Source organism: Bombus terrestris, chromosome 8 (assembly GCF_910591885.1).
Source record: "Bombus terrestris chromosome 8, iyBomTerr1.2, whole genome shotgun sequence".
NCBI classification, from domain to species: Eukaryota; Metazoa; Arthropoda; class Insecta; order Hymenoptera; family Apidae; genus Bombus; species Bombus terrestris.
Genome location: NC_063276.1, coordinates 1,221,806 through 1,350,220, shown reverse-complemented (window position 1 = coordinate 1,350,220; position 128,415 = coordinate 1,221,806). Strand labels below are relative to the sequence as shown.

Sequence of the window (128,415 nt, the reverse complement as noted above, 5' to 3'; positions counted from 1 at the left end):
TTCTTCGTAACGTCAATTCCTTAAAAGATATTTCAGTCTACTGAAATTGAACAGACACCCTATATAGAAAATATATTTCAAAATCTATGTTATCGAGAAAAGATAATGTTTTCAAGCGAAACGAACAATATGTTCGTTTCGCAGATAGATAGGCGAAAGCGTCCAAGCAGATGCTTTTGTTGTCGATCAAATCACAGAACAGAGATATCGCATTAATACTCTTTAAACGTTTGAAACAGTTTTAATCAATTGCTCTTATCTACCCTATTTCCAACTAATAATTTGCCTATAAATCGAAACGAAAATTTACATTGTATTATCACATTATATATATATATATATTATACATATATATATTCGACTGATCGTATTTTTAATTCGCGTTTGGCCTTTTTTTTCGAAATTGGATTTATTGAGCGTAAAATAGAAATCCAGATAGTTTTGCATATTGATTGTATGGAAAGATAATACGTAACGTTATTATTACTATCCACGATGAGTTGATTTCCATCTGTGAACTACAAGAAAATGATAAAGATGAAAATGCGCGTATGTAATTCATTTTACTAACGTTTCTCGTGTATCTTTGGTAAAAGATCGACTAAAAAAACGAAGATAAAAACATTGTAAAAATTCTGGTAGTTTAACGGAGTTGCTTGAAAACGTTTGCTAGTACGGCAGTTTATAAGAAAAGAAACTGGCATTAGTTACACGGTCGATCTAGCACGATGGCGCACGGTCGCGCGCCGTTACCATCGTCTAAGAAGAAAAATACACCCTTGTGACCAATGCTCGCGGTTTCATGAATTCTTTCATAGCATAATTTCGACCGTTTCGAATTTTTTATCTGCGCTGTTATGTCGCATTTTGCTTTGTCGAGAATTTATTCTCTTTTTTCGCATGAAACCTCGCACGAAAGACAATACACATATATACGAGTTATGCGTGCACAATATCTTTCTAATTAAAGTGGCGTGTCGACGAAAAGAAACGCCACGTTCGTTGTACGAAACATTTACCGTAGCTGAATGAAACAACAATTCTTCATACGAGATAGTTTTCTACAACCGAGGATACGACCGGTTTATACATTTTAAAACTAAATTAAAGGAAAGCTTGCAAAACGCTCTTGAATAAATAGATCGAATTACACTTGTTTATAATTGTATCAACGACTTGATTTATGAAAGTAGCGCTGATCGAGTTGTGCCAGTTTTTAAGCTGGTGAGGTTACTTTTTTCAAAAGGATATTTTTATTGCTGCATACGCAATGCTGCGACACACGCCAATGATGACAAATCAACGTAAAACTTATACGGACGAAAAGTTGCTCGATGTGACTCTCTCGATGAAGAACATTTCTCTTCTCGTCGAAGAAATTGTGCACTGGCGGATCAACCACGATGACGAAGAAAAGCCGCAGGCTGCAGTAAACGAGAATCCTTATTTATCTCGTTTCTACTAGAAACATAGCTTATCACCCAAGATTCTGTTTATTATCGAAACGGAAGTTGAACGGTCGATGAAATCGATTTTCATTGAACCATAAGCCGCTACTGTGCCAACTATACTTACGTATTTGACTTCCGTATTTTCTCGAATTTATCGACGGTGAACTTTAACAGTCGAGTCTTTTTCGTCCAATGTAATGTAATATTCTTTCACGTAATAACAGGTAAGCTATGGAACAAAGAAAATGAAAGACGAGAAGGTGAAGGAGGAGAAAAGTTAAGAATCAAAAGTTGAACAGAGATAATGTTCGATGATTTGGCCGTAATATTAATAAGATAAAATAATAATATTGTTCGTTAAATTTGTATATCAATGCACTTTGTTTTTACATATAACATAGAGAATAGATAAATGGTTTACCTCCGCTTGATACGAGCTGGTAAGTTTAATCAGGCCAGAGCACGTAGTTATAATACTCGTAGGTTCGTTCAGATCATAGCGAGTAAGATATAGTTTCCCCTTATTAGTAATTCTATACACGTATAAACAATAATTTATCCTCGTTTGTATAAAACTTATACTAGATTATATTGAAACGTGCACGAAACGTAAATCGCACTGCTATGAAACGTAATAATTATCGTTCCATGTAAATAACGTCTATTTTGTAACGAAGCATGAAATATTTCACGATAAACCAATGTATGTAAAATGTAGGACGTTTATACCATTAACCTATAAAATTACGAAGTGACAATTATAATATTGATAATTAGAAATACTCCATAGAACAACGTTTAGGGTATTGTAATAAACTTAAACTTTATTATAGATCAAAGCGACGGTTATGATGAATAAATGTACGAAATTAATATAATAATGATACTTGCGTATAAATTTTCCGCCACAAGCGCCTTTGAAATACTATTTGCGAAGCGCGTCGTGGGATGCACTCTAGCGATTGACTCGCGAACTACGAAGAAACGTTAGCGCCATCTGCAAACGCGTCGAAGTTGACGATGACAAGTTAAGTCGTCTGCTTGCGATGCTTTAGTTAACCTTTACGATTCCTAGGTGTAAACGTTTAGATTAGGTTTTACATCATTGCAAGGTAAGAAACAATTACGCGATGGGCGATAAATCGGAAAATTCGAAATTGAACGAACAGATCATAGAGGAACTCACGAAAGATCTAGAAAGTTCATGTATCAGAGCAAATAACAATCCCGCGTCGAACGACAATATCAAAGATTCGACTGAAAAAAATGGCAATTCCTCGGGCTCTTGTTACGAACGCGTGGGGATTATCAATGACAATGCTGACGAATGTGAAACAGGGGCCAAAGGCGACACAAATTTTCCGCAAGACTATATAGACGAAGAGTCGTTGAAAGATAGAGAACTAACTCTCTCTGAAGATGAAAAAGAAGTTTGTAGTTGCTTATAAAGTTTATGGCCTTTGCAGAATTATAGAAATAATCATCATATATTATATCTACCGATGTGTGTTTCTTTTTCAGATCCTTAAAGCAGAAGCAGTGAAATATAAAGATAAAGGAAATGATCTTTTTAAAAGCGAAGAATATCAAGAGGCAATATCTGTGTACACGCAAGGATTGCGAACTTGTCCGTTAGCTTATAGCAAAGAGAGATCCATACTGTATGCTAACAGGGCTGCTGCAAAGTTAATATGTCTGGTAATGATGTTATTTAAAGAATATCGTCATAAACGTTTGAAAGATCTAACTATCTTTTCAATAAAATCTACTTACAACGTTTCTTAAGTAGGATAGAGAATCCGCGATATCCGACTGTACAAAGGCCATAGAATTAAATCCAAACTATGTGAAAGCATACGCTAGAAGAGCCAAATTATACGAAGAAACAGAGAAACTAGACGAGGCTCTGGAAGACTTTAAAAAAATTCTAACGCTTGATTCCGGCCATGTAGAGGCAAATCATGCCACTCGGGTAATCACCAAATTATATCTTCTTTATTTTCATTGTACTTAGGTATTAATACTTTAAATGTTTTACCAGAGGTTACCTCCACTGATCAACGAAAGAAACGAAAAACTGAAAGAAGAAATGCTAGGGAAACTAAAGGATTTGGGAAATATGGTACTAAAACCTTTTGGTCTATCTACGAATAACTTCGAACTGCAAAAGGATCCGAATAGCGGTGGTTATTCTGTCAAGTTCCATCAAAATCCTAGTTAATACATCAACCACCGCATAAATATTGATTTGGGAAGCGTGTCATGGAATATTTATACGTACCTTATGTAAATTCTGCTCGGATGCTGTGTGCTTGTTGTAATAAATATATAAACGTTACGATATTTAGAAAGATATATTAGAATATTGAAGATTACATATATAAAGAATGTAAAATCGTAAAATCTCGTTGTTCGATTTTATCACGGTACGAAGTTAGCTTCTTTCGCTACCGATCAACGTCTTGATAAGATTCGTTTGAAAACGTACGATGCCTGACCGATTGCCGATTACGGCACAAGATTTATTCATTATAAATGGTAAGTATATGTTTGTAAGTTCGTCACGAGGTAAAATAATCAGATTTACTCGTCGGATGTACTCGACAGATTTTTTCATACACCAATTTTATTTACAGTTGCATGTCGTTTGTTGCATTGTTGATTCAGAGTTTCCTTGGCATCTACTGCAGTTAATGTTTCGATCGATAGTAGAATGATTTAATAAATATTAGCGAGAACTTTTTTTGCAAGAGAATAAAAAAGTTTATGAAAAATTGGAAGACCAGCAGACAGATTGTGTGGCAGATCCTATTGGTGTCTTTAGCATTTATTTCTAACGACGTCGTATGAATTAGGTCATATATAATCTAACGATTACGAACTATTACATACAAGTTCAACAAGCTACTATAGACAAGAAACTATTTTTATCTTCCACAATCGAAAGCGAACGAATGAACGACCTTAAAGCTTTGCAGGTGCAACGAACGACCGCGAATAGAAAGGAAGCAACGGATGGACTGTTCACGTTGCCACTCCTATCGCTTCTCACCCTCTCATTTCGATATTTTTATCTTCGTATATACCCCTTTTTCTATTCTATTTTTGATACTCGTGTACTATCCTCATATTTCCTAGACTTTATCGCTGCATTACGGATGATCTATTCCTGCGTTTATGGAAAATTAAAGCTAATATACAAGAATATATAAATAACTAAAGTAAAGAGCTCGTTATAATATCTATTGGATAGAAAAATGTCTATTTAGGTTTCATTTTTCCAATTGCGATTACTAAAATAGAAAATTACATATCGAGCGTTCTTTCTCTTTCCCTCTTCATCTCTGATTGACTTTATCCAAATTCATATGTTATTAAAAATTTAAAAAGTAGAACCCAAGCTCATATCGAGTGCTCTACTTTGGACAATTTTACATCTATATATAATTATCTATATGTCGAATTCCAAGGATGCATAAAAATCCGTAATTCACCGATCAATTGCCATTACTTCATTCAGTTTTCATTCTTGCGGTTCACAATAAGCCGAATCGTGACATTGCGATTGCGCGTGCGTAACTTGATATCAGAGGGTTGGGAATAATAGAAAAAGAGATACGACGGATATGTATGCGCTTTAGTAGGATAGGTAGGAGGGTGGTTCTCGCGTACTCGTGAGCGCGTGCGCGCATGCAGGTGCAACACATAGATATAGGTAGCAAAAGGGGAAGAGGATAGAAGCAGTTGCAAAGGGGGGATGGTAGTGGCGGCGTTGATGGTGATATGCGAGGAGAAGAAATGCGAAAGGAGGCTTCATTGGCGAGCAGCGCATAAACGCAGCGAAACAGGCGACCAGAATCGACCGGTAAACGATAAACGTTGCATGGCTATGCGCTAGCAGAGATCGTTAAAAGCTGGTATCTCCGTTTAAAGGTGACCTGTTACACGCATACAGACATACGTCCAAGTTGAAAGTGTGCGGTCAAACTGCAAGACTCGGAAGAGATAAAAACAAACGTAGAATAAACGAGAAAACTGGCAGAAAAATAAAAATCGGGTACAGGAGGTGAATAGAACAGACAGAGAGAGAGAGAGAGAGGTAGGGATAACAAGGGATGTGAAAGCACCGTGAAAGGGATCTTGCAAAGTTGCAGCGATACTTTTTTCACGGCACGAGGATGGCCGTGACGTCGATGAAAGGAGATCGTATTAACTGGAGGGTGGTTCAGTAAGCACGACACCTACGTAGCCAAGAAGACGACGCCTACGTACAGCGCAAACACGCCGAGAACGCATCGTAACCGACGGTTTTTATGCAAATCAATAATTCGAGTACGACGCAGCAATAAAGCTTTGCCTTTATTTCCTAGAAATATCGAACGTTGTTGTTGCCGAATAACAGTGACGACAAGGGCGACGTCGCGTCGCGTCGACGGCAGCGAGCGCCCGACACTCGATAACGAGTTTCTATCGTGGTAGAAGCGTTCGGCAGACGTCGGCCGAGCGTGGAGGAAAGCGTAAGAGTGCCTTTGGTCGCTTGCACCGTTGATTCGCCTTTCGCGTGCCAATAATCGGTGCCGCGTACGTGTTTCGCCAGGCACGTAAAAGAAGTTGGTCACGTCGAATTCGCTGGTGCATAATGTGCAACATTTCTGAGAAAGGGGTAAGCCGAACTACGAGCTACCATACATACGTCGATTCGTAAACCCACCGTTTAACGATCGTTGGAAACACCGAATTGGGTCACTTTCACTGACACCTCGGTTTTCCTCGTGCTTTTATATTAATACGTGTTAATTGCGGTAAATAAAGTCGCTTGTCTCGAAACTTCCGTCACCGGAAATAGTTTTACCGAATAGAAACCCACTGAATCGTTGCATCGTTCCGATTACGAAATATATATGCGTGTTTGCTCAGAATTACTTTTTTCAGAAATCTTATCGTTTGCTTCGTTCGTTATTAAGAGATACGTATTTGATCTTTGCCGTAAATCGAGTCGCTGGTGCCTGGTCATAATTTAACGCGTAATTTTATGGTTTCTCTAATCGTATTTCCTTCGCAACACACATACTACACGCATCTAGGTATTCATATGGAATTATCAGTATCGTTTAAGTATTTATTTCCTCAATGGGTTGATAAATTATTAACGTAAATCCTTTTGTACGCGTTCGTCGCCTGGCTCTTCGAAATGAAACAGAGAGAGAGTGTAGTAGGATGTAGTTGCCTAATTCGAAAATTGTATTTGTCGTTCGTTGGTATTGATTTTCGATCGTTAGCTGTAAAAATAGATATGAAGTAGAACTACGAAAGAAGAAGTCGAAACACCTTGAAAAGGAAAAAACGTTACAAAGCAAAAGTTTAGATCCTCGAGTTTTTGTTTGACTACGACTTTCCACATTTGCGTATAATGGCAATACACGTGGCTATAAATGACTCAGTCGCATTATACAAAGAACGAAGAACTTTTTGCGATAATAACAAGGTAAAACAAGAATAGAACAAATAGAAGAGAACAATACGATAAATTTTAATCGTTACAGTTAGAGTTGCTCGTCGAGTTGCGAACAGAACTTTTAATTAATTTCTGTATTCTATCGTATCGCTGCTTTCTCGCTTCCAACAAAGAATTATAGCATAACTGGGGGGAATCGCTTTCTCTTCGTTTAATTTTCATTTCGTAACAAGCATAAATATTTGAACGAAAACCGGGATTATCCTCGCACGATATTAAAAGTTATTCTCTTTACTTTGTTCATTCGTAAGGTTGTTACTGACACGTCTGGCAACATGTATTACATGCGTGTACGCGTTGCGAATCAATATATTTCCCACGATCGATACGACTATATCGAGATAAAAAGAGTCTAATCCGTCCTATGTTTCATTTGATACGGATCGTTCGACGTCAAGGGACGAGACGTTTGTAAGACGAAGAAAACGTGAACTATTACGTACATTGCGTCAAAGTTGAACAACGTGATTCGCATGGCGGTAAAAAACAAAATTGATCGCGTATTTCGCACAGGATCTGTTGTATTACCGGATGAAACAAACGTCTGCTGACATTCCATTTTTCCAATTGCGTTGCGTAAAAATGAGAATTTGCAGAAACATTTGCGCTCTATTCATCGCACGTTTAAATATAAAAGAAGCTGTGTGCATGTACCAACTACAATTGTACGTTAAATATGTTTCAGTCGAAGACAATGAGGCGAATTCACTTGGAAAGTATTTCGCGACGCAGAAGGTGGTCTCTGCGATTCGGCCTTTTCCTCGTGTATATATTAGTCCAGTACGTCACTTGTGCAAAAACACCTGAAGAGATAACGTCTCCTTATCCCAGTTCCACGGACCGCGAAGAAAACTGGACGTTAGATTCTACCTCGGAATCGTTCACGCCCGAGACAGAGGCCAGTGTCGAACCAAAACCAAAGGCAAAGGAAGAAGAAGTTGTTTCGGAGAAAGAAAAGAACGAAAAGACCGAACTGAAGAACGAAAAGAACAGAACGGAAGAAAAGAACGAGGACCAACAGAAACATGGAAAGAAGACAGCCGAAGAAGAAAAATCGAAGCTCGATGAACATTCGAAGGAACGGAACACTGCTTCGACAGAGAAAGTTTCTCCAGCGGAGAAAGCTGCTCCGAAAAAGGAAGTCGCGACAGCGAATGTTCCTGGAACCACAACGGTGAGACGCGATTTTTATTATCGAATTTTCTTTTCTATCGCGGTGTTCTTTTAAACGCGAGGAACGCGACTGTAAATCGTTTGAATTCCACTATAACGCGTATAAGAGATATTGGTTATTCGAGACTCTAGGTTCCAACAACGACCACTATGAAGTACGAACACGCAACGTGGAGACCGCGAAGGAAAGATTGCTCGCCGCCTGCGATCGAACAATTTCCACGACCATTAATGGGTCCCTCGGCTAGAAAACACGGTGGATTGATCATTCATATTTTAGTTGCAATTTACACCTTCCTGGGCCTTGCGATTGTTTGCGACGATTACTTCGTCTCCAGTTTGGATCGAATTTGCGAAGGTAACGAAAGTTTTAAAGTAGATTTCCTTCAGGTGCCAGACCTATGCGTTTGTACATTTTCAGCAGGATGCTGCTCATATAGAAAGATTTCTCGTGTATATTTTCATCTACTTTTAATACAACAGAATTTTTGGATAACGAATTTTACGATATCGTATAAGAAGAAATTCTATTTTTATGCAAGATTAAAATTGTATTACAAATAGTAATAGAACTGTAAGACTTACATTGCATCGAAGAAGCCTAATTCCGATAAAAGCTATACAAATTATAGGAAATTCTTCTACCGCTAAATTTGCGAGAATATTGACAAAAGTCTTGGTTTTCTTTGCGTAGAACTGCGATTGTCTCCGGACGTTGCTGGAGCCACTTTTATGGCTGCCGGTTCTTCAGCTCCGGAATTGGCAACCGTGGTGATCGGTGTGTTCTTTGCCAAGGACGATATCGGGGTAAGTACACGAGAATTTAGCGTTTTGGCCAAAAATCCACATCGAGCAAATACGTGCGCGTGTAATTAACCCCTTTCGGTACTTTAGCGAGTTAGACTCGCGATGAAGATTTTGGTCCAAACATGAATATCGCGAGTCAGACTCGCCATGTTTGGGCCAAAGTCTTCATCGCGAGTCTGACTCGCTAAAGTACGGGAGGGGGTTAAGTTCGGTTAGAGGGGACTTGAAAGGAATTTAGTGGGGAATATTATGCAGATTACAGAGAGTTGCTGTTGGGATTGCAGGTAAGCGGTGTAATCGGAAGTGCGGTGTTCAATATAATGTTCGTGATATCGGTGTGTGGACTGTGTACGTCGACAGTGTCAAAGTTGAATTGGTGGCCTCTCTGCCGGGATTGTTTTTTCTACGCTGTATCGATTCTGGTGATGCTGGGTACAATTTACAACGAATCGATATCTTGGTAAGAGACAGCTTGTTATCGAGATTCTTGTTATAACACGGTCATCCCTAAAAGTCTTTGTATATCTTAGGAAGAGGCCATTTCATTTACATAAAGCATATACGTTTAACGAAAGAATCGCATTCATATGAAATACGCTATCTTTGTACCGAACTTTTGCGTAGCATTTTATTTTAATAAAAATTATCTTCTTGCATGGTGAACGAAGACTTTCGTGACTGTACCATCATCGTATGGATGTCTTATCGTCGGTTTTTGTCACGTACAAAAAAGAAACGTGTCTTTTGCAGGATGGAATCTCTGTTCATGTTGTTCATGTACGGCGTGTACTGCGTCGCTTTATCTTACAACACTAGACTGGAACGTTGGGCGAAATCTTACAATATACCTTTTCTACCAAAAGACGACGAACCCGCGGAGGAGAGCGCTCTTGTTAGTTATAGATCGTTACAAGAGGACCGCTTGTCTTACACAGGGCCGAGTTCGCCTACGGATCAATATAAAGAGCAGGAAGGTAAACGCCGATTATCAAACACGTACGAAATACGAATTTCTAATCTATTCTAGCTTTTATAAAAAGAAAAGATTGTGTCCACCTTCGGTACACATCCGGGGACTGTTACGAATTCATTATATTGACCTACGATCTTGATGTTGCAACCAATTAAAACTTAGATTCAAATCATTCGAACGCCTGCATCGTTTATCGTGCTGTCATGTTTATCGATCTTCGATGTTCCATATCTATCCAAAAACGGAAAACAAAATCATCTGAAATCTTTCGTTTTATCATCTTGATACCTCCATATCGCTACTGTGTAAGTTGTATAGATGTCTGCTTCGCTTTTAATGTCTCCACTTAAACGATTTCCAGAAATGGAATATCATGGTAAAGGAAGCTTTTTGCTTGCCCGTTCCTTCTTTAATTTTATCAATGTCATCTTCATCTTCCATGTACGAAACGTGTATCTTTCCTATCGCATCTTGTAGCGGATAAGAAAATACTGCGTGTACGTCTTCGCTAATCTATCTCTCTGTATGAAATATTGTCCAAAAATAACATCAAGATTGCAGGACAATGCGATAAATCCATAAGAGAAATGCCTAACTACGTAAGTGTCCGAATACTCATGGACGGGAGTGTATAAAAATTATTGCACAAAAATGAAATTCCATAAAGTAGAAAATATTACACAGAAGATCGCTTGGCTACGCAGGTGTAACTGCAGGAGCAGTGGCAGGAGGAAACGTTCCTGAAACGAACGAATCGGCACCTCCGAAACAACCGAGCTATTACAAAGCGAAAGAACCAGATCCGAACGAAGTATCGCCGTTAGAGAAGCCCACTGACGGTAGCAAATGGTCTCTGTTTACCTGGGGTCTCGTCTATCCGATTCATTTCATGTGCCGCGCCACAATGCCGGATTGCCGACAAGACAAATTTAGGAATTGGTATCCCTTTACCTTCTGCGTGTCGATGGTTTGGATCAGTTTCTACAGTTACTTCATGGTGTGGATGATTACGATCATAGGTAAGAAACAGCAACGATGGCGGTGATCTTGAAAAGCATGACGATACAAATATAATTTAAGTAATCCTTTTCTGGCGTCCATTATTCTTCAGCGACAAATTCAATGTTTCGCAGGTAGCACTCTTGGTATACCAGACACGGTGATGGGTTTGACGTTCGTCGCTGCCGGTGTCAGTGTGCCCGACGCGCTCTCGTCGTTAGCCGTGATAAAAGAAGGCCTCGGTGACATGGCCGTGAGCAACGCTGTCGGCAGTAACGTCTTTGATATACTAGTTTGCCTCGGGCTTCCATGGTTTATACAAACTGCGATGATACAACCCGGCTCGCACGTGAACGTCACTAGTCGAGGTAAAATCGTGCGATTTCCCTTATACGAGCCTTGTCGCATACGCTTGCTGGACTACGAATGGCGTGTCTGGGAACTTTCGTGCATTTCAATTTTCCATAAATGCATAAACGTTCGCAGTCTAGAGGTTACCAAACGAAATTCAAATTCACGTTATTTCATTGTCGCATTGCCAGGCCTGACGTACTCGACGGTGTCTCTGCTGTCAACGGTGGTGTTCTTAGTCCTAGCGACCCATTTGAACGGCTGGAAGCTGGATCGACGGTACGGAGCGATATTGATGGTTTGGTACTTGGTATTCATCACATTTGCCTCGCTCTACGAACTAAATGTCTTTGGTGAAATGAATCCTCCGGTTTGCTTCAGCGCATTTTAAACGAACGCCACTTGATCGTATACAGACCGACGAGGAAAATGAAATATAATGGAAAAAGTGGAAAAGGAGGAGCAGTGAAAGCGAGGGAGAGAGAGAGAGAGAGAGAGAGAGAGAGAGTGCGTGTGTAAGCAACCGACTGAATGCTCGATGAAAATGTTCTCGTCGAACTCGATCTCATTGCATCGTGTAAGTATCAGGCTGCTAAAGCACGATGGAAGATAGTTCGAAAACTCTTTTATAATATTTTCGTTTCCTTCTTCCATCCCCCGTCTCGTTTCTTCTCGTTCCTTTTCGTTCTTCTACTTTCTCTTTCTTTTCTGTTCCCCCTTCTTCTTCTTCTCTTCTTTTTCCTTCTTCTTCTCTTATCTTAGCTTCTAGCCCTATTCTAATTTCTACGTGAATTGAAATTTCAAACAAAAGTGAGGAAGAATGGCAGAGGAATGAGAAAAAAGGTGACAAGATTCCAGTCCGCGCTGGAATTGAAGAATATATTTCGAATGCGCTCGTGCTAAGATCTATTTGTACAATAACACGTTAGATGATTTGTAGCGTCAGCTCTCGAGCACAAATTCGAGTTCTATTCTCACGTCGCGTGAATTTTCCTTCCAACGAAACATCGACGATTCTCGATGTTTCACTTTGCTTCCACTTGTTATTCGTACGATATCGATCGAGCTTTCTTTCGAAAGCAAATGGAAAACGCAACGAAAACAAGCTCTATCGTTGTTCGTAAATTTGGGGTCAGTTAAACGGACAATACACTCATCAGTATTAAAACGCAAACGACGACGTTGTTAAGTATTATGCAATCTAGAATCAGTAGCGGAATAGAACCGGTCGATCGATCGTATTAACTCGTCGCGCATTCTTTCGAATCGTAGACGCGCGAGACGCCACAGTCCGAAGACTCTAGACAGTCGTTTTCGTTAATCGAATATCGTTTCTATCTTTCGTGCCTCTTTGGTCTTTCAAACCTACTCTGTTTCCTCGTTCGACTCTTCCTGCTTTACTTGTCCTACTTACACCGAAATTTCTAATCGAAAGCTGCTACACTTTCGCTTCTTTCTTACGTTTTTGAACGTTTCTCGCAATCGGCATCCAGTCAATTTCTTCTTATACGATGATTCGTCCGTCCGTGCGTTCGTTGGTTCGTTAATTCGTTGATTCATATTGCCGTTTTTCTTCCTCGACAAGTAATATAGTGCACACGCGAGAATAATTATTTTGCTATCGAGATAATCGTTCCCTTGTTCTTATCGCGCACATATACGTTTTCTATGCAAGTATACGCCTGTATGCGTGTGTGTACGTCAGTGTTTTCAAACGGTACTACTCGCGGAAAAGTTAATTTTCCAACAACGTAACGTTTTTTGATAGATTTTTCTAATCAGTGCGTCGATAACAGCGAATCGAGCGTATCGATGGATGAAAAATGTTGCGAAAGAATTTACTTCGATATTTCTTTCCCTTTCTCGAACGATCGTTTGCCTGTGGCCTAACGCGTTTTTCGAAATCACGAAAGTACGTTTTAATCCGTCTTTTACGAAATATTTCTCTGTTCGCGCGTAACTGCGGGAGGAACCGCTACTACGAAGCGCTTTATCGATCAGAGAAGTAGAATTAACGTTTAATAGTCGGACGCGACGCAGCGGGACCCGAAAAGTTTGCTTTCTTCCAGAGGAGATCGATAAACGTCGGCAAAACCAGCCACGTCCGAATCGAAATTTACGACGCACCGTTGTTTTCCTCGCTGACGATCAACACCATTCGTCCTCACTATTTATCGGTCTTTTTATCGACCTACTTACCGACAGGCTTGTTAAATACGTATTTAAATACGTATTGTTTCCGGCGCGTTCCTTTCCGCGCTATTATCTCTGTTTTTCTTTCACTTTCTAACGTCCTGAACAAATATGAAACGACGAAAGACGATGCAACCAGTTGCGAAGTTAAAGTTTATCGGACGAATTAGACCGTGGGTGAGGGAGAGGCGAGCGCTTTCAACGAGTCGAGCGAATGATCGAACGTTCATGGTCGCCGTTCGCGTACTCGCGTAAAAGTACGATTGCTTGCGAACGAGAAAAAAAAGCTTCGTTTCGGACAAATCGTACGCATCGATCAAAGGGATTACGTAGGACCCACGTGGATCAGTCGAGGCGAGTCAAAAGGTAGAAACGAAGTTGACGGAAGAAGGTGAAAGAGATAGAAGGGTACACTTTCGACGAGTACGAGACGAGATAACAAAAGAGACAATAATTAACGCAGCCTTATCCGATGAAAGTATCTACAACGTTACTCTGCGCGATCGTTGAGATCAGCGTGTAAAAGGATAGCGTTCGGTATTCTTCCGTTTTCCGAAACCTTTCGATCTGTCCGTTGCCTGGCCATTTTGCAAAGACGATCGATCAACGTTTCTAGACTATCGTACGTCTAATATTCTACGTAGTCGCTGAGCGGAAAGCGGGCCGGCGATGAATTCCAAACGAAGAGCGAACCGTGATCCGCGAACAGCCTAAGTATTTATTGTATTTGTCTGTCTACGTTGATCAACGTTTCTTCGTACATCGTGCATCGTACATCGTACCGTATGCGTGCATTCGCCTGTTCCAAAAGCAAATACAATACAAACGTAATTCGCTGTTACGAGCACAGTTGCGTTTGAGTCGGTACGCGGTCCGACGACAGATCGCAAAGATCGCGCAGGCGTTTTAACGTAAACCGAACGCGTGTGTTATATGCACGCGTGCTCCATTACGTAAGTACGTGTACATATATACACGTACGTATATCGTATGCGTGTGTATATAGACACGTACGATTACGCATTATACATATATAGCTGTAGCAATACATACATCTACAAACTGTATATTACGTACTGTATATGTATATGTATATACACAGTACGTAGTATACACAAAGAAAAGTATATACGATACGTACGAAAGCTTAGATTTATATGATTATCGAACGTTCTACGTGTTTGTTCACTACCATTATTTGTTATATTGTTAGCGCTTCAGGCGGATACACGTTGATATTAACTATTAGCGATATCGTGAGATATATATAGTATGCTGGCTCGCTCGATCGATCGATCGATCGAATTGAACTCAAATTACACCTCCGTATAGAGTATATATACATGTGCGCGCGTGCGTGTAATTCAACTTCAACGAAGCCAACCGCAGCATCAACGAGCGTTCGATCGATCGATGCGAAACAAGAGTCGGTGCGTTCTGACGCATACGAATACGCGTTGGAAACGCGTTCAATTGGTCGAAGCGTAATTATCGGATGCAGCTTCGCGAAGCGACGATTCGTTGGAAAATTACGTTCGCGTCGTTTCGACGAAGTGGGATTAAGTTGGATCGGCGACTGGCGCGACGTGCACCAAGAAACGAAAAAAAGAAGGACTCGCTAGGTAAACGACTAAGATGGCAAGCGTGAAAAATGTCGTTCGGCCTTCTCTCGTTGACGAAGGTTTCGCTTAGAGTTTCTCAAGAAACGAACCTTCGCTCTGTAGAATTTTATTTTTCTCCCGATTCTCCACTCTATGTATGTACTCGTCATTCGTGCAACAACGTTCGAAAATTGGTGTGATTCTAGTCAATAAAGATCAATTAGTAGCGTTATCGTAGATGTATATCGTTAGATAGTTTAGCGTAACTTTGATCAATTCTCCGGTGCCCTTAAAATAGACGTAGCTCATACGTTCGAGTCAATATATTCGATACGGCTTAAAATTAGACGTTTTACGTACGTTTTAATCGGACCTATTTACCCGTCCTACGCCCCTCTCTGTCTCGTTCACCAATTTTCGAACAACGGACCAACGAAGAATCTGTTTCCAAGGTATCTATCCGATTCGAAAGTTTAAGTAACAAGAAGACTCGTTGTTTATCGATATCGATATCGACCCGTCGATGATTCATTGTTAACTGTTGTGAATGTAGATTTTATATTGTCGAGTAATATGCATACGCATACATACATATACGCATACCTATAGATATACGTATATAAGAATATACATATACAGATAATATATATACAATATATATATATATATATATATAAATATATGTATACAAACTCTCTATATTTGGCACATACTATATGCAAGTATACGTATATTATGCGCCTAGCTTAATTAACAGAATTAGTTGATTTCAAATATATAGTTTCTTCTTCTTCTTCTTCTTCTTCTTCTCTTCCTTCTTCTTCTTCTTCTTCTTCTTCTTCTTCTTCTTCTTCTTCTTCCTGTGCGCGTGATATTTCTGGTCTTCGTCGAGTCAATACGTCCGTGTACCTGCCATTGACAAGAGGGAACATCCGAAAAATGTTCAGTTTGCGATAAGGTTGCGACACGACAAACGTTCGTTCGATTTAACGGCGATACAGCGCACTATGAGAGTTTGACGCGTTTCCCTCGCGCTCCAACGATTTCGTATGTATGCGTAGTAGGTGTACATTAAAAATGGGAAACACAAAGCGAGAAAGGCGAACGAGAGCGCGGGTCGTTTCATCGTGACATCGAGCGACGATTCGCAATAAATTACTTACTTAAACGAGTAGCGATCCTAACAAGACTCGTAGAAACCGCCTAGCATTTTATACTGTACGTAACAGAAGAGAACGTGATAAACGCGATAACCTAGCACGCAAATCGTAATAATTTGTAAGCGTAGATTTAATTTTCTCGATTTAAGCGAACGATCAACGAACGATATACGCGTTATGTAACGTTTGTACACGCGTGGAACGTGTTCTCGACGCGATCGAATCGACGGTTTGAGAAAGTATGTTGCGCGCTTCTAAACAACGAACAAAATCGACAAAAATCGCGCGCGATGTGAAACATCGATAAAACGATACGATGGGATGGTGCGATGTGAAACGATCGCGCACCTTCCAAGAAGATCGTTCACACGCGATCGAAATCGGAAACAGAACCGGATCTCCCTCTGTTGTGTAACGTTTTTCTCGTGTTGTTAGAGTACATTTCCAAGACAGTCCTAAACCGTCAATACATCTAGTTATAGCTTATTACGGCGTTATGTAAGCAAACTGTTTTACCAATGTCGTAAAGAAATAAACACAGATACGAAATATAAATGAATAAACGAATAAACTAGTCCACGAACGAATCGATTATTTCACGAACGAACAAATTAACGCGTAAATAAAACAGACGAACGAACTGTCGCTCTACGGACATACGTACGAAAACATTCGATAATTGCACGGTCGTTACGGGGGATGGAGGTTCGCCCGACGCAACGCGAAGCTCGATGACTCGCCGCGATCCAATAACGTAACACGATGGAATCGTGGAAAGTGAAACCTTTTTTATTTTTGGAATTTTTAATATCAAGCGCCTACTAACGAGATCTTTCCGATTAAGACGTGATCAAACACGATGTAAATTAAATTATACTTAATTACCGATATGTATTTAATTATCGTTTATTAAGCGAATACGCCCCAAATCGTATCGTGTCTAGTTTCGTTTTAATTAGAAAAATGTAACAAACGTATTGGTAAAAGTTTCGTTGAAAATAGAAAATTTTGAGTTAAAAATCTCGGTTAGTCTAGTCAAACGCTCCGACTCTCGGTGTCTCTGTCCTTTTCGCATTTGTAATTCGCAAAAATTGGCTCTCGATTTTTGTGCAATTATCGATCGTTTTCTCGTTTACGCTATTCGTAATAGACATATTCGCGCGCGCTTGCGAATAGCGCAGAAAGGAACGGAGGAAAGGGCCAGATGGAGAATATTTGCTTTATTTATTCGTTTATAAATCAGCGTGGATAACGAAATGGGGAAATTGACAAAAATTTTCGAGAATAAAGCAGCTCGCTCGTCTATGTACGTCGAATAATTTATCTTTATTCTCTTGGTAAATGAATATACAAAGTTTACATCTAGTTTACTTGTTTATACGATGCATCGGATAATATTGATACGATGTGATGATAGTAGCGTCGCTGTTATAATCGCGCGTACCATTTTTCTTTTTCTCTTTGCTCTGTTCGCACGCGTTTTGTATAATCCGATGGCTCTTCCCTTGAATACGGATGAATTGAATTACGCGTTAACGATACGAAACAAAAATCATCGAAATACCGCGGATCGTGATCGTCGATCGTTGATTTTCGTTTCCCCTTGTTCCTTCTATCCTTTCTCTTCGTTATTCCGTTTCGCTTTTCGCGTTCTCCAGTTTGTACGACGAAAACGTTTCATAGGCCGATACGAGTATATGACCCGTTCTATTTTCGAACAGAGCGTCAAATCGTCGATCGATAAAAGACGCGAAAACCAAATCGATCGATCCATCGAACGATCGATTGGCGTTTCGTGGTTGCTGCTAGTCCAGTAATGCTCGCTTAACTCTGCCGCAGTTCTGGAACATCATTGTGCAAATCTCGCTCTTGTCTCAACGAGCGATGAGACGTCGAACGTTTTAAGGAAAGCTTCGATATGCAACTAAAATGGAAATCACGCGTATCGACGACAACAGTCGTGGGTCTCGACGGTATTCGTAGAATAAAGTTGCTACTGCTTGCGCGACAATTGCAATACAAAATCCTAGTTTATTGAAATTTAAGCGAGCACCGCTGCGATGGTTTGGCGATTAATACGACTCGACGTTTCGCGGCAATTGGCGCGCGAAATGCCAAATGGAAGAACGAATGGAAACGGGAAACGCGACCGAGTAATCGCAGACAGATGTCAAAGAACAAGAGAAAAATGGAATCTGAGCCAGGGAATACTTTTGGTGTCGTGCTCCGTGAGTATTCGAGAGCGCGCAAAGCGATAGCGTTTAACTGTGAATTAGAATAAATACCAAGATAACTCTAATCAGTCTTTATACAATTATTCGTACATATCTGTTAAATTTTTTTCTCTTTTCTTCATTTTTCTTTTTCGCCGCATCAATTCTTCCCCTTCGTCGTTCATTCTCGCTCCTTTCTCTCGTTTCACCCGCAAGTTTGATTCGATTCTTAATTATTTACAGCTTCGAAAGGAATTAGTTCGAGGGCGAACGAATTGAACGTGCGCGCACAGACATAGGCACGGAAATTCGTACGCGCGACAAATACGCAACCTTTTTCTTCCCCTGTCTCTGGTTCTCTCTTTTCTTTTCCCCCCTTTTTCCTCTTTCCTTCTCGTTTACTCTCTATGCGTTGTGCCGTTACGCGCGCTTCAGATACAATTCTCGCGGGGAAGCTCGGAAACTGCCCCGAAACTACGTTTCTTTCTTTTCCTTCTCTTCTTTAACGTTCTTTTGGGGTGTAGGTAGCACGTGGAACGCGGAATCGATCCGTTTCGTGTAGGTATCCGCGTTCGAGAGGTCTAGCCGGATCTAAAATGAAGGTCGCTGACTGACGCTAAACGGTAAAAAAATATTTCTGCAAACAGCAGCGTCCGTATCGGATCGGAGCTTTTTCACGATTCTCCGAGGTACGTTCGGCTGCTCTTTGCTCTCGATATTCTTGCTGCTGCTGATAACAACGATGGAAACGATAATGACGACAACCATGACAATGACAACGGTAATTCTCGATCGTTACAACGCGAGTTGTCGTCGTTGTTAGCTTGATGTATTTTTATTTCGATCGATATACGACGCAAACACGAACTCGATCGTTTTTGAAGAACGGATCGGCCCGATATTAAAAAGTCGAGAAGAAAAGACGTTACAGAAATTGAAATTTCCTTCTTCTGATCGTTGATCGATGGTGATCCGGAAATGCGTAGCGAATCGAATGATTTTGCACGTCTCGTCGTTACCAACGCGTGGTCCTTTCACTGTGATATGTACGATCGGTGTAACAAAGCGTTTATTTCTTTTTTCTCTTTTTTTTTTTTTTTTTTGTATTTTTCCTTCTTTTTACGAAAAGATTTCAGGGATTTACCTGCGTGATCGATCGATTACCCGTGTCTCGATGATTGAAAACATGCTCGTTCGCTCGAACCTCGATTCTCTGTGGTCGTGTTTTCTTCTTCTTTTATCTCTAAGTCGCGTTGTTGACGATCTTTAGCTTCGAATAAAGACGAAAGCGAGTCTCGTATAAAAATCGATACCGTAATTGGCGTTCAAGAGAATGCGTGTAACCTATGCGCATTGAAAGTCGTTTGAAAAAATATACAAGTACAGTGAAAGCTTTATCGTTTTACAAATCGATCGCGATGTCGAAGAATCGTGCTGCTCTTTGGCTGTCGTTTGCATTCCGATCGATCGTACGCTTTAGAAAAAGAAGATTTATCGCATAGAAACCAACCACCCGCGGATTATTTAAGATTGCTTTTTCAAGAGTCTGCGTTTCTGTCGGTACCATAAAGCTTTGACTGCAACCATTTCGACGTTTCGTTGATCCTAGAAGAATAGACTGATATCTTCTAATTTACTCGCAAAAACGGTTCATCTATTCGATCCTATCGAGGTATAAAAATTAGAGGAATTTTCTGTCTAACGTCCGTCCAGATAACCAAGGATTTCGAGGCTCGAATAGATACGTGCTACATATTTGCAAAGTAACGTTTGACAAAAAAGATATAACGAAGCCGTGGCATGAAATCGTTGAAAAGTTTCAGATTCGATCGAGCGTAAAGTTCTACGAGTGAATTTTACGAATCGCAAATCCTCTTATCTAATTATTCTGTTTTACGTAAAATGGTGAAATCGTGAAAGGGATGTTATCCACGTATAATGTACGATTCGCAGCTTGCGAGATCGCTAATATCGTTAGCTGATAAATTATCGCGAACGAAATTCAAGAGGTTCTCGCGTAATATAATCGAGTGTATTTAATTTATGACTTCGCTGTATCCCTTCTGGCCAGACGTACGTCGAACGTCGCAAAAAACTCGTACGCACGCGTAATTAATTCGAATAACCTCATCGACGGTGATCTGGCTGACTACTACTGGCTTTTTCTACTCGGCTATACGTTACATTCCCGTTTCTACTCTCTACGTACGGAAGTCGTAACTCGTTCGTGGAAAGAGTAAGAAAATATCTATTAGATGGTATTCCCTTCCGTTGATTTTGTTCCGTAATAGAAAAATTATTCGAGTATGTTCGTACGCTCCGTGATTCGTTAACGTCCGTGATATGATAAAAAAGTAGTTCACGCGTCGCCCATTAGAGCCGTCTTTCGTAACTTCGTTCCCTCGTTTCGATCCACGAAAGTGAAAGCTCGACGAAAGCGACTGGCTCTGTTTGCATGTCAGAATGTAAACTAAATATTAACACTAACGTTTGCGAATAACGAGTCGAGAAAGGTGCGAGTACGCGACGGTATATACGAGGTTTAAAGAGAGCTTAATGTCGATACGACACGCGATACCAGGCGAAATCGGTATTTTTAATCCTCTCGTGAATATTTCAGCCCTTCGAAAGCCATATCTGACGAGTCTCGTAAACCGAAAAGTACGTAAACTTTAAACGCAAACCGCCGGTACAAACATTATCTTTTCCAGCTTATGATCCTAAAGCTTATCGCGAACAATGAAGTTACGAAGGTAGATAATTTGTTCTCCGGAGGGTCGTCGTTAATCGATTCAGCTTCTGAGAGACTTATCCGAAATTCTTAGGAATCGAATTCTTAGGAATCTTTCGCGACAAATGCGTGAAACATATTCAGAAGGAACGCGTGTTACAATTCGCACGAAAGGTATTCGCCATGGTTCAGATATTTATTGGCAATACCGTATATACCGGTTCAACGCACTCTTCTGACCTGTTCCGACTCGATATCGTCGAAAACGATCGGAAGATATTTCAAAATAACAATCTTTCTTCTAGAGCGTATTTACTTGAGAAAGCTAAATTTTATGGAACTCGTCCGACTACGTTGCGCGTTTCTGTCAAAGGAAACCTTCTGGAACGAGCGAGTGGAAAGAAAGAAGAAAGCTTGCGCGTCCTATTATACGTATGCTTCGTCGAACAAGCAAGGCACGCTCTCAGTACCACACCTCTCTTTTGCCACTAGTTTATTACTATCGGTGTATTTGATCGGAGATTGCAAAGATCGGTCCTAAATCGAAAAATACCGTTCGTTTTGCCGAATTTGCGTCAACAACAATTTCCCAATAGCTTCGCTTAGAACGTATTATCGCTTACACGCGTCTGGTATGTAAGTTTCCTGTATCGTAGTATTCGTAGTATCGTAATAGATAAGCACTGATTAATATACGTTACACACATTATTATCTTGATCGTTTTCTATGTTGTTTCGAAAAAGCGTCGGTTCTTTTCCTTTTTTTTTTTCATCCAAAGTTAGGAAACCAGTACTCGCAGTTTTGGTTAATCGATATCATAAGTACTTGGATTAACGATAGATGCTCGAACTCGAATTCATTCAACTATCTGGATTATATATATATATATCGTTCACTCGTGCGTCGTGCATCTGGGTCCTTAAGTCTTTACTTAATTATGAAATTGGGCGCGTCTCCACGCGAGATCATTTCCTATGGTCTCGCCGCGTTTTTCGCCATTTTAAAATCGCGGAAATAGAAAAGAATTGCCGTAGCGCAAGCGTTAAACAGGACGAATTAACATGGCAGTTGATGAAATCAATTTATATATTCGATATAACGAAGATCTTAGAGAGTCTCGCGATTATGTTTATTATAATGGCAGTAATCGTACGTTTCTCAAGGTCCTCTCCTGCTGATCGTTATTACGTCGCGTGGGATCGAAATCGTGCCGTGTCGAATATCACGAGGGTAAACAACTCGTGCGAAGATTTTCCTTTTGAAATGCAAGCTTAGCGTTCAGCTTTCGGAATAACGATAAAAGAACATTTTTTTTTTTTAATAATAAGTATATATATATAAGTTATTATAAGCAGTCGTAAATTACTTTTAACGAGTGTCTTTGTCAGCTATTTGTCGCAATCAAGCAATAAAACGGTGTATGACCACGCCAAGCTATATGGGAAAATAAAAAATGTAAAAAAATTTCACTTCTTCCAGTCTGGCGATCGAAATAGTCTCACGTGCGATTATATTGGTTCGTGATTCACCAGCGGTGATTGGTGAGCAGCTCGCAAGATATGTTTGTATCGCGAGTCGTTCATTCATATTCGAACGAGTCGTTGTACCGGCTGAAAAAACGGGCAGACCATAAAAGTGTATCTACAAGTGTATGATTTCTTACTGGTACATGCATATGGAGAGATAATTGATATGGAAGAACGGGGCACGATATTATCTCGACATACGACATTTGTATCGAAAATAACATAATGTAACCGTAAGTGTCGGATGTTGTGAGTAATCGACTGGTATGATATGTAGTAACGTTACTTCTGATATCAATGATAGGGTAAAAATCCACGACGGTAATCCTCCACGAAGCTCGATAACAAAACACGTTCGAAAGAAGGTTCCCATCGAAGTGCGTTCGCGAAGAACGACGATTCTTTTCTAAGAACCGTCTCGCAAATGTCTCGATGGGAAACGTTTCGTCGAGGCGATCTAGGAACGCGATCGTCGAGAATGACGACGGGAACGGCATCGTGACAACGTATCGGGTTTGCTCGGCGCGGAGCGAGAGCGAAGAGGTTGGAATCTGGCAGACGCGATCAACGTCTAATGAGGCAAACACGTATCCGAGTCTCCGCTGCTGGCCATCGAGAAATTAGCCGAGTCGCGATCGCTCTGCCTGATCTGCGCGGTAGTGGTCAATTTTCCATTAACCTGCGAAGCTTGGGGGAAAGTGTGGTGGCCTGGCAGCGCCCAGGGTTGCGTGTGTAGTTGCACAGGAGGGAACCTCTTGACGAAAGGGTTGTTCGGTGTAGGCGCGATGCCGTGAAGAAGTCTGACGCCGTTGTGATGGGACGGTAGAGTGGTATGGGCTGGTACCGACGAGTGTACTTGCGGAGGGACGAAAGCGTGCCTCGGCACCGATCCGCAGCTTCCGCTAGATCCACCCATATGAGATCCAGCCATACTATGAGAGGCGTGTGGCAGAGGCATGGTGGAGCAATGCGGATAAGTAACCGCCGGCTGGGTCGGATAATGCGGCAGAGTGGCTGACGTTGCGTGCACGCGAATATCGTTGCTTTCCGTGAACGATGTCATCCTCATGTTCGTGGAACGACCGAAAGGTTCCTCGTTAGGGTTCAGCGGTTCCGTCAGCTTTGTCCTCGAGAGTTTCCGCCGGATCACCACGGTCGCCTCGTTCGGATTCTCGAGAATCACAGCTGGACATCCTTGTCCAACGACGTTGACATCGTTCGCGTTAACGTTCGTGTTGGCGCCCGTGTTCGCACTCGCGTTTATATTCGCGTTTGCCGTTGAATTTGCGTTGATATTCGCGAACAGCGGCACGTGATTCGCGTATTGCGGCGATGAGAAGGATTGACTAGTGCCTGGACGACTGTTCGGCGGTGAGAAGGTGGCCGTTGCGGATGGAGGTTGAATCCCTCGCTGGAGGGAACAGCTGCGCCATTGATCGCGTGATTCTTCGCCGTCTCGTTGATCGCAGTTGCCGCTCACGTCGTCCACGCTCGTCGCTCGTCTTTGACAACTACTGTTACTCGCGTTGCTCGCGTTACTGTGCACGCCACTCGAGGACGTTTCGCTGTGGCTGCTCGCGTTGCTGTGACCCGTCACCGAACCAGCTCCGCTGCTACCACCCACCACGGCGTCCAATGGCGGAGAATTTGAAGAATCCGAGCGAGGCGTTAATTCTTCGTGTGGCATTCCAGAATCTCCTCGACGCAGACATCGCGGCGTTTGACCACCGTTTACCTGAAACCAATGCGCGACCACCTACCTTCAATTCAAGCAACAGGGTTTCCACGGATTTTTGTTTATTCACGTTTATCTCGTTCTCTGTATTTACTTATTTATTTATTTATTTATTTGTCATTTTGCTGTCTGGTATTTATTTGGTAGTTTGTTAGAAGAAAAGTATATTGTGAACGACAAGAGTTGTTAGTACCTGGGTGTTAGTGGTTAGTAACGCCGTGACAACTTCGGTAGTCGGTGCACAAGTTGGAGTCGGAGTCGGAGTCGGAGGTGGCAGTGGAAGTGGTTCCGAAGTGGGATCGGGCAAAGGGTCTGGAGTCAATAGGGGCGAGGGGTCGCCTTCCGAAGGTTGTAGATCGCGATTTGCGCTCGCGTAGTATGTCACTTGGTCGTCGTTCACGCACTCGAGCAGCTGTTGGAACGTTTGATCAACGATTAATTGCCAAGCGAAATGCCAATTAGAAAGTAAGCCTGCAAGAGTCTCATGAATTTATTGGAAATCATACGAATCGAAGAGAGAACGCAAAAAAAAAAAGAAGAAGAAGAAGAAAAGGACCATCAGGCGAAGAAAGAGGAGGAGAGAAACAAACGTGTTTCGATTCTTAGCAAACATATCTTTCGAACCTTTTTTTACGTAGATACATTTACATGTACAATATAAAATTGGTACGGTTGCTGTTTGGAGATGACAGAGCAGAATTCGAAAGGATGGGAGGATAAGCGTAAGATCGAACGTGCACTACCGATGCGATCGGATTGCGTAGAAATTCGTGGGATGTTAAATCGCTTTTCAAACATTTTCCTCGTCTTGTACGATTCTATGATAGCGTGTGTTAGTAGTACGCAACCAAAAAACAAACACACGCAGTTAAAGAATGTTAGTATTACTTCGAAGCGTCAACACGAAACGAGAAAACAAACGAACGAAGAAAAGAAAACATTTTTATACGCCTTACGTTGCCAAACTTAGGTATAACGTCCCTACGAGTTATCAGCCACCTTTCCCACTGTCAAAGCAAAAGAAAACTAAGTTAAAAATCGAAGGGGAAACGAACGACGTTACAAGAGTCGAAAGGTACTCGAGCAAAATATTTTCAAGTTAACGTTTATCACGAATAAAATCTAATAGGGAAAGAACGATTCGCGACAGAAAATGATCGAATACCTTGTTCTCTTCGGACGTTGAATCATCTGCTGGGTCCAGAGACGTGATCAGCGGTAATTCTCGTAACGTGGCATAATCTCCATCATCTTCAGGGCCCCCGTCACCGGTGCCTCGTCTGACTTTTCCTTTATTGCTGCAATCCACACGCACCACGTTGTAGTATGTTACAACGAGGTCATACGAATACTTATCCGTTAGGGTAGACGAGGAAAATAGAGATAACGGGGAAAGGGGAGAAAGACAGAGAAGAAAAAAGGAAAGGAAGGAAGACAGGAGAAGAGAGAATCGGATAAAGTGGTATCCCTTTTTTCATAGTTTCTAGCGATCCATATGGTATATTGGACCATTTACCATACGGTAAACGTAAGAAATTTTATTCAGTCTCGTGAAAGCGAAAACGAACGACAATAAGGCTTAGTGAATAAATACAGATGCTAGCAATAGGTGACGTTAACTCTTCGAGATCTGACACTTTTTTTTTAACAATTCCTGCTAGATCGTGATACGGAATAGGTGTAATAATATAACATTATGATCTCAAAGAGTTAGCGAATTTCGATACACTTTAAAAGCACGCAATTTAATAACATTGACAACACGCGCGTGTACGTAAGCACCAGATACGAACACGGTACGATTAAGTGGAAAAAGAATTCAAGGTGAGAAGAGGAGATCGATAGGAAATTACTCGCTTGAATATCGTAAGAGCAACAAACATTATAAAAATACATAGTAGCCAAAGCAGGAGAATTCCACAAAGGGAACGCAGGTTATGATAAAAAGGCGATGGCAAGTTTCCGTGATACGGACTGATTACCGAATTGGAACGATCGATCAAGCGAATTCTCTACAGGAATCTCGAGTAAATATTAGTTTACAGGAAGGAGAGAGAGTAAATGAAAATGAAGACGAGCATGAGCACGGGCACGGACACAACGATACATACAGAAAGACATCAAGAGGAGGGAGGAGGGTAGTTACCGCGAGCCTGACGTACTAGGCAGGTCGTTAAAGGTGACCTTGGGTTTCAATTTCTTATTCAGCCAGCCCTTTTCCGTCGTTGGTGCTACGTTTCCGTCGTTCGGCGATCTAGTCGGCGATGGACGTAACTTTGGTCTTAGCCAATAAATCTGTTCGTCGTCGGCTGCTGAGTCGCCGTTTACGGAATCGACGTTTCCTACAATCGGAATAAGATGAAAAGGATCATAGTGGACAGTGTCGCGAAATACGTGTCGGATATTTATTAATTCGTATCAAGGTATCAAAATTATGAACAAATTTCGGGTACAGAATGTTTGAAGCTTATCTTTCAAGTTAGAAACAATATCAGCCGTTAATATTTTAAACGATAATATACCGTGGAAAGTAAAAAGAGGGTCGTGCTATAAACGGTTCTGTTACACAAGACTATAGTTTGTTCGTCAGCTCGACGTATTGTTCTGACGCTAGTGTAATAAAAATTGACTCGGAGACAATTATTAACAGTAGTATAATTATATTGCCGACGTTGCTGCAACTTTGGATCAAATTAGAAACACAAAATATTCACGAATGTTCAAAGATACGAAAAAATTTCTCGTACGCTCTTATGCGCTTACCGCCTTCCTCCATAAATGTCTTACTCCATAGCGCACTATCTTACCTTGACTGCGTGCTTTCCTTTCAATAGCCGCCTTTTGTATCACGCTCATGATAGCTTTCTTCGGCGACGCGTCGGCAATCGTATAAGTTCTACCATTCCCAACGACCAGTAACGGCGCGTTAGTTCCGTCCTCGTCGTCTCTAGCTGACAATAGATCCACGTCAGTTACGAGTTTCACCGATCTGGCTGACCTAACGGTAGCTCGACCGATCGTCACTCGCAATTTGAATGTCCAGCGTTGTTTTATCGTGAGAAAGATCCATAAGAGTAACCAGAGGAACAAATGCAAAACAGTAGCGACGACACAAGCTAATATCGCACCATCCAGACTGCCACGATATACGACGCTGTAGTCGTAGAGCAACGGTGCGCTGCAGATCGCGATCGCCAGGAATACGCACAGAGCGGTGCAGTGAATGAAATATATCCAACCATTGCCACTTCTATTCTCCTTTGACAAGATTATTCGACGCTCTCGTTCTTGGCTCAAAAACGCCGTAAACCTGTATGTGCATAAACGCAAACAAGTTGAAGAAACTTTTGTACGACGAAAAGTAGTTCCATTAAAGAACGAAATAGGGCAGAATGAAAGAAAACAGAGGGGATGGAAAGCGACATACCTGCCGTAGGCGTAGAAATACATCACCATGCTAGAACAGAGCACCAGAAGGGAGGAAAGAGCAAACAAGACGAGGGTAACGTGTGGATTTAACAAGAAGTAAGAGTCCCCGAAGATTGTCGATATGCTGCTAGTAGTCGATATCGTGCGATACTGTTGTCGAAGAACTGGTAGCACCTTTAAGGGTCCCATCACTTGAACCTGAAGATATTACAAATTTTAATTCCTCTGTTATTTTTTATTTTTATAAGGGAATTTATCGCAAGAGTGTGTCTTACCTTGTAAAGTACAGACATTCCAATATAGGCTAATAAACTCTGGGCGGAATTGACGATCAACTGGAAACTAAAAATCGTGGCCAACGGTTTATTGCACGACCAGAACACTGCTGGGTATCTCACAGAATACACTCCGAGAGCGATGGCATAATTCAAGTACTCGAGAGTAATAGGTCCGTATGATTCAGCTAATGGAGATACAAGAAGGAAAATTACGACAAATCAGAGAAAGGGAAAACAACTCGAGATTCGATTTTAACTTACCCGCTTGAAACTCAAGATTCAGCTTCTCCGGATGATCCAAATCAGCCAAACTATTCATCGTCAACGACATACTCTGCGCTGTCATATTCCCAACGCTCTTACCGGGCCTGACAGTCGTCGATAATTTGCCCGCGTTCTTCGTTTTCAATTTACTTCTCGAATTATTGCTTCTAATAATCGACTTCGCAGCGGTAGGTCTTCTAACGGTATTGCCGTACTTCATCGAACTAGACGTTGAAGATAACGTCGACGGTAACGTTGTTGTTACAGCTGTAGCAGCGGTTGGAACTGCGGTTGCGGTCGTAGTCGCAGCTGTAACCGTTGCCACTTCGTCTGAGCTTGCAGGCGCTTTAACGATTCTCGTTGTTGTCGTCGTCGTTGTCGTTGTTATCGTTGCCGTAGTTGTTTCTGCCACATTTGTACCGGTCGTTGCTGTTGTCGTAATCGGAGAAGCTGCTGACGTTAGTCTCGTGGAATTTAGTTTCGACGCACCATTGACCGTGGACGGTGTTTTTGTCGTGTCGTTAATAATTTTTTGCGTCATGGACATCGTAATCTTGTTGGTAGGTGAAGTAGTGCTAACGCTTGAAACTCTTGCATCGGGTACGGGTAGATTGGTACTCGTTGGTGTACGAAACTGACCAAGATGTTCGTTCGTGCTGTCGCGTGGTCGAAATTCCATTGCTGCTGATTTATTAATAACGTCGGTCAATTCCAATTTCGTCGTGACAATGTCGTTGGCTATATTATCGGTTTCTTCGTCTGGTGCTAAGGTGACGAAAGGCTGAGGAGTTATGAAGCCCGTTAGGATGCTGAGATTCACGTTTGGATTCATGAAACTGGATACAACCAGACGATCCCGGTGAGTCACTAGCCAATCGAGGTCCGTACGCCATATTGTTTCTGGAAAATAGGAAGCATCGGGTTATCGATTAAATAGGATTAATCGAGCTGGTATCCGCATTGCGCTCCATTTGGCAATCTCTACAACGAGTCGCTTCGGTTATAGTTCACGACTTTGACGGACGTTGATCGAACGCGCGAATGCTTTACGCGAGTCGTAAAATTATAATAAATAATAGACAGAAATTGAGAGATGGCGTGTATGATGCATCTAGGCAACTACACGTGTTTCTAATCCGTTCCTCAAAATATTATCTGTCTCACGAAACCAAAGAAATGCCCGCTTATATTTTATTTCTTCAATTACGTACGTAAAGATACGAATTTACATACATGCGCGCAATCTGATAATTTCGTGTTAATCATTAACCAGTTCCGCCCTGTGGTTTCGTGTTTTTGATCACGGATCGCGTGAATAGATCCCGCAGCCGGCATTACGATAGCGCCAGAAAAAGAAGAGAAGAATTCGAATATCTCGGAGTATGAAATCATCGAGCATAAGATAGTTTCTTTTTTAACGAGGTCGAAGAATACCGTGTACGAGGGTTGAGAATTGATTCGTTCTAAAAAAAATGGTATATCTTTTCCTTCCTTGGTTAAGTGGCTCAAGGTGGAAGGATTCGAGGAACGAGAAATCCTGTAGCTAGCTGTGTGCACACACCTGGCCGATCAATACACGAACCAGAACGTAGTCAGGACGAAGTTGCCCCGTTACATTCCAAACGCCCCTTTCTCCATGCGCGAATCGTTTTACCCCATAACGATAGCGATCTGAATCCCAAGCGCGATTCATTGATCGTCATCGACTCGATTGAAATGTTTCAAATCAATGGAAACGACGAAGGCACGCGCGAGTGATGGCTTTAAGCTGCAAGATGCACGGTTAAACAATTACGGATGAGATCGGCCTAAACGAAGATACGCGCGAAGCTAGTGTAGCTTCGGATAGATTTTAAGTTAGTTTCTTTTAGATTACTCGAACTGCAAGGTAGTAGGGCATATTCAACCAGGAAGAAACGCGTGTTCGGACAAAATGAAAAATATCGTTGTCTTCTTCAACGTAAAATAGGAGAGACAACGCGTTATCATGGTTATCCTGAAATATCGTTCGAATCGTACAACTGTCCACAAAAATTAATCATGTTGCTAATGAAAAGCGAAACCATTCAAAACACCCGTCATCGTAATTGCGGAACACGAACAGAAACAGCGATAGGTGTCGGTCGTTACCTTTTGGCAGAAATCCAGCGTGTATCAATCTAGCCTCCATGAGCAGCGAGGGCAGCAGGAAACACATGGCTGTGCAAAGGTGTACGAAAGCAGCCGTGGGACCTCCGTGTCGCCATAAATTATTCGCCAAACCTGCGAATCGACAGCACGGGAATTGTGTAGCTACAAATGGTTCTGCTTTCTATTCTTCGTCGAGCGAAACATCCCAGCTTGGATGTTTGACGGAGAAGAGGACATAAACCGGGATGAAAAATACATGGCACGTATACTCACTGTGGTCAGGATTGTTGGTAAGCAAGGACGAAGGCGGGTCGCGTGAACAGGCGCTCAAATGACGACCGAGCTTCACTCCATCGTTCGCCAGGTTGCCTAGCTTTAGGAAGGCCGCGCCGAGTAGAACCGGCAGTAGGACAACCCCGGCTCCGGCTAGCACCAGACACGCGTATAACTCCACCTTCGGCGGTGGAGCGTCCGCCGGCCAAGGTAACGATAAATATGCTGCAAATATAACCAACCAACCTGTCATGTCGAAGGTATACAGCGTCTCGCGAAAGTGTAGTAGAATTAGAAAATTTAGAGATGGTACGTTTCTCTCGTTCGAAAATAAAATAAAGTTGTTTGATTCTCCGAACAGTACGTGTCATGATTAATATCGATAATCAAAGTTCCACTATATTTGAACATTACGACGATACGAACTTTCGCGAATATATTACTCGCGTTACAGGAAACTATTTGGAACTTAATCGATATTGTAACTGGACACGGCTATCGTGATCATATTGGTAAAGTTCGAAACAGAACAGAAATTTCCCGTTAAAATATACCAAAGCTTGGATCGTGTTTCATAGAGCGTAATAATTTAAAAAATCCGTCAACGCCAACTTGGAAGTTTGCACGTTTACAAAAGATTTCCATAAGCGTTGAAATATTTTCGCGAATCACTGTACGTTACTGCACTACGTATTACGTTTCTTCGTGAATTACGTGAATTTCACGGAAAGCCAAGTTTCCTCTTTCGATGCAAAAAACGACGATTTCACTTACCGGCAAACCTTTTTGCGTATCTCAAGCCGATGTAAGCTTGAAAAGCGACCGCCAAAACACCGTACCAGACGGACCACAAACTATTCACGTGACCTCGTATACAAGAGTTTCGTCTAGTAGACCTTCGTGGCTTTTTCGCTTTGTTGGTAGTCGTGATACCGCTGGAGTTTACGCTGGACACTATCGGAAGCGGTTTTAATGGCTTTTTGCACTTTGCTTGATTTACCTCGTTATTATTTTCGTAACCCATTAAGCTTCCCGTCATTGACATCTTGTTCTGAAAGAGAGACGTTTCGTTCGTTCATCATCGAATTCTCGAGGGCGGGATATCGCGCGTGAAAAATTGCACGCGTATAATTTTGCAATTTTTCACTTTCAGATTCGGGACCCGAACTTTCCAATGGCCGTGAAGTCGAATATCGATCCGGTTTCAAATATTTACCGAGTATTCTGCTATGTTTCTAGTGTAGGCGTCTTAATGTTTCGAAGGAGTTAGTTTGGAACAATCGATGCGGAGCTGTGGCATTTTCGGAGGTGACAGCGCCGCCTGAAACGTAAAAAGAAAATCGAATTATCGGATAGTCCAATAGCGTGAAAGAAATCAAGCGGATTGTCGTCTTGTACGCGACCCGTCAGAACGTATAGCGTACGATAGAAAACGAGGACTCACGGACGCTGCAGTGATCGAACCGTGAAACTGACCGGACTTACCTACTTATGTTACACCTATGTATACTACGAGGCACACGCACAAAAGTTGTTGCCCGTCAACGTATATACAAAGCCTGTTGATTCGTTCGTACCTAGCATCGTGATCTTCTATTCGAGCTATGTAAGTGGCAAAAGAATGTGTCCGAAGAATACCAATACGCCATTGCTCCGACGTAACTAAATTTTGATATTTATTTTTTCTCGATCGATAAGAATTCAAGGAGAATTCAATAAGAATCGGAGAACGTTCGAAACGATTAAAAAGACAGTTTAAGAAGATATTGGATACTTCTTGATAGACGGCGGGTAGCTACAGTACAAAGACCGAGACGAAGACTTAAACGCGCATTGTGCATAAACGGTATCGTTTGAACGTGGAATAGACGAGAAAGGGGAAACTGACGCGTAGGGTGTGAGCATTGTTCGAAAAGTTGCGGAGAAAATTACGCATCGTGTCTATCCGCGAACAACTCGATGCTTCCCCAATCGTGAAACCGACAATGACGAAGCGCGGGAAGAAGAAAAATGATCGAGCGGCTTAATGCTTACCGACAATCGCGGTAGCGAGTGGTACAAAAGGGTCGAAACAGAGGAGGACCAGCGTAGCGTGGTAATTCTAGTGCTCTTACGACCACATCTGCCTCTCTCTTTCCCTCTTTTCTCTCCCTATCGGCTTTTTTCTTGCACGCTCAGCTTCGTAAAGTCGTTTCTTTTCGTTTCTTTGACGAAAGAAGCCGTTTTTCCGAGATGATTACTTTGCAGAGAAATTCTTTTTTAGTCGGATATTGCTCCTGATCTTTTGCTTTGCCACGGCATTCAAAAGAAGGAAGCGATACCGTGGAGACGGACTCTGAAGAGGCTCGGTGTCGTAACAAAAAGAAACGAGTCTTTTCATTTTCCGTTTGATACGAGGTCGAAGGAGAAACAAAGACAAAAAGAGAGAATCTATTATCGTAGAAGCACGATCGTACCGTAATCTCACTAGGGTTGACCCACTTGTCGCGAACGATATTCGAACAAGCTGGAATTGGAAATTTCGATGATCGATAGCGCGCTTCTTCCTACGATAAGATTCGTTTCTCTATTTCTCTCCCTGCGTTTTGTTATTCCAGTTGCTTCATCGTCGTTTCCTTCCTTCGAAATTTTTGTTTCTCCAATTCTGACAAATTGGCAACTAACGCGTTTCCTCTAATTACGCGAGAGAAGTTTCCCCCGAGGGAAAAGCAGGTACGGAAGAACGGAACGTGAACCGATGGTCCGTCGGTGAAGTTGGACAAGACGAATGGTCGTGAGTGCAATGGAAAATCGAACACCGTTCGGTCACGGTGTAGCGAGAATGAAAAACCGTGTAACTCGTAGATGGACTTTCCTCCAGGGAGAAGGACGAATAAAACGAATTCTGGCTGTTTGTCAAAATTTTCGCGACTACAGCTCTTCGGTACCATTTGGCGAGGCTACTGGCACAAAGTGATTGTGTTTTTCGACGATCGTTTCCGAGCAAGAAACGACGAATGTTCGCGTAAAGAATTAATATACGGCATGAACGACCTTTTTGAGCGTACAATAAATGTCGAGGGATGGCCACGCTGAACGGGGAATTGGCTGTTTAAATATTTTTGCGATGTCGTATCTCGGCGTTGAAATACTTTCTCGAGATACTGTGCATACGTAATCGGTCAAACTGTCAAAACGATCGATCTACTCACCGAACGGAGGAGAAGAACCGCCGTCGTCGCTGTCGCCGTCACCGTCGTCGTCGCCGTCGTGCTGCCCGTCGAGTTAAGCGACGAGTTAAGCGACGAGTTAAGCGACGAGTTGCGCTTTGAACGCTATGCGGATCTGAAATGGAAACCAAAGGTTCTTTCAAGTTTCTATAAACGAACGTACGAATGGATTCCAGCCACGCTCGCGAATCGATTAGCCATTGTCGTTTTCACTGTTGAACAAAGCGATTCGTTGATCGATCATTCTGCCTCGCTGAATTTCGAGAGTATATGAATAGATGAATTTAATCCAATCCGTAGCTACTGTTGTTCGAAAATACTTATATTCGTCCCGTCTCTTGTATCCAATTTTATCCATTATGATTTTTAACGGGAGGAACAAATTTCTGCTTATTATTATTATTACTACTACTACTACTACTATTATTATTTATGTATGGATGGCACGTTTTGTTACAAAAGAAAAATACAATAACATAACGAATCGTAAATGGGGCGAAAGTATCGATGAATTACACGCTGCATTTCCAACATTTTTCTTAAGTACAGGAAACGATTCGCAACAGAAGTCTAATCGACGGGCAAATAAATTAGCAAGCGCGATTAACGCAACTGCTAGAGGCGCAATTGCATCCGCGTAGAAAAGCGTAGAAAATTAGGAATCTCCTGAAAGGCTCGCATGGAGCAACTTAATGATCTCAAGAACCTCTGGATACTCAATGTAATGATTTACGATCTTGCATACGAATATGGTATTTGCTATTTAGGAAAATACGGAATCGCACAAACATTTGCACATATCGAAACAACGAACACTACCTGCATTGAAATTGCACGAGTCTTAAGTTTAAACTATCGCGCGGATTATATCATCGTTGGAGTAATTCCGGACAGTAAGGTAGTTGGCAAACACGACTCTCTACGCTACATATTTTAGCAGCACCGTCAACAAGCAAAGGGTGGTTTCTCTTAATTAATTTGCATCGGTTAACAATCTGAAGAGGTCGTTTATCTCGTGGCGAGCATGTTCTCGCGTGTTGCAACGTTACATCGTGCTGTAGCTCGTTATTTCCGTTTCCGGAACGTCTGCGACATTCCGAGACAGCTACTTACGTGGCTGTGTCGGCGAGGACAGCCGGAACACCCTATTAATCCTATATATTCCGTACATCGCCTGGCAACTGATTCGACCTCGTCTGTTCTCCCGCTCTTGCGTTCTGAACTCGCGACTCGTCTTGTTTTGCGATTCAAATTAGTCGAGTTTCTTTTCGTCGTCGGTCGACCAGTCGTAAACAATATCGAACCGAAACTAAGGTTAACGACAGGTGAAGAACGAGATAGCGAAGAACGTGCGAGAAAGGTCCGTTCTCTGTGTTCGCAGGGCATTAGCCCGCGATTGCCGTTTCATGCTCCCGTCAATCAACTGCCTTTCGATCGGTCTCCGCTCTTCCCACCAATTCTACTCGGCCTATCCTCCGTCTGTCCGCCCTGCTCCCAACGTCGGGGATACGAACGACTTCGTTCATTTTTAATCAACTTGACGCCGTGCATTTTGTCAGAGATATTGGGAGACTGGCGATCGTTTGCCAGGATCGGACGAGTTTGGCCTTTAAGAGAAGCTGGTTTAAAGCTAACGCAAATCTCATCCTCGATTATATCTAGGCACGATTCGAAAGAAAAAACGTCTTTTTCGCTGAAATTATTGCGCGTGAACACGCGCGATGCGGAGACAAGGAGAGGAAGGTTCGTTACGAGGCAGCGAGGTATTGGGACGAACAGCGACAGGCACGCCGATCGTCCTTTACGGAATGCAATATCAGCCGAGAACGGGAGAGCCGGTCGTTGGATGAATCCTCGACCTGCATTCGGTCTCGTCGAGGACAATGCATCGAGGTCCCTTTTGTTTGTCGGTCAACACCGAAGGCATCGATGGCAGGAGGAGTAGCTGGCAGGCTGCCAATGGCTAGCTCACCACTGTTGCCTACAGCGTGCGCTTGCACCAGTCAGAGGCATCGACACCTCAATTATCGACGTCAACCGATCTCGCGTTTCAACATCCCCTGAACCGTTCGTATTTTTGCTTGTGTTTGCATTCGTTTTCTCCATTACCCGTTTGCGTCCTCGTCTTTGCTCGTGTTCACGATGCTCGTCTAGTTCTCTTTCTTTCTGCCTCTCGAGAGAGAAAGCGATAAAATGAGAGGATTAGAAGAAACGCGCAACGAGTCGAAGATGGTAATATTTCAGCGAAAATCGTGTTGGATCGTTGCCAGGGAACATTTGCTCTCTGTAAAATTTCGTCCTATATTCAAATCACGATTTCTCTCGGTGGTTTTTCACGAAGACTAAAAAAGGACTCCGCTGACTTTCGCGAAAGTAGATCTAGCGTCCAAATTAACCCATTCATATCGTACGAACGGCGTTTCTTTCTCTTATCTTTTTTATCTCGTTATCTGTACGGGCTTCGTAATGTACTCTTTCGAATCATCGTCATCGAACGTGAACGCGATCTTTTGACGACTTATACGTAGACAGAGGACGCTCGTTGGAAAGTGAAAAGCACGTAATCGACTATCGATCTTTTTCACCTTCACGTTCGATTTAATCGCGAGACATTCACCGCTGAAAGTACGAAACGAAGTGTAAAAAACAAAACTCGATACAGGTATTTCGCGTGCGTTTCACCCTGTCGTGCACGTCAGACCTTTCAAAAAGGTCAAGTACGAAATATACTACGATAGTTGGTAGTAACTTGGCTATTTACGTACGAAGGGTGACATTTCTGGTTACGCATCGTGTACACCGGCAATTTCCATATGCAGCTCCGTTTTTGCTTTCGTTTTATTCGAAACAGCACCGAAATAGCTGGATACGCATGGCACGATATAAACTATAGGCTATAGACGCTCGCGCGACCGTAAATTCCTGCCGAATTACGTTGCTGGGCTGGATTCACGAGACGGCTGAGAAAAGCCGAGGTCGACGATGCATCGTAATCGTAATCGTCGACGCGTCTATTATCGTACGAAGCAGCCACGATCGTTATCGGAAATCTACGGTTCCCCTCTCGCAACTATTTCATCGATTTCATACAAAAAGCTCAGACGTTGAATGGAATAGTCCTAGGCTGACTATAGCGTTTTTTCCCGTATTGTTCTCCGTTACTGTTACATAATTAGGCTGCAGATTTTTATACGTTTATGAGAAATTTAAAAATACGAAAATATACAAGCTCGTAAATAGCTAGAAACTATAGAGCTATATAACGTGGAAAAACGTATTATGTATCCAAAGTATAGTATCCTTTGCGATATCTAATAAATAAAACAATTTCCTATCCAAGTTCCAGGCGTTTAATTATATTCGTAAAAATATGAATGTCCATAAATATTCGTAACGCCATAACGATATTTTCTTCGTCGTCGTAATTACTTTGAAAGCAGATGACGGTGAAATATCGAGGGAATGAAATCTAATCCAAAAGCGAATTTCGAAAGATGCGTTCGGAAATAGAAGAAAGCGGCAGGCACCGTATGTTTTTCTTCGAAGAACGTCGATATTCCCGCATTCTCTCTCCGGTGTCTTAAATTAAGCATGCACTTCGAATTTAACGCAGCGAAGCGAATAACAGAGAAACGGCGTCACGTTCTCTGACTCCATAGCCGACAACGACGTTGTTCGTCGTCGAGAACACGACGACAACGACAACGCGACGACGCTTCCTCGAATACGAAATCCTTCCTGTAGACGAGTATGGAGTATGGAGTATGGAGTTGCAAGTTGGTCACGAGTTTACTTTACGCGGAAATTTCTAAAGCACGTTCGATCGCGGAACCGATCGATGCTCGGTCGCAACAAAGAAACAACGAACAGGACGAAGCGAGCGTGTTGCTGGCGCGATCCGCACGAACCTCAACCGGAAATCGATTTTCTATCGAAACGTCTACGTTTCAATGCTTCGTGCCTGGCGTAAATGTTGCCATCCTTGTCTCGCGGCTTCGAAAAACTTGATTTCCTACGTGTCATTCGTTACTCTCTGTCGATATAGCCATAATACGCGTTCATCTACGCCCTCGTAACAACGCGTTTCATACGCAGCCGAGATGAATTTTCTTTGTACGCGCGTATCCATCGGCGATTGATTTTCCGAGATCGATCACAGCGAACGTTCGAGAAGCATACGACGGTAAATGGTACGAGAACCGAGCTAGCAAAAAGAAGGGAGATGTATTCGACGTTTTTCTAAATCTGTAGCTGTTTGGTCCGACGAGGTATAGAACGATAAACGAATAACAACGGAGGAGGATCTGTGAACGAAAGGCGAGTGCGTTTTACAAGCAGAGCTATTTCTAGATCGGAAGGTTCAACGGAATCGATGTTGAAATTACGTTCAGGTTTTGGTGCGTACAACCCCATTCATAAGTATGTTAGAGACTAAAGAAGAGATACTTTTGACAAATTGGTACAAAGTTACGATATCTTTTTCTCGGTGTTACTACGTCGTTTGAAATGATAAACCGTAAAGAGATTGGTATATTCGATGCTACGATATGATAATATTACCGATTGTACGTGTAATTGAGTTTCATTGAATCAAGATTTTGGTCAAACTTCTCACACTCGGTATCAATCGGAATCTTCCATCGTATTTGTATTTTTTCAATGAAATATAGACTAGAACATCGTAGAGTCAGCTTTTCCAATTGCTATCCGCCAACTTTTGTTGTACATTCGCGATTGTTATCTTACTGAATCCAAAACATCGATCGATCAACCTAAAAAAGCAAAGGTTCGTCGAAATCTGGGACGACCGATCGTAGGTGGAGCGGCGTAATAATTTATGAACGGGAGTGTACGCACTCGACTTCCGGTGTACGCGCAACGAATGCTTGGAGGAGAGATTTTTAGCATGGGCTCTAGTTCCGAAGACGAAACGATAAACGGGCTAAAATCGTTGGGTGCAGGTGCTTCCGCAACGGTACGGGAAACGCAGCTGCCCGGAATGTTTCTTCGCGTCGCTTCTGCTCGGCTTTCCCCGGTAAATCGATAGAACGAGGTCGACCGCTGCTCGGAGGACCGCGATTCTTTTTCTCCTTAGCTCCGCGCGAAACCGGATGAAATCGGAGCCTTCGATTCGGGAAAACGAGTACCAACGAACATCGAAATTTTCTTTCCGAACCAACCTAGAAGATCGAGTAATAATTGCATCGCCCTCTCTTTCGAACCTAACCTCACCCTATTACATCCGAATGGGTGGAACGCTTTGTCATGACAAATCGAATCGACGCGATGCGGTTCGTCTCGATGACTCATCGCTCTCTTCCTTTACCCCTCAAGACATTCCGAAAGAAGGAAGTTTCCCAGTTTTCCGCGGGGTTCCACCGATGACTCACCCTCGAGATTCACCCTCGATTCGACGTTTCAACCAACCGCCCCTACCACGGGACAAGCGAAATTGCCTTAGGATGCTGTTACAGCGAAAGCTTGTCGTACGAATTTTCAAGTTCGTCGACGTCGGTTTGACGTACACCGCAAAGTACGTATCTTTAACTTGTTAACCAAAGAAAACGAATTAATTGATCGAGCAAATATTCGATCGCTGGATCATTACGATTCTCTCATCGTCTCTTTTCTTGGTTTCCCATCAAAATTGCGACATCGAGAAATCTTAAGCGACGTTATACTCTGTTTGTAGCCAGAAATAGTACGGGTTGAATTGTAGGAAAAAATCGAGTTAGTCGATCGTGAGATAAGAAGAAATTGTTCCACGTTGTTCTTCGACTCTTAAAAGATTTTTTAGCACGAGCTTTTAATTTTTGAATGGAAGCGACGATGATTAGCGACCAACGAGCAAAGTATCATCCATCCTTCGCCCCTTTTGTCGCATTCCCTTCTGACAGTCACCGGCTCTCCTTCTCTCCCTCCAACGTTTTATTCCTTCTTGCCGCACACCTCCCATGGCATCCCATTCAATCAATATCCGATGCCGCACACACACACACACACACACACACACTGCTAAACATTGGGATCTAAACCCCTCATTTTCACCGAGAATTTCGGCAAGGTCCATTCTCACGCGAGTATTACGCGATTAACGATCGATCGTAACGACGTACGATTATAAGAAGGTGATACAGAGGTGTAACTAATGTACACGTTTTTCCCGATATTGCTCGGAATACATTTTTCTTACTTTACAAAGCGTACACGCGAGATAAGGTAAAAATAATAACTGTTAGTTGGTTAATCTAAAAAGAAGAAAAAAAGAAAAATGTTGCTATTATAGCGATATCGATAAAAAGTATAAACGATATAAGTATAAACGATGCATGAATATTGGGTTAAAAGCGGATCTACTTTGCAAAATATAATTTGGAACTTATCGAACGACTAAATAAACGTCCTAAGGTCGACGAGATCCTTCGTCGGACTATTCGCGAACGTGCTAAGACAACATGGGCTTACAGTTGTAGAATATCGACAACGGTTGCAGAGTACGATAGATATCCGACATAATATAGTTTGGAGTAATATAGACGCAACAGAGACTGCAATGGTGACGAGAGCATCGATGTTATTCGATAACGAAAGTAGGTACGCAGTCGATGTCAGTCTTCCTGACAGTCTTGCTTAGCTTACGATCGACTGTGACGCGGCAATTATCGTGAATTTCGCCGTGGCTCGGTAGGGGGTTGCCAGTCGGAATAATTTGAAAGGTAAGCGATAGGGCAGCACGCATACGTGCTCAGTTGCAGCAGGCGGAGCAGACGTATTCGACTCACGGAGTCATAAATTTGAAATTGGAGGAACTGGGAAATAGAATTTCGTACAAATATCGTTTAATCTCGCGGATGTTATGACTGACCCGACAGATACATGCCAGACCTTTTTATAAATATTTTCAAACAGAACAGCTCTCCGACGAACAACTGCAACAGAGTTGGCGCGAATATCAACATCCCTGGCTGGTATTTTTACGATATCCGTTTGCCATATCTGTTCGACAGAATGTAATACACGTTCGTTGTTACGATTGCCTCGCGTAATTCCGATCGATCGAGTAGCCGCGACAAACAAGGTTCGTCGCTCTTCGACGGATTAGATCGGACATCCAACCTGATCGTGACTTCCTTCGTGGATTAATATGCCCCGGGAATATTAATGGCTTTACGAACGTAATTAGTTTTGTGGCGAAGGGATCGGATTCGATCAGTTTCATCCATTCATCGAGCCGTTTCCGCAAAAGACGGTCGCCTACCGAAAGGGGAGAATTATCGAAACGCCATGGAAATGCGAGGGTTACGAGAATTAGCCTTGCCTATCGAAAGTGCGAATAGCTATTTAAACGTTTGAACAAGCGATGGTTGTGATATATCGATTGGTCTCTGCGTTTTTCTTATCGCCTCTTTCGGTCGACCGAAACCGAGAAAAATTAAACCTCGACGATTCGAGGGACGTGCGACATTTTATCGCCAGTTGTGAAATTCGACCAATCGCGGGGAGACGCAATCGCGAGGAAACACGTCAACGGGAGTCGTAAATTCCCGTTACGACGATAATGATCGACGCCGCGAGTAGATCGATCCCCTGATTTCCTTTAAGACAATAGGGGTGGTTGAATTAATATAACTCCGTGATTTGCAGTGTTATGATTATATTTTTCTCCAACAACTTCGTTTAATCACACACGATAGTAACGTCGTTGAGTATGAAGATTGCCTGGATCTTGATCAGATTCTGACTGCCAATCTGATAGAGGAAGGCTCTCGTGTCGTAGTCGATGTGGCGATTGATCAGATCCGACTTTGACTGAATCGAATCAACAGAATCAACCGAATGACCGAATGAGGAGACGTCGACTGCTTGACTCCGACTGTCTGACTTGAGTGGCTTGAACTGACGACTGACTCGTACTGACTCGAACGACTGACTGTGAGAGCTATGGGAACTCTAGGCACCGTGAGAGCCGTAGGAACTCTCCGTCGAGGCTAGAGAACCTCTTCGTCGGAACCATAGAGAACTCTGATGTTCGTTCTGATGTGATTACGGAGGAAAGCTCGGTATGGGATTCCCATTGGAACGAAGGAAGCTGATTCGTTGTTCGTACTTTTCGTTAGGAAAGGTGAGGACAAGGATCCGCGCTACCCATTGGCTAAGACGTTAACGGTTGAAGTTGGGATATGGAAGCATCCTACCGGCATGACTCGTGGGAAAATCCAGACATTTCCAGTCTATAAATGCCTGGTTTTCCCTATCATATAATTAACAATTTTTCCCGTTATAACTACCAGCTTTCTCCGTAATCTTTAAACGTTCAATAGACCTAAGGACCTTTTTAAGTACCGGCTATAAACCCAAAATACTTGCAGGATTCAAGGTTCCTGCAAGCTAATGAGACTCGGTTTATGGTGGGCCTTAGGTTTATGGAGGGTTTCTCTAACGACGCTTGGGCCTTGACGGTCAGACATTAAGGTACGTCGAGCGGACTTTTTCACGCGACGTCACACCAGTGACTCGTAAATTAAATTCAATGGGTTAAATTCAAAAGCTGTCCGTACTACGGCTACAGAAAGTATTGGCACAATGGAGTTCTCTCTATTTTCTTCTTCTACGCGTATATACATTTCATTTTCGCACGAAACGTCACGTTATCGTTATCGTTATTGTCGTCCTTATCGTTATCGCGCGTCACATTAAAATACTACCTTTGAACTACCACAAAATAATCGTCAAAAGCAGAAAAGCAACGAAACTGTACTTGTCGTATTTTTCCTTTGCGATTCTCCTATGGTAAAAGTAAAAGGAATCGAACGAAATGAAACGTCGAGTTCAATTAGGAGGATTAACGAGCGACGTGATGCGAGGGCACGCACGTTCTCTCGCCTTGACCGTGTCTGTGATTAAACGAGAGCACGTGCATAAGTACGAATGTATAGAATTCGAAGCAGCGCGAAACACTCGTTGCTTCGTTCCCGTATAACTTGGTTTCCGGGCGTGCTGAACAGCTCCCAAATACGATTAGCGCAGGCTTTACGAAACTTGACGCGCTCGTGAATCCCGTCAGGGGGATGTTATATTTGGTTACGGCGCGTTGCTTTCGTGTCCATCGAATTCGACTAAAGAAAACAAAGTTTGCGTACCGCGCGGCTCTAATTTTCACCATCTGTTTCCTTTGTCTTCCACCCTTTGGTCGAACCTTTCTCCGTGAATCATTATCTTACGATGTTTTATCACGTCACCCGCCATACTCTACCCTATCCTCTATTTTCTTATCGTTTCCTTCTTCCCTGTAGTATACTTCCGTATAACGATCGAATGGGACGTAACGGATGTAGATAAAAACACAAAACTACATGAACCAACCTACGCATCGGCAAATGAAGGAATAAAACCGAGTGAACGTTTTTGGCCGCGCGTATATACAAAGTATCTTGAATTTTATCCCGTGTAATTGAATAGTTTCTCCCGCTAAGAAAAACGCGTTTCTTTTACTTTTTCCTTCGCTCGGCCCCTTCTCTTCAAGGTTTTCGAGCGATCGTCCCTTTCTCGCGTTCATAGTAATCTCGGATAAAATCCCAAGTGATTGCCTTCCGTTTTCTACAGTCCGACCAAACAAGAAAAGCTGCATATAAGCTCTGCTTTTCCTATATGTATGAGTGTGTCGCTGGAACTGAAAAGTCGTAGCAAATATCGGTCTCGACCGAAAGGAAAACCACGGAGGAACGAAGGGAAAGGACACTAGCAGTTTGTAATCCGGATAGAACGATAAACCAAACAGATCGTGATACGGAAAAGAAGAAAATATTAGACGGCGAATGTTCCCGGTCGTATCTACAAATTTGTATTCGAAATGCGGTAATTTTCGTGATCTTCTGTTATCGTTATCCGATGCATCGCAACGATCGGCTCGTTACGGTTCGTGTCGTTAAGAAAAGGTTTAAAATAAAAAGATGGTAGTACGGCAAAGGTGAAAGGAAATAGGATATTATTCTTATCGCCCCTTATAATTGCAAGCTAAGGGATAAACAACAGCTGCAAGATATAAGCGGAAGCTCGACGTATATCGTATATCGTGAATCTACGAGACGCAGCAATCATTGCTGTCGTTATAGAGATACGCAGGAAGAAGAAGTATCTCGACATATCGTTTTCGTTAAATCGTAAGAAAGAAAGGGGAGAAAATTAGGATATTTAAAACTCTTTATCGCGAATGTTGCGTTACTTTTTAATAATCCGTCAAAAACTTTCCTTTGAACGCGATTGACGCGATTAAAGAAGATTCGGTGAACGAAAAGTCGATGCGGCAGTCGGTCGCGTTTTCAATTTTCACGTTACGGGGCAAACGATGTTTAACGCACTACCATTATCGTTGGCTTTGACGTGGCTGTTAAACGCGCAAAGAGAGTATATTTCGCGAAATTTTAATGTTCCCATAAAAGATCGTCCGTGCTGTTTTATACGACGTACATACACACAGGCGGTAAATTAATTCGCGAAATAAAATACGCAGAGGCTGGAAACCGAACCGGCACGGCCGCTAGCCGAAGGGAAATTTGATTGATAGGAACTGAAGCGACCATCGGAAAAGCACTTTAGATAATTGGATACTGTTAAATCTCATTAGGTAAACCGAACAAGTACATAGTTACTTGTGTACATGGCGACAGCTTGATACCGTGCACATAGGTTCGGTAAATTCCGACGCGATATTATCGTATAGAGAAACAAAGACGTCGATGGTTAATTTCTGATACTAAAAAGCCACTGGGTCGATCGTATCTCCGCAGAGGCACCGACGATCGCGATGGTCTTTGTACGTTCTATGAAAGCATTATTTTCGTTAAATAATAGTCATATTCGTTGAGGTTATATAAGTATAAGTATAAGTACTGGCAGCGTTACATTGCAACAGAACTCCGAAACCATGGTTCTATGGGTTATTTATATAATTACGAAAACTGACCTGTCTATACCCCGCTGCATCATCTGTGCAAGGCATGTTCCTAAAAAGGCTATGAGGCTGAGAGGACCTTCAAATTGATTTATTGCTAAACAATACTTAATGACTTCGATGACTAAGAAAACTAAACACTAGAGCAGATATTGAGTTTTCCTAAAAGTGAGAAATCGCTTCAACTATATTTACTTAACAGTTTGGAGATGCATTATACTACAAGAATATTCGCTGACATAAGAAAACAAATATTGTATTAATACAATGTCAAAACCTCAAACTAATTGATTGTTCGTTATTATTTATATAATTATTTACTTGGTATAACAAACGCGCGAAGTCCCTTTCCAACTCCAACCGAAGAAATCGACCAAGATCATTTCGCGTTATGCTAATATGTTATAGGCACTTTATTTTACTTTTATCGCTATAAAATCCGGTAACTTGGAGGTGAAACTTGACGTAGTTTTATTTTAATAAAAATAACCTTACGCTGTAGCGAATGATTCTATTTGAAAATATAACTTTGATAGAAAGAATTCGGTAAATCGTACATCGAAATATATCGTTGTCGAAGCAACACGATAAAGCGATGGTTTGGAAAAATTTCGTTCGGGGACAGCCGGTCAACGGTCGATACCTTTAACCGGATGTTTCGAGCGAGCATTGCAGGGTTAAACGATAGTAACGAGTCACTTGGTACAGGAGTGGGTGTTGTGTCACGCTCGTAGGGTGATATTAAATACGGGAGTATCGAGTTGCGAACAAGTCGAGCGTGAACGGCGCAAGTAAATGGATCCATGTACGATGTGTACTCGTGAAAATCGGCAGTGCTTACGGCGGCTGTTACGCCAACCAAAGACAGACTCGTGATCGAAGTTACACTTTGTCGAACCGACATTGTAATTTCTAATCGCACAGACGTAGTTACTTTCATTTTAAAAGCTCGTAGATTCGCGGAAATTTCGTTTTGTTCTTTACATTTAGTTTTCCATTTAATCTCGATTCAAGGCTATTGACTTTTCCTAGCTGCATACAAATCTAACTTTGGTCCAATTTGTAACGCGCTCTTAACAAAAAATACGAATGCAGTCATTGCTTAACTTAATAATTACGAATTAATTTGGATTCGGTGCATCTGGCGTGTCTTTTATGAATTTATAGGAAATTTGAAAGCGGAAAATTTTACAAAATATAATATGGAAAATATATGAAATATCCGTAGAGTGCTTTCTATAATATTCGGCAGACAAAATGACTTTTTACCGTGGTTCTACTTTCTAACTGCATTCTTCAAAATATGACAAAATTTCCGCTGTTTACTTCTCATGAACCAGGAATTCTTATGTTAACCGGGAAAGAGCTGAAAGACATAAAATTTTAAATGGAAATTACAAGCTGTTATTGAGCAATCGAGTTTCAGGAAACGGAGTCTAGAAAATGAAAGGAAAATTAATTCGTTCGATCGAATGGATGATAAATACTCTGGCCCCTTGACCCATATTCTTGACACCACTGTCAAGTTCCTATACCGATTGTGTTACAGTGTCGGAGCTGATTGCACCATCGCACGCGTAGTAGCCGCCTTCTACGGTATACTCGTGCGTTTACGTTTTCAATTTCACGCGATTAGAAAATCATTGCAACCCCTCGTTACAAATTACATTACGATAGAATAATTAAGATCGCGTGTAATGTTACATCAAGGGGTTACGCCACCCTTATAATAGTTTCTGGTATTTCTTAATTTTCTAGTCGCGGCAAATTTTCTCGACGTTTCAGGTGTGTAGAACAGCGTGTCGAAATGGTTCGTCAATATTCAAGTTGCCGACAAAGTTCAGGGATAAATACGCCAGATATTTTATGAAATTTTTGGGCGTGTACGAGAAAAAAGAAGAAATTAAGAATTCGACGATCATAAAAAATATAGTTTACGGCTGTACGGCAAGTTACCAATTTAAATACAGGGAAAGTAAAGTTTCGTGGTGACCGGAGGACTTTCTCGAACCGTGGAAGAACGATAATTCGTGTCAGCGATCGTCGTGTCGCTTATGTGTATCGTCGGCTATTCTCTAATCTTTAAACAGCGTAGAGACTTTTTGCTACGTATATCGACCGGTTAGAAATAACTTTACAGGTCAATACGCAGCTTTTCGCGTTATCCGTTAATCGTTAAGCGACTCGTAGTTGGACAAAGGTTCGACAGTACGCCGTGAACCGTACGGATGTACAAACGCGCTGTTCTTTCTGTCCCCAGTCCCATGGAACATTTTTGGAATAATTAGCCAACGTAAAGCGGAATATTCTAATTTAGGACCAAGCACCTTCGTCAAAAGAACGAGAAAATAATGAACGAAGGAAAGAAGAATTGCTAGGGACGAGGAACTGCTTAGACAAAAAGGTACACAGACTGGAAGGGAGGCAGGCCGACGAACAGGTCGTCGAGCTACCAAGAGAGCAAAACCAGCGTGGCATTCTGATGCACAATAAGTGTTGGGTTACGATAAACTGGTCAGAAACAATGGAGGTTGTCGGAGCAATGTGCTCCAAACTGTGCAGCCAAGCTTCGACTATCGTGTTACTGGCGTATATACCAGGCGAGTTGCGACGATCACATGGCAAGAAGGTTGCCAAAGGATCGAGAACGAGAACCGTGGCCTGCTTGGTTGCTTGGCGGCAACGATATTGCTTGTTGCGCGATATTACCTAGTCCAATTTTTCACCTATCGTCCCTGAAGATAACCCACGTAACAAGATGCATCATAAACGATTATACGAGCGAGAGTATGATGGAATGGCATCGACGGATGAAACAGATGTTCGACCGTATTCGCGGAATAACGCGTCAACGAGAGTCGTAAAGTCTCGTCTCGATACGGTAATCGACGCCATGAATCAGCCGATCGTTTATTTCGGTTAAGATAATAGAGATGGTTCGAATGATTTTAATTCTGAGTTAACAATTTAAATATAACGATTTATTTTCAACAACTTTTGAAGACTAAAAGTGTCGATAGCAAGTAAAGTACGGTGACGGTGACGGTGACGTCGAGGAGGAAAACTATCGATGGATGTGTCTAAAGTACGAGACAAGCGGATTCGTTGATTACAATTTTCGGTAGAGAAGCGAAGGCAATAGGTGCTGGCCGGCACCTACCAAAGGTCGTTCACGGGTGAAATCGATCTTCGAACGTTGTACCTAGGAAAAGCCGCTTATCTCGTATTTTATCGTAACGAGCAATAATCCTAAGCAGTGTAAAAATTTAGGGTGTCGACAGTTAGCTGTCAAACAATCGAGACAAACTAAATCTTAAGACGCCAATAGATTTTATCGCTGTAAAGAGGATTTTATACGTGGCGATAACGGTTCCTTGGAATCATTGCGAATTCGAGCGAATATGTTTGAACAGCTGTTAGCCATCTTGATCGAAGAATGGATCGGAATATGTGGTTGGGTGACGGGACGTAACAAGAGGCAACGGAAAAGTCTTAGGTTTCAAAGACACAGTGAGAACTTGGCAGGAATATTATCCTGCTCGTATTTGTAATAGAAGTTAGGTTTTCGAGAAGTTCTGTAAAGCTTCGCCGTCTGTAAAATTGGGAAACTGGCCGTAAATGGAGGCTCGCGTTCGTCTTTCTCTACCTAACGCACGATCCCTTTTCTTTCACTTTCTCTGTTTTACCGTTAACTTGCTCCCTTCTCTCTCTTTCTAGCCCCACTCCTCTTTAACTACTTTTCTCTTGCCTCGCTTTGTTGCTGCTCCATTCTCCGTGTTAACCTCATACCCAGTAGACGGAAAGACAATAGGGAACACGTTGCGGTTTATAATGGATCAAGCGCGACAAACGTTATAAATCAATGTTAAAGTAGGAGATGTGAATCGCGGGAGGTGAAACGAGAAATAAATAATTTCAAGAGGCATGCGAATTGCGAACGAACAGATGTTCCATCATTCGTCTTCAGCTTTGTTTCGATGTTTCCTTTCTTACGAGAAACTGCTCGAGTGCAATAAAAATCGCTCAAACCGTAGGAACATATACGATAATAAAATAAGGCAGATGTCATAAATTTTGAAGAAAACCATCGATTGTTTGTATTCACGAACGAAACGAAACGAAACGAAAGCCAAGGCGAAGTAATAACAAACGGACGATTAAAATAAGCGAAACCTTTCGATTCGTCAAGAAATGACTGCCGCGTTATTTATTTATACGCGCGAAAGAAACAGAAGAAGAACGAAGTTTCGAACGAAATGTGATACGTACGTAGAAAATAAAAGGTCATGAAATATTCGAGCGATATAGAAATAGATTGGACTTCCATTCGCGATATAAATGTACTATATATATGGATAAATGTCGATATACATATTGCACGTATATCCGGAACGTCGATTTGCCAGTGGCGTTTGCGTTTGCATTCTCGTTCGAGAGCAGAACAAAAGAGCTGTCGTGCACGAGCACTTTGACGTTTGCTCGAACAGGGTAGCAACGTGTAAAGCAAAGAAGAATTACGAAAGCTTGGAATGAACGCGATATGGTGAAACGTACAATGCCAGGTGGTAGCGAAAAATCGTAATCGAGCGTCTGATGGCCGCTTTGACGCAATAAAAAGACGATGAATCGGTAAACAAGTTTCGCGTAAGCCACCTTCTTCCACTTTAACTTCGTAACGAGTTATATACGGTTGCGTACAGTTATTGCGACACGTTGTATATAGCCTAGCTGAGAAATAAAATATTGTTACGAGTATTTAGCAATTACAATATGTACGAAACGCAGAAAAAGGAAAATAAAAAACACGGTTGGTCGTTGTGATACGAATTACGTCCACAAAAATATGAATTTGCATAAATATCCAAAGTCATCGAAACTTAATAGTACGAGCGAAGACAGTGTCGCGTAAAATTAACGATAAAAAAGGAGTAGTCGAGCGATAACTCAGCTCGACTGTGCTTTTATAATTTTGTAGGTTTTTATTCGCGAAAATGTTTAAATATAATATTACAATGAAGTAGCAAAGTTAAAATAGTTGTTCAAATCACGGCCAAACTGTACACAAGACTCGAGACTAGTCTCGTGGTCGAACGCTTGCAGTTTTTGTATATTGCGTTTGCAGGAGTTGAGGGGCAAAGGGAGGATCCTGGTTGCCCTTCGTAATGGGGAAAGCGTAACGTTGGACCATGTGCAAAGGTCAAGTTAAAACCTAACGGTTCGCTGTCCGGTAGTACGTCCGGAATGACTTGGGTTTGGGTATGGTCGTTGTCACAACAGAGTCGATCTCCTAACGATACTACAATCTAACAAATCGTCTCTTAAATCTGTTTAATCGATTATGCCGTCAATCGGAATTTTGGTTAGCTGTGAAAAGAAGAACGCGAGGCATTTTATATCACGATACGTGGCATCGAACGTCGTTCTTCTCATGGCGGCTGCAAAAAGCGGTAACAAAGCTCAGAAACGCGTAGAAGAAATCCGGATCGGAGAGGTAAAGCACAAAGAAGAGTGGAAAGGATCGCATACCTGTGGAACAGGTGTTCCATCGAAGACCGGCTTTTCGTTCTCTTTCCCTTCGCACATACACATCCGCGCCTCGACCACTACACAACCTTCGTCAACTACTATACTTGGTTCGAACGTTTGCCTACAAATACATACGTACGTGTATAGAACATTCGTATAGAGATTTTCTCGAGGACCGAAGACGACGATGGTAGAACGTTACGACAATCACCACTGTGTGCTGCTATTGTATCCGGCACTTGGAGCAATAGACGTAACGATAAATCTGACACGATCATCGAAGAGAACTAAACGACCTCGATCGTTGTAACAATAATCGAAAGCGGTCGCGTGACGAATTCTTTGATCGAACTGTTGACGAATAGTATACGATAGGATACTACGATGACTCACGGAAGTGTGTTAGGAATCGTCATAGGCAACTTTTACGTTCGTACACTATGCCTTGTACGAAACACTTTGAAATTTCGTTAGCGCTATGACGGGACACGGTCGTCGCGATTATATTGGCCAAATTTGAAAGCAATCCGAAAATTTATACGTATAAAATATATATTTGACGAAATATTAATATATACGGCACGAATAGTCGAAACTTTCAAAATGTTTCATACGGCACACATAATATATTCGTAAAAGGCGTCTGCAAGTGATCGAATATTTTGATGAACTTGCGCGTACGGAACACGATATACGGAAGCACGATAGTTCTACCGTGCAATTAGCGACATGCTATCGGAAAGAAAGAGTTCGATTAGCGCGAACGTACGAGCGCACTTGGCTCGGTGCCCGCCAAAATTTACCGTGTTTTAATCGCGCTGCTTCCATTGTGTCCAGCTTCATTCTGTTTTCATGGCGGGGCATTCTCTTCGATTCGGAGTAATTAATTGCCGCGCAATTGAAATAAAATTGATTTTCAGTTGAAACTTTCGAACGAACGAAAGATCTGGACTTTCCTGAAATATTTGTTTCAAACAATTTGTTTGAAAGCATCGTTAAACGATAGTTTGAAACTTCAAAGTGGCGTATGGAGGCTGTTGCGACGCTCGGTGGTACGTGGCGATAATTCGATGAAACGGCGCTGGAACGTGCGCTCGCGTTTTTCTATAAAAGCCTATCCCGAAATTGCCACCAGTACCGAGTCGTAGAGTGATAAATTTATCCGGGATGGTCTCCTTCTCGTGTGGACGAAACGACAAAAATAACCCCGTAGCCTGCTCTTCGCGCTCCAACGAATGCATAACTACGGAAGGATGCACTCGTTTCTCGAAGAACGCGTTTTGTTATCCGTTCGATCGTTTAACCACGAATCAACTTCCTTCCTTTTCTTTCAACTACTTATTACTCGTCGTCTCTACGAATGCAGCGATTTAAAGCCGCGAGGAAATTGATCGGCGAAGAATTAATTATTTTCTTTTCGATACTTGATCGTCTTGGACATGCGGTAAAGTAATTCGTAAAAACTGGACCTGTAGGAAATCGATCGTCGAATAGTTATTCCTTCGTCAATTTTCTAACGACCTAGGCGTGCAGTAAAGAATTTATGGCAGTCTATGAAAGCTGCGGCGTTACGCGTTACTCGATATTACGCTCATAAATTACGAAGACAAGAAAAATATTACTGTATGAGAATAATCGTACTGCCCAGATCGTATAAGTGCCAGGATAGCCTGTTGCGTGCACAAAATATGTACGTCTCGGCGGTGCTCCTTCCAAAGAAAGTTTCATATTAAGCTAACCTCCGTATAATTATTTCAACCCTTTCGCAGTGTAACACAGGGGAGACTCGGGCAAGCCGTCAAATATAGCTCTATAAATTTCCCGTTTGTAACATCGTCATACATAATGTATACCTGTTCACGTTTAATATATACTTATTAGTATTTCTTATACGAAGATGAAATATTTTTTAAATTGCATAGATTTTTAATTAAAAAGTCACTTTGTATTTAAAAAGTCGTGGAAAAAGTTTTAACGAGATAAAGGGATAACGCTATCCTTCGAGTCGTTCGTCTCGGATTCTTCTTCGAAGGGTTACCATGCCGCGATACACGTTCCGCCGGAAGCATAGTCGTGAACGATTTTTAGATCGATCAGAAACCGGAAGCCGGTGTACACATACACACCAGTTGCTTTGAAGCTTGAAACGTTTATAACCCCGTAACGCGAGCACGTAGAACGAAGAAAAAGGATTTCGAGGTCGTTACATATACATACGAGTATATAGACTGAAAATTAGTCACGATACGGTCGTCCATTTGAAGCATTTCAAAATCCAATTTCATTTCTCATCACGTAGAGGCCAGTCGAGCTTAGCACCAACCGCGAAATAAATCGCTTTCGATAACTTTCTTCTACAAAAGATTCGTCCTTGCGCGCTCTTTCGAAGGAGAATACGCCGAATAAAACTGTTCGCTATAATAAATGGTGATATTGTCCGCGGAGAAAAGTTTAACTCCGGCAGAGCAGACGGCATACGCGATGAAAGGTGCGTGAAAAAAGAACCGATGAAAAGGCTATTATATTCGATTTCGAGGGAGCCGATCGGTCCTTTTCCATTGCCGCTGCGCTAGAAGCTCGTAATGAGATTAATTATCAATAACGAGCCTCCTTCACCCAACGATCTATTATACCGCGAAGTCGATATCGTTAAACTGCCTCGTTCGCGATATTAGTCGATGGTTCGATTCGCTGGCTTTCGTTGACATACTTACATATATTATATATATTTGAGCAATTTTGCATCTTCGCGAACAGAAGTAAAACGATGCTACTAAACAAATATTCAAACGGATATTATACGTATTCCGAGTATTTTTACACCTTTAAATATCCGAAAGTAATCGAATATTTGCCACGGAAAATTTTTATGACTATGTTACGTGCTTTCGACGAGAACTTTTGAAATCTCGCCGACTCTGTCATATTGTTCCTCGTTATGTTCGTCTCTCCAGCTGGATTTCTTAAAAAGGAGGCGAGAGAGTGCTCTACTGTCATCGAGGTTAAAGCTCGATCATTTTGCGAGGCAAGAAAGCGGTAAAGTAGTCGGAGGTAAGAACAGGGTAGAATAGGGAATGTGAAAGACCGGGAGTAGCTTTTGGTAAGTAATGACGTAACCTCTCGACGAACCTCTTCCGCGAGTTGCTTTAATATACACGACTTGTATAGCTGTATGCTCGGAGATAGGGAAAGAGTGGTAAACATTAGCTCGAAGAGGGAAACCGGTATCGCTCTCTCTGCCATCGTCTAACCTGCGTTCAACCCGATACCTCGTAGACGACCTAATCCCTAATCTCGAACCAGAGTTTCGCAAGAAGCGAAGTACGATCGGCGTAGCTTTTTAAGAGGATCGATCTTAACTCGATCGCTTCATCGTTCGATCGTATCGTGCGGCGTCTGGGCCGCATTCCGAGCAGTTCTCCGAGAGAAACGTAGAAATACCGTTAAATGTAGACGATTTTCGGTAGATCGGCTACTAAGCGTACCGGCTAAACGACGACGCTTCTGTCAACCGGTAACGTCTGTATGTCGCACGTGGCACGTGCCAGCAACGATTATTACGCAACGTGGGAACGATGAATGAACCGAGAACTTTACGGTACGTTGACTTTCACGGGAACGACCGACGTCAATTATCAATCTTCGATGCGCGCTCGTTCCGTCGTTCATTAACGTCCAAAGTCGATCGAACGAACGTACTGTTCGATGGGAATAAATCGATCGTAAGATGGTAAGAGCGATCGAAACGACGCGTGCTGTCTTTTTCGTTGACGAGTGCAATTAGAAGAATTCACAGGCTAAACGAAAGAGAAGAAGAGAACGAGAGAAAGGAGCACCGAGGATCAGGATCGGACACTACGGCAGACTCTTGGAAAATAAATCGATCGAAACTCCACTTGGTCCGTGAGATAGGTAAATTTATGAAAATAGTTCCTTTTCCGAGATATCACGGTTCGACCATCCGGTATATTCGATTACGTTCGAGAATCTCGATTATATCTGTACAATATTTTAACATGTTCGATACTTTGAAATTACAACGAGCGAGATTTTGGAAATATCGGAGAGGACGTAAACACGCGTATTTAGATCCAATAGGAAAGAACGAGTCGCATGGTCCATTTACGTAACGTGGAATATTAGTAAACCAAGTACGGAACACGTAACTCCGATAGTAAGCCAGTTTACGCGAGGAGAACTTACGACGTAACCTAATCGGATTCGAGCTACAAGTACCGCGTACAAAATGAAATCGTTGACGCGGAGGTAAGCATGAATTAATCATTGGGCGTACGCACGCTCGAAGGGAAGGAAAGAATAAAAGTAGAGCGACGGAAAAGAAGTTGGAAACGTTCCATTAAATCTGTTAAACCCCCTTGACAGTGATAATCGTAGGTGAACGCGCGATAGTCACACTTGTATCGCATCGTTGGTATTGCAGAAACGAAACGAGCCTCGTTCCTGCACGCAACGTTCCTCCGCTCACCGCGTACGCTTGTTTCAGCGCAACCACCTTCTCTCCACCATCCTTCGATCCCGAATTCTCTCGTCTCTGCACCCCCTTTCAGCTACTCCCTTTTCCCCGGAACAATCTAATCTCCAGCTATCGATCTTAATTACACCCCGACTACTTCTCAACTACCGCTCAACGGTCACGTTTCTGGCATTTCGTTTCGTTAAGAAAAAAACTAACAAGGTTCCATCGAAACGTCCACCGATCTCGTCCGTTTTCACGCGAATCCACGTCGATTTCCGATACTCGATCATCGAAACGTTTGATTTGACCCACATTTTCTATGTATCGTTTTATTCGATCGTAGACAAGACGAAATTGATAATTTTCATATATATCTGACCGTTCTGATATCTCGTTGTTTCGTATATTGTATTTCGTGTTTCTACGTATAGTAAAGTATGCCGCAACGATCGATAAATGAAACACAATGAAACGCACACTGACCTTTCTGCTCCAATCCTGGTTCGACGTCGGCGACTTCCAGCGAGCGTAGATGCCTTTCGAAAAGTCAAATTCACCAGACACTGTAAACTACTGACACTCGCGGTTCTTCTGTCCGACCAATCTTTACATTCTTACCGGTGCTATTGGTCTACTCGTTCAAAATAGCCGCAATGCGTTCGGGTCCAAGTAAAAGCGAGTACCAAAAACGTATAGAACGAAAGACAGTGTCGCTAATATATAGCGTCACTCGAATTCTCACTCTTATGATCATCGCAGATGTTTCGTGAGCGAAACTTCGAATCCTACGAACTTGACACGCGGTACGTCTTACGTCCAACCGAATGGACGAACGACACGGAAATCTCGATTGATCGCTCAAAATTCGATACCAATGTCACTGCACATGTGATTCGTCCGCACTGTGTCGATCATCGATACTCCGGCGGCTCGATTCACCTTCCAATCCCGGAAGTTTTCTCGATTCCCCGTAGTACGTACGTATTCCCGCGATTAAGATTCGAGAAAGGCAAGAAGAACCGATCGGGTTCGAAGCACTCGCGTAACTAGGAAGCTATCGGTTCGAGTCTGGCAGCCGTGTGACTCGCAACGCGGTCGTAAGTGTAAAAACGAGGAAAGAATCGAGCGAAAAATCGAAAGGATCCGACGCGGTAAACGTCCACGCTTGCTCTGACCAGCCCGGCGCATCGAATGTACCACGCATCTGCGCCGCGCACTTCCTCCCTTCATTGGCTCGTCGAGCTCTATCCTTCCCCCACTCCTTGCGCTACAGGGGTTCTCCTCACGCTCGACACCACCGCCGATTCTACTATTTTATCGACTTTCTTTTCCTTGCTCTTCTCCTTTTTTCCGGATAACAAGCGAATCTACCTGTAATCGAATTCCTTATAGTCCCTTTGTATTCTGTTCCCGATAGTTTTTAAACTGTTTTCCATTTATCATTGTTCGATATTCGTTTCAGCAAAATAGTTACACCGTTTCCGGTATCGACATCGAAATCTTAATTACGCGTAATCGAAGTTACAGCGATTACGCCGTAACTTGCGCTCCACGTTTTACACGCTCGAGCTGCTTCAACGCGGAATCGAAAAAATAGCTGATATAACGATGCGATGCTTCCAATAGATTAATATATACTCTTTTTTCTTTACAAAAAGTGAACGTATCGCATACCGATACATTAGCCACGCTTCTCGAACGAGTTATGAAATTAGCGACTCGTGAAAAGGCGCAACCACCCATATAGTCGAACTGGTCTATTCGCCAGAAGGAACAGGCTTGTCATTGGTTAGGCTAAATTATCTTTGACGATCTTGTTTCGTGTCCAACTAGTTTCGCGTGTTTATCATAATTATGTTCCTTTGCCGAATCTAACGGTACTTTTTTCCGTAAGACGCCCACGTCGATTAATCAACAGTGGCGGAGTTGCTTTTCTACTGTTATGTTATTACCAAGCGTGTACGTTCGTTGGACAGTACGAGCTAGAACAATCGATGATATCGTATACATATACTTGCAACTGAAACTGTACGAGTATTAGAATCGTTATATTTAACGATAGCAACGTGCTTACGATTAGTTTACTCGGTAAATTGAACCATAATCCAAACTGGGAACGTGGGATCGTCGATTATTTGGAACGCTTGCTTTAGGGAATAGACGCAACTTTAAACGCCAAAGTCCCGGAAGTGTGCAATGCACGGACGAAACTGGAAAATGGTGTAATCCAGTCGACGAACTACTCGTCCGTGGGAAACATCGTTGAACTTTTTCAATTTTCGAGTTTCAATGTTGAAACAAATACGTGCGTGCATATGTACGTTTGGTAACAACGTATGCGTGTACTACGTATGCATAGAAACGCGTTCCTTTTTTCTATTTTCTCTATTTTTCCTTCGCGAATAGATACTCCACGAACGTTCGTACATTCGCGCAAACGAAAAAGCGTGTGTCTCGAACGATCATGTTCGGCCCTTTTTACGTTCGTTGTTGGTCCTGAAAACTCGAACGTTTTTTCAAACACCATATTTTTATCGTGGATACGAAGTGGGAGAGCCAGTATCCTTCTTTGCTCTTCTTTACTTTCCCTTCGCTCTTTTGCTTTCTATGAACCGGTCTTTACAGTTCTTATCGATGACGTTCATACCCGGAAATCGATCGAGATCGGTTATTTCAGAAAGGACGATAACAATGTCGCGAACGTGGCAATAATTCGTCGATCGAATCGAACAAGATGCGATGACGATAACTAATTGACGATAGTTTAAACAATTCTATTCTTTCTATCGAATAATCGTTCTTCCGTATTTGGAAAAATTATTACATTCGATACGCGTACTTTGTCTCATTGTTGGATCATTTTCAGAAACGTTTATTCACCCCAGAGATATTCGCTCGTAATAGCATTTACTCTGGTTTACCCCGTCGATTCCATTTCCTCCTATCAACGACGTCGATCCTTAACGTCCGGAACGAATTTTCATCGATAGAAATATTTCCGCCGCGAATTATCGATACCGTGTCACACAGTTTTTTCGTTTAACCTTCTGCTACATTTTAGATTTATGAATTCAACTCGTACGAATGTTTCATTTACATCAAATAACTGGTTTCATGGTAAACGTTTAAACACACCAATCGAGCAAATGACTAAATTGATACTTGCTACGGACATTGTGTGACTCGGAGTTGTAAAGGTCTTTTGAAAATCCCAGAATCCCGGTTGAACGACATTACGTCGAAGCAAAGAAAGTAATTGTGTGGTGATGAGGGTCGGAATCGTGAGTAACTCTTGGTTACGAGCCCGCAACGGGATTGCTAACATATTCATCCGTCTCACCTTTTGCTTTCACGCTGCTAAACCTGTCTTTCTCAATGTGCACTCTTTCTCTCTCTTTCTTTTCGTCTCCTTTCCTCCAGCGATATTGACCTTACCGAGCAACAATCGCCGATAGCACCTATCGTCCCTATTTTATCGAACGTATCAAAAATTATTACGTTGAAAGTCATGTGCCAAACTACGTCACGCTTCATTCTTCTATCGTAATATCGTGAAAAAGCCACGAGGAAAATCCCGATGAACTACAGGTAGAAAATGTTGAAAGCGCTAACGGACCGGGAAGGACGGAATATCCCATTGAGTCATATGCCCATGACCTTTTAGTTCAATGGGTAATTGAGAAGGTGTACATGACCATCTTGGGCCATTAACAGCTGTAAAACACATACCGAATAATAGAATATCGAAAATCGTGATATATAAGGACGTTTTAGCGAAGAGTATAGTCGGTTACGAGCAAGTCGCGAATCAGTCGTTACTTGTTAGTTCTCGAATTGTTGTGAATTGTCAGCTGTGAATTCCGAGTGATGAGTTGTCACTCAGTTGAGTAGTTGTACATATTTAGTTGTTTTAGTTCTATCGCATTGCTACATTAACGCGTTGAATGCCACGCCAGTTTTGCAAGGTTATACAACATGTAATATGTTGAGATATTACCACAAGAATTTATCTCACTAAGGTCACCTGTCAGCAATTTCGCTCGATTCACTTATTTTTTGCGATTATCAATTATCCTATATTGCTTCTTCGCGTTGCCAACTATTGTTACGTGCTGAGACCTATCATATACTTAGTCGGACCCGCAATAATCCTAAAGAATCCTTAGAAGATTTAGCGCTTAATACTTTACTGCCGGGACCCTTAATTGTTATTAAACATCTTTCGAATAGAAACCTTCCTTAGGGTTATTGTTTATTAAGGTAGAACACGAAGAAAAAGATTTTTCCATGTTCGACAGTCACTGCTGGGGGCGCATATAATAGGTCTATATTTCATGTATAAATAAAACTATTTTTATATGTTTTATACCGCATTAATTTCGTCACGCCATTGTAGCAACGATGGTAATAATAAAAAATCTATAACTATTGACATTTGTTCAAATTATGTATTTCTACTAAACTTGGTGCGCCGATCACCGGTGACACCCATGGCATTCAACGTGTTAAGGAATAACTCTAATAAAATAGTCATCGTTCTCTGTGTCGACCACTGTAAACAAATCACATCCAATAAGATAAAGATCGCTATACCATCGATGTCATTGTATTCGCTATCTTTCGAGTCCCGGATTCGGTAGAAATCGACTCGCGAATCCAAGGAAATAGACAATTGACGGAATATGTTTACACGATTTACTCTTCGAGCTCTTCGTTCTTTAAACGCATCGTAGTCCAATATAGTTACGATTAACAAATTCAGGGAAATTGAATGTTTGGATTTAACGAATTTGACTCGTTGCGATATTCGTATTCTTCTAGAACGCTCTCCTCTAATGGTAAAAAAGACCAAAGATTAAAATATCAAGGGATATATTCGCGTGCGCGTCGAAGCGCGATCTCTACGGTTCAAGCTAAACCTCGCTGGAACTGGGGTATCCATATTTGCAGTGTAACCACAAAAAATCCAATACCCGCGAGTGAAATAATTTTACGGTTGTCGACGATTAAACCGGACGAGTTTCAAATAGATAAAAATGCTGCAGCTTTGTAACTCGTGATTCCCGAGCAATAAAAATACATTGTACATATTATACGATATTTTTTCGATTATGTACCGTAAATACGCGTGTCGATTTATCAAAAAATAGAACATACAGACGTTTTCAGTGGGGATCGTCTATAGCGAGAAGAAGAAAGGGTTAGAGAGGAAAAGAACGATCGCGAAGAAAGTAAGCGGAAGAATACGGAACAAGAAGAGGATGGTAAGGAAAAAGAAGCTAGAGGAGAGACGCCGACTAGGCAGCTGATCGCGATTGCCAAAGTAGAGCTGATTTAAAGGGCAGCGAGCTACTTCTTGCGCGCTGGCAAACTAAAGGGCGACTGGCATCTAAAGAACTAGTTGGCAGATGGCATACGCTGGCTGGGATCTTAACCATAGTCCTTACAGAGACTCTCGAAAGAAAACAAGCTCTTCTATCTCGCTAACTTCCTCTGCTCTTTTATAACATCGTCTTTCGAACCTTTCGAACCTTCGAACGCGATCGTTTCCCATTAAGCCGTGCTTACGTCGATCAATTTCATCGGAATCGGGTTTCAACGACTCTGTTACTTCCAATTGCTTTCGATCGTGATTCTTCCGTTCGATTCCTTGTTCAACCAAACGAAATATAAATCTATGAATTTTAAAAGATTGAAGCTTAAGCGACTCGAATAATACCTATTTCGCTATGCACATGCTGGAACGTCGCCGTCGCTCTCGACAATGAAACGATTCGAGATTTTTGACGAAGAATCGTGGACGAGATCGGATCCGCTCTCCTCGTGTCTTTGCGAAGAGCAGGTGCGCCATGCATCACGGAGAACCAGTCTTTTTCTTATTGATCCTGCTTCTGCCCTTTGGACCGTTACCAATCCCACCTGCCGATCACGTGGCTTCCCCCGGACACTCGACCAACTACAATTTGCTTTTTGATATAGCACGTTCTATACGAAATGTCTTCTGTCCTCCGAGCCAAGCATTCGTTCTTTACCACGAAATTTTTCCAGACAATCCAGAATCCTCTGTTCTAACAATTGCACCATGTATGAAAAGAAATTACGGCGGGAAGAAGATTGGACCGTGCGAAAAGCAAAAGTTAATCGTGACCCACGGCCGTTCCATGGTAGTTTGTAATCCAATATGATCAACCGAGCAAACGCACCGAAGCCGCATACGTGCGCGTTCAGGTTTTTTGCAAGGTGCCCGATTGAAGACCACCTGTCGGTGTTGTTCATCGCTCGATGACAATTTGCCGTGGGTCGGAGAAAGCAACTTGTGTGCAAGCGCAAGACCTACGAGAGTCTATTGTACGCCGTGAGAAGCAATTGAACCCGTACTCTCGATGAAGTGTCAAAAACCCAACGCTTATCTTCGCTTATGGCAAAACGAGTAACAACGCCCTTGCAAGTTGCGACAACTTTGCACCAGTCTGCTCTCGATCGCTCTTGATTCTCGTTAATCAATCGATCAATTAATCTGTTGCTTTCTTTTAAACGCGAATATTGTATTTGCCGTATGAACGTTTTAATATATCAAATACTATAAAAAATATGCATGTACCAAGACTTGGATGTTGTTTCACAAAGACGAAGGTAAAGGAAAATTTCGCGTTATTGTACTCGGTAGGATTTTTTTTAAAGGAAGATAACGGACCAGGAGAAACTAACGAGAAGCTGCAGAACGATGAAGTAATTCGAATCGTAAACACGTACAAACGAGTTGTCCCTGATTTATCGCAATATCTACTTACATTGCTCGATCGAGCTGTTTGAAAAGGAAGCAATAACTCCGCTGTTGTGTACAATACGCGAATACCACATTGAATAAAATGGCAAGATAATAGAAGCCCGATGGGGAAGTAAAATTAACCGAGGATGCTTTTATGGCAATTTTACGCTTTTATCCGATGTATCGTTATGAAGAAGAAGAGAGAATAAAAATAAAAAGGAACAAATGGAATAATTACTGCAAAAAGTTCCTTTATTTTAATAAAGCTCTCGCTGTTCCTCGTTCATCCCGCGATAGAAAAGTTGCATGGTTTTTCCGAGTTTCGCAGAATGTTGTTTGAAGAAAATGACAGAGAAAGAAGAAGCATGCTTCTTGTTGTTCTCCTCTTTCTCTTCGTGCTTTTATAAATGAACCTCGTGAAATACAAAGTCACATTCGCAGAAACGTAACTGGAGCGAACAACATAACGATACATAGGGCAAATACATGCAAAGGACCGCAGTCACGCGAACCAGATAAGAATACGATCGCGAAGGGTTGTAACAAGATTCGAAGGATCGTGGCGCGATCGAGTAAATCTGCTCGATAGAATCGCACAATGCACGTAACAAATGTTATAATTAACAACTTTATTTCAAAACCACGCAATCGATATAATAAAAAAATAGGCAATATATAGTTATATAGTAAATTAGTAAGTACAATATTTCAGAGTAAAAAATTTTGTACTTGAAAAGTTTCCATAATGAACGACGTACAAAATTTTTGTACTCGTCGATCGTTCTTTTACCGAAATAAATGACTCCTATGTACATTTTATAGCATATCATCCTCATCATCCGTATATTCACATTCCTCTATAATTCCTGTGATCTCTGCGTCGTGTTTCTGAGACTCGCCGTCGGATAAATGTGATTCACCTTCCATAAACCTGGCAAACCTAGAAGCACGTGTGTTAAATTACGTTACATTCGCGAATATATTATCGCGACTGCATCACGATTAATCTTCACAAACGCACACCAGCTTTTAACTAATACATAATATAATAACCTTATCGGATCTTTTAATATTAAAGTCGTTTTCCATGGATTACATTTAGGACTAACGCAATATTCTTTTAGCTCTTTCAACGCTTTGTTCGTTTCTCTTATTCCTTCTTCACGATACTGGTCTTCTGTCAATAACTTTCTTCTCTCAGGAAACATGTTCATCCTGATTTCGAACAGGTGTACACATGTAACATACGGTGTTGCTTTTCTAAACGATAATACTAATGCTGTCGTTATTATTATCATCACTATCGCTACTACTATCGTTACTATTCTTGTTATGGTTACACGCTACTGTCTATTGCTATTAGCAATTATTCAACATCGCTATTCATACCAAACTCTAGCTTTGATAAGTATAATGAAAATACATTCAAAATATTGATCGAATATTTATCAAACAATTAAAAGTGATAAAAATGGAACAGATAAGATAGTCTAATTGACCTTTATTTTACGCGTCCTTTTAATCGAAATAACAAAATGCTACGAAGTAATATAAAACGATTTATTAATACAAATTAAAAAGTTAACAATAAGTAGAATATGAGCGGAATAGTAATTATAATTGATATCGAGCCACAGTGGACAACCTGGGTCGTTTGTGGCTGAGGTGAAATTTCACTTTTAAATGCCTTCGACGGGAAGGGAGAATACATAAAAAAAATAAGAAGTAAATGGGTCTTTGGAACCAACAGGAATTTGGTGCGAATCACTTTGTTCCAAAGCAGATTAATATTTTAAAGAGTAAATAATTCTTTCTTTTCTTGCTCTCCTACTACCAGGGAAGCTTTCATTTTTTCGCCTTGTACGATCACTGTAATACAAATGAAATTCTATATCAGAGCGTAATTATTAGTATTGCGTAAAGCGGCCGGCGTCCAATGCTGCCACAGACACAAAATTATATTCAGAATTCACCGTAGTAGTAGTAACAACAGTTTTTCACAAATATCTCGCGAACCAAGACCGACTGCCACTAATATATATATATATAGGAAAAAGTTGCTCAACGTTATGCTCGCCACATTCAAAAATAATCGAAATCGGTGAGATTGCCCACTATCGGTACATTTGCCGTAACATTTTGTAATAAATATATCGGCTTTTCCTGCATTGTTGTTACAAAATTCCTCCAAACTCAAGTTTCAAAGTATATTACAGTTCTTCAACCCATCGCAGATGTACATATAGTTTTCTAAAAGATCACCACAGGAGGTTCAAAGTTATGCAATAACTTTTTTTTATATCTGTATATTGTAAAAATATTTATATTTTAATAAATTGCCATCTTTTTTTAAACTTTTTTACGAATTTCTATTTTTGCTAAGTAATCCTTTAATCGTTCGACTGAAAAAGCTATTACGTACTAAACTAGTGGTTTTGATAAGCATCACAAAATTTTGTACAGATTTTTTTGAAAGTCAAGAACAGTAAAACAGTAGAACAGTAAAGTTATGGACATAATGACCCAGATTGCCCATGAAAGCTGCAAAAAATATGCTTGTCCACGGAGAGTTAACAGGCATTTTTAATTGTAACATTGAAAATATAGATATAAGAAACGAACGATTAGATCAAGAAGCAATATGAGTAACACTGAAAGCGAACACCGAAGCAAGCTTGCTAAAAAGCTTAACAACGCTGATATCATCGAATAACTTACCAGTAAGTTCTGCCTTTTTGAGTTAATACAGTGGGATAATTATAAAGTAAGAGAATTGACAAACAAAAAAAGGCTGTTGCTTCGCGTAAATAACTGCTATAATACATGGTAATCAATCCTATTATCTAAATAAACGAAAAAAAGAACATTAAATGGGAACGAGTGAACTTTGAACCGTTAGTTTTTTCAAACGCATTAGTCTACAAACCTGCAAGAACCACTGTATAAGTCTTTTCGTCCTAACATTCGTAATTGGGCCAAACCGATAAGCAATGACGAAACTGATGAAAGACGTGATTAAAATGTACCATGCCACCCATTCCCTATACTGCACGATGATCAGTTGGGTATTTTCCCATAACATTTGTAATAGATAAAAACTCATTGTCCAACCAGTGAGGACCGTGATATACATCATCTTACCCTTAAATTGTGTATAGAAATTAATTTTTAAAAATGCGACGTAGCAAACTACACGTGTGAATAAAACTTGTACAAAAACTATTTACCTTTAATAGAAATTTACTAATGAAGTACACTAAAATTATAATGGAGGCGGTGATTCCAAGCATTATGCTGATCAAATAATAAAATAGAGTATTTTTACTGAACTTATAAGCGTTCCAAAATAATACAGCGCCTGCCACCATTAATATTAATGCAGAGTTATCGGTACCTGTTTATACAAGAATTTAAGCACCCTTCATTTATACCACAAAATACTCCTTTGCTTTGGCACACTCACTTGTTTCTACCATGCTCACTGTATATTTGTGCAAATTGGAGGGATGCACATATATACCAATACATACATCTTCGAAAGGATTAATTTTGAATTTTTTATTCTTCTGTATGCTAAATATATTAAAATTCCAGGACCTATGATTGTCATCGTGCTTTTGTAATACTTCTTCAGGAGTTTTCCCATTGTAAAGATCATAGTTTTCTATCTTTGTTCTTAAGTACATCTATAACGTATAAAATACAACTAAATGTAACATCATAGAGATGTACATACATGTTTTACATGAATTTCAAACTTATTTCTTACTGTTAAACTTTCCCACATATGTTTCATATATTTCGGTTTGGCACTATGACAGAAAGTTTGTAATCCAGGCTTGTTATTTTCAATAACATCTCCTGGCTTTAAAAAGTGTACTAGAAAGGTCAGATAAAGAAAATCAAACAAATAAAAGCCTAGGCATCTCTTTAGAATTTATTCTTGTCAACAAAATAAAAGCAGAATATGAGTAAAATATAATGCTTTCAAAATTAAATATTTTTTATAACGTAAGAAGCAGAACGCCAACAAACGACGATTGTTAACGTTTTCATGAGATGAATAAAACAAAATTGAATTGTTCACTGAAAAACTGTTATAAATATACGGATGTTGCTATAACATAAAATAAGAACAAAATTAACTTTTTCCCTCAATTTTCATCCGTACCCTTTGTCATCAAAGTCAGTATATTTTACAATACACATTTTATAGGTTACGGTATTATAAATTAATATGGCTTACTTGATTCCGTGGTTAATGCAGATTCTGTGTACACACAATCAAAAATAAGTAAAAAAATAACTGCACTTAACGGGTTTACTATTCCGTTGCCCATTTTATGATCGAGAGAAAAATAACCAATATCTTAACCTTAATCTACAAGTACTATTTGGTTCTACAGGATGGAACAACACTGAATTTATCAGTAAGTGCTTGTTTGAAATTTCAAAATCGAAATAAGCGACTTTCGATAACACTAATTTAAATATCGATGCTATTCTTTTTAATTTCACTTCGTCAAATTGAAAATCGCGCGAGTTTACCGTATAATTCGAAAATATCAAAGTATGCCAAATACGAAGAGAACTTAATGTCCGAATTCAAGTAGCTTTAACAGACTTTTAATGAGTCAATTCATTTCGCTACAAGGTATATATCGAGTGATATTACGTTTGTGATAAATTGTGAACGTCGTATAAATGGATTTCAAGAAATAGCATATATTGAAACTAAATACTATATTTATTTACATTGATTTCAGTTGGACAATGTGGAAATCAAATTGGTTCAGCATTTTGGCCTTTGGCGTTACACGAGTACGGTATACAAACAACGAATACTGGGATGAATTTACTTAAGACGCAACGAGGCCACATTAAAGATATGAGCGATTTGTCTGATGCTTTTGATAGTTTCTTTGTTATACCTGAGAATATACGCGATTTATGCTTTAAAAGTATAACTGACTTAAAACGAGCTAAAGTCAGAGCTAGGGTATAATATTTATGCTATGTTATTGCTGCACAATTACAGAAAAATCAGACGAATGATTAAAAAGATTTACACCGTGGATTTCTTGGTATGTAGGCAATATTGATAGATATGGAGGATGGTGTCATAGGAGGGTTAAGGAGAGGACCTGTGCGTGACTTGTTTGACCAGGCTTCCGTTGTAACAAATTATCCAGGCTCTGCGAATAATTGGTATTGATCTTTTGCTTTCTTCGATTACCTTGGTATATTCTTGGACAAAACAAATATTACAGATATATTTTGTAGGGCTGTAGGTTATCATACCTATGGTACAGAGTATCATGATAAATTAGAAGATACTATCAGACGTATGGCAGAAAAATGTTCTAGGTTACATGGTTTTCTAATAATGCATTCTCTTGGAGGTGGTACTGGTTCTGGATTAGGAACAGCTGTTCTAAAGCTACTGGCCAACAATTATCCTACTGTAGATAGGTATAAAATATATAAATGTCTCTTTAAGATTATTTTGATTACAACGAAGAATAATATTTGACGTCATCATTATCATTATGATTTTTATTATTACCAGCGTTATTTTATCAACGTTTTAGTAGTTGTTATTGTTATCATTACAGAGTAGTATCTTGCGTATATCCAATTGTTATGCAAGATGTTGTTACAGCTCCATATAATGTATTGTTGTCAACTCGAGAGCTTATAGATTATGCAACTTGTGTATTTCCTATTGAAAACGAATCCCTTTTGGATATATGCAATGCACAATTGAAAATAAAAAGTAACACAGATCAGATAAACTATAATATCTCGTGTAAACCATTTCAAGATATGAACAGCATTGTTGCAAATATGCTTCTTCATTTAACAAGGTAATTAGAATAATTTCACAAATTTTTATTCATAACAAATAAATCTTATGAAAATAGCCACATTTCTTAGTGGATCTAGGTTCCCTGGCAATTTAAATATGGATATGAACGAAATAGCGACGAATCTTGTACCGTACCCAAGATTACATTACATATTTAGCAGCGTTAGTCCATTAGCATTATCAGCGCCGACGATGTGCAGTATGCGAGAAACAAAGTACTTATTAGCTTATGATATTATTGTATGAGATTATAAAAACATAATCTATATATGTTCTTTAAGGCTAATAGATGAGATATTTACCAATGCATGGTCACGAAATAATCAATTGATTAAAATAGACCCGCTACGACCAGGTTCTATGATTTTAAGCGCTGCACATATTGCTAGAGGAAACTGCTCTGTAAACGATTTAAAACGAAACATTGAGAGGTAAATATCTCGTGTAATTTGTCGATAATTCACTTTTTTATATGCACTTGGAAATCATTGTAAACGATTGAAATCATTGCAATATTATATTTGTATTTGCAGATTTCGGAAAAAAGTTACGTTCACAGAGTGGAGCAACGAAGCTATGAAAGTAGGTTTGTGTTCTGTACCTCCAGCTGCGCACTCAACTTCTTTGTTGAGTCTTTTGAACTCTTCCTCGATGACATCGTTATTTAAAAACATAATAGAACAGTTTACTAGACTGTATAGGAGGAAGGTAACGTTGAAACGGGCACGTATACATATACAGGGTGGACCTTCAGTATCAGAAATGATTTTGAACTATAAATTGTTGAAATCTTAAAAAATTATAGCCGACCATATAACTTTTGTAAATAAAAGAAAATAATTAAGGCGCTCAAAGTTATCGGTCCACCCTGTATATACAAACACAAAACTTATAAAATAAGCTTGTACAGTCATACCGATTATGTTGCAGGCACATGTGTATCACTACACGCAAGTATGCGGTTTTGAAGAAACGCATTTCATTGATAGTAAAGAGGTAATCTCAAACTTAATTATGCAGTACACAGAAGTGCAAAGCCATACTCGGAAGGATATTTCTCGGTTACAGATTGTTTAAATTCTTAGATTAGACAATTTTATCTAACTTGATCTATACATTAACAACATAAACAGAAAGCAATAAAAATATATTAACACAGCATATCTATTAGTAACAATGAAATTATGTTTCGTTCATCGAAAATTTACAATTTGCGCGAGTTCATATCCATAGATTTAGAGAAATTCGGAATACTTAGTATGTTGTCTGTGTACTACATATGTACGTAGCAAAAGCTTCTGAAAGTCGAAAGTCGTTCAAGAACCAATCATCTTTGGATATACCCATATACATAACATTTACTTATATCGATCGATGTTTTTACGAAACAACATTTTAACTAGCTGGTATCTGTGGCAAACCAAATTCGTCCACCAATACGCCATCCTGGAATGAAAAAATTCTTGTTTGATGCAATTTTTAAATAAAATGTTTCCTAATATTTCTACGAACGATAGTATAGAGCACGAACCTTATTTCTGACTGAGCTGGTGCCAGGTTCTTTGTCAGGAGCGCTTGGTGCCTTGATCGCATCGTCTAAGAAACTGGTATCTTCGTCGATGGCTAAATCTTCTACGAGACTTTCCAATTCGGCGGCTAGTTCATCCTCGTCTATATCCGGCATGCCGTAACTGCGACCTAACGCTTCTTGAACTTCATCCGCTTGTTCCAACATATCGGACATGTCATCTTGGAGATCCTAAGATGTGCATTAATCTATCGTCGTAAGTTAGCGAAAAGAAAAAAAAAAAAAAAAAAGAAAGGAAAAAGATACAATAAACAGGAAGTTGTTCTGAAAATACCTCGATCTGATCTATATTGATATGTTTAAACTCTTTCTGCATTTGTTTAACTCCTTCTTTCATGGCAACTACAGTTGCCTGAGTATCTTTTAGTGTTTGAGTAGCATAATTTGCCTGTTCCATGTTAAAGGCCTGTTGACGCAAGTTGTCCACCTGTGTTTCATACATCTTACGCTGCTTCAAGATGCGTAATGCCTTAACCTTAACCGCATTCTTCGCGGGTCCTTCTCTCATTTTAACCATTTGATCTTTGTATTTCTTCAATTCCGCGTCCAATTTTGCTATCTTTTTCTCCGCAGTATCCGCCCTGCTGTCAACCTATTACAGCCATAAACGTTAATTACGTATTATAAACGTACAAATTGTGTAGATAGTAACGTAACCTCTTTAACGATGCAACGAAAACGAATACATACCCCGGCAATACAGTCGGTGAGACTCGGCGGTGGTTCTTTCGTTTTAGGTCGACCAAAAAGTCTGTTCATTTTGGCGAATAAAATAGGGTAAAGGTAAGATACGATTATCTCTTCTTCCTTCTCTCCTTTCCTTTATTTCTCTTTCTGTTTCTCGATCGTTACTCGCCTTCGATCGAAACGTCAAGCTGACTGACTCAGCGCAGTCAGCTGCTCCATCTACTGTCACGTAGCACGTTTATCAATGTACTTTAGTTTTGAGCGGGATTTCGGTATTTCTGCTTTTAAGGTAAAATATAACAAAATTCAAACAAGTTATTGGTAAATTTGTATCCATCTATGGCGTCTCCTATCTGTCATCCAATTTTTGGAACAGATATTATAATATAATACGTTGTCGATAGTTTGATAACAACATTATCGCCATTATCAGCGGTCTATTCCGATTGGCTGAATTCCAATCGACGAATAATAAGATCCCCGTTTCATCGATAAAGATTACAATTCGTTGGAAGAACGTAACGTTCTGGTTTTATTACGCGAAGTAAAAGAATTTCGAACGAGTCTTCGAACGCGCACATATATCGTTCATGGTTAGACCCGCTTAACCTTAAATCAACGAATGAATGTTGCAAATGTACAGTGATATGATATGTTACAACAGTCGGGTTATTTATCTCTGTCGGTAAGTACACAGGTACGTTCCGCAAGTGAAGGCGGAAAGGTAAGTCGAAGAGAAAGGTAACGGAGGAAGGGGAGGAACCAAGGCGCTCGCGTCGAGCAGGTATTTGAAAATTCAGGTGAATTCACGGGGGAGGCCGAGAAGCCTAATGTATATGGTGCCGTGCCGAAGAAAGGGTGGGTAGATGAAAAGGATCGGACGAACAACGACGAGGATGGTTTTCGTTGGCGATCTCGGTGGCGGTGGTGGAGTCGATGGCGACGGTAGTAACGATAGTGGAAGTGGTAGCGGCGAAGGCGGTGGAAGCGGCGGCTGCGGCGGCGGCGGCGACGGCGGCGGCAGCTCGAAGGCGAACGCGAACGCGCGTGCGTGAGCGACGTCGCCGCGCGACGCAGCAGCGACGTAGCGACGACGACGTCGACGAGGACGAGGACGAGGACGAAGCGGCGGCCGAAGATCGCCGAGCGGACGGCTACGCGGAGAGACTACGGCTGGCATGGTGTGGGCCGCAGCACGGCCACAGTGTTCCAAAAGTCGGCACCACGCACGAATCGTGTTACGCGCGACGCAGAGCCACCAAGCTGCGTCGTCGAATCGCGCTCGGCTGGCCTCCGATCGAGTGCTCCGTCGAGCGCAGCCAGGGAACGCGAGTAACCAACAGCTGGCTGCTGTCCGATTAGAGATCGATCGAATCGACGACGACGACGACGACGACGAGGAGGGCCGGAAAACTCGAGGCTCCGTTTGCGTAGAATCGTCAGCTACGAAGACGACGACGACGACGTCTTATCGTTGTAGAAGATCGTGACACGTGAACGAACAGAAGCAGTGCCGTGGGCAAACGATAAACCGCGAGTGATCATAGTACTCGAATTGCCAATGAGAAGCAGCGCTAGCTCGAACGAAGACAAGCCGAGACGACGGTAAGTTCGGGCCGCATCGTCGATAGGACGCGCGGAATTACGGTGAAGAAGACGAAAAGAAGAAAGGGTTGGCGAGAAGGAAACAAGTTCGTCCGGTTCGGCGATAGTATTGGAGTTGAACGAGCGCGGAACCGTGGAACCGGGGAATCGTGGAACCGGGGAACCGTGGAACCGTGGAACCGGGGAATCGTGGAACCGGGGAACCGTGGAACTAGCGGAGATCTCCCTGGCGCGCGATACGCACAGTGGCCGTACGTCGTGAGTCGTGCGTCGCGAGTCGCTCGACGACTGGGTCGAGCGATCGGTAATCGGCGGAATAGTCGCGATTAACGAGGACGCGAGTGTGTCGAACAGCGATACGCGCGCTGCTTCTCGCGCGGTCAATTTCGACTCCTATCCTTATTGCCGAGATTCTGTGTTTAGTGATAAAACGCGTATTCGCAGTGTGCCGCGTACACGATACGCAACGACCAACGACGACCACGACGACCACGACGACCACGACGACCACGACGACCACGACCACGATCCCGGCCTCGTTTCGCGTAGTACTACGGTGGAGTGTGTGTGCGTGCCTCTATGGGTGAGCGTGTATGTGTGTAACGCGGCTGAAGGAATCGACAAATAGTCGCACTGCAAGACGGAAGGTCGCGTTGCTTCGCGCGTATACTTGGGAGAATTCCAACTGGATAAATTCGTCGTATATTCGTGAAAAGGGTAAATTATGCTGGCCGGAAGCGGCTGAAAAATACCGGAAAAAGACGTTAGACACCAACGAACGAACAAACGTCGTTTGGACGGTAGCTTCGCGCGAACGACGATGGTCATCTCATCGAGCGGGCGGTCGTTCGATAACTAGCAGAATGCTACGGAAGCAAAGTTGCTGGGAAATTACACGGGCGCGACGCGTCTTTGTCGTACTTTAGCTCGGTTTCCACGTTATTTGGCGAACTGTCGTGTGCGAAAGAAAAAAAAAAAGAGAAAGAAAGAAAAGAGAAAGAAAGAAAGAGCAGGAAGGAAGGAATCGAGGAAACGGCGAAAATAAGAGAAGCCAAATATCGGTGTAGTTCGCACAGCTTCCGGGCTTCGTGGGTGTTTTTACGCGTACGCCGTGGATCGATAGTTGTCTCGCGAGCTCTGGTCGACGGGTGGTCGACGACGTCCGTGCCGACAGCCAACGACTCGATTTATCTCGAATCACAGGGCGAATTTTCGAAACCGAATCGACAAACACAGATTCTAAAAGAATCCGTATTGTTCGACAGGGGGATCCAAAAGGAGTTGGTCGGCGAAAGGGACCTCGATACGATCGACAGGATACTCGTGGATCTTGGAACCCTGGCGATTTATGGGGGACTTTAGCGCGACCAGCCTCTTCTCCAATAATTTGTCCAGCACGACGAAATCTTCGATCGGTAGCAATACCGCGAGTCCCGGTGTAACCGTAACGACATCAACGATGCAGGACGATCTGTTGATCGAGAAACAAGCCAGCGGCAAAGCAGCGCCGCTATCGCCCAGTACCGGCCTGGAGGCCGTCGCTGGACTAGAAAAAGCGAAAGACGCGGTCGAGGTCGAGAGTATCGCTATCACGCCGACGACGCCCTCCTCTACGGAGAAGGAGATCGTCTGCAGCACCAGCTCGGCGCTTCAGAGTTTTTCCGAAGCGGCCAGAGTGCCGAGCTTGTGGTCATCCGCTCCGGACGACACCGGTCTTCACGCGTTACCGGTCAACGGATCCATCGCAGCGTTTCAGAACTTTCCGACCGGTGGTCCGACCGGATTGTTCGCTGGTACCGGTCCAACCGTCTCGGCTGGTACGCGCCGCGCTATCACAGCTAGTCACAATTTCCCGCAACAGCACGGTAACGCGACCGCTGCAACTACGAGACACGGACTTCAGGTCTCGTCCGCTCAACAACAGCAACAGCAGCAGCAGCAGCAACAACAACAGCAGCAGCAGCAGCAGCAGCAACCGCCGCAACAACAACAGCAACAGCAGCAACAGCAGCATCAACAACAACCTACGGCCACCTCGCATCCGGGAGTTTATCTACCTGGCAAAGGTTACGCGGCTTGGTCCGGTGGCCCGCAAGCGCCTCAACAATGGAGCGCTGGGCCGCAAGCTGCGGCGGTTGCGAGTCCCGGCCTTTCGCCCTGGAATCGCGGCAGATCGGTACCGAATCTTCCTCCCCTGCACTCGTCCCTGCACGCCGCTGCTGCGGTCGCGGCAGCTGCCGGGCTGCAGGGCAGGAAACCGAGTCCTACGTTTCCCGGTCATCCGGGACCAGCGGCTCATCCCTCCTGCATCAGCCCGGTGAAATTTCGAAGAAGCACCTCGTATCCCGGAAAAGGCAACATGTATCCGCCTCAACCTGCGCCAACCTTCGAAGTTACCACCGCCGAGGACAGAGATTTGCTACAGCTGCCGCCGTTTCAGCAGGTCAGAATCTTTATCTTTTCCTTTAGCTTCCATTCTTTTACTTCGAATTACTCCGAATTATCCGACTCGAGATTAACGGAAGTAAGACTCGACCTAAGAACACGCCGATCCAACGTCTCCGCCGAGATCGTCGAGCGTCTCAAGTTGAACGAAGGAGCGCGATCTTGTCGATTCCAGAGCGAATGGAGTTTTTATTCCGTTATCGATCGTTCACCACCTACGAGAAAGGTTACTGTAGCGGTATATGGTTCGCTCGAAAAAGTATATACCGGTAGCTTTAGCTTCCGCAGTTTCGTTGGTGCACGCATTCGATGCCAGGTTATGCAACTGCTTCGAGACATGCATTTAAATTTAGACGGTACAACGGCTGTTTGAACGGTTTGCTCGCTGTGAACGGTGCGACATCGTTGTTCTTAAACGGAACGTTTCGTTCCTCGAAATTCGAGAAACATCCTGAAACGTGGTTCGATCTACTTCGAAAGCAACCTATTCCGATTCTCGACTCTCGTCGGTTTCGCGTATCAACGGTCGAGAATTCAGTCCTTCTTCGGTTTTTCGATTCGTTTCGTCATTCGTGTTGGCTATGATAAAACGCGAAATGCTCGAAGGTATGGGAGGTTAGGATGGCGCGTAATGCGCGAAAGCACTCGTAAAATATCGGCTAACAACCAAACGCATCGTTAACGTAACTTTGAAATCGAGTTTACAGTATTTAAAAAGAAACGGAGAGAAAAACTTTTCCGATGTACTTATTTTGTTATTGATGTCTGACCTAATTCCTTTCCTGCGTGGCAGCTCGAACAGCTCAAACAGTGTCTAGCAGAAGTTTAAGCTCAGCTATTTTAGCCACTTGTCAAAAATAGACCTGCATACTATCCGGGAGAAATGGCGGATTCTGTTATGCGAGCTATTACCCTTCGCGCATCTTCTTCGACGGTTATATTTAAATTATATGCATTACGATACTTATAAATTCTATACTCGTGTTTTGTACATCACGTACGAACGAACGAAATGGAAGGAAAGAAACGAGAAGAACGGGCCATAGCCGAAAGAAAAGGCGAAATATCGAACGCAAGGATAGCGTGTAAGATTAATTTTGTTTTTTGTTAGGTCCGTCGTTTGGTATAGGAAGGTTCTCCTAATCTGTACCAGGCATCGTAATCCAATTACAACTTATACGAAACCTAGTTAATCAAGGTTCGCGGTATTGTTGCAAGTATGTCGGAAAACGCTTTGAAATTGGTTCCTTTCTCGAAGAATATGTATAATTATCCGTATATTTACATTCGTCACGATCGATTCGTTCGTTCTTCGTGTTGGCGTATTTCGCGACATTGTTCTCGATAAGTACGCGTGACGTGCATTTGTTGTACGTAACGCCGTACGTTCGTGCTGCCTGTTTTACGGCTCTGGATATCGACCGTATTCTACGTGGAAACTTCTACTCGATCAGTTTTTAGCGATCGATCGTATCGGTATGCTGATATTTACCGAAAGTTAATAACGTCGTATTTTCGTCAAAATATCATCCCTCGGTTTGCCGCGTTTATCAATTGGGCGCGTTCGAACCAACTATACCTACGCACGATGAAACGGATAGACGAAGAAATCGATGCTGAAACAAATGTCGTTCGTTAAAGGGCAAAACTAGATGCACACGCGATAATCCGATCATCGGATATAGGAATCTACGTGGGACGTTCGGACGTCCACTTTCCTCCGCTATGATTATCTCTCTTCTATCGTGACCAGCTAAGTAATTTGCTTTGTAATTCGTGAAACTAGATTACGAATTTTCCAACGACGAAATGTATTACCAATAGTTCGACTACCATACATATTATAGAATATAGATAAAAATCTGATTAACGCGTTGATATTCGTAAATGTAATTATCGTAATGCAGTAGCGTGTGTAGGTTACCGTAGTTGAAACGTATATTTCGTCATTAATTTTACCAGTTCTTATATAACACCTGTCCGCTAATTAAAATATCCCTAGCATAGGCTTTGTTTCATTCTACGACGGTTGATACTTTTTCTTGCTGCGTGTGAAATACACCACGTTTCCTCGTTCTTTCCTTGTCACGTTAAACGCTGTAACGATGTCTCGTAATATTCAACGAGTTGAATTATTCCGTATACGATAGAATTTTAAGGCGAATTTAAGCGGAAGTTTAGAAGGTGATCGGAATAGCGCCGCTACCGTACTCCGTATCTACCCGTAAAATAGACGATAAGAAAAAAGCTGGCTGTGGGTAGTCGATCGAAAGGAGGTTGTATACTAGCTGGCAATGTGGCAATATACGGCGATACGCGAACGAAGCGATTCGTCGAACGCAACGGAGTGAAAAAATACTCGGGCTCGAAGTCCGATAACTCGTCGGTCGTCATTCACCTTGGAAGCGAATCGGGGCACGTGCTCGTAGACCGGCTGGCCAGCCAGAGCCAGAGCAGCAAACCAATCGAAGACGAGCACCGATTACGCCTTGCGTCTCTCTATTTACGCGTGCGCCCGATTTACGCGTGCGTTTTCCCCTAAATTCTCCGCGGCTCTTTTGCTTAAAACCAGGCAGCGGATCTTGCGTTCGAGGGTCACGGGAAAACTAGGCCAAGTTCCGACCACGAGTTTGGCCAACGAGCCGATCGAAGCCAGCGTCGATTCGAAAAACGTTAAACGCGCGACAAGATAAAGTTTTTTATTGACTTTACCTTGACGCAGCGCCGTTACACAGCGGCGTCCGTGTACGTATATCGTTGTATATATATATATATATCGTTACGAAACACGTGTACTACTCTGACGAAACGAAAATGCAAGCAACGCCGGTCCTATCTACTTGATAATTCTTCCATAAGTACTTTCATGCTATCACGATTGTTTCGCAACCGTGTTATGCGCCAACGAAACCAAGAAATCGTGTATCAGTGTCTATTCGTGTTTTGGTATTTAACCAGTATCACAACGTAGTACGCGTATCAGAATGTAGGCGGAGACGCGTAACATCTGGTACGCCAAGTGCACACCGATAGAAAAGAACAGGCGGCAAACTTGATAAAAGACGATTTCGGTTAATCGGTCGACAGGCTTGGGTTAGACGCAAAGGCTATCGCGTGGAATCGTCTGGTTTATAAAAATCCTGTCTATGGAATCGTATGCAGAAATTTCGATGGCTTCGATACACGCCGCGTTCTAATTAAAAGCGTCAATCGCGTCGCGTTTTGGTCAATTCGTCGTTGAAACAAACGTTGAACCAAGAACGTTACGAGTCGCCATATCGGAAGGTACGATACCGATAGCCAGCGCAACGGGATGTCATCATCGCGAGTTAGGTTCGCACTCGCCAACCAAGACGCAACGATGATCTTTTTCGACTAATTCCGGTGACGCGGTAATATATCCGGACGTTAACCCAATTTAAGATCCCTCCTATTTGAATTCGGGACTGCGCCGGTGCGGAGTGACCCGACCCGGTATGAGGTTTATAGGTCAGTCCGGTTTCGCGCGATATAGATTTTTCGCGAGCCAGAGCTCGACGGTGTCCCGCCCGTTGCGACCTCCTCGGAATCCACGCGTGCACCATCGACCGACTCTCTTTGTCCACTCGCCGAATCCGAATCCACAGCCACGTCCGCTTCTTTCTTTCCTTCTCCTCACGAGCGCGCACTTAGAGGACCGATACGATGAAAAATTACGAAGCTCGTATCGATCGGTTGCGTTACACAAGCTCGCAGCTTATGTAATAAAATACGGCAAACTGCAAGGCGCGCGACCCTGCGGCGCTGCCAGAGGGTGTGCGCGAAACTACCCGCTATCGAACGCAACGGCCGACGTTACGCCGTTACTCCTCCATCGTTACCATCGAAAACACGGAACACAGCTTTTTCGAATCGAAGCTTTCGCCTGTAAACCGTGTCCTCGACTCTCCACCGATCCGTAGAAACGACGACGTTATTTCGCTCGCCGAACTGACTAACAAAACTAACGTGTCTTATCAGCTAGCGTTCTACGTTCGTTGTTATCAAAAATTCGCCGTGTTTTTCTAATCACGACGACGTATCAAGATAAAGAATAAACGTACAGCTTAATTACGAAAATAATGGAACGATACTTTTAAGAATAGAAACGATCGACGATCGAATTCAAATTAGGACTTCTCTTCGTGCTATCTCTTTGCGACAAACAGATTTACGAAGATAAGCTCTGTATTTTGGAACGTTAATATTAATCGCGTATCTAGATATTGCGCAGAAAGTTACCGAGTTCTCAGTTACCGAGGAGCTCGTATAAAGGCATCAGAATCGAACGACGGAGAGAAAGCGTGGTTAACCTTGCACACTTTATCGGCTAAAAACGCCATCTTCATATATATATATATATTTATATATATATATATATATATATCTCGTCGATAAATGGTAATTTTGCAATTAAGCAGAAACTGGACGAGGGTGTAGATTGCTCAGGACGGGCAGACGCGCACTGAACAGAGCGAACATGGACGGCAGCGCTCTACCTTTTCCGCCCTTCTGTCGCCATCAATTTACCCTCACCATCGACTGCTTCCACCCCATCCTTTCCCTCTTCTCTTCTCTTCTCTCCTCTTCTCTTCTCTTCTCAACGCTTCTTCTTTTCTCTTCTTTACCTACCTCCACTTTTTGAATCCCACCTTTTCCTCTCTTTCTCTCTCGGAAGGCTGTGTTCTTGGCGTGTCTTGCTTCGTCTTACCGTGCCCTGCCGTGCCATGCCATGCGGTGGCGTAGCGCGCTCTGCCGCACCTCTGCTCAGCCCGTTTCCACCGACGGTGACCTAGTTCGCGACAGGCCGCTGGAATCGTTTCTTCCGCACATGCCTCGGGATCCAGGTTACACCAAGCTCGTGCCTCGCCGCCTCGCTCGCTCACTGTAGTCTCTTCGAATACGAAATTTCAATCAACAGCGTAGATTTTCAGCCATAATTCGATCAATGGCATCGACCGCTCCAGTTTTGGCGACATCGGTCGTCATAATTTTGCTTAGCAGCGTCAATCGTCAAAATTTTACGCGGAACCTTCGATTCTCAAACTTTACCTTCGAGGCGTCGATTATTAAAGTTTAACTTAAAAGCGTCGACGGCCGAAATTCGATGTAATAGCAAGGATCGTCAAACTTTTGCTTAAAAGCGTCCATTTTCTTTCGCTTAACGACACAGTCTCCGAATTTCAACGTTGGTTCTGTCGATATCGGCGATACAGCAGGTGCTTCGACGCTCTGTATCGGGTTCTCATTGGTTGCGAGGATTCTTTCTCGGTTCAACACGGTCTGCGTCTCGTCTCCGGCGTAACAAAGCGATAATTGTTTCTTACATGGATGCACGCGGTCTAATGGATATCCCGAGGAAGACAGAAGCGAGGAAGGGGTTACGCGCTTTCGCGCGTCGTCCAGGTGGAATATAGTCGCGTCGCGCGCGTTCGAGAAAAAGAAGAGCGCGTTTTAGAGGATAGGAAGCGTCGGGGCGCGGCGAATTACGCGCGTCTGGTTCGCCGAGCGAAAGAAAAAGAGATTGCACGAGTACAAAACACGCGTAGAACAACGGCCGCGAGAACGGTCGCGTCTAGACCGACGGGATGCACGGAAATGGCGGAGCCGAAGATGTATACGCGTTTGAATACGTGCACGCGCCTATACACTCGCTAACAATCCCTTTCACGCTTCTCTCCCTTTATAAAACCCACCCCCTTGCGTAATCTTTCTCTCTTCTTCCGAACGCTGCGAAACTCTCCACGCAACAGCGTCGTCGTCGTCCTTGCCGTGTTTCTACGACGACTCTTTGTTCGTTGGCTCGCAGCATCCTTGTCTCGGAGACAACGACGAGGCCAACTTGTACATCTTAGCAGCGATTTATATTTAAGTTACGCAGGAGATGATATCGTTCAGTCGTATTTATGGTAACGAGTAATTAAATTCGATAGGAAGGAGCTAGCGCGGCATAAGACGAAGGACGTGGCAGCATTTTGCGGGTCGTAATCATTGGAAGTAGGCCAACGTTGTCGCGAGTACACACCCTGCGATCGTATAGCGCAGAATCCTAGTTCGAATCTGCTCCGTCTGCGACAAACTGCTGCGCGGCCGTGGCGCATTCTCTTTGTTCTCTGGTTCAATCGTTAGAGCGAACTTTAAACACGAACAGATTAGAAAAATTAACGTTCCACGCTAGTCGCAAAATGATGTTTGGTTTCGCTCTTGAATCGAAACGAATCGACTAACGAGTATCGACTAACACTCTGTATCGTTCCATTTTTCGTTTCTTTCGCGACACGCGACTCTCTCTCTCTCTCTCTCTCTCTCTCTCCATTATATCCTATCTACGATCTATTAACGCTATAGAACTAGAACAATTCTCATAAAAATTTCATAGATTCGCAATGACGCGTTCTTACCGTAACTAGTAGCATCTATGTATTCTTAATAATCGTTATTTTTTCGGAAAATATAAAATCAGGTGTTCTATATCTCTCGAAACTTGCGTCTACGCGATAAACTGGCCGCGATATCGCGCATTAAATAACATCTCTGTACTCGTCTTGCGAAACGTACGGAAGAAAACAAAAACATAACCTAAAAACACTAACCGATCGAAGCTAAAGTAGAGGGTAAAAAGGGAAGAAAAGGAATGTATAGGTAAATGGATAAGCAAAGTTAAGAGGAGAAGCAGAGGGGTAACAAGTGGAATAGGGGTGGTACAGTGATGGAGCCTGCACGGAGGTTGCTGTCGACGCCCTGCCGTCGCTTCCTGGTTTCCCTATATTGATTTTCCAGCGTGCCTTGCGTTAGACGGAAACGGAACGACACGGCTAGAGGGAGAGGAAAGGTTGCTCTGCGCTTGTGCTTGCACACGGATGTGTGCGCGTGCACGGAAATCGGCTAGCAGGGTGCTCGTGCGCTCGTTCGTGATTCGCGCGTTTGGGGATGTGTGGGTGAGTGTGTGCGCGCGCACCTCAGTCACGTTTGCAGCAATGTGTGGGCGGCCTTAAAACCAAAGAAGGGGAACTAGGTTGGAACACGGCAGTGTTGGAGAGTCGGTGTTCACGTAGGAGGGTGGAGAAAATACACCTCGGAGTTCCAGGTAATACGAAGAAAACGCGAATGCGAAAAAAGTGGGGCTACCTTTCCACCTTTCGCCCTGCACCAACGAACGACTATAGAGAAATATACGTGTTACATGCACACCGCACGGTGTTCAGAAATGCGTGGACACTTGTCTATTTCTGTCAAGATGTACTTTAATTAGCAGACCACGAAGAATTTGACTTTTACGATCACCGTGTCTACGCTCAAGAGGATACTACGAGCCGATTAAATCGATTTTTCAAAGTCGCCACGCAACGATATATTTGGCGTTTGTAGTTCTTTAAGCTTGTAAAATTATTTTGTCTTGGGATTCTTGGCATAACGTAACAGTGGATCGAGAGAATTAATTCGTACGCGCTAGGTTCTAACGTGTATTCGCCAGGACAAGTAAACAAAATAGAGTGAATTTATTTCGCAGCCCAATGTTTGATGATATTCGCGTGCTTTTTAGCTCGATTCTCCTTCTGCCTCGCACTCCTCTCTCTCTTACTTTTGCTAACCGCGTATTACTTACGATCGACCGATCGATCGATCGAATTTCAACGTTAAATACCGACGTTCGGAATAGACATCACCTTTGACTTTATAACGATAGATGTGCGATGCGCGGTTGGTTAAAGTTTCGACTAAACGAATTCCCTATTTCGCGGAGCGGTTCGTGGAAATGAAATAAACAGCGCATTCTGCTATGAAACGAGTTCAGTAGTAAAGGACGACGCGTGGTCGGACGCTTCACGATCGATTCGCTTCTCAATGATTCTAGGACGCGTATAATCGTTGCTTTTCCTCCGTTAATCGTTACGTCATTTTCTCAGGCGCGCCGTACATTCACGGTCAACTAATATTCGTAATAATAAACCTTCTTCTAGACGTTTCTTCCTTTTCCAATAAATATCACTTGAACGTCGGAGTCTGTTTATTCAAATGCCGATCCTTGCCGTGACTAGCGGCCCTTTTTGACCGAAGCCTTAGGAAAGAAAGCGCGGGAAGCCAGACGATACAAAACTGACGTATTCTCAATGACAAACGGAATCTCCGAAACAAAGAATTTCCGTTCTATCTAAAAATAGGAACCTTAGACTACGGCAAGCTAAATCGTTCGTTTGCGCGTAACCTTCTCCGAGGAAACTAGACTCGAAACCGTAACTTTGCTTCTTTTCTCATCTCCCTCGTCCTTCCTTTTCTTCTTGTCTTTGGTTACTCTATTCATCGGAGAGCGCGACATCGCTGCCGGGTAAGTTTTCCATCGAGGTACTCGTTCGTCCTCAAAAGCCCTTTCTCCACGAGAGAGGCTCGTTTCGATGAAACGCGATAACGAGAGACGGTGCAAAATTAAAATTCGTTCGCTGTAGAAATTGCGAATCGAGCGAACGCCTCGTAAGTCGAGTTTGCGAGCGATCGGTTTGCCGTAGTTGGCGAGATATTCGAAGCGTCCCTTCGATTCGTTGGCCCCTCCTTACGACCTGTTACTAAATAAATGGATAAACCGTCCGATTTCCCGCTCGATGCAAGCTAAATAACGAACAAATTTCATTGTTTTTGCAGGATCGTATGACGACAAATGGAAATTCACCGTTGGACAGTATGAGGACGTTGGAGCATTACTTGAGCGATATCATGCGAGGTACAGCGGATACCTCTGAACACGTGAAAGGTAAGTCGATTTTCCAATGCTCGTAATAAAACGTAGATTCGATGCTTCCGAACTTGGCCGAACGGAAGACGCGATAATCCGCAAATACAAAGTTATCGTTCGAAGAGGTTGAAAAGTTTATCGCAAGAATCTAACGAAAGGTTTTGTCTACGCGTACATGTACGAGATACGATCGTCTCGGTGTTTCTTCGTAATTTGATCAAACTCTGTCTCAAAATCGACTATCAAATTGATCAAATTTAGCCTTCGATGGATACAAAGAAAATGTAACAGAGACGGGAGAAGGAAAAAAAGTGGAGGAAATACGGCAAGATTTGGACGACGGTGCGTAACGAAACGAGTTCATAAATAAATACATAATGGAGTAAGATGGTCGATAGGCAAAGACGGTAGATCGGCGCGCGGAATAAGACAACTAGCTTTCCGAGCAACGAGACCAACGAAACAGCCGCCGAACCGACCACTTAACGCAGACCAACCCTTCTCGGCACCCTCCACTCGACGCGACTCTACACACTTTACTCGCTCTATCCCGTACACTCTGTGCGATTCGACGCGACTGTATCTACACGTCCAGCCTGAGCTTCGCGAACCAACATAGAGACCGAGCCGAAAGAAGTAGGAAGGAGACTGGCAAACGCTTTGCGTCTCGCGATGCTCTGCTTCTCGCTTCCCTTCTCGTCCGCGATCTCGCTTTCTTTCTCGCACCTACTCACCCTGTCTGCGAGCTCCGACACAACCCTCAGACAAGCGGTCTCGCGCCTGCAGTCAAGGGCAAGGGTGGTATCGCGAGGCCTCTTCTTCCTTAGTGGTCCGTCTACACACGGAAACCGTACGACGCCACCGACATCGACCACCGGAAGGACCAAGCGGCCGACGTCGTCGCCAACACCCACGACGATACCGCGCTCGAGTTCCCACAGCCACGGAATTTATTCGTACGTCTTAAAATCTACTACTCTGGTTGTTCTAGCATGAAAAGCGCGTGACAAGAAGATCCTTGCCAAGAAGCTTCGTAGGATTTAGCAGCTTCTGGAGAAAGTGGCTTTCTTCGTTGACTCGAGTCGCCTTGGTTCTTCCAGGTCGATAAATTTGCCTTCCGACGATACAGCGATTATTTATTCACGGCGAATCATGTCCTCTTTGCTCGATAATTTCGCAGCTAATAATATCGGCGAGTGGAAGAGTTACGAGTTACAGGTTATAGACTGGTCGAAACGACTCGTCAAGTTTTGCGAATGATGCGAGAAGCTCCAGAAAGATGAAATAATACACGGCGGGCGATAACACGTAGCGGCAAGGATAGGCACAGAAAAATATTTTGGCGAAGCCAGTTCGTTCGATCGCGTAATTATCGGCTCCCTCGGAGACCATCGGAGACCATCGGAGACGTCCTGCCTTTCCTTTTTAACTCGCCGCAAACCCTTATATAGCCGTAATTAAAATCTCTTCACGATCGAAATACCGTCGGAAATAACGATCGGCCGGGGACAAGCTCGCGGTAACGAAGAATAGATCGCGACGATAATTTCCGATAGAAATTTACGCTTCGATAGAGGGCGGAGAGAAAGAGGATGGCTGGAAGAATAGAGGAGTTATAAGGAGTAACCCTTTCGCAAAACGGCGTCTAGTCGAAGATACTCTTCGGTAAAAAACGAATAATAGGGTTGAGAGCTAGGATGGGATAGCAAATCGCCAGAGTGCGAACCCGTCTTTATTCTAGAACAAAAACCTCTCTCGAGGCATTGTAAGGCTCCGTTGAGTGGGCGTGCTTACTACAGCGCCATCTTTAAAAGTGTCAGCATGGCACTTTAAACCACACCAGTAGGTCAAGTCTCGGAAAATCCGAGTGCAACCTCGAGACGGCAACGATAGCCGGCTGTATATACGTAGCGTCGCGTAGCCATCTTTTGCACCAAACGAAACGCTCTTCGCGTCGTCCTTTGCTCCAACCGATGAGCGTGTTCCTCTTGCTAAATGCCGAGGAAACGCGGAAGAATCGCGGCTTAGGTTCAAATATACGCGTATCAGCAGTCGTAATTATTCGAGCTTAAATTCGTGGTTCGGGTTTGCAGACTTCGTTACGAAAGCACGAAAGGAACGATCAAACGCACGTTAGAAGCTACATCGAGAGAACGATCACGCTATTCGGTCTCTAACGATCGCGTGTTCCGCGTCGATAAGATCCTTTCGAAAATAAGCGGATCGATTTTGCGTTATCGCTGCGTTTTTATACTGCATCGCGTCGCACCGTAGTTAAACACGAACAATGCTTAAGAATAATTTCCTTCCGCTCGGTATTTTTACGGACCAAGATTTCTATCGATTACGGATGAAAACTATAACCTGTTTAAATCAGTTCGGCATCGTACGACGAAAACAATGTGCCGCGTGAGCGAACGTGTCCGATTGATAGGATCGCGTGCGCGCACTCGTCCAGATTATCTCACGGCGAGTAGCTAGCGGTTAACCAGCGGCCAACTTTCCGTCCTTGAACGACACGGGCTTTACGATTGCATTCTCTGACCTATATATCGCGCATACGTGTACCGTGTAATCGGTTAGTAACGCCGACGGGATTCATAGAGGGTGGTTTTACGCCGCGCTCCAGCCATCTAGGGTTTCATTGGATCGTGCTTTCTACCCCTCGTTCCCTTTCTATCTTCCGCACACCCCATCTCGCTACTGCGAACAAACGCTACGCGTGTAATTGAAAAGGTGAATGGATAAAAAGGACACCGCGTAAATACATAAATACTCGTGCGCCTCTACTCGAGATTCGATCTGCGAAGAAAATAAGAATTAATCTTGCGATGCAACGTTTCGTTCGTTTTTCTTTTCCATCTTTTTTTTTTCTCTCTCTTTTATCCTCTTTCTCGTCGAGGATTTGGCAGTTTCGTATTTTTAAATAGGAACTCTAAATTATCTCGGAGCTACTAAATTTCGTTTATAGACCAGTATGGATACGTGTCATTAAGGATACGATCCTACCAAATCGCGAGATCGCGTCACAAGTGCGAAACAACCCTTACGTAAAAACCAGGCGGAATCGAGGAAGAAACGAAGAGAATCGCAGAGCTTTTTCTTTACAGCTACTACGCTACGCGTTACAGCGTCGACACGACATTCTCGTATCGATCCTGCTGAATCGACTCGACTGTCTTTCCGCGATTCTCGACCTTAATCCATCCAGAAAAACGAAAACCAATTTCTCGTCTCAGCTAGGTGATAGAATCGAGCTTCGTTCGTGACGAAAAACCAGCGACGATCCTTTCGTTGCGTCGCACCGGCCACCAAGCTTTCGCCCGTTATGAAATGGCGCCGTGTAGACGCGATATTGGCCGAGAATATGCGACGATGTCTCGAGGATGCGACCGCAGCTATCGATCCAAGTCCATGTAAAAAAAAGGTTGCCAGGTGACCACGGTGAAGGTGAAACCTGCTTGTTCTAAATATTCGATTTGATCGAAGTTGCCCGATCGTTCGCATCTCGAGCAACGCGGGCAATTACGGTGGTACTCGTTATCGGAGAAGTATTGCTGCCACGTGTTTATCAAACTACCAAAAGTAGCAAACAATTTCCGAAATAGTATTCTCTCGTACGTCGCGGAGTACGATAAAGCGGTCGGGTGTGAATTAGAGATAATAATCTGAAAAATGAAGCTGACGTCCGATAAGACGGTAACGGTGCAAACAATAAGCGTATAAAGCGATAAGGTCCGACTGAAAATAGTATTCGGGTCGTGTGGAAAGAAAAATAATTTTACCAACGAACAAACCCGACGATCCTTTCTCCTTTTTGTCTGATAGAGTTCCTACTTTTCCTGTAAGTTTCTATCTTTTGATATTCTCGTCGATAGTTTCGTATATTTAACCCGGAAAACGTGGCAAGTCCGAATACCGTACTACTGTTCACGGTACTGTACTGTACGCTATATATACGTAGAGGGGCTCTGGAAGTTAAAACGAAGAAACCAAGGAGAATGTAATATGTTACGAATAAGTTTCCGTTGTAAGAGAACCATATACGCTCATCGATAAATAACGTATTCGAACAGAGTCATAAATCCCGTGAATGACTCGTGGAATTATCGAGTCATCGATACTCAGCAATTTGTCAAGCAGTTTGCGTTTAATCCGTGGCGTTAATACCGACCGAGTATACGCGTGACGTGTTCTTTGAACGACGCACAAACGGGAAAAGACGCGTACCGCCATCTCTAGGCGGCTTGTAAAAGGAATCGTAAGCGGCTCGGTATCGCGCAAGCGCACGCTGCGTTTCAAAATTTATTTACAGCGAATCTTAAATTAATCATAAAGCGAATCTTCGATAATACCGAAACGGTGCGAAGATTTAATCGAAATTACAATGGTTTCAAATTGTCGATCCGGTAATGTTAGACGAGTTTATTAATCGAGCGTACAGACGTACGCGACTCGTGTCGCGTTTGATCTTCGATCCTCGATCTCTCGATCTCAGGTCATCGATCAACGTGGCGCTGCGTTGGATCGTTCGTCGTGTGTATCGCGTAGCGAGCACGCTCCGTGGATTAAGCGAAGAAAGGTTTCTTTAGAAACGTTATACTCGGAGCTGACAGTGCAAAATGGCACAAGGGCTTATTTAAATTCGATCGGAATTGGCTGGTTGCCTATTGACCAACTGCCACCATCAGCCGCATTGCAGTGACCTGCAATGTTGCTCTTCGTACATCGTATTCGCGCAACGCAAAGGGACTTTCGGCCGTCGTTACGCGCGTGTACGCTGGCGCACGAAAACGTTCGAACGCTCGCCATAGAAAATTAAAATTCGTAAAAATATTTGATTATTAGTCGCGTTTCGTTACGGAACCGATAAAATTTCAAAATTTTTCGTATTTTAAACACGTCATGTCTCTACGTTTCTACGACTGTTTGAATACTTTCGCGAGCCTCTGTACGTGCAATTTGTTTATCACCTATCGCTCGATTACTCTTTCGATGTTTTTACGCATGTTGCGTACCATGTACAAGCTTTTTTTACTTTCTTATTTATAAAAGGACGCATTCTTTGGGTCTTTCGAGCGTGTTGCGTGTTACGTCGTGCAGCTTTATCTTATTTCCTTATTTATAAAAGATTGCATTCTTCGCATCGTTCGAGTAACTTTGTCCGCTTTGAAAGTCGATCTTTAGCTTCCACCGATTCGATCGTTCCTTTCTTGACCATGGTCAAATTATAAATAAACACGCCAGCATCCAGCAGCAGTGGCGGTAATAGTAAGAACGGTAGCAGTAGCGAGCAACCCTTTGTATCTTCGGTTCCGTGCCATTAGCGACGTATATTTAAGTCGCTGTACATACTGTCGACGAAACAAAGCTCCGCAAATATCCTGAGGGACAAAAGGCTTACGTCAAAGAATAAAAAGGGTAAAAGGGTGCAAGAACGAGAGTGGATGAAAGCGGTTGGCGGGCGAACGAACGAGCGACACGCGCGATCGCTGATGCTACTCGCTCGGGGACACCTAACGGACTCTTTTCTCGTCCTTGCACTTGTAACCTATCAAGCCTGTATTTTCCGTCTTACGTCGCTTTTTAATTCCTACGCAATTACGCGTCTATGGTATCTGACGTTTTATTTCCTGATCATCGGCGAGATAAAGCGACGAAAGGAAGAAACGGTACAGAGGCACAAGAAATATTAATTCGTCGCGTGTACAGAACGATCAGCTTGATTCCCTGCTATGTAATATCTACGATCCATCGATAGTTCTTATTTACCGAAGCGTGAATCGAAACGAACAGCTTGATCCTACTGACAGCAATTAAATATTTTTTGTCGTCTCTTGAAAATTATTCTCCGCAACGAACGTCATTATTCTCCGTCTATTTCCTCTCTCTATCGGCGTTCGATCGCTGTCGGTCGAGCGACTCGAACTACCCCCGTGCTCCTTCCTCCATTCATCGACTCGACTCGTCTGAAACGCACAGTTTTCGAAAGAATCAAGCGAACAAATGCGTTCGTATTTGTAGCAACTCACCGTTCGGAAATACTTCTCCGATGACTAGCGTCTTTCTATATTTATGCAATAGGCTGTATGGAAAAATGTCGTTCGTCCTGAGATACGCAAGTCGATAGGGAGAACAATCGTCGGCTGTCAAAGTGAGCGACGAAAGTGGCCGCAGTTTCTACGTTTCTGTACGAATATAATTCCGTATTGCCGTTTGGTGATGGAAGTAGTCGCTCGAGCACCGTCCAATTATTTACAAAAGCGAAGAAATCCTTACGCAATCGTTTCGTCTACCGTGTAGGAAGAGTCGTGCGAGAAGTAACGTGTAGTAACAGATAGACGCGTAGATGGATGGATGGAGGGGAAAATAGGAGGAAGGGGGAGGGTGAAAAGGATCGACAAGCGAGAATAGAGGGGAACGAAAGAAGCCTTAACGAATAACGAAAGAATGGACATTATATAAATTCAAGGATACCGTGTACGATAGCGGATATCATATTCGTTACGATATTTCATTGAAGGTGTTATACGCGTGACGCAACCACAATTCGTTGCAACGTGTACATCGTGCGGAGCTCCTCGGACGTTAGCTGTGATAATTCGAAAAAGGTAGAACGTTGAAGGAAAGGAATAGGAAACCGTGAGAAACGGATCTCTTGAAAGCTGCTGGAATCGACTCGTACAAGATCGTCCGTGGCAACGTGACAGAGACGATGGTAAATTCTAAGGGAAATTTGAGAAACGTACTTTCGATTTATGGTATCGATCGATGTGGTTTCCGAGAGGCTCGAACGACTCTCGGGTAAATTCGTTCGAATCGTAAAGCGACGAAAAAATTAACGAACCAGAGTATCGCGAGCACGCTCCAGCGACCGTACTTCTCCTCTAGCTATTAGTCCACCGGTGTCGGTTTTTCGGCGTATCGCTTTATCCCACGGAACGTGATAGTTTTTATCCTCGATTCGTCTACGTTCCCCGTACCAATTTTTTCCGTGGCACCGACAGACTCCAAGCCAACGCGACGATTGGTTAATCGTAAGAAAGATAGACGAAAAAGGCCTTTGAATTTTTTTATCCATCGTCAGGATTGGATAACGGTAACTTTCTATTTGGAACAACAAACGTTTTATCGCGTACAGAAAACCGAATATCTCTTCGTCACTGCGTGACTCTGCAACGCGAACAGCAATTTGTATTTTCCTTAAGGAACAATAGTTGCTTCGATACGCGTACCTTGAGAAAGAGTAATTGGAGTGTACCTCGAGATTAGCAGCAAAATCGCACGGTACGATTAACGCTGTTTGTCGCCTCGATCGTCGACCGAACGTTGTTCCTTACGTAAGGCGGCCGAAAATAAAACAGCTAGTTCTCGAAAGAGAGAGGCAAAGCATACCCGGTTGGTAAAATCAGTTTGAAACATTTCAAATTCCGTTCAAATAGATCGTACGTCAATTTCCCGATTAAACACCAAGGCGATAGCTTGCTACAAATATATATATATCTATATATTAAATACACGTATATTTATATTTAAGTATTTATTATAAGCATATACCTTCTTAAGAAGGTGTGTTTTTCTTCGAATTTCTTAAAGTTGTAACATCTATGTGGAAGAGGAGCGAATTTTGAATCCCTTATCGCAGGAATAATGTATCGCGTTACGTTACGAGTCGATTGTTCGCTTTTGGATCTCTTTAGCATATACGCGTAATCGACGAAAAGAAGAAGGTCGGCTAATTAAGCGGGAATTGGCTGAACGCATAGAGTCGTACGATCGAGTCGAGAGGTCGAGTCGAAGTGGAAAGGAGAAGCGGAAGAGAGGACGAACCAGTGAAACGGAGCAAGCAATGATCCATCATCGCGTGTATCGCCGCAGCTGTTTTGGCAGTCAGCTGGTCCGGCCGATTCGTGTTCGTATCTTGTACTACGGGCTTTCGTGTCAGCCATCCTTCGCGCCGAATCTACGATAAGGCTGCGTGCATACCAAATTTTCCGAATCGTCCTCGCGACGATCCATTGTCCCTCCGTTGAGACAGATATTAAAGACCATTCTCCTTTTTTATCGAAAATTGTCGAGATCGACGAACGAGAAAGGAGAGGACTACGGCGACATTGTGGTAAAAGTTGCTTCGTATCGGTAAAAGCCGCAAGAACTTGTCCACTCTAGTTTCAGGCTAAACTTCTGTATCTCTAATTACGATTCTATCGATCCTTTCCATAGAATTTACAACATGCTTTCTAGTCATCGATAGTCACGTTTTCTCGATATCCTTTTGCTGCTTCCGAGTAACTCGGGCCCTTCTGCGCGGTAATTTAGCGAGCAATAACGTTAGCGAATCGATAAGCGAGAAATTGCAGATTGCGGATTTCTCTTTTATAATTTTACGATTTTACACGAAACCGGGTAATACGGGCCCCGTATAATACGTATCTGCCGCGTTATGGGAGGTCCCGCTTTGTATCCACGGGGTTGCCACCTGTCGCAATAAACAAATACGTAAATTAGGATCAAGAATATGACACGCGAGCGTTCTTTTTCTTCGATATCGCGTGTTGGTCGAAATACCGAAAGGCAAGCCTAATGGTAGGGAGATACGATGTGTCGAAATGCAAATGGGACCAGTTTTCCACAACTCGGCGGGATCTTGGATATCCATTATGCATGCAGCCTAAAATGCTCAGGCCGGATTGCGTGCACGTCAATGTCGAAGTCGGTGCTGGAATCGAAGCTTCCACGTTAACCGGAGCACGAGCCCCCATCGGCCAGATATGCAACGAGCAAGCTAGTAGCGTAATGGCCGAAAGGCCGAAAGGCCGAACGATGAGCACACGTCCACGTCTAAATTTAGATGCGCTCGTGCTGCTTACTTCCGCTTATTTTAGCTTAGGGGCCAACCGTTTCGGCCAAGGAACGTTCCATCCGTTGCTTTTCTCCTCGCCATTTCCTCTCAACGTCGATATCTCTCAACGATCGATATTTCCTACGTTCGAGATACAAAGTTTGCCAGGAAGATCGCGAACGAATTATACGTCCGACTCGCGGTAGCTTTTCTTTCGTTTTACGAACGGAGAAACGTCGAAGCGCGTTGGCGTTGCAAAGATGCTCGATGAAAAGCGGATTTGCTCATTTACGACAAGATACGTTTCGAAATTGTACGACCGCAGTTTCTGCCTCGTGAAATTCCATCGTGCCGTTGCGCAGTTCGATCGAGTGGAGTAGCGCGCAAGCGCGTGCGTGTTACCTCGTTTATGCATGCACTAATTTTCGCGATCAAGCTACGTACGCAAATTCCTTCGTCCCTCCTTTGGCCATTGTTTAGAGTTTTCATTAACGATGGTTCGATCGGTGACCGTTGCTGAGCTGTTGCCAGCTTATTGGTTACGAAATACGACGACATCGGAACGTCGCGCGATTCCAAGACACGGAATAACGCGAACAACCGAATTGACTTTTTCATTTTTCATATGTCCCCGCATCGACTTATTCCACTTATTTTCTCCAATTGTCCTTTAACGGCTGCGAGATAAGAGCGTCTGTATACGAATGGAACAATTTGCCGTGTTATTCGTCGCTCCTCTTTCATTCGCTGCTTTCTGCCGTTGTTCGCCAAATCTCTTAATCGCTCGAATATTTGCCGAACAACGAACTCTTCGAATTGGATCGGCGATGATCGAGCACGAGGACCTATACTACGCGCGACTCGTCTCGACGCTGAACGATTATGTAACGGCTATGCGTCACAAAATGCCGACACACTGTGTCTACATATCGGCGTGGTACTGGTCGAACCGCGAGACGAGCACGAGCAACCGCGATCGTGTCGCAACAAGCGCGAGCGCTAATAATTCTGCCGTTTAACCTTGAACATCGATTAAAGTATCCTTCGTATCGGTACACCTCTCGCCGTCGAAACAGCGTTACATATAGATATTACTACATGTGCACGCTGTTTGCCATATGCCTTGAACCGTGCATAATCGCTTAGGATCGATGCAACAAATCAGAGGTGTTTACTCGAACGTTTGCAATAGTTGAACGAGTGGTCGGCTTCTGCAGGCTGTATTGCGCATTTGTAGGTAAATCGGCCGATGTATTTGCGTAACATTCGTCGAAAAATTATTTTCCATCGATTCGCTCATGCACGAGACTAATCCAATCGTTCGAATACGTTTTAGGTATCGATCGAGTATTATACCGAGTTAATACGCTCAAGTACACTCGTACGTTCGAGGAACGTTAGGTTACAGGGATGTTACGTAATTATTTACGATATCGTTCATCTAACCACGGAAAGAAATCGTAACGATGACAAAGCTTTATCTCGATCGAATCGCGATATGCGTTCACGAGTCTCGAAACACTTTCATAGACGCCTATACGCATATACGCTCGCGAATGTTATCTTTTGGACGATTCGAAAGGAAGGGATGGATGGATCGGTTGGAATTCCGAATGCGCGAGGCAGTAGAAAAGGGACGTCAGTGGCGAACAAATTCGACTCGATTTCGAGACGGATTCGACGCGTAACCGAAGAAACCGGCGAAACGCCGGAACAACGTTCGCGTATTTCGCGATATCACGTGGATGCAGAAACGCTCGTATAAGCAGCGCACTCGTGAGCAAACAACCTTGAGCGTATTATCCAGTTCTTCCACGTCGTCGTCGTTGTCGTCGTTGTACAGGCTTGGACGAAATATTAGAACATTTTTATTATTCTCCGGTTGGCGATGCAGTCGTAATCTTCGGCGATAATGTACGCACAATTTGTTCGTTGATTGCCAAACGACCGCAAGATCGCGGCTGAATCGGTCGATACGATATTCAGCTGCGATTCTTTCTTTCATTTGTATAATACGGTTAAGGTTACGCTCGACTGTCGCTGAATATATTATACTTAATTTCGAGATTCTTCGGATCGATTACATCCGTTGCTGACCGTACGACAAAGCGTTGACCGTACAGTGTCTCAATGGCTGCGAAAACTATTTGCACACCGATATATTTGAACAGTGTCCATTTTTCCGCTAATTTCTTCATCTGGATAGGGTGCAAAAATACGTATTTCAAGGATCAATGCCGCGCTTGAATTCGAATAGATGTTGAAATAAGGGGTTGTAAACAGAGGATAAAACAAACGAATAAATAGAGAAACGATGCACGGCTAGATAAGAAGTTACGTATGTACATCGGCGACGATAGATGCACGCGCTATACTAATACGTTGATGCGACGTACACGCTTGTTTTTGAGTCATCGCGTCTCAATGCTGAAACATGAACGGAGGCAACGCGACTATCAAGGGGTCGTGCGCACTATATACGCACGTATGCGTATAAGATTATCTATCTGTATATCAACACGCATACATGTACATATACGCGTACATACGCGCCACAACGTATATCTCTTCCCATTTTTGCTTCCATTACATTCGTACAACATACGTCGTATAGCTTCCGCTTGTATTTTTACACGCACACGCGTGCCCCGTCCTCCATCTTCCATTTTTATCTTTTATCAACTTCTCTACCCTCGATCGTTTTTCAAACGAACTCTGTCCGAACCCCGTGGTAATCGCGAGTTCGAGATCGTATTTTCAGATGAACCGCTTTTTATTCCTAATGGCTGGATTTGGGCACAGGTGAGACAACAGATTCAGATTTATCAATAACTCGCTTTACGTTTACGATCGCGATGAAACATCGAATAAGCCACAAAGCATCAAATAGGACGACACGTAAGGTTTACATCGGGGTATTCGAGACTTTGTTTACGTCCCTGCGGTACAAGTCCCGCCTCTCGCTCTTCCATCCACTTGCTCATAGTACGTCATCGAGCCGTATCTCGCATACATCGTTCGAACTCGCTTTGACTCGCGCCGTTGGTTTGTCCCTGACGCACTCTCTCTCTCTCTCTCTCTCTCTTTCTCCGCGATCGCACGTGTACGTGCGCGAAACTGAACGTGTGCGCGTGGACGACTCCTGTATCTCCTTCGGTCGTATAGTAGCGTTTCGCTCGATGTGGCTCCGATGGAGTAGTGGTCGGGTAGCTTCGCCGCGGCGCCATCGATCCCTTTTGCGCGCGTGCTCCGACTCTGTCGCGCTCGTTCCCAGACGAACAGCGGACACGGACACCGGCGCGCGAGAACGCTACCACATACACACGTCGACGCGTCGACACAGAACGGAATAGAAGCGGTAGGTGCGCACACATCGCGCGGGTACATATATGTCCGCGTGGACTTCGCCTCGTCTCGCCGCTCTTCGCCTCTCTTCGCCTCTCTTCGCCTCTCTTCGCCTCTCTTCGCCTGGTCTCGCTTCGTTTCGTCCCACCACGTTTCGCCTTGCCTCGCCACGCCGCACCTCCGCGCGCTACCAGCTTCCTCCCACGCCTGGGGGCCGGGGACCATCGCGGAGCGGCCATTCCTTCAGCGAACTTCAGACAGCGCGCATCATACGTCGTATTCACACGCCGCGCAATCGCAGTCGGAAACGTAACACACAGCCGACCGTAACCGTAACCACGCCTTTTTCTAAAAACAAATAGCCGGTTGTGTCGCGTACGCTCGTTCGAAGCCGACGGAACGAGTAACCGAGAAAGAAGCGGCAAAGTGCGAAGAGAAAGAACGACGATCTGTTTTCGAGAGATCACGGCCGAGGGACGTGTTGAATCGAAGCAAAGTGCGCGCGACAACTTTTCCGTTCGTTTAACTGCTATCGTATAAACGAACGACGTAGCAACTAATACTCTCGCCTCGTCGGCCGTGACATGTGCTTAACTTTGTGTTAATCCAGATACACTATTTAGGGGCATTCGTCTTTGCGATGCGATACGGGTAATATAGTAGCGACACTACGTGTACTACATACGTGTTTGATTTGGTTGCGTGTTCGGTGAAATACGAGGAAGGATAGTGCGGAACAGCAGAAAGATATACGGAGAAAGAGAAGGAATACAGAAAGAAAGGAGTGAGAAGAAAGAGGGTGGGTAGGGGAAGAAAGAAGGGAAAAATAGAAATAAAAATAAAAGTGCGCGGTGGGTAGCAGTGTGGAATCGAAGATCGCCCCAGTGTGTGCTAAGTGACTCGATAGTGGAGGAGGAAACTTTATCTAGGGTTCATCGGCAAACGGTACCCCGGTACTCCGGTGCTCGGTCTGGCTGCTCGCGCCCGTTAGTGTGCCGTTTCTATCCGTATGTGTGTTGTGCATAAACTCGAAACTTCCGATGTTCTGATCACGTCCTGTTGCGTGCAGTCGCTCCGTGTCACCCGCGTAGTGCCGAATCTATCGAAAATCAGGAGGAGTCGTTCGCCGAGGTGAGGTTCAAAGTGCGCGGCGAACATCGTGACCGGGCCGAGTGGACGGACCGGGGAACGAGTTTAACGAGCAACGACAGCAGACGAAAACGGAGTCGAAAAGATTTTTGGTGTAACCTACGAATTACCGTTAAAACATTCGCGTTAAAAGATTCAACGACTTCATCGAGCGACCGTAGTCGCACCCATAGGAATCCATATAGCGGAAGAAGATGTTTCGCGCGTTCGGCGCTGCGCCGGCTGAGACACCTTCAACCGCCGACATCTGGACTACCACGTTTCCCAATAAAGGTGCCCATATTATGTATTTGTCGAGTATACAACTTGTCGTAGGTTAGTCGCCGTGTTGAACGAACGATCGTTCATACTCGCTCCTTCCACGAACGAGACTAGGCTCGTGCGTCGTGTCGTGTGTATGGCGTTCGAAGGTTCTCTCGAATTTCGCAAAGAGGCCGCGCGGGGTGATCACGGGTTCGGAGCACGGTGACGCAACCACACTCCGTGCAGCCTGCCCGTTTTCGGCTCGAGCCGAGAGTTCGTCGACGCGTGTCCCGCCACGTGATCGTACCTCGCACCCGCGTAGCCGCGCATCCTGCCTCGCGCTCTTCGTCGTCGCGAGCGCTACGTTTCTTTTTTTTTTTTCACCGCTCTTTTTGTCTCGAGCTAACCCCCTTAACGTTGCGTAGATCCTTCGCGACTATTCCCTTTCGAACGAGTTTCTTTTTAATCTCGTAACGAGTATAGACGCGTGCTTTAATTTCTGTAACTACGATAGGAGTAGAGAAGAGACGGTATATTACTAGAGGATATCAAACGATAACGTGTTGGAAGTAAGGGAGCGGAAGTTGATAAACAACGTCAAATATATATACCGTATATACACATACATAGCTTTCAATGACGATTCATCGATGACTGTGCCCGTCGTAACATACAAATATTTTCCAAGCAAGGTTGAAACATAGCGTTCGAAAATTTCCATTCTGTCCTTTATTCTTTTTTCTTTCTTCTTATTTATGTAATTTGACGTAGAAAATGCGCTACTTTGCTCGTCCATCGATGACCATGATCATCGACATTACGTTTTGATGGCAATTGCCGTCTTTTCAAGTACTTTCGAATTAGAATAACCGAAAGAGAAATCATTGCTATCTTCGAACGGCGTTGAATCGAACAAGTCGATGATGGGTGATGACAATCGTGATACCAAACGCACGAATGTGTAGGTATGTATTTACGCGTGCACGTGGCAAAGAGGGATGTCCGTGTCACGCACGCTTCTGGTATCGTAATGAATCGTTTTGTGTCGTATCGTGCCTGAACGGTCTCCATTGTGGATTTTCGCGAAACAACGTCCTTTTAAAGTTTAAAAGATTCGTCCCTCAGGTACGTCAGGTGCCACGCACCTGTTTCACACTCGACCGGAGGAAACCACGTACGCACGTTATAATAGAAACGAATAGTATTCCAGATTTTGCGAGACACGTTAATGTTACGTTTACTTAGTACGATCGTTCGTCTTTCATTTACGTCATCTCGTTTCTATTCAAATCGTGTGACTCGATGTTCGTGCTAACGCGTGTTAGAATTGTACCGTTATACTCAATTTTCAAGATTTTGCTCTTGAATCGTTGCGCGTAAGACGGATATTCGTGAAATCGTACAGGTACAATATCGATTCGTAGCGCGAGTCGCGATTTTTAGCTCACCCTCTATTTCGCTCGCCGATAGAGTGCCTTGACCTGGCCTGACCCGCACAATTTCACACTCTACCCCTCGGGAAAACCTCTCCCTGCTTGTACTTCGTGTTGTAATGCATTTTGATCCAGGTTGCCTACCCTTTCGCGCCTTCTTTCGCCTTGTTTCTTTGGTAACGCCTCACCGCGGATACTTTTCGTTTCCTTTTTCCTCCACCATCTTTTATTCACGCCGTAATTATTTCAACATTTTACGCTATCGTCGCGCTATAGTTTAAACGTTCAGGTACAAGAAACAAAGAACGATCGAGATCGAGATACCATCGTCGAAGAACCGTATCGTTTATCGTAAACGAGTAGATAGACGGAGAGACCATAGAAAAATTCCTCGTTCTTTACGTCGAAAGATTACGTTGAAACAAACGAACGTAATCTTTCCTCGCAAGCTTTTCCCTTTGATGTTTTCTGTTTTCCGAGAACGCGCACGAAATCACGGCGGTTTTCGAAAAAAGTTGGATCAGTTCGCGTTTCTCTGTATTATTCCGTGTGTACGCGTATCGCGATATTTGAAATCCTGAGAATTATTCTGGCGGATGTTGTTCCATAGGTCAAAGCGAACGCGTTAGATTCCAAGCGTTCAAAGGTCTGGTAACAGTAGGGTAGTCGATTCGATGAGAAATATGCAAAAGGAAGGGGATCGTACCGACCTTAACTGAAACCTTTGCTGTTCTAGCTGTATATGTAATATCGAGCTATCGTAAATAGACGATCCCTTGCCCATCGAATGTTAGACCCGATATCTACGTTACGCACGAGCTATCGTTACACGAACGTTTGACGATTCATAGTTGGTTCTTTCGCGTTGAACAAAATGCCCCTTTCTCCTTTACGCTGTTTCTCAACACTTGTCCCTTGTCGCAACAGCCTCGACCGACTTTCGAAAACGAGACGGACATCGTGATCGTTCCTTGCAACGTTTTGGCTAGTTACGATCGGGTCGAACCCACTGTCGAACGTCGCGAACACGAACCTGTGGAAAACGAGCCGTTGTTCGTTGACGAACTTTGTTTCTTCGACGGTTGACCGATCGTTCAAAAATAAATCGTAGCAAGCCGAATTTTTGCCAGATGGGATCTTTCGACTCACGCCCGTTCGCGTCTACCGACGAATCGAGTTACATCATCGAGCTTTTTCCCCCTGTTTGTTCGCACGTGTGTTTTTCTCGACTCGAAGGTTACAATTAGAGATTCATCCGTTTCCAGAAACTTACATAGCAGGTATACTTACCTCTGACGTTGCTGTATCGTCGATCGTATTTCGCATTTCCGTTATCTCGTATTCCTTTGGTTCACTCGGCGATTACGGCGTTACGTAAGTAACAATGAATAATTATATAACTCGTACGTTTTAGTGCACGTGTCGTGCATAGGCAAAAAGAATGGTAGCGTTCGAAGTCTCGGACGTTTCATCGATTACCTGTATCGCGATTATCGACGGTGTGATTATGATTTTACGTAATTTTACCAATAATAATAATAATAATAATAATAACAATAATAATAATAATAATAATAACAATAATGATAATAATAATAATAATATAACAAAACGATATTACAAAAATGATTGGATAATTGTCCCAAGAGAAATTAACGCTGATTTTTCGAATCTTCCGACGAACTCTTACGTCGTCCACGATTTTACGAAATACGTGTTCCTTTCGCGAGCCAACTATGGATCGTAATAAACCATGCCATTATACGAACTCTTGTTTCCGTCGCTACCAACGGCAGCGGCTTGTTCCGCAAGAAAGTTGGTCGTGTCATCGCGTTTCCATTGATGCGCGAACAAGCGAAATGTTTCGGTGAATTCGTGATCAGCTGGATGTATGCACCTTGCATTACCGTTGACCTCTTTTTGCGTAAACCGTAACTTGGAAATCTACAGATCTACGACCTACATCCGAACAACTTGCCTATACGCTTTGGAAAGAAAGAAACGCGTAGTTTAATACATAAAACGTATATATATCTACGGTTTTGCGAGTAGGATATTCGATGTTATCGCGAAAGACCGATAAGATATCGATTTCCTTCTTTAGCAATAACGCCAATGTTTCTGTTTCAACATCTTGATAATAAGGCCGCGCGATTCAGCGAACCGATCGTGTAATCAAAGCGTTTTACTCGACCAAGTTTTCCATAATTTCTCTGCCGTTTCGTTTCGTATAGCTTTCTTGCAATTCGTTACAATCGCATCGTGCGAAACGTGCACGAAATACGTGTACGATATTTGCAACAGTAAATTACGTTTTGGATTGGCACGCAGAGCGGCGTTCTGCTAACGCGATTTCCAACCTTTCTCCCCCGCATTTTACGCGCGAGTTTTTGGAGCAAAACGAACAGATCTATGCCACACACACGCGCGCACATATGCATCGACGAACGCTGACGTTACAGCAGCGTCATGTAAATATTAACCACATATTAGCACACGATATTTACTTATCAATTTACGCGATTCTTTGCTTATTTATTACCTCTATATTTTCGCTTTTCAAGTATTTAAAACCTCTGACAAATACAAGTGGCAAACTCTAATCACGACGAATTATATAGCAGTCGAATTAACATATATGTGTGCATAATATTGTTTGTCGTTAGAGTAGATATAACGTTTTTACAGATCTTAACAATTCCCTTCCTCGTGCTATTTATTATCACGAAGGAAGAATTATAATTGAGCGTAGCCGGGCCAATTAACGTTGAATCGTTTTATCGCATAATTTCGCCGATTAATGTCAACCCGTACGACTAATTGGATTTAATTTATGCGAGTAAAAGCGCGCTACTTTTCCACGAATCGTGATATATTTCGAGTGTGCGAGTGGCATCGATCGGCCCGGCGAAAACGAAAAAATATGGAGAAGGAAGTACAAATATACGTGGAACGTGGAACAGAAGCGCGAAGCAAAGGTGAAGAGAATTCGTCTGGATGGAAATTTCCATGCGTCGAGTTCGGCGCTAGTCGACTGGTGGTTTCGCTGTCAGCGTCGATAGCGTCGACTCGTACGTTTTATGCGTTATCGAGCGATTTTTCTTCGACGGTATATTCACTTGGAGATAGAAAAAGAAAAAACGGAATCAGTTAAAAGGCAAGATAACGACAAGACCGAGAGAAAGAGGGGAAAAAGTTATCGGGGGTGAATCGTAAGCGAAGCAGGTACGGGCTACGCATGTCAACTGGAGGGCATTCAACTATCGATCGCATAGTTTCAGCCACCCTCCTGTAAGCCGGATCCGACCTTTTCGCTCTCTCTCTCTCTCTCTCTCCTTTTCTCCCCTTCTCGCGTTGCTCACTTTTTCCTCTTTCCACGCTCTCCTAATACTCTGCTACTTTTTCCACGCAAGAAAATAGAAATTTGGAGAAACCTCTCGGTAGAACGTGCCTCTCTCGACGATTCTCGTTTGTCGCGTTTCAGTTGACATTTGTACCAACTTCTCGGACACCAAATTGATCGACTCCTCGCTTTCGAAAAGTTGGCAATTTCAAAATCTGGCTACTCAGTATCCTACATCTTCGGAAAACAACGTATTTATCTCGACGAATTTACTTATCGCGAATAGTCGCAAATTCCAAGATAGATTCCAAAGAGTGGAAACGTTCTTGGTCGCTCTTTTTCTTCGCGTTTCAATTTACGACCTCGATCCGCGCACCTTCTGCCAAACTGTATATACGACTCGTACGAGAAATCGCAGCCTGGAACGTATCGTCGACCGGTCAGAGGCGAACTCGCGTTTTCACGCGTAAAATTGAGAGTTGCCCGATCCTGCATAGAGCACGCGTTACTTTCCGCGTAGAACAACCTGTCAAACAGCGTTGTTAATAAACTATGCGTAAACGAATCGCAGAGCGCCGGAAGTAGGAGAAAGCCGAGTCAAACACACGGACACCCGGACGGAATCGCTGCCGGAGAGAGGGTCGTGGAAACCCTTATATGCGGGCCAGCTGATCGGCCGACTCGACGCACGTGCACGCGACGCGTACATGTCTGTATGCGTACTACGTCCTGGGGAGTAGCACGACCGGGGAACGGCGTATACGGCAGCCAAGTGCGTTTCGTTAACGACGCACGAGTAGTACCGGGCCATTTAAATTTAGCCTGGCTCCTCTCTTTCGCCCACCCCACCTCATTCGAATCTTCCCCCAAGCCTCGTCCCCTCCGTTCGGTCCCCGGAATTACCCGCATCCCTCCGCTCTACTAAGGTTTTTCGACGGTTGCGCACCTATTACCGAATTACCATTGTTTCCGACCGGCATTTTTTAACGCCTCTTCTTGCCGACGATCGACGTTCTCAGAATTCGAATTTTTAGACGCGCACGCTCTTGCTCGCGAATTGTACGTACGTCGGAGATAGAAGAATCATCTCGCCGATCGTCGTCGAAATTCGAATTTCAAACGTTGAGCGGTAGATAGAGACGCGTAGAGACGCGGTACTAGTCGAGCATGGTCTAGCAGTTCACCGGTTTGCTCGCGAGGACCGGAATAGAATCGTAACGGAGCGGATGCACGGGGCGCTTGCATTCCGTAGATAGCAAGTCTTTTTCTATTTCGAACGATGCCTAGCGTTTCTGAGGCGTTAACCGTTCGACGCGAACCAGATTTCGTCCAAATTTAGGATACGAAACCGGCTCGACGAAAAAAGAAAATCCGTCCACGTTTATACCGTTAATCGGATGTTTCTTCCATCTAAAAGGACATCAAATCGATTTCTCTGACGAGAGAAACCAAAGATGCTTCGGTAAATGTCTCGCTCGTGCGGATTTTTTGGTCGCTGCTTTCTCATCGACTACTTTTGCTTTCGCTGCACGACCGATCAACGAAACGGAGCTCGGTAGGCAGGAACCTGCCAAAAGTGGAAGGGATCGACTGTGGCCAGTTAACGAGGCGATAGGTACCTCTACGTGTATGCAACGCGTTCAAATATTTTCGTGAAGCATCGTGCGTCATCGTCTTGCGGGGAACGACGAGTTTCTCTCGGAGCGACTCGTATAATTCGCGTACCAACGAAATCAAGGAATTCGTAAAGAACAGAATTCGTTCGAAGCTGGCGAGCTTGGTTTCTGGAAGGCTCGTATAAAAACAGAGCAGCGTGTGACTGGAAAGAAGAAAGCAACGTAACTCGGTAATATTTATAACTACGGAAGGAGCTGAGGAGTGACGAGGATAAAGCGAGAGAGATAACGAGGCTATATGTTTCTGCGGTATTTGAGATGCAGGGTCAAAGATTGCGTAAAGTGCACGGCGATTGTTCGGGCAAAACGCGTTCAACGACGCGTATAATGTCGCGATAAACGTCTACGTAAATATCGAATTTACGTGGAATTCGCCTTTAATCTTAAACGCTCGACTGGATCGTTTCGCGTTCTACTTCTTCTGCGATTATTAATTAGTTATCTTTACATAATCTTCTCGGTCGTTCTTCTCCGTTTTGTTCGATGTTCGAAGCCGGCTATTCGAGCTTCGTCCGTCAACGGCGACGATAATAACATCGCGGTCGTATAACGAAGAATCGCACGATTCCATTCGAACGCAAATTCGTCTAAAACAAGAGAAAGAATTTTATACGAGATAGAATTTCACGCGCACGTGCGTCCGTTACATATGCGCAGATCCGATCGACGCTACTTGAGAAAACTAGGTAGTTCGGCGTTGCGTCTACCGCCTAGTACGTAATGGCGCGAGATATTTGAATTTCGTCTAATTCCATTCCACGTCCACCTTCTTCCGTGTCCATTTCGAAGTCGCTCGCATCGTGCAGAACGCGGATCATGCATTGTCCGCGTGTAACGGAGCTAAATAGGTTAATATGCACATCCGTATCGTGGCTCGCGTTATGTCACCGATGCCAGTCTAATTGAATAGGCCGTGCTCTAACCGGTGTCTCGAGATTGTTCTAAAACCATCGTCTTCGCTGTCATTTCGCAGCTTCGAGATACGAATACGATTGTTGCGACCAACGTACGTACGAGTACAGAGTGCACAGGTGCGAGAAAAACGAATAGAAACGTCGTGACTTTGCTCGCGTTTCGTCCACGGTCTAAAGCAACAGCGCGGCAGAACGAGAGATCCGTTTTTTAAATCGTTGGTACGATTCGAGGCCAGAGCAGCGTGCCACGAATAAAATCGTTATCTAACACTTTCACCGAGTAGTCGCGTCGTGACAGGAACGATTCGAGATCGTGTTGCGAGACACGTCAAAGTAGAATTCCAACTCGAACCGATTCGAACCGACTCGACGATGCACCATTAACGTACGAACGCTTTTCATATCTCGCAGGAACTAGTATCGCGAGAAGCCGAGTAGGTGGGGATACGAGTAAATAACGTACGTAATGCGTGGTCGACCTTCGTCGAGCGTACCACTCCGATCGAATCATCGAGCGACGCGTTCGCGATAGTAAAACGATCGTTGCTGCGTTACGATCGCGCTTGCCAGAGACCCAGCGTTTCGTTTATACCAGGAAACGACGATAGCGACGATAACGCGTCAATTCGTCGATCGTATTCGTACGAAAATCAACGAATCCATCGTTTTCCTCGTTGATCGGTAAATAGGATTTTAATCCTTTAGGTATTTCTAGATTTTCATAAATCGTTCCTCGTAAACGGAAAGAAAGGATCAAGGTAAACGCAAGATCGATGCACACACAGAAGACGTATGTACATTGTCGTTCGTTCGAGACAGCTACGCTTCGCGAAACCTTCGTTTCATCGTCCGTTGACGACAGCCGTACGAAAAACGTTAATTTTTCAAGGAATTTTTCTTAATTCGCGAACGTTCCTGCCTGGATTTTGTCTAGGCGGAAGCAACGATGGCGAGCGTTCATTTTCAGATATCCCGGTTTTTGACGTATACGACGTATGTAACGCGAGAAGCGATCAAGCGGTCGCCTAAATTCGCCGATCGAACCGACCGATAGTCGATTTCGATTCCATCCGAAAACCGACGTTCGTTTGCCTGGTGGCTTACGTAACGTAGCATCGATTTCATCGCGCGTTTCAGAAAGCCTCGAACAATCGATTCTTCGCATAGCGTCGTTCCGTGTCGCAATACGTTGCGTGTTATGGCTGCCACGAGCGCGAACGGGAAACGGACGTAGGAAGAGAGTAGTCGGTCGCCGAGTCGCCGTTACGCGGCGTAATTCTAATCTTTTCTCAAATACGACGTTGAAAAACTCATGCGAATAGTATGCCGACAACGATAAGCAATAGTAACGAATAGGGAAATTGTTATCTTTCGGACCTGTGACGCGATCCTTCGAATTTGACGACCGTAGAGAACAGAACAGATAAACGCAGTTGCTTACGATTTAACACGGAACGAGTTTGAAAGCGTGTGAGTGACTTCCTGTAAAAAGAAAACTGTGACGCATTTCTTGGATATATCTGCCGAAACTGATAAGACGTTAGAATAAACCGGGCGGTTAATTTGCACCGGGCGGAAGGAATTCTTAAACTTTTTCTCCAAGTCCTGCGCCGATTTATCGTTGGATCCGAGACGGAACATGCGCATTCTTCGACTTGTCTTATCATCGATCGCTTGCTGTGATTATCGGAAATCTTTCGAGGATAAATCTTGACGGGAATATACGCTTTACGTAATTATCCGCATTGGATAAACGTGTAAATACTCGACGATGTTTTATAGAAATATGACAGAAATAGATAGGCAAACGTCCAACGTTCGCGATCCTGGTTTCAGCGAAACGGATGAGCCAAAGGAAACGCGAAAGGTCGATGCACGTTTAAACTTTTGCTTCCCTGACACGGTACGGATATACCGCTATTCGGTTCAAGTTGCAAGACAGCCGCTAGCTCCAACGTTCTACTCTATAGTAGTACGTCGTAGTACAAAGTCGCCTTGAAAGTTCCCGCCATTTTGAGCCGCTTGCAACTCGATGTTTTTCCTCTTCTCTCGGCGAGCAACCGTCGTTTTATAATGGTAATACGATATAGGACGGAATTTATCGCGGCATATCGCGCAGTTTATCGTACGTATGTAAAAATTTAACGCGATGCGAACGAAAAAAATATTCGTCGTGGTTCGGTTTTTGCATGTTTTCGAGCATTCCTTCAGTATACGATCACCGTACGATCATCGAGGAACACCGTGTATAATCCGTAGAAGCGAGCTTATTCGAAGGTCACAGGTGTCGTTAAGTGCCAAGGTCATGATCAGAAAGGAACGCGGTCGAGATCCTGCGTTAGATACCTAACGTTAGGAAAAGTCAGAGAAAAAGCTCTAACGTTTGTAAAATTTATCCGCGTTTCAAACGACTAACCGTATGTTTGTATCCGATCGATAAAAATATATTCAACGCGATGTTTATTATTTAAGACGAACGGAGAAATACATCTCCGCGACGCCACGTTCTTTGAAAGCGAATACGCGGTTAGACTTTGAAGATGCGAAACGAATAAACGAATAAACCGCGTTTTAATTTACTTATTTAGCACCGAAGGAAGCCGGTACTGCGTAAAAGAATCATTATACCGAAATTGATAAGACGGTCAATTAACGATTCGTTTTATTTGCCATTGAAAAGAAATTCAATCCGCGAACTTAAACGCGAAGCGAAACAAGCTCGGGCTCGGCTCGAACTAGATACACGTACTTAGGCTAGTTACTTGGTTCCGGTTAAGTTGGTAACTGGCAGAAATATCTAGCATGGAAAGCGAATCGTTATATACCATCGTGCCACGAAGTCTCGTTTCGCGTTTGATTTCGCGCGGGTGACCAAACTCTGGCGTTGCGCAGCGCGGCGTAGCGCGCCGCCCGGAACCGGTTTCTTCTACGAGCTAACGTCCGGTTGTCCGGTTGCATTAAACTACCGCGATTTTGAATCGGTCGTAAAAACGAAGAGAAAATCATCGATCAGTACGATACCGTATATCGTTGACTTTTGAAAATTGTAAAAACTTTGTCCAGTTACGTATATATATATGTGTGTTTGTCGCATGACGCACACTTTGACGGGAAACGTGGAAGGGATCACGAAGATTTTCAGCCGGGGACCGCGAAGGAGAAAGCGTCGAGAAATTTGATCGGATCGACGTGTCGCAAGACCGAGTCGTTTGGCAAAAAATCAAGCAGTCGTGGTTTTGTGACGCGCCTTTTCGCGGGATGGAAAGGCGAGTCATTCGCTCGAAACGCGACTATTGTGTTTTAGAACTCGTGTACGTACGCCGGTAAGAAACTGAGAGATTCGCCAGTGAAATGTTCTTTCTTCGCTTACGACCTCCGATAAATTCCAGTTCGACTTTGCGTGAATGTAAAGGCTTTTTTACTATATAAGTTTTTACGCCGCGTCAACCGCAGCTGTGTGGTTATCAGCGGAGACGATGTAGCCAGAGGGAAAGAGAGATCCGTTGCTTAGATTTTGCTAAATAACGATACGTCTTTCATAAAGGAGAAAACGCTTGAAACTTGATTTTTATCGTACAGGTTTTCGCTTAAAGTTCCTTCGATCCGGTATTTGATGCGAGAGTAATTGTAAAAGAAGACTTTACGGGCAGATGTTTTCGAATATTTTGCTTGTTACGCTCCGAAGGACGGCTGACTGGAGCAGGTTAATTTATGTAGCGTGCGATCGAAAGTTGGTTAATCCGTGAAGTAACTTTGATGGGGCTTGTTGAGAGGCACGTACGTATACGCGTACGCGTGTACGAGCCGGTCGGAAGCCGGAAACCTCAAGAATGGATAAAGCGGCGTCGATCGCTTTGTCTCTTAAGAGGCTCGAATTTCCTTACGTCCTTGTCGATAGATTTCTTAACAATTTTTGCGATATAAGTACTTACACGGTATTTGCACGACTCGGTCGTTGGGTTACGGAACGAAGATCGGATACCGGAGGAAAGCGAAGAAAAGAGAAAGAGCTTCGCGCGAGAGCAGGACAGCGGTGTAGAAACGAGGAGATTATTGCCGCGCCGACTGTGGCAACAGGGAAGTGTCGCTCGCGCAACGACCGTCCCGAATATACTTGTAGTGGATATTTTCGATTCGAGCCGATTGCACAACTCTCTCAGCTCGACAAGCACGCGCGTGCTCCTCTGCGTACGGCGGTTATTCGACGACGTCGTGCATATACGTACAAGTGCGTACTTCGACTTGCTTCTGCGTCTTAATTAACGTTTCTGCCTTTTAGTCGACCACTTTCGAATTACGATCCAGCCGACTAGGAGTTGCGACTCGTTTAATTAACCTTGAATCGGAAGATCCAGTAGGTGCGTAGAATTGCCGCGTAAATACGCGAACGCCAATGACATCGAGCAACTTTACGATCCTTAAAGGAAACTAGATCTCGATCGGTAAGAACGGAAACTGTCGAAAGAAATTCCCCGCACGTTCTTGTTCGGTTTGCGCGAGGTCGAAGGAAACGCTCGAACGCGCGCAATCTCGAAGCAACCGGGAAGAATTAGGCAACGCGGTCGATTTTTATCTTATTTGTCGTCCAAGTATGTCGCAGCGGCGCAAAGTCAAAGTCTGCGGTTGCTATTATTACCTTCTCGTCGAACACCCATGTTTTACCAGCGTAGCACGTTTCGAGCTTCTTGTTCTTCTTCTTCTTGTTCCTCGTTTGCTAGCGCGTTACAGCTGCGAAAGAATTACGTAACAACGTCCACTAGACTGAACAAGACGTTCGATCGTCAGGAGGGCGGAACGACTGTCGAGCAGACGATAGGTCGCAAAACGGCTGTTTCTCGCGAGCTTCGTTCCCGGACTCGAGATCCAGCTTCCCTCCCGGCGCGTCTAAATCGATGGAAACACTCGCCAAGAAGATTGGAATTCGCGCGTTGTTTAGTTTACGCGACCCCATCCCTCGATTTCACGGCAGAAACGTTGGAAGTTTCGAATTATCGAAAGATCGATCGCGCGAAAGAACCTTCGATTTCGTTATCATCGATAATATTATCGATGACAAAGTTCGATTCCGTGATTAAAATTAGCTGGCTGTTGCACAATCTTGGTTATTATCATTTATATTATGTACGGTTGGTATAAAGTACGTGAAATACGTCAACGCGGTAAAAAATAGTAGAAAGAAAAAGTAAGAAAGGACGCGTAAGAAAGACACGAAAAATTAAGAGCGTGGTAGATGAAAAAGATAAATGAAACGCGTTTTACAAGATTTTGCGATTGCGAATCCTGTACGTAGCTATTAATAGCGTCGTGTTAACAGTGTAACATCGATCTCCGGAACCCTATCGAAGCGCCTGATATAACAGAATATACGACTGCCGCGTAAAAGTAGTGGAATATAGCGAGACGTTGGCGGAGATTCCTTGGACGAAGACAAGAACAGCATCGACTCAGCGAACTACGCGCGTGTCGATGTTATCTCCGGTCGAGGAGTCTGGAAAGCCGCGAAACCTCGCATAGAGGGCTTAACCGTAGATTCGAGTTGCCGACGTTTTCTCGTTCGACTTATTTCGTTCGTGGTTAACGGTTAGCAGTGTCGCGTTCTCGATAAGACATGTAACGCGGCGAACTTTTTCGAAACGGTGAAACCGCGTTCGATCCACGTGTCCGGCAACGGGCTTTCGTGTCGCTACTTACGACACTGTGCAACGCGATCTCCGAGAACCGCACGCGAGCGGTTCGTTTTCTTTTTCTTTACCATTATATCCTTGCGATACAATATCCCGGCTCGTAACTTCACGCGCGCGTCTAGCGTTACCGCGCGTGGATGCACGTCCAATACGCTCGCACGTCGAAGATATGGCTGATCGAGAGACGCTTGCAAAAGTACTTTTCAGCTCGGTTTCTCCCGTTGGGGCAAATCTTACCATTTTCAGAAGCTAAATCGATCAATTCCGCATCTTATCAATCTCGATTCACCGTTTTCGTATTTGTCGCGCTTCCTTCGCTCGATATACACGCCACGCGATGTAATCGTAGCATAAACACGATACAGTTGATTCTTAACAGACGGGGAATCGATCGATGTGGCTCCGCTTCGAAACCAACTGAAAATCGGCTCACCTTTTATCGTAGAATATCGACCGACATTAATGATTTCATGGAAATGCAGGTTTAATCGAACCCACGGAACTTTTCTTTGTTTCAGGATACATAAGTTGCAATGCCAGCACGCTGCAATCGCTCGCGCAACTACACGGTGAGTGAAAACTGCCAGTTCGTTCCTTTTTCTTTCCTCTTGTCTTGGTTCTTTTGTTCTTTTCCTCTTTTCGCCGTTTCTCGAACGTTTCGCTGATACTCGCGGCGTGCCACGTCTCGCTACGCTACGCCACAGGAAGATTCCTCGAGAGAGACCAGAGCCCGTGGTACGCTCAATTAAAATTTACGCTTGCGCAACGCCTTTGCAACAGGCTTGTACACTTTTCTGACGGCAATCAAGGAAACGAAGCCCTCCTCCGCGACGCTCGTTTCCTCCTTCTTCGTTGCAATCGCTGGAAAAGGACTGGCTTCGAGCCTGTACTTTAGTCCGTTGGCCTCCTCTTCCAGGGATATTCGTAGTTAAACGTTCCGCTTCTTCTTCCCTTCGTTCCTTTACCTCCATTACCTCCATAGTTGTCTTTTAATCGCGAATTTTCCTTCCTTTCGATATTCTTCGAAGGGAAAAACGCGGAGACGTCATCGAAAAAAAAAAGAAAGAATCGATTTTCAGCGATCTTTCGATCGAGAAGAGCACGAGACGACTATGGAGAAAACTGGTATTTAGAGATAGGATTTCCTGTATATTCCGACGCATATAGAAAATCCTATCCTAACTAAGGAAGAGAGTCGTGCTCTGATTGGCGCGTCATCGAAAAGCGAAGAATTTTCTACTATGTAGCGTCGTATGGTTCTCGAGGGTTTACCAGCGGACAAGCACGAACTAAAATTACACGAACATGCACGGAATCGGGCGCGTGACAGACATGCACCGAGTCCTCCGCTGATGGGACGATTTTCTACGTGGAACTTCAAAGCGTGAAGCGCACGCGAAACGCACAAGCGAGAACCTATTTAGAGCATCGTGATGTACACGCGTGCCGATAAAAATCGATCGCCTGATCGCCATGAAAAAGCTAAAAGGGAACTCTGCCCGATCGTTCCGCCGTTGTTATCACAGCAGCTAACGAACGTATTTTCGCTGATCTTTACGGAGGAAAACCGATAAATATACAAGGCAGGATCGGAAGGTCAAGGCAGCCAATTGTATATTAACTGCACGAGCCATAGCTACCGAAACATTATGTAAAAGTAGATAGATCGATTATTCGGATAATCCAGAGCGCGGAGTTTGCGCGTGCTTGAACAGAACGGTCTAAAACTTTTCCGCAACTTGTTACAAGCAGGCAACGAATTAGAGTTCTGCTTGCGAAATGACCTTTTCCCCGAACGAGGATCGCGATTCAAACGTAAAAGTTTCATCGCGCCAAGGTCATAGATATTTCGTCCAGGCGTCTAATAAAGTCGACCAACCGCGAAAAAAACGATTTCAACGAGGCTCGATCGCTGCGTATTTTTTCTAGTCTCCTTGCTTGCATAATGAAACGGAACGAGTTGGTCGCTCGTTACTCGACAAGTCTACCGCACGAACCGGAAAAATTCATTTCCCGTGTACGCTCGACCTTTGTGTGCTACAACCTGTCCGATTTCTCGCTAGGAAACGTTCTGTTCTACGGAGATACTTTGCCGGAATATTTCCTTTCGCCCCGCAACATTCCTCTCGCGTTTCTCCGTTTCTTTAATCGAGGTAAAAGAGGGCTACGTGAGATGGAATCGAGATAAAAATTAGCACGTCGATACTCGATATTTTCAACAGCGGAACGCTAGTCGACGCGATAAAACGCATCGAAGCCAAGGCGTAAGATTTTCCTTGTCCCACATTCCTAGCATCCTTGGCAAAGTTTCGCGTCGTTGACGTTCTTCGTTTGCAGGGTAAACCTGCTCTATACGGCTTCTCTCCGATAAACTAAGTACAAACTCTTCTTTCGTCTTTCGTTTCTATACGGAACATGGCATTCGCAGAGCCCGCGTATCTCCATTACCGTGCATAAATATCTCGACAATTTCGAACAATAACAAATGGACAAAGCTCGCTTCAAATACGACTCTCCGATCTGATTTTCTCTAGTCTCCAGTCTTATCTCAGACAACCATACGCGATTAAGTCGATATCGATAATATCGCTTTATCGATAATACCGCTAACGTACGTATCTATACAATGGTATGTATCTAACGTACGCTTTCAATAAAAAAATCTGTGTCATCGAAGAACAATATTTCTCAGATATTTGGCGAACAGATCTATCGAACGAATACCTAATGGTAATCAGGTCTGTTACGGACCTAACAGGATTACAGATGTTATTCGCCGGCATTCGTTGAATTATTCTCGCTAATGGCCAACCGCAGTTACTCTTGAGATCGCGTATAGTCCGTTGAACGACGGAAAAAGCAATTTCTTGGTCGATTAAAAGCAACGATTATCACAAGGAAGTTTATCGCGGAGCGACGCAATTAGGGGTAATTACCGGGGAGTTGTATTCGCGTCGCGCGAATCACGCGACACCAATCACGCGAGCTACTTTTACCGGAGGAGAATAGGGACGCAACGTGTAACGCGATCATGCGCCATTGCAAGAACGGGTGCACGTGCGCCGTCTTCTCCGTCCTACGATCGTTTCGGTGTACTTCTCCTTCGAATCGGCGCAGAATGACTCGCGAGACCGTCCTTTAGCGAGCGTAACCGCGGATTCTGAAAGAGAATCGAATATATCGACTAACGGTGGTCTGCTCGATGCACGACACCGTTCGAAGAGCGAACTTGCTTGAAACAATCGTCTCACTCGCTATCGACGTTACACGCGGTAGCTACGTCTGCCGAGAAGTCGATAATTTTCTCGTAAAGCCGCGTCCTCCTCGGTGTTCGTGAATGGTTCGTCTGTCTGTATACCGTTCGCCAATATATGGTTACGTATTGGTATAATACGGTTGTCCGAGGCGTTGCTGCAAATATTTCGAGCACACGATAAGATATTTTTCAGGTATGGAAAACTGGCGTTTTGAAAAAAACTGTGGTTTCGAAAACTTTTACGAACAGTGTCCACGCGACGATCGTAGTTATAACGTACTTTCGTTTTTTTAGTAAATAGCTGTCCGCAGTTGGTCGAGGTTTCCACTATCCTTTGCAAGCGCGTCCCGAAGATGGATCGCTTTATTTTATAGAGTTTGAACCCTTCGATCGGAGTTTAAGCGTGTCGCGAAACACAGTGCAACGAGAAGATGGAGAAGAGAGAGAAGAACAGAGAGAGACCGGGGAGACCTGTTTTCAAGACCTGCCTTAACGCGTTGTAAGACGCGTCTCGTATCAAGAGCACTTTCGCGTTCGACGTTGAGAGACAACGGGTGATCAAGAACGAAAACAAGCTTTAAATATACATCGTTACGATGAAACAAGGTTCGGAAATTCAGCTTTGGAAATTCGTAAAATTTTATCGCCCTGCTGTGACACCGGTTCCACCATCTTGTACTGTCGCGAGTCAACTGTACGACTCGAAGCATGAAACAAAATCGTTTTCAACGACGATCGACAAAGACGCGACAACTGCGTTTCCTGATCTTTTAGCTTTCTTCTTTGTTTGCGAGTCGAATTCTTCGCGTTGCCTCCTGGAAACGTGGCGAGACGTTCTGCAGCCTCGCTTGCACAAGACTTTGGAAAGGTCAAGAGTGCAGCAAGCGTTCCACGCGTTCCCTTTCTTTGTTGGATTATACACGGTACGATTCGCAATATCGCATCGCGCCGAGTTTCGAACGTTCGATTACATCGCTTTTAAATCCGTATCGTCGTTAATGTCTTTGCTTTAACGTGCTTCTGAAGTATAGCTGATTAATTGAAAATTTCTCGCGCCGGTAAGCATCGTGCGTTTTACGACTCGGCGAATCGTCTTCTCTCGCGAAGCGATTTTCCAGCGTAAAAATACGAAGAAGAAGGACGAGAGGCGTAAAAACGCCAAGAGAAAGCAATATCAAAGTTCCAGATTTCTATACTTTTGTCGTACTCGTCTATTTTACTTACGGGATAGACCGACGATATGGAAAGAAGTTAACGCGAGATTCACAAAAAGAAGAAGAATTTTCTGATTTGTTGGCGTCACGTGTTTCATAAAAGCAGCGATACGCGTCAAGGTTTCTCAAGCGCTACCGATAACCACGAGCTCAGGTTTGTCGACGAATTCTACACCGACGAACGTTACGTTTGTATCTTCGAGCTTTGATCGTTAGCTAATACGCACGGAAATACTCGCAACACGGAAAGAGCGAAGCCACTCTTTATTTAAGTTTATGACAGATTGATTTCACCTTGCTACGCTCCATCTCAACTGAGAATCTATCATTTTTCCATTGTGCTATTATTACGCTGTTATATCGTTCGTCGAATAATCGTCGCATCCGTGATGTTTTATATATATATCTCTATGCCTTAACGTTCCCCCTAGGTGTACACGTAGCTAGACGAGGTTTCTATGTACCTCGAGCAATTTCACAGTCGGCGTGTTCACCCTCTCGCGCGTCTCCGTACTTCTTCTCTCTTGGGATGGTTAGATCGCGGTCTATGGGGTTGACGAACGGCAACCAAGCGGTAGGAGGAAGAGGAGAAGTCGAAGGAGAGTGGGAGAGAGTGGCGGAGGGCGAAGAAGCGGCGAGGGCAGAGTGGCGTAGAGGCAGAGAGACGACAAGCCGTCGAGGTCGACGGAACGAGAATGCAAGAGGGCTGTCGTAAAGTTACTGGCTCTTGAGACGCGCGCTCGTTAATTCGCAGGATTTTCTAAGTCGTTAATAAGCCCATAATTGCAAATTTTTATAAGTTGCGCTGGCAAATGGAAACCTCGAAAATGGTTATGAAGGGTACGAGGGGGCAAGGGGCAAGGGACAGGAGAAGGGAAAGGAAAGGAAGGGTTAGCGACATAGGTAAAGGTGGTGGGGAGCAGACGAAAAAAAGGAACGAAGAAAGGGAGACGCAGGGTAGGCTAGACAGCCGAGAGACCGCGAAAAGAGAAGTGCGAAAACGCGACGCCCCTAGTAACGTTTTAATTGCTGCTTTCTCCCCGATTACCATTATTGCTGCACATCGTGCGTCCGTTGCGTTACACTCGCTCGCGTTCCCGTTTCCTCCGACAGCTTCGATTCTCGTCCTTTCGCCAGACTAATCGATCGATCTTCTTCTTCCAGTAATTAATTCTCGATTTTCCTCCGATAAGATCCGATAGATCATTCATTCGCATTCTATCGTTGCTTGTTTCACCGTTATCCGGTGATACAGACGAATATGTATCTCTCGGCGACCCGTTTGACTCGATTTTGACCGCCGGAAGAATAAAATCCTTTCGAGCTTATCTAAAATTAAATCCATTGCCCAAATAAGAAGGGGGACCGTATCTTTGCTAGGAATTCGACTGTAACAGGACTCCGTAGTAGGGCAGGAAGAACGTGATGAGAGAAGAATGGCCAGGCATCGTTCATGAAACAACATTCATTACGTTCTCTCAACAATGAACGATTATTACGGTAATCCCTGCTCTTCTCGTCTATTCGGCTTTTCCTCTTTCACTCCTCGAATCGAGTCAGATGTCTCGCGTTTCCGTGTCTTCGTTCTCCTACGATGCTCCTCGTTTTTCACATTTTCACAGCGACCATCGTTACGTCTCGATAGTTTTTCAAATAAATTTCGCTCGCCGAACAATTCAAATGGAAACACGGAACGACGTATCGACGAGGATTCTAAGAAATTAGAACAAAGGATATTCCCGAACGAGCCGGCTGACGTTCCGAAATTTATGAAGCTCCTATCGAAATGGGAAATCATGCTGGCAGAGGAGAGTCGTTTATCGCGCAAATGCGCTTAGAACACGCTGCCGTGCATTTGCATACGACTCGTAAAAAAATTCGTCACGTCGCGTGACCAACTGTCTATTTGTCAGCTCCCTCGTCGAAACGAGCAGGGTTTGGTTGCCCAATAAACGATTGCGCGTCTGTTCTTTTCCACGCCTCCGAAAGTTAGAGTCGGAAAAGCTGGCCGAACGTACGTTGTAACGATACGAGAGCGTCTCTTGCCACGTGATGTCCATCTGACAAAGCGTCGAGGTGAATTAAACGCATTGGTGTATTTAATAATGCAACGAGTGCATGAATTTGTAATAGTCGGTGTATTAAGATTCGTATAAGTACAAGAGATAGTGTACGCCAGTTACAATCGTCACTCGCTCGATACTCTTATGCCGATCGCACATCATCGGATAACGATTCAACTGCCCACGTTCATACATTTATATCGACGAACGTTACCACAAAAAAGTTAAAGTTCTTATGTAACTCTGGTCGAAGATTACAGATAACGGCAATAACAATCTGTCCCAAGTTCGTTCGCCTCTAGACCTTGTAAACCAAAATAACGTTGGTATTCAAAGGCAGAGTAACGTGGGTCACTCAGATTCGAATTTTCCGTTGACTTTTTCTACGATTACGTGGCGCTACAGAGTTATTATAAACACAGAATTTATTATACATTATACAGAATTTATAGGAAAATCCGATCTCTCTCGGTACTTGTGTTCGCCACGCATACTCGATTTACTCGCAGAAAGTGTCGTGGAAACGTGGAAGCTTTATCGGCTGCAACGCATCATCGAGTAGCTGCACTATTGGAACGTTAGAAACGTCGCACGACAGCGCGATTCCTACGTTTCCTCTATACACGTTGCAGCTTACGTGCCAATGGGTGCGCGTCTCCGCGAGAAAAATAAAATGTAAACGAGAAAAAGAAGAAGAAGAAAAAGGAAAAGAGGAGCAGGAAGGAAGGAAAAGAGAAACGCTGGCTTACGATGGGTCGGCGTCGAAAGACCAGGAAAGCACGAAACGAGCATAAGGGGAACTGTTTACCGACGATGGGGGTGCAGTAGAGAGGTGGTGGCTATAAAAGGTCATTCACCTCGGCTAGCTTTCGCGCACACCCGTTTCTTTTTCACCGCGTTCTCGAATGCGGGTCGTTTCGTTAGCGATACGACCGCGAAACGCAAACAAAACGATTCGGTGAACCTCGCGTCCTTCGGGTTTTAGTTACCGTGTCGGTCGCAAGTTTGGTCACGGCGTGAAAATGTCAACGAGTCGCGCGACATCGCGATGACTCTCCCGATTCTGAAATACGCACGCTGCGTTTGATTTATTTGGCCAGGAATGTAGAACGAAGCTTGCACCTTGGTTACCTGCCAAAGCTAAGGTATCGGTGTAGCGTGTAAAGGGTGACGAATGGAAGGGAGAAGGTAGGTGGAACGGGCACAGGGGGCAGCGCTACCTGTAATATTGATCCATAGAACCTCCTAGCGTCGACGGCGTGCGTTAGAGGGATGTTCCCCATTACTGTTGCTGTACAACCGAACGAAAACATCGTCCCTCGTTTCGATTTTGCTACACGTGTTACGAACCTCGACGTTTTCGACATCTTCTCCCCCCCTCACTTACGACCATTCTTACGAACACGGAAGAATACGTTTTAATTATCTATTTTCTTAGCTAATTTTGAAAGCAAAGGTGGCTTCTCGCTCGTGGTTCCTAACCAACGCGTTATTTTTCCTACAGAAGACGCGTTCTCTTCTTTTTTTAGACAGTCGTTTAATTTCGCCATTTAATCTTCAGCCTGTCGCTTCATCGGCCGATTAATTACGGCGAGTGATCGGACAATACATCGGAGTAAAGAAAGGATCGTTAACTCTTCGCTGTAATCGCCTACCTTGTTCTTTTCCGTTGATGCGCGTGTTTCTACGCCGCACGTGGAATATTTAATAAGACACGGCGCGAGTAGCGAATACGAGCGAAATATGGCGGTGTTATCGCGTTTAAACGAATCGTCATAAATTATTCGCATCGTCGAGAACGTTTTCGCCACGCTCGGGCATTCTCTTTAGACATGGAACGTCTGCTTCCTAGGAAAACTCTTACTCTACGACTATCGACCGATCGAATAAATATAATTTCAGTCAAAGGCCGCGTCTTGCCGTGTTTTTCGAAATAATACGCGTTGGTGGAGAGAGTGGAGCGCGAGGGTGAGAGCACGAGCATGGCATAGGCGCAGTGCCTGGTAATAAGGCTGCGATTATCCGCACAGATTATTCTACGGCGAACCGGTCGCCATCGTTCGCCTCCCTCGATCTCCGACCCTCGCGACTCGTGTCTCGTGTTTCGTGTCTCGTGTCTCGTATCTCGTGTCTATACTTCATGCATATGGACGTATCGCGATCACACGCGTGGATCAATTTATTTCCCTTCTCCGTGGGCTATTTGGAACACCTTGCGCCGTTCTTCTCTCTCGCCATTCTCCTTTTTCATAATAAAATCTATTTGTCGAATGAAACGTCGATGTGCCGACATTTCACCGACGCGTGAAACATTTTTCCATCGAATTTTCAAGATAACGATCTATCGTAATTCACATTTATCTTTGTATCTCGCACTATATCTTCTTAAAAATCTGACACTTTATTTCGATAAGAATAAACTTCTTATAAAGCGTACGACGACTTTCTGGACTTGTATATATGATATCGTACAGGTGAGATTACAAACTGGAAGAAGAAAGAACGAAAGAGAGAGAGAGAGAGAGGAAGAAACGAAAGGTGATAAAAAAGAAATAGGAGGAAAATGGAAAAACTTGGCCCTTTGCAAGGACAGAATCGATGTGTTTGTTCGCGGTTTAGCGATAAAAGCTGTTAAAAAAGAATAACCCTCGTGGCATACACGTACGTAAGTACCTTTGGTTAGCGTATTTACGTATCACTCGGAAGAAGAATAGAAGGGAAAGGGACGTGGTCCCTGGTGTTCCCCTAACTCGCGTGACATCGTTCTACGATTTGCGGGGCAGGCGAGCGTATCGCGCTCGTGTCCCGATCCCTCGAAAATGCGTCGAAAACGAAACGTTTTACCCTGCGCGATCAAACCCGCTGTCAGAGTCAGCGGATGATTGACGAGGAATCGGGCAAAGCGGAGTTAGTAGAAAAAGGAGGACTCGCGACTTAAAATCTTCTAATCGATAGGTCGCGCCGCGTGCGCGTGTGCCAGTTACGCGATCTCGTGCTGCAAATGCGTTGATTAAATTTTACTTCCTTTTTTCGTTTCTACGAGTCGTTGAAAAATAATTGCGTACGTTTATTCATTTCCTGCATTAGCGCGCATTAAACTCGGGAATTTTAACCTAATTTCGGTAATTAGGCAATCAGTCTCTCGATATCGCTCGTCATAATGCTAGTAGAACGTCCAAGACATTAAAATATCGTTCGTCTTAATAATTATGCCATTGGCTTCCTACGAAATTTCTTTCACCGATTCTCGTCTTTGAATTTAACCGGCTGTCTTTACTTTCATTCGCGACCTATCAAACTTATCTCGTTCGATCGTAAAATCACATTAGAATCGGTAAATCGGCAAAGATATACTTAAATACACTCGTGTTTCCCTCTTTTGATCTTCGTGTCTATATGTACGCTAAAGGATTCTTTAATCCGTTAATAAACAAATAAAGTGGCAAGTTGCGCGTAGGATATACCGCTGCGAGCCACGTTGATTAATAGGAGATCCTAAGAACCGGGTGCTGTTGGAGGCCCTTGCAGAGCTGGCTCGAGTAATCGATACTGCACCAAACCGGGAACGGGTAAAACCGAAGGGGTGGGCGAGGCAGCACGATGGACACCATGTGTCCTCTCTTATCCACCTAGCGAGCAAAGAATCGTTCGTTAGATTCTGTTCGAAAGCTGATTCCTCGGACAAATGACGATCGACTTATTTTTCGAGCTATATGATATCCGCCTGGAAGCGGATAGTTTGGCGTGAAACTATCGATCTTGCCGGCAAATGAAAAAAAAAGATGAAGATCGAACAATAAGACTCGATTGTTCCGCTCGACTGCGCGTACGCTTTGTCCATTTTCTGTTTTCTCTTTTCGCGACAGCAAGAAACAAGCGGTTACGTTTGCCCGACTATTTTGCATTCGTTATCGAAACGAGAATTCGCCGCTAGCAATGGCGACGTTCGTTAGAAGAGCGAGATTCCCGGTCAGAAGAAGATACAGTGAGTTTTTTTCGGATCGATCGGAAACTACGCGTGGCATCGGCCCCGATTTCTCCTAACCGTCTCGTTGCCATGTCTATGCGTAAGAATCGTCGCTACGCGATGACGCTTAATGATATCCAGGTTACGAGGATCGCAAATACTCCTCGACCCTTTGTATTTCACGCAGTCTAACACGAATCCAAGAGCATCGATCTATTTTCGGAGCGAAAGCTCTACGGATCAACGACTTCGATTCGTATTCGCGTTTTCTCGAGATGAAAAGTTCGACGAAAGCAGCGAACGAAACGAACGTCGAAGGAAGCTTGGCTCGATCGTGCGATCGTGGTGGTCGATATAAAACGGAAAAGAGAAGAGACGCGACATTTAAAAAGAAATAGCTTTTTTTCCTCTTTTTAATTTATAATTAGCGGGCAGTGGCTCGGAGATTGCGTCAGTTGATACGATCGAATAGTTAAGATTCGATTATCCTCGGCTTAAAAATAGTGGTCGAAAGAAACGAAAATAACGAGGGATAAACGTATTGTGTCTATCGTTGCAGGCAAATCGCCGTTCTTTCCAAGTCTGGAGGATCAAAGCGGCACGCTGCTAGAAGATCCGAATGCTGCGAGTCAGCTCGATGGCGTCGGAGTTGGCGTCGGTGTTGGAGTCGGAGTCGGCGTTGGAGTTGGTGTCGGTGTCGGCGTCGGGGTTGGAGTCGGCGTCGGTAGCGGCATAACCGGCTCTCAAACCGCACCGCTTTCCTCCCCGAGTCGAAGCAGTCCTCACAGTCAAGGTAGCGAGACCGGAGAACGCTTCTCTAGGAAGGTGTTCGTCGGTGGTCTGCCACCGGACATCGACGAAGGTAAGCTTTTTGTTTCGCGATTCGCTTTCTCTATCTGTTTAACGGGTCGACGAATATTTTTCAAACTGCTCGTTATCGTCTCGTTTCAGAGGAAATCAAAGCCAGTTTCCGTCGTTTCGGATCGTTGGTCGTCGACTGGCCCCACAAAGCGGAGAGCAAATCCTACTTTCCACCGAAGGGCTACGCTTTCTTGCTTTTCCAGGTAAGCGAGAAACTCTCGCTGTGTTATGCTCCGAGTAATAGCAAACTCGCAGTTTGGCTACTACGAAAGATGGAATTCGATTTATTTAGTTTACGTACGCGATACTACGAAGCAACGAAATAGTATGAAAGATCGACACGATCGTGTATCGATAGCTGAAAATTGCCAAGATGGTTAATTAGAATCTCGAGTAACGAATAAACAGATATATTAACTAGAACGTTTTCGTTGACGACAGGACGAAGCGTCCGTGCAACAGTTGATCGACGCGTGCATTCAAGACGAGGAGAAATTGTATCTATGCGTGAGCTCGCCAACGACCAAAGACAAGCCGGTGCAAATTCGACCGTGGCGATTGAGCGACGCGGATTTCGTGCTGGACGCTTCGATGCCGCTGGATCCACGAAAGACGGTGTTCGTCGGTGGCGTTCCACGGCCGTTGAAAGCCGTCGAGTTGGCGATGATCATGGATCGACTTTACGGAGGCGTTTGTTACGCCGGTATCGATACCGATCCCGAGCTCAAGTATCCGAAAGGAGCCGGCAGGGTCGCTTTCAGTAATCAACAAAGCTACATAGCTGCCATATCGGCGAGATTCGTTCAGTTACAACACGGCGACATAGACAAAAGAGTAAGTAGACACTCCGATCGCCATGGATCGGTGTAACCGATTCCATCGTTTCTAACTATTACTCGTTTATTTTATCTAGGTCGAAGTCAAACCGTACGTTCTGGACGATCAAATGTGCGATGAGTGTCAGGGACAACGTTGCGGTGGCAAATTTGCGCCGTTTTTCTGCGCAAACGTTACCTGCCTACAGGTAAATTCTTTCACCTCGTTATACATTTTTCTTCTTTTTTGTTGTTTTCCCTGCCGCGTATCACGAGCCAACGACGACAACAACGACGACAGCGTCAACGACAATGACGACGATAACGAAACGGCGAAAGCGAAAACTACGAAACCCCTGTCGAAAAAACTGAAAGCAACGGCGCCGAAACGCGCATTCTCATTTGTTGTTGTTGCAGTACTATTGCGAGCACTGCTGGGCGACGATTCACTCGCGACCAGGTCGCGAGTTCCACAAGCCGTTGGTGAAGGAGGGTGCGGATCGACCTCGGGCCGTGCCGTACCGCTGGTGTTAACCCCAGCTGCGTTGTCCCTAATTATCTCGCAACCCTAGCTAATTAACTACCACTTCTACGTACCAACTTCTCCTCCCCCCCTACGAGAACCTTCTACCGCCCGCCGCCACCCACCCTTCCATTCATTCAACCTCCCCCGGCCCGTCCGACACTTCGTCTCACCCTTGCTCACATACCTACCTGCATCGAAACACAGCCCGAAAACCGTTATTATCGCTACTACCCACTGATCGTCGGTACTATCGCTATTCTACTACTATCGCTATTATCGCTATTGCTGTTACCGCTCTATCGCAATCACCACCATTACTATTCCACTATGAGTTACCTTTGCTCTGCTATCCACCGCTACATGGACGTGTTTACCGGTTACACGGCGAACAAATCAGTCGCCTTCACCACCGTCACGGCCATTACTATCACCACACATCCACTACCACCACCACCACCACCACCACCACCACCATTATTACCACCACTACCACCACCACCGCCGTCACCACCGCCGCCGCCACCGCCGCCGCCGCCATCGTCTTCTGCCAACCGATGCGTCTCGACGTTACCTTTTCGCACCGACGACCACTTCGATCTTTCATCTCCGAGTTTGTATGTGTGACACTCAGCGCACCAACGATTCACCACGGGGAAACGATTTAGCAGCGGAGGAGGAAGACTCGTCGTCGATTCGTCGGTGCGTCGGTAATACACAGAGTGCTGCGCGCTAGTTCCGCTTTATAACAAACGAACGAGTCGAGGCCAAGAAGGAACAACGGACCGTCGCCATAAACACCTTTCGTCCGACCGAGATGGAACATGCGTTAGTTACCGATATCGATATCGACATATATATATATACACACACATATATATATATACACACACACATACACATACACACACACACATATATACATATATACATATATACATATATGTGTACGTATGTATATATATATATGTCGATATACACACACACACCACACACACACACACACACATATATATATAAGTTACGAATGTGCGTAGGCGGCCATAATTAAAAGCTCTCTCGTACGGAGCACACGTTGGACGCGTCCGATGAGAGGTTTCAATCGTTGTTCGCGCTCGCGGATCGTCTCTTCCCATTACCGGTTGTCAGACGGGAAGATTCGTTCCAGGTGTTCCTCTTCCTCTCCTTGCCTGTTCGCTCGTTCCTTTTCTCGTAGCGCGTCGGCCAAAGACGGACGACGGATCTCCTCGTCGATCGATCGCGCGTCGGGCAGAGGCGCGGAAGCTACCACGAGGAACATCGTTCTCCGTTGTCCACCGATTGTCTATCCGTTTTTCGCGAGTCGCTCGGAAGAAACGGAATCTTTCGCGCGACGAACGTGCGCTTTCCTCCTTGTTGACATTTTCCTCCTTCTTCTTCTTCTTCTTCTTCTTCTACTTGCTCCACCTCCTCCTTTTGCGATCTCGCTTGTTCTTTCTCGTCGAACAGGCCAAGGCAACGAAAGGAAATCGGAGAACGAGAGGAACGGAGCGCCGTACCGGGCCGATTGTCCCTTTCTTTCGTCGAGCGTTCTGTGCCACCTCGAGAAATCGATCGAGGTAGCCAAAAGGCAGCTTGCCCTCTCCTCGATGGAAGGATGCGACCGTCGCTTCGAACCTGACCCGAGAGAGGTGTACGAAAATATATAAGGAACGTACGAGTGTGAACGTGAATCGAAACGGTAAGAGGTGATAGCGAGTACCTGATTCGACGTGAAACCGCGAGGATTAAGATTGATGGAACGCGAGCACGAGAGAGCAAAAGATCGAGACGGAAGCGAGTAAAGGAAACGATTGGAAAGAATCGGAAGAGCGTGTATGCCTGTGTGAATGAACGAGGAAGAGGAGATGCGGATGGAAAGATGAGACGGCAGAGCGACGGAAAGAGTTAGAAAAAATGGTCGATACTCGCGAGCTGGTAGATAAACGCGGAAGAGTGATATAAATATAAAGACGCAAACGTTTAAAAATGAGCCATTCGCGTTGGACATTGAATAGGTAATGAAAAACCAACCACGCTTCGAATCGCTGTGTGTCAGATAATTATCTGTTTCACACGGTCTTTAGCTTTTAAGAACTTATTAAATGTTACATAGGTGCGTTATATATATATATATATATATACATATAATATACATATAATATATACATATATATATATATATATATATATACGTTATATATCTGTATGTATATATAACATACATATATATATATACACATGCGTTTCCCGCGTGAAAAACGTGACGTTGCGCTCGTAGACAAAATATTTGAGTAAAATAAACGATTTTTTACTAATTAACTTATTTGAATGGAAAAAGTAAGTAGCAAAAAGTATCATGGGATAGAAAATAGAGGAATAACCGAAAGAAAGTGAGACGGAGGTGAGAAAATACGCCGAGAGTCAATGGAAGCAAGAACGAAAGTGTAAGAAAAAGAATAGAATGCGTGCGCGTTTGCCTGAGTGTGTGCGTGCGTGCGTGCGTGCGTGCGTGCGTGCGTGAAGGAGAGATTGCGAAAAAGAGACGAAATAAGAAGGAGGAGGAAGGATAAACAGGGGGCTTGGGAGAGCAAAGTAGAGAAATGGAATTCGAAACGGACGTTGAAAAGACGATAGTCCGATTTACTTAACGCGCGATCGCGCGTTGAGTTTGCTTAACCGTACCAGATCCTCAGCCAATATACGAAACCTTAACCGAGCGACCCTTCCGAAAATGTCTCGAACGACGGGAGGAAAGAGAAAACGATGGTACCAGGCTTGACCGTAACGATCGTACCGGCACAGTCTGTTACTCGTTTTCAAGAAAATAAAAGAGAGTACAAAACGAACGGTCGCGTCGGTACTCGAAAGTCACGGAAGGAAAAAGCACCGAAGCGGGCGTAACACCAAGAGACCGAGAGAGATTCTCGCGATCGAAACGAGTCACGGAACTAATCTCGGCCGTGAATCCGCAAACGATCCTCAAACCTGGTGTTGGAACGTAAACGATTCTACGTACCTGGGCCTCCGCGTTTCTTTTTTTTTTCGAACAACGAGCGGCGAACGTCTCTCCAGTGGATCAGTGTATTCGGAGTAAGTCGATCTCGCGAATATACAGTAACGCTTCTTTCCAGGGCGAACGGAGACACACACTCACACACACACACACACACACACACACACACACACACACACACACACACACACACACACACACACACACACACACACACACACACACACACACACACACGCATACACACACACACACACACGCATACACACACACTTACACACATTCATAACACGTACGCGTTACAATTTTCTTGACGGGGAAGAGACGTAGCGATCGAGCTCCTAGCAAATTACTCTTCATACGTCCGATATATAGGAGATCCGAAGGAAACGCGTGCAAAGATTAACGTTGTTTTCGCGCGAATGAACGCTAAATCGATAGGATAAAATACGAAGAAAACTGCACGGGTTTCTGCTGTGTAGATGACCGATCCTTCTTGTACCGATACGATCCGCGTTGAACGGCTGTCGCGATGCACGTTTTCTTGATCCTAACGAATTTCTTCGCTCGATGTATATAATCAAACGCAATGATGCAATCGACGTAGTTCAAATGAAATCTCATCTCGACGGAGACGCGTTATTATAAGTTTTATTCTTCGAAGGAGGAACAGTGGACTTTTCTCGGTGGTAATTGCCGGCGTGTCGCTTCCGACCGTGGCCCGTTGCCACGCGTTAACTTTCGTCCGACATCCTGCCCTGCAGCTATCATCTTTCATTTTCTTCTCGATAAACGGATACGAAGCAGTTGGTAATTGGAACAAGTTGACGGAGGAAACGACAGCGGAAAGAAAGTTGACGCGAATTTCGGACAAGGATGCGACGGTGGAAACGACACGGATGGTTATCAGTATGCAACGTTATGTGTTCCGCTTAATAGATGGTCGTTTTATACGTAGCAGCACCGTCAGTTGAAACCGTAAGCTCGTAGATTAACCTCGCACGACGAGTATCTTTAACGACACGTTTTCGCGTGTTACGCATTCGTAAGGAAAAAATATACACGACACACAGACACACGCGCGCCTGCACGCGCACGTACACGTAGGCACATACATACGCGTACACGCATACCTACGATATCACAAATTTAGTCATCCGAGAACGAATCGATAAAAATTAATCGTGGATTAACCGATGCGTACCTTCGCGTGCGTTTAGTAACGGGGAATGAATAAACAAAAGTAATTTCCACATCTATATATACATATATATATTTACATATATATTTATTTTTTTGGTACTCTTTTTGTATATACGTGTCGCCATAGATTAGGTGACGTCTAGGATCCACACGAGGTACGAGATATCCGCGTGAGAGAACAGAGCGAAAACCAGGCACGAGAAAAAGAGCGTAGGAGAGAGTGCGAGCAAGAAAACGAGAAACAGAATGAAAAATCGATTGTCTGTACACACGTGTGTATGTATGCGTGATAGAAAGAAGAAAAGTGCATGAGAGAGAGAAAGATAGATAGATAGAGAGAGAGAGAGAGAGAGAGAGAGAAAGAGGAAAAGAGGGTGGGAAAGGCTGGAGAAACGAGCCACGTTAACGACGATCATCTCCGTCCCTTCGTTCACACGAATTATCCACGGTGCTCGCATACACGCGACTTAACTCAACATTGAATCTTGTAAACCGATCGGCTATTGCGTCAACATAGGAAAATATTCGTGGCGAGCATTCGTGTTTTACGTTCATCGATCTCGTTTGGTAAAACGTTGGCGGACACAGAAGGTATTTCGACCGTGTCCTAGATCGGTCGACTGGCAAGATAGTTGTGATCGAAGCGAACGGACTCATTTATTTCGAGCGACGATTAACATCGTTCGAGCCACGCGGAGAACCTTGTCGAGGTCTAAAAAAGCTGAGTGAGATTTTTGTGAACGAAGGGGCGCGGCGAGTGAACGGCTAGTAAGAAGGAAGGGGAGAAAATGGGGGGCGAAACAAAAGGACAAAGGAAGGGAAGAGCAATTAGTTAGCGTAATTTTGTCGACGCTCGGCACCGTTCTCGCGTGGACGAGGAGCGACGAAACGCGGCGCGAGCAAGCGCTGCGATTCGCGCGTCTCGGCAGCGTCGCTATCTCACGGATAAATTTATTAAAAACGCATATACCAAACGCAGCGTATAAGCGTGCATATATGAGGCGGTGCGTCGAGATGGTTTTCCAATTGCTTCGAAGATAAGAGAAACACGTTCGACTCGACGATTCGCTTGCCCCCCGATTCGGACGCGCGGTGAACGGCCCGCGGAACGAAACGTTGTCGCGTCTCCTCCGTTTGTTCCTTGACTTTGGATCGCGTCGCGGTTCGAGAAAACACGCGTGGAATTCGTTTATTTTCGTTGATCGGTAACGATCGTAACGCTGCCTTTCGTTTATTACCGCGTACATCGTGCGTATTGTTTCCACGAAAGATTGCTCGGGGATGAAAGTTGGGAACGCGACGTCGGCCGCGTGCGTCTCTGTACGTGCGTCGAGATTCGGTCGTAAATCGATCGGAGAGACGGGAGAGAGGGCTGGCGAAGAATTTTCGAGGTCGAGAGATACCGTTAACGACGGCCTCGAAGGAATCGGAAAACCTTTGATCGCGTTAGCGCGGCTACGAAGCTACCGCGGCTCATATATATATACTAGGTGAAAATTTGCATCCCGTAAACGAGCACGAAACGATACGCGTTCGAAAACGATTTCGCGCGCGACCCCGAGCTCGTACACACCGACACACGAAAACGAGACCAACTCTTAGACACACGATCTCGTTCGTGCACGGACACGTTCTCCCCACTAATCGATCGATATAATCGTAGTGAAACTTATCTAGGTACCAATTCACCTAAATCAATTGATAATTAAAACAAAGTATATATATATATATTCATATACATATGATATATATATTAATATATATTATATAGAAAGTAGTATTGTTCCGATACTCGACAGCGAACCGAGTATTTGGGCGAGAATCGAGATCGAGATTTTTCTAGACAAATTTTTCTAATCGTTGACGAATGCGCGGCGTTCCGCCGTTGAATCGAGCGGAGCGTCTCCTTCTATCGATACACTCGCGTTATCATGCCCCGTAAACAGAAGCGTCGGCTCGTTTGCGCGTTTTCACGCCACGAATCACCGAAACGAACCCGGTATCCGTGCCAGAACTATCGCGCGATCTCGACTAAACGAATTTCTTCTTCGAGCGTTTTTTGCGTTCACCTGCGTTCTGACACGGATCGTACCGATTTCTCTGCTCGCGCGCACCCGCGCGGGCGCGTACACACACACACACACACACACATCTACACACAAACAGAGGCATACA

The 128,415-nt window shown here is 43.7% G+C and overlaps 7 protein-coding genes and 1 long non-coding RNA gene across 18 annotated transcripts; 4 read left to right on the top strand and 4 right to left on the bottom strand.

Annotated features, from left to right (window-relative positions):
- Positions 1-2,452: 2,452 nt before the first annotated feature.
- Positions 2,453-3,806, top strand: LOC100651329 (tetratricopeptide repeat protein 1). Its single transcript, XM_003396976.4, has 4 exons — positions 2,453-2,881; positions 2,973-3,149; positions 3,241-3,423; positions 3,493-3,806. The coding sequence occupies exons 1-4, from the start codon at positions 2,582-2,584 to the stop codon at positions 3,670-3,672; spliced, it is 840 nt and encodes a 279-aa protein (XP_003397024.1). The 5' UTR covers positions 2,453-2,581; the 3' UTR covers positions 3,673-3,806.
- Positions 3,807-5,158: 1,352 nt separating this feature from the next.
- On the top strand, positions 5,159-16,806 carry LOC100651082 (probable sodium/potassium/calcium exchanger CG1090). 2 transcript variants are annotated; one of them, XM_012310908.3, is made up of 10 exons: positions 5,159-5,316; positions 5,385-6,114; positions 7,652-8,140; positions 8,272-8,497; positions 8,834-8,946; positions 9,231-9,406; positions 9,697-9,920; positions 10,624-10,938; positions 11,053-11,286; positions 11,461-16,806. In XM_012310908.3, the coding sequence occupies exons 2-10, from the start codon at positions 6,091-6,093 to the stop codon at positions 11,658-11,660; spliced, it is 2,001 nt and encodes a 666-aa protein (XP_012166298.2). In that variant the 5' UTR covers positions 5,159-5,316; positions 5,385-6,090; the 3' UTR covers positions 11,661-16,806. The 2 variants fall into 2 exon arrangements, with proteins under 2 accessions (XP_012166298.2, XP_012166297.2); XM_012310907.3 differs by having other exon boundaries at positions 5,171-5,748; positions 5,822-6,114.
- Positions 16,807-17,530: 724 nt separating this feature from the next.
- On the bottom strand, positions 17,531-56,155 carry LOC100650887 (protein tincar). Of its 6 annotated transcripts, none has more exons than XM_048408129.1 (15): positions 55,450-56,155; positions 33,995-34,127; positions 32,020-32,124; positions 31,578-31,854; positions 30,804-31,028; positions 30,531-30,662; positions 28,398-29,300; positions 28,134-28,321; positions 27,857-28,056; positions 27,237-27,739; positions 26,576-26,771; positions 25,595-25,727; positions 25,386-25,436; positions 24,623-24,841; positions 17,531-24,429 (listed from the first exon to the last, which is right to left on the bottom strand). In XM_048408129.1, the coding sequence occupies exons 4-15, from the start codon at positions 31,846-31,848 to the stop codon at positions 23,266-23,268; spliced, it is 4,185 nt and encodes a 1,394-aa protein (XP_048264086.1). In that variant the 5' UTR covers positions 31,849-31,854; positions 32,020-32,124; positions 33,995-34,127; positions 55,450-56,155; the 3' UTR covers positions 17,531-23,265. The 6 variants fall into 6 exon arrangements, with proteins under 6 accessions (XP_048264086.1, XP_048264087.1, XP_048264090.1 ...); XM_048408130.1 differs by lacking the exon at positions 55,450-56,155 and adding an exon at positions 50,490-50,675; XM_048408133.1 differs by lacking the exon at positions 24,623-24,841.
- A 6,194-nt stretch (positions 56,156-62,349) lies between these two features.
- On the bottom strand, positions 62,350-66,121 carry LOC100650771 (nuclear envelope integral membrane protein 1). 3 transcript variants are annotated; one of them, XM_012310899.2, is made up of 8 exons: positions 65,982-66,121; positions 65,505-65,614; positions 65,199-65,421; positions 64,963-65,129; positions 64,662-64,877; positions 64,454-64,578; positions 62,789-62,950; positions 62,350-62,675 (listed from the first exon to the last, which is right to left on the bottom strand). In XM_012310899.2, exons 1-8 carry the CDS (start codon positions 66,073-66,075, stop codon positions 62,552-62,554), a joined length of 1,221 nt encoding a protein of 406 aa, XP_012166289.2. In that variant the 5' UTR covers positions 66,076-66,121; the 3' UTR covers positions 62,350-62,551. The 3 variants fall into 3 exon arrangements, with proteins under 3 accessions (XP_012166289.2, XP_048264105.1, XP_012166290.2); XM_048408148.1 differs by lacking the exon at positions 65,505-65,614 and having other exon boundaries at positions 65,982-66,120; XM_012310900.3 differs by lacking the exons at positions 62,350-62,675; positions 62,789-62,950 and adding an exon at positions 63,282-63,604.
- On the top strand, positions 66,026-68,134 carry LOC100650647 (tubulin epsilon chain-like). 2 transcript variants are annotated; one of them, XM_048408152.1, is made up of 6 exons: positions 66,026-66,165; positions 66,502-66,734; positions 66,828-66,943; positions 67,019-67,207; positions 67,351-67,602; positions 67,673-68,134. In XM_048408152.1, exons 2-6 carry the CDS (start codon positions 66,585-66,587, stop codon positions 67,848-67,850), a joined length of 885 nt encoding a protein of 294 aa, XP_048264109.1. In that variant the 5' UTR covers positions 66,026-66,165; positions 66,502-66,584; the 3' UTR covers positions 67,851-68,134. The 2 variants fall into 2 exon arrangements, with proteins under 2 accessions (XP_048264109.1, XP_048264108.1); XM_048408151.1 differs by lacking the exon at positions 66,026-66,165 and adding an exon at positions 66,240-66,389.
- Positions 68,135-68,736: 602 nt separating this feature from the next.
- Positions 68,737-70,270, bottom strand: LOC105665986 (charged multivesicular body protein 5). Its single transcript, XM_012310903.3, has 4 exons — positions 69,883-70,270; positions 69,467-69,784; positions 69,136-69,363; positions 68,737-69,050 (listed from the first exon to the last, which is right to left on the bottom strand). The coding sequence occupies exons 1-4, from the start codon at positions 69,949-69,951 to the stop codon at positions 69,000-69,002; spliced, it is 666 nt and encodes a 221-aa protein (XP_012166293.1). The 5' UTR covers positions 69,952-70,270; the 3' UTR covers positions 68,737-68,999.
- Positions 70,271-70,961: 691 nt separating this feature from the next.
- On the top strand, positions 70,962-127,726 carry LOC100650364 (cytoplasmic polyadenylation element-binding protein 2). The gene is made up of 9 exons (XM_012310897.3): positions 70,962-71,484; positions 72,750-73,927; positions 82,585-82,693; positions 109,823-109,873; positions 120,364-120,666; positions 120,756-120,868; positions 121,107-121,499; positions 121,579-121,689; positions 121,898-127,726. The coding sequence occupies exons 2-9, from the start codon at positions 72,833-72,835 to the stop codon at positions 122,012-122,014; spliced, it is 2,292 nt and encodes a 763-aa protein (XP_012166287.2). The 5' UTR covers positions 70,962-71,484; positions 72,750-72,832; the 3' UTR covers positions 122,015-127,726.
- On the bottom strand, positions 86,950-93,849 carry LOC105665985. Of its 2 annotated transcripts, XR_007224973.1 has the most exons (4): positions 91,962-93,849; positions 88,708-91,154; positions 88,448-88,644; positions 86,950-88,059 (listed from the first exon to the last, which is right to left on the bottom strand). It is a non-coding gene; the product is annotated as an uncharacterized LOC105665985 (long non-coding RNA). The 2 variants fall into 2 exon arrangements; XR_001098909.3 differs by lacking the exon at positions 91,962-93,849 and having other exon boundaries at positions 88,708-91,926.
- Positions 127,727-128,415: the final 689 nt, after the last annotated feature.

Coding starts and splice junctions, on each gene's coding strand:
- LOC100651329 (XM_003396976.4), top strand. CDS start 2,582: ATGGGCGATAAATCGGAAAATTCGAAATTGAACGAACAGATCATAGAG. Junction 3,150..3,240: donor CTGCAAAGTTAATATGTCTG/GTAATGATGTTA, acceptor TTTCTTAAGTAG/GATAGAGAATCCGCGATATC. Junction 3,424..3,492: donor AGGCAAATCATGCCACTCGG/GTAATCACCAAA, acceptor ATGTTTTACCAG/AGGTTACCTCCACTGATCAA.
- LOC100651082 (XM_012310908.3), top strand. CDS start 6,091: ATGTGCAACATTTCTGAGAAAGGG. Junction 8,141..8,271: donor ATGTTCCTGGAACCACAACG/GTGAGACGCGAT, acceptor TCGAGACTCTAG/GTTCCAACAACGACCACTAT. Junction 10,939..11,052: donor GTGGATGATTACGATCATAG/GTAAGAAACAGC, acceptor AATGTTTCGCAG/GTAGCACTCTTGGTATACCA.
- LOC100650887 (XM_048408129.1), bottom strand. CDS start 31,848: ATGTCAATGACGGGAAGCTTAATGGGTTACGAAAATAATAACGAGGTA. Junction 27,740..27,856: donor TATTTCTACGCCTACGGCAG/GTATGTCGCTTT, acceptor ATGCACATACAG/GTTTACGGCGTTTTTGAGCC. Junction 24,842..25,385: donor TTATACCTAAGTTTGGCAAC/GTAAGGCGTATA, acceptor ACGTTCCAACAG/CTGCTCGAGTGCGTGAACGA.
- LOC100650771 (XM_012310899.2), bottom strand. CDS start 66,075: ATGGGCAACGGAATAGTAAACCCGTTAAGTGCAGTTATTTTTTTACTT. Junction 65,130..65,198: donor AGTGAGCATGGTAGAAACAA/GTGAGTGTGCCA, acceptor TTGTATAAACAG/GTACCGATAACTCTGCATTA. Junction 64,878..64,962: donor TTAGTAAATTTCTATTAAAG/GTAAATAGTTTT, acceptor ACACAATTTAAG/GGTAAGATGATGTATATCAC.
- LOC100650647 (XM_048408151.1), top strand. CDS start 66,365: ATGAGTCAATTCATTTCGCTACAAG. Junction 66,735..66,827: donor GAGCTAAAGTCAGAGCTAGG/GTATAATATTTA, acceptor CTTGGTATGTAG/GCAATATTGATAGATATGGA. Junction 67,208..67,350: donor AATTATCCTACTGTAGATAG/GTATAAAATATA, acceptor TTATCATTACAG/AGTAGTATCTTGCGTATATC.
- LOC105665986 (XM_012310903.3), bottom strand. CDS start 69,951: ATGAACAGACTTTTTGGTCGACCTAAAACGAAAGAACCACCGCCGAGT. Junction 69,364..69,466: donor TCAATATAGATCAGATCGAG/GTATTTTCAGAA, acceptor TGCACATCTTAG/GATCTCCAAGATGACATGTC. Junction 69,051..69,135: donor CCAGCTCAGTCAGAAATAAG/GTTCGTGCTCTA, acceptor TTTTCATTCCAG/GATGGCGTATTGGTGGACGA.
- LOC100650364 (XM_012310897.3), top strand. CDS start 72,833: ATGGGGGACTTTAGCGCGACCAGCCTCTTCTCCAATAATTTGTCCAGC. Junction 73,928..82,584: donor AGCTGCCGCCGTTTCAGCAG/GTCAGAATCTTT, acceptor TTGTTTTTGCAG/GATCGTATGACGACAAATGG. Junction 120,667..120,755: donor GCCACCGGACATCGACGAAG/GTAAGCTTTTTG, acceptor GTCTCGTTTCAG/AGGAAATCAAAGCCAGTTTC.